The sequence below is a fragment of the Pectinophora gossypiella genome, chromosome 15, assembly GCF_024362695.1.
Source record: "Pectinophora gossypiella chromosome 15, ilPecGoss1.1, whole genome shotgun sequence".
Lineage (NCBI taxonomy): Eukaryota > Metazoa > Arthropoda > Insecta > Lepidoptera > Gelechiidae > Pectinophora > Pectinophora gossypiella.
Genome location: NC_065418.1, coordinates 2,400,375 through 2,544,553, shown reverse-complemented (window position 1 = coordinate 2,544,553; position 144,179 = coordinate 2,400,375). Strand labels below are relative to the sequence as shown.

General features: G+C 37.1%; 5 protein-coding genes across 5 annotated transcripts; 1 reads left to right on the top strand and 4 right to left on the bottom strand.

Annotated features, from left to right (window-relative positions):
* Positions 1-23,854: 23,854 nt before the first annotated feature.
* Positions 23,855-71,928, bottom strand: LOC126373432 (uncharacterized). The gene is made up of 25 exons (XM_050019590.1): positions 71,802-71,928; positions 70,647-70,807; positions 69,477-69,850; positions 68,544-68,771; positions 50,009-50,172; positions 48,972-49,132; positions 48,332-48,708; positions 47,949-48,176; positions 40,531-40,697; positions 39,849-40,009; positions 39,209-39,585; positions 38,826-39,053; positions 31,418-31,584; positions 30,680-30,840; positions 30,114-30,490; positions 29,810-30,033; positions 29,640-29,720; positions 28,978-29,268; positions 28,138-28,428; positions 27,557-28,053; positions 27,212-27,357; positions 26,672-26,809; positions 25,838-26,601; positions 25,058-25,250; positions 23,855-23,982 (listed from the first exon to the last, which is right to left on the bottom strand). The coding sequence occupies exons 1-25, from the start codon at positions 71,889-71,891 to the stop codon at positions 23,855-23,857; spliced, it is 6,174 nt and encodes a 2,057-aa protein (XP_049875547.1). The 5' UTR covers positions 71,892-71,928.
* On the bottom strand, positions 33,611-35,219 carry LOC126373222 (xanthine dehydrogenase/oxidase-like). The gene is made up of 4 exons (XM_050019277.1): positions 35,024-35,219; positions 34,099-34,291; positions 33,799-33,912; positions 33,611-33,698 (listed from the first exon to the last, which is right to left on the bottom strand). Exons 1-4 carry the CDS (start codon positions 35,156-35,158, stop codon positions 33,628-33,630), a joined length of 513 nt encoding a protein of 170 aa, XP_049875234.1. The 5' UTR covers positions 35,159-35,219; the 3' UTR covers positions 33,611-33,627.
* A 4,174-nt stretch (positions 71,929-76,102) lies between the features above and the next one.
* Positions 76,103-77,016, bottom strand: LOC126373204 (uridine diphosphate glucose pyrophosphatase NUDT14-like). Its single transcript, XM_050019257.1, has one exon. The coding sequence runs from the start codon at positions 76,928-76,930 to the stop codon at positions 76,286-76,288; it is 645 nt and encodes a 214-aa protein (XP_049875214.1). The 5' UTR covers positions 76,931-77,016; the 3' UTR covers positions 76,103-76,285.
* A 10,333-nt stretch (positions 77,017-87,349) lies between these two features.
* Positions 87,350-120,735, top strand: LOC126373225 (uncharacterized). The gene is made up of 5 exons (XM_050019280.1): positions 87,350-87,504; positions 114,580-114,667; positions 115,516-115,704; positions 116,303-116,435; positions 117,334-120,735. The coding sequence occupies exons 2-5, from the start codon at positions 114,587-114,589 to the stop codon at positions 117,420-117,422; spliced, it is 492 nt and encodes a 163-aa protein (XP_049875237.1). The 5' UTR covers positions 87,350-87,504; positions 114,580-114,586; the 3' UTR covers positions 117,423-120,735.
* Positions 120,736-139,243: 18,508 nt separating this feature from the next.
* On the bottom strand, positions 139,244-141,936 carry LOC126373099 (chondroitin proteoglycan 2-like). Its single transcript, XM_050019099.1, has 2 exons — positions 141,893-141,936; positions 139,244-141,511 (listed from the first exon to the last, which is right to left on the bottom strand). Exons 1-2 carry the CDS (start codon positions 141,897-141,899, stop codon positions 139,404-139,406), a joined length of 2,115 nt encoding a protein of 704 aa, XP_049875056.1. The 5' UTR covers positions 141,900-141,936; the 3' UTR covers positions 139,244-139,403.
* Between the last annotated feature and the right edge of the window lie 2,243 nt (positions 141,937-144,179).

Below are 144,179 nucleotides of genomic sequence, written 5' to 3'. Positions count from 1 at the left end.
CATTTTAATGACGTCACTTGTGGATTTGCCTCAGGACGGGCAGCGGTAGGGTACAGTAGGGTAGGGTAGGGTAGGGTAGGGTAGGGTAGGGTAGAGTAGGGTAGGGTAGGATAAAGTGGGGTAGGGTAGGGCTAAGCTCTTAACCGGTAGAAATTTTAATACCGAGTTTTAGAGAGCCTCGCGATCTTCGGATAGAGTAATCATAATAATAAATTATACTAGAAAAATAAACACTAGTAAATATGTAGCTACTTAGTCTTAATTTGGAATTAAATAAAATAAAAATGATAAGTTTCCTCTTAGCAATCCTAGAACCAGTGGTAGAAATAATAAAAAAAACATAATTTTTTGGCATAATTGTTGTATAATAATAGAATTTAAGTAGATATATAATTATGTAATATCCATACATTTATAATACTATCTAATTAACCTAAGTAAATATAAAATCTTTGGTTCTTATACATTATTATGTTAGGTCCATCTACTTCTTGATAAACTGTCTTTTAGGATATGATCCCCGATTTGATAAGGACATTACATGCTGGCCACCCGATTGTCCGAAAGTAAGGCGATCCGTGCTTCGGTGGGATTCGGTCCTGGCTACTATTTACTTAACACTTTCAAGGACAGAACGTCTACGGACGTTCTGATTCCAAGGTGTCATACTACCTATTATGAACCATCAATGACCCATGGTCTCTGCCCGTGAAAGGGTTAAGTAAGTATGTAGTCATTACAGTAGTCGTGTTAGGGGCCTGGAGGCTCAATAATCTTGACACCAGAGTTGGTCACGGATCTCACAATCCATACGAGAGAAGTTTATATATTCTTCTAGCTGTTTTCTAATTGTAATTGATTTAATTATCTTATTTAAGTATATTTTATTATTGAAATTCCAACGTGAAGAGCAAAGACTGAAATATCCTAAGCAGTCGATATTTCCTGTACATTGTAGATTTATCATCATCAAATTTTCAATTCTTCTCTTCAGCCATAACATGTTGCAAAATGGCGTAGATTAAAAAACAGTTAAATTGAGGTTCAATCAGTTTATCCATGATAATTAGTTGAAGAAATGATTCTGATTTCAAATCTTCGATAAAAGAATGTTTACATTTATAGATAACTTGGACAAGGTACCTGCAGTATTTACAGGTATATACATAGATTAAAGTGCTTAACGAAAATTATATTGTCGATACTTTCACTGCATCTTATCAAATGGTTTACAAGTAATATGTACAATAATTTATAACTACTTAGAAGAATCGTGAACGTAAAGATGAAAGCACATGAAAATTCAATCGCAGCGTACTTGCTGTCAGAATTTTCAGTTTATAATCACTATTGCAGAACCGATAAAGTCAATTTTTGTTTTGTTAATTAAAATGATTCGGGTGTCATTAAGTGACTTTACGTACCGAATTCTTTTGATGACGTTAGCTCTACTTTTTCATGTTACCACACAAAAACGGCCTTATCTGTTCTGTGATAGTGATTTATAATTCTACCTCTATAATAAACGGTACATTATGACGGCGTTTATTATACGGAAGAATTTTGGTTTGCTTTCAGCTTAAAAAGTTTGTTTTCAAGTAACAATATCTCTAAATCTAATCGTCATAGTTTTAAGCGCAGAGTCATTGGCTTTCCGTCTAGCAAGGATTAAAAATATCCCCGTTACCATGACAACTTGAAAAGAATTTATCACACAAAATGAATCTATTAATAATTTATTGCCACCTAAAAATAGAGATAGCAAATCAGTTGTTAAAACTTGTAAACTAGTTATACAAACTAGAATGAAAGACACGACTGCAGCTTTGATAAAATGAGCGATATTCCTATTAGTATTGGAACCTCTTTTGAAAGCAACGGAGAAAATTTCAATGAAAATCAAAGCATTTATAACAATTATGACGAACTTTATAAACGCATACGTCGTGTAATACTTTGTAAAGTATATTGTTTTTATAAGGAAAGGACACACTAAGCCTATAGGTAACGCTGTTAGCCATATGATTAAAGAAATACTGACTAGTTTACATCTTCTAATTGTGAAAACTAAGACTACCTTATCGTACAAGTTTTTGGAGAAAACGAACATCCAACAGACGAGGACAAAGTCAGTTTGGAAGTACACAACGTAAATAATATCTTTGATGATAACACTGGTTAACTTCACATGACTGATAGAATATTCGCACATGGTGTTGAGAATCCTCGATGTACTGAGCATTGTTAGTACTTTCTCGTCGTATTTTCTGCAAGGTGGTAGCAGGACAAAGAATCCGAATTGAATGAACAGTCCGATCCACGAAACGGCGATACCACTCAACCAAACGTTCCGGAACACATCTTTAAAGTCCTCGATGTGAAGCACAATTGTCTTATTTTCATTCACTGAATAATTGGCCATGTTAATATGGTTGTGATAAATGACGATACGGACGGCACCGCGCCTGCTCCATTAGTGAATAAGTTTCCAGTTCTTATATCCAGCATGCCAAACTCTGAAACAGAAACGGACGGTCAAAACATTAATAACACGATTCATTACTTAGTTAATATGAACATGCAAACAGATGGTCGTTTTAAAGCCGGTCATGAATATTGAAATGATAATGTTAACGTTAAACGTTTTGATTAGGTTTATCAATATAAAGGTCATATTACTACATCTGGTTATGCTAATAATACAATGATCCGATCTACGAGTATCATAATAGTAGTTATCTATGAGTTCTTTTTATTGCTGTTGACACAATAAGTACAATTTATACTTATATTTTTGACAATAAATTACTGAATAGATAATTTTAAAAATATTGATGTTAAGAAGATTATTGGGCTGTGATGAGGTGAGTCTATGTCACAGATTGGGTTCGGAATTAAATTTGTTTAATTACTTAGATTGTGTCAAATTCAAATTAAAAAATATCTTTATTCAGTAGGTAACATAGTTAAACTTTGAATCGCGTTTCATCCGGCTAAAACTACTTACTGCAAGTTCTCACAACGTGTATAGCCGGGGAAAAGAAGCTGTACTTAAAAACAAACCGTTTAATATTATTATACAAATTAGGAATTTGGCTGCCTAATATTAGTTCACAGAAAGTTAATTCCTAACCTTATAATTGAATAATCGCTAACCTTATAATAACCTTTGTAAGTAAGTACAAAGTTTCTGTTTAACTACTGTCTTAAAACTGTGACTGCAAAAGTGTGTTTTATGTAATAAGACTACTTATTAATAAGGGTTATTATTATTATTTTATTAATAAATTGTGTTCACGTTTGACTACAATTTCTCGTGACTGAAAATGTAGTCAAAGGTGATACACGCTTGCCTAGTGAATGCCTATTCATGTTTTAGTTACCAAGAAACTAAACGTTTCATTGTAACACATAAAATTTTATTAATTTTTATTGGTCTATGTGAAACGTCATGTTTCTTGTTATAATAAAACCAGTGGGCTTAACAAAGTAGATTTTGTTGATATTTTTACAGACACTTCAAAGGCGAATATAATACTAGTACAACGAAGAAGCCTATAGTTAACATTTGCTGTAAGTAATACTAATATTTGTACAGTTCAAGAAGAAGCAAAAAACATTGTCTGGGAATAAAAAGCTTCAAAATAACTTATAGGTAATCAGGTAAATGTTTTCAAAATATAAACCAAGTTCGATTTTTGATATATTCCACGTGTTGAACGATTGAATGTTATGACAAGTATTTCCGATAGTACGAAGGCACAGTTCGGACACTCCATTTAAAAATATTGTTCTTTCCATGTGCTGACTTACCCCATGCGTGCAAGCGAAATAGACTACATACTCCTTAACGGCTCATCTACAGCTCAAATAAACCAACGTGACCCCAGGGGTGAGGTAAATAAACTACCTCGTATCGGCGCGGGGCAGAGAGTGTCCCTTCTATATTATTGTTTATTCTATGACGAAGGTTTATTTAGCCTAGTTGGGAGCCGTAGTAACCCAGTTGGTAAAACGCTTGCATCTCACTTTAAGGTCGCTGGTTCGAATCCAGCACAGACCTAAACCAGTCGTATTTGTTTTCGAATTCATGTTTGGATCATAAATGATTATCACATGCTCAGCGGTGAAGGAAAACATCGTGAGGAAATCAAAATTCCCAAGATACACATTTTCGGAGTTTGGGACCAGACAGACAGGCAGTTGCTTCTGTGCAATGACAACAAATATCAAATAGCAATATTGCTTTTTTGGATGAATTGCTTCAATGCGGCCTTTTTAGCTCACCAAGGCTAACTTGCGCAATGTGATAAAATTTTGTCACGGTCATTTTATCGATTCTGATTGGTGCTAATACGTGAACCCAAAAAAATCATGTCGTTCAGTCAAAATACGAACAAAATCACGTGGTACGTATGTTAACGGAAAAATTTAATATACTTATCGATTTCGACAAAATGTATTGAATCGATCGATAATTTTATCGCATTGCGCATGTTAGCGATACACGTGACCGAATTCTTAGTAACGTGTGGGTAACCTAAAAGCAAATAAATAATATCAGGCATTACATTAATGTTAGATGGGATTTCATTAAATTCTGCTCAGCAACTTTAAAGTCTGCCAAGAGTAAAATTGGACATGCTTTATCGTGATAATGATTAATGTTTAACAGGTGATTTGAGAAGACCATTTGGGTGTACCGAATACTGTAAACAAACATACATAAATTGTACATTCCTATCTTTTGTAGTATTTGAGATAAAAGATCTGAGGAGCTCGGTGGCGCAGCGGCAAACGCGCTCGGTATGCGATTGTTGAAGTTAAGCAACTTCCGCAAAAGGCCGGTCATAGGACCACAAAAAAATAAAAGTTTTCATCTCGAGCTCCTCCGTGCTTCGGAAGGCACGTTAAGCCGTTGGTCCCGGCTGCATTAGCAGTCGTTAATAACCACCAATCCGCACTGGGCCCGCGTGATGGTTTAAGGCCCGATCTCCCTAGCCATCCATAGGGAAGGCCCGTGCCCCAGCAGTGGGGACGGTAATGGGCTGGTAATGAGATAAAAGAAAACGTTTTTTTTTAATCTTGTTTATTTTGTGTGAACTCTTTACAATTAGGTGTTGCTCTTTACAATTGAGGCAATTGTTGCAAAGACAAATTCAAAATTCAAATACAATTTATTTAAAATTTATTGCGCCAAAATGAAAAAGAATAAATTTACAAAAGAGAATTAACTTATATTGGATTTTGCATTGGGAGATATAAAACAAAACATTTTAATGCACATTGACACAGGAATAAAAAACAATATAACAGGGAAATAGTTACGTAGTAATGAAATAATACATAAAAAGGTAAGGTTATCAGATCTATGCCCATAAAAACCTAATATACCCTAGCGCACTTCATTATCACGACAAACATTTTTAAGAAATAAAAATACCTTATTAAATTCTTAAATTCTTGTCTATTTCTTGTACGAGCTCATTTCAGAAACTTGTAAGACCGATCATACCGTATGTAAACATACAATTTTATTCGTATTATTATTAAAAAATAAATGAACCAACACAAACTAAAAAGAGTTGAAACAAAAATCTCATCAAATCTCTTTCTTAGAGATAAGCTTACCTGTACTGTTTGATCTCTTTGTATGTTTCTTTCGTCTCTTCTATTGTGTACAAATAATTATGAGATTAAACGAACTTACCTGTAAGTGAAGTTCTATCTCAATTATACGAAGCTCCTTGTTCGAGAGGTTTTTAACAGTGTAGTCTACGTCTTATGCTCCAGCATCGTCACAATTTTCAAAGCTCATATCCAAAGCTAAAAAAAAAGTTAGTTTCCCGCTTCCTGAGCGCAGCTGTCAACTAATGTCATTATGTTTAAAGCATGTTTCATGGACAACTCCATCACCTGTGGAAGCTTTAGGGCGGGATATTAAAATTGAAGGGAGGGAGTCCTCTCGAACAAGGAGCTTCGTATAATTGAGATAGAACTTCACTTACAGGTAAGTTCGTTTAATCTCATAATTATACTCGCTCCTTGTTCGAGAGGTTTTTAACAGTGTAGATGTTCAAAGTTTAGTTGGGAATGAAACATTTAAATTGAAACGAGTACCAATAATATGATTATTCATTAATGAATAAAGTACATACATTGTTATCACAAAAGCTAATTAAGCTGCCCATGACTTTAATCCCAATAAAGGCAGTCAGAGGCACAGCCGTCGCCTGATAAACTCAGCGCGGCGTTCCACCAAACGTTTTGATATTATCATGTAAAAAACAATAAGAATAATAACTGTTCGCTAAACAAGTTTCACCAGTTCTCAAGAATGGAATCGATATTATGTATGTTATATATGGTTATACTATACTGTACTAGAATAGATACATAGTTCTAAATAATAAAGTTGAAGTTGAGCAAGTACATTAAATACCTATTTCACATTACTATCAATTTCACAACAAAAGAACTACACAAGAACAAATTTCTGATGGGGCTCAACATCAAGATTGGCTATAAGGGACCTCACCATAGAGCACATTTCCGAAGCTCTTGAACAACAACGATAGTTATAGTCGAAAGGACTGTGAGACTTCATCATATAGTATAACACTCATTTTTCATTGGCACACCAAGGGCTACAATAATTATCAAAGTTACACATTATTTGTTTACATACATAAAAGAAGAAGAAATACATAAAGAAGAACGGGTAATGACGAGGGCACCCAGACACAAGATTGATTGTAACATCCTGTGCTAAGTTGGCAATTGTTGTCGACATTGAGTAGTTAAATGAATCCTAAGACAACATGTCAAATTGATTAGAGAAAATACAAATATAAGTGCAAGTAAGAATTTCGATACATTTATTCAAATGACCTTTTTCATTAAAATATTCAGAACCACTGAACTAAACTTTCCTCTTTATTATAAGATATCGTTAAATGAGGCTGAAAGTATAAAGAGGGGAAGTGCATTTACATTATGTACTTGTGTGATAATTATCTTCGGAATAATTAAGATTTGGTTTTTATTAAAATAGATTACCTGAGCCCACGTTATTGTGTATTACCTAATATCGACCATATGGGCTTGGTAATAATATTTAGTATAATTTTTTATGTGGTAATAATTATTGAATTCTTACCACATAAAAAATTATACTAAATATTTACTCTACTATTTTGTCCTATTATTTACTGGAAAAAATAAATAAATGAATAAAACATATTTTACCCTTAGGTATGCAGTTACATATAGGATAACATTAATTTATTAATTATCAGTCGTGTAGGTATATTATCATCGTTCGTAAAAATCATCCTTTCCTTTAACCTAACTTAACATGATCCTGTTGTTTGCACAGGGATTCACTTCTCGTACCCATCCTGAAGATTTAATATGTCAGGTTATTTAGTGAAGGGATCTGCCTGATTTACGTTACAACACTAACCGAAAAATAGGTTTTACATATCGTCACTGGAAAGGCAAAATTACGTAAGCGCCAAAAGGCCATTTCGAGAAAACGCCGTTTAAAGTTTTATTTTTTCGTTTTTTTATCATAACTTTTTACCCAATTATCCAATTTAGATGATGTCAATGTAAGGTTACGTTGTTTTTTAATTTTCTATGTCCAGCAATACATATCATTACAGTTGGATTGCTATTTTAGGATATAGTGGCGCTTACGTAAAAATGACTTCAGTTTACAGTAAAGCAAATTTACTTAACCGCCATCTGGTTAAAATATTATTTAGAAGCAAAATTACTTACAGCTCTTACGACAATGCATACGAGAACGACAATATTTCTTTAAATATAATAATACTGTAATGTTAGCGGAGTAAAAGTTACTGTAACGACTTTTACACATCTGCTTTCATTATGTGAAAATTGCCTAAAAAGTGATCGATTGATTATGTCAGTTCACCAAAGATTCTTTAAAGTAAGTTTTTGTAATATCTTACATGGGTAAAAAGACGTAAGAGACAAATAATTATTCTTAATACCTCCTTAAATTACTTATTACTTCAATTGATTTATAAAAATAGCTATTAAGATACTGAAGTGCCAGAAATAAAGTTTCATAAAATATAAATAATAGCGTACAACCCGTTATCTGTTTGTAAAAGTTTCTTTTTAACACTTTCAAAGACAGAACGTATACGGACGTTCCGATTCCAAGGTGTCATACTACCTATTATGAACCACCAATGACCCATCGTCTCTGTCCGTGAAAGGGTTAAACGGTTTTATTTAGCTAAACCCGTACGGTATATTTGTATCAAAATTAGATATTGCAATTTAAGTACCTTCTTGTTGTCAGATTGATCTGAAATTTGGTATGCACCTTTAATTCCGATGTCAATACAATATAATAAAATCAATAACATTATAAATCTAAGATGGCAGCCGGTACATAATGGGGGATTACATATTTTTCCAAACCCCCTCAATATGGGTATCAAATGAAATAGCTACACAAGTAGAATACTGTGATTATGTCAAAATTTAAAATCCAAGATGGCCGCCGTTCCAAAATAGCGGACTAGGTACATATTTTTCCACAACCCCCTCAATATGGGTATCAAATGATAGGACTACACTAGTAGAATACTGTCATTATGTCAAAATTTCAAATCCAAGATGGACGATATTACAAAATGACTGAAAGAAGGATGTTGCCCTTAATTTTGTCATTGGCATCCACCGTCCATAATATGCAGGGCAGCACAGTGGATCGCTGGGTAATGATGCCGCCGACTATATGGACCCGAACCAATCCTGCCGATACCTTTCAGTCAGTTACGCTCGTGGGTAAGGGACCATACCCAGCAACTACACAACGACAGATGGGCACAGCTGCCCACATGCAGACAGTCGAAGGATATCATGTCTATGATATCCAATTCACTCGCCGACTGCTTCGCTTAAACCGCAATGGCCTCCGAATAGTAGTGGGCAGTATAACGGGTCGCTGCCCACTCAACAAGCACCTATTTAACTTAGGGATAACGGACAGCCCACTTTGCAGAGGCTGTCTGGACGCAGAAGAAACTGCCCCCATGTAATCCTGGAATGCACGAGAGTGTCAGCACAACGGGTAAAAATCCTCAAAGGAATGGGGTCGCTCCGCGAAGCCTGTGAAATCCCCAGGAGGCTTCTGAGCTTCTGGAAGGAGATAGGTTGGCTTACGTAGTCAACAATTACACGCATAATGGGCCATCTTAGAGTCTAAATGCGGAAAATAGAGCCCACTAACATAACATAACATATGCAGGGCAGCACAGTCGACCATGCAGTAGTATATTTGGGCTCAAAATTGTTTGAATTAGGACAAGCATACGTGGCTCTAAGTCGAGTCAAGTCTCTGGAAGGGTCAAGACTTTTTAATTCCTCAATAATTTCTAATTCCTCAATAATTCCCCTTATTGTTTTTCAGAGTATTTATCACGAAGTTTATACACTTTTCCATTCGCTCGAACCAGGTATTATTTAACATTTATTCCACTCCAAAGTAGAGGTGTTCAAAATGGCTGACTTGAAAGCGTTGGCCGCTTCTTCACCGCACTGGAACCTTTGACCGCGAAGAGTTTCTTTTTTAATTTTAGGAAATGTAAAGAAATCATTGGAGCTTAGGTCAGGACTGTATGGAGGATGGTCAAGAATTTCTACGTTTTCCTGCTTCAAATAATCGTTTGACGAGCGGTATATGAGCTTGCGTTGTCATGGTGCAGCATCCTGCACTCCTGCGCATCATCATGCGTCGCTTTGGGTTAGATTTTCGAAGTTCGGCGATGACTTGTGGTAAACAAATTGTGGTATACCAATCCGCATTAACCGTCCTACGATCTTCAAGTGCAATTGTCGCAACATGACCGATTTTCTCCACGAAGGTAGCCACCATCTTCTTTGAAGTGCTTCGAGAGCGAACAACTTTAGTCGGTTTTGACTCGTTTTGGAAGACCCAAACTGTGGATTGTTGTTTGGAATCAGGATAATAGCATAAATCCAAGATTCGTCACCACTGATGATGTCGTACACGTGATTTGACTCTCCTCGGTTGATACTCTGAAGAGTTTTCTTACACCATCTGACGCGGGCTATCTTATGATCGTCAGAAAATGCGGGATGCAACGGCAAACTAGTTTTCTCACACCAAGTGCCTCATGCAATATCGTTTAAATGGTTGTCCCTGAAATGCCTAATAACGCCTCTATTCTCGGTATGTCACATGACGATTTTTGAGGATTAGTTGTCTCACAGCAACGATATTATCTTCAGTGAAGGCGGATGTCCACGCTCGAATTGTAAATACCAGTGCAGGCAGTGTGCAGACATGGCACTTCATCGTGGAATAGAGATTTTAACTGTTTGAAACACTGAAGTCGCGGTAGGCCTCTTCAAAAGTTATAGAAAATTTTTCTTTGTAAGATTCATTTTCAGACGTGACCTGACAGATTCAAACCAACGCTGTGACTAAACAATTGCATTAATCCTAATGCTTTCAATTGTTTTGATATTCGAAATTCCAACAAATTTGAATTTTGAGTTCTCGATTCAAAATTGGCGCTAAATATGCAAACGACAGAACTTAAAAAGTATAACAAAGTCGCTTTTTCTGTCCCTATATCCCTATGTACGCTTAAATCTTTAAAATTGCGCAACGGATTTTGATGCAATTTTCTTTAGTAGATAGAGTGATTCAAGAGGAAAGTTTATAGGTATGTATAATAACATCCAATAAATAGTGTAGAAATACTGTTATTTTTGAGGATTTTAATGTGATGTCGTAAATAATTTCATTTTTCCTCAGCATTGCATCCGAGCGAAGCCGGGCGGGTCGCTAATAAATTATAAAATCAATTCTAAAATAGTTTTACTTTTAGATCTATTGTTAAAAAATAACTTCCTGGGAAACTTACTGCTAGCCCACAAACTTGCTTAATAACAGCATAAAAATGCGAAGGCAAATTTACGTACACGCCTTACTTATTCTAAATACTGTAAGTCGAAATTACTTATTCGCCATTCACTGCATAAACATGCTAAGACATTTTTTTCTTATACGCCTTACTTATTTTAAAAGCTGTAAATAAAAATGACTTATACATAGTCTATTTTTTATTTTCAGTAGTCCAAAATTACTAATAAAATGATACTTTTCAAACTATAGAATGCCAAATTTACTTAAAGTTAATATGTAGTTATTATATAGGAACACAATATTACTTATACACCAGGCACGAAAAAAACACCAAAATCTTGTCGTTTAAGAAACTGGAATTGAAAAAAGTCAACTATTTTTAAATTTACGTAAGCGCCAAAAAAGTGCTCGTATCGCAATGCTACCCAGACAGATCGACGCAGAATGAAACGCTGATTCCGAATATATAAAAAACCCAAAATACCTATTTTGGCGCTTACGTAATTTTGCCTTTCCAGTGACGATATATTTATCATGAAAATATTATTGTTACTTCTCCACTGCAGTTTGGTTCCGATTGATTAAGTGGAGGGACATTATTGTTGTAATTTTTATATTAATTGTAAACTGTGTTTTGGGCTGATCAGCAACAACATAATAAATCTACAACAACATAATTTAGAGAAAACGATAATGGTGATGTAAGTTATATGTTACTAATGAACTATTTTTCCTTCCTTTTCACCTATGAGTTAATAATAAAAAGGGCAACTATTCTATCTAACCGAACTAGGTATCAATATTTTACAATTTCGAATGTAATACTTGAAGGAAATTTTCATTGAAGTTATAATATTATCAGGTAGGTACCTCAATTTATACTGAGATTAGTATTGTTATTCCTGATAAACAAAGACAGGATTTGAATCCCATGTCTTAATGATAATGCTAAAACTTTTAATGATAGACATTCGGAATTAATTTTACCAGAATTTTGAAAAAGTAAATATCATAAAGGTAGGTATATTTGCTTGTGCAAATTTTCCCATTATAACTTTATAGGGAATTCTTCCTCCTCATGAGGTACTATTCTTAAACGGCCTTGCTGCCTGGGCCACTGTTGATACTAATGGCTGTGAGACTGCTAATACATCTGGTTGTAGCTCTGCTACTACTGCTGGCTGTAGGGCTGCTGGTACTGCTGGTTATGGCACTGCTGATCATGACTGGTTGCATCACTGCTTTTATTGCTGGCTGTGGGGCGGCCTGCTGATACTGTTCCTTGTGGGCTTTCTGTTCATGCTGTTGGCTGTGGGGCTGCCTGCTGATACTGTTGTCTCTGTTCCACAGATCCTGTTGCTATCTCGTTTACTCACTCTTCGGGCAATGTTATTCATTATTATTTATGTGCTATTTGAATTTTATGATGTTGGTTGAAATAATTTAATAGCACTTTATGGTTCTCTAACCATGTCTTGTGTACAGTTATCTCTTTTGAAAGTAATCTCTGACATTACATACTATTAATACTTTGATTTCTAGCACAGTTGAGGTTGATTAATAGAACAGAGGCTTTTAGGTTTTGAATTGTTGGTTATTTCTTCAGAATTTGTACTCTCATTATTTTATAATAATCAATTTGACATAATAGTCTATTGTTTCTCAGCATTAGTCTAATCTTGAGTTTCAACATGGGTAGGTAAGCCCCGACAATTCAATGGTTTATCTTCGATTCCTCAAGTGACAAACCAAACATGGAAATAAAAGTATAAAAAATAGTTGGTCTATGTTCTAGCTATCTACTAGCGTTTAGCAAAAGGCGATACTTGTAGTGGTAGCTTTATGTTATTTGAGTTGATACCATCAAGTCCATTGTCTATCCTCTAAGTGATAGCTCTAGGTATGGAAATGAGAAATAAGTATATAGCGCTTGCTAATGCCGACCATAATCGTGGTAGCTCTTATATTAATAGGGTTCATACCATAAAGTCCATTGTCTATCCTCTAAGTGATAGCTCTAAGTATGGAAATGAGAAATAGGTATATAGCGCTTGCCAATGCCGACCATAATCGTGGTAGCTCTTATGTTAATAGGGTTCATACCATCAAGTCCATTGTCTATCCTCTAAGTGATAGCTCTAAGTATGGAAATGAGAAATAGGTATGTTAGCGCTTGTCAATGGCGACTTTCTTAGTGGTAGTTCTTACATTCATTGTGTTGATACCTTCAAGTCCATTGTCTATCCTCTAAGTGATAGCTCTAGGCATGGAAATGATAAATAGGTATATTAGCGCTTGGCAATGGCGACCTTCCTGGTGGTAGATCTTTTGTTAATTAGGTTGATACCATCAAGTCCATAGTCTATCCTCTAAGTGATAGCTCTAAGTATGGAAATGAGAAATAGGTATGTTAGCACTTGTCAGTGGCAACCTTCCTAGTATTTTATTTTTTATTTTATTTTATTTTGTTTGGGGAGCTTACAGCTTAATTCACACAATGTTATACTTAGTAGTAAATAAAGGCCAATTACAAGCTACCACAAATAAATGAAAAACAGTTATACAACAAGACGAGAGAGAAGAGAGCGGAGATATAGAAAAAATATAAGAAAAAAATTGGATTGAATGCACAATTTAGCAAGAATACACATTAAAACACTAACAATAATTTACAACTATTACCAATTACCTCTAATTAGCTGACTTTTCAGCGAATTAATACTACTGCTAAACAAATCACATTGAGAGGCATTAACCTCGTTAAATTGTTTTAGGGAACGAGGTAAATAACTATTGCTTCTATATTTAGTGCGGCAACGAGGAACATGAAGCAAACGATTGTGACGTAATTGTCTGAATGGAACCTGTAGCTTAATAGCGCAGAGGAGATCCGGACAATCTAATTTGGATTGAGCAATTTTGGCCAAAAAACAGATATCAGCTATCTTTCTGCGAAAGTGCAGTGGTAAAAGGTGGAACCTAGAGCATAAATGATCGTAACCACAGCCAGATATAGACGGGACAAACTTTTTACATAAAAACTGTATGAATTTCTTTTGGATAGATTCAATTCTGTTCGCATGGATATCATAACAGGGATTCCAGATCTGGCAAGCATACTCAAGGTGACTTCGAACATAGGCACAGTAGATGGTCTTTATAGTTTTCATTCGCTTGAAGTCACCCGAGATACGCTTGACAAACCCTAGAGCCCTGTAAGCCTTATCCGCGCAGGTTTCGACATGCTGGTCAAATTGAAGTTTGTTGTCCAGAATGACACCCAAGTCTTTGGCAGAGTTACATACAAGCAAGCTCTGGCCCTTAAGAGAAAATGTGTGGTTAAATACCTTCTTCTTTCTCGTAAAACTTACTACAAAGCATTTTGAGACATTCAAATCAAGCTTGTTCGCTTCGCAATAGGTGTCTAGTCTCAGCAAGTCCTCCTGAAGAAGCTTTGCATCATCAGAATTGTTCACAACCCTAAATATTTTCGCATCATCCGCAAATAAAAGAAAGTTTGAATTAGGGAAACATGAACCAATGTCGTTAATAAAGATGACGAAAAGTAGTGGACCGAGCAAAGAACCTTGTGGCACCCCAGAAGGTATGTCAACCCAATGCGATGTATAACCACCCAGTACCACAGCCTGCGTTCTATTGGTGACGTAGGAGGTGAACCATCTGAACAGATCACCTCTGATACCTAATGCATTGAGTTTACGCAAGAGTACATCATGGTCAATACGGTCAAACGCTTTAGCAAAGTCTGTGTATATTGCATCTATTTGGTTTCCATTTTCCATATTGGTCGTGATGCACTCATTCAGCACGACAAGGTTAGAGACCGTCGACCTGCCCTTTAAAAACCCGTGCTGTTGGGCTATAAATGTGTGTTTGATGCTGCAATAGAGCTGATTATAGACTAAACGTTCGAACACTTTGGCAATAGCACACAATTTCGATATAGGCCGATAATTTTGAACCTGGTTCTTGGCGCCTTTTTTATGAATAGGCGTTATAAAAGCTGACTTCCAAACAGCAGGCAAAATTCCCTCCCTAAGTGATCGCTCGAACAGAATGGAGATCGGCACTGACAGCGGTTCAGCGCAGCGGGCAAGAAATATAGCTGGGATATTATCAGGCCCTGCGGACTTGTTAACGTCCAGACGCTTGAGAAGACCATCTAGTGGTAGCTCTTATGTTCATTACATTGATACCTTCAAGTATATTGTCTATCCTCTAAGTGATAGCTCTAGGTATGGAAATGACAAATAGGTATATTAGCGCTTATCAATGGCGACCTTCCTAATGGTAGCTCTTATGTGCATTGTGCCTTTAAGTCCATTGTCTATCCTCTAAGTGATAGCTCTAGGTATGGAAATGTAAAATAGGTATATTAGCGCTTAGCAATGGCAAACTTCCTAGTGATAGCTCTTATGTACATTAAGTTGGTACCATCAAGTCCACTGTCCATCCGCTAAATGATAGCTCTAGGTATTAAAATAAGGCATAGGTATATTTGCGCTTTGCAACAGTCTTAGTGGTTGATTTTTATGTTAATAGGGTTGATACATCAAGTCCATTGTCTATCCTCTATTGTGATAGCTCTAAAAGGAAACAAATAGTCTGTCTATTCTCTAGTCAGACAGTTCACTACTAGTGCTTAACTAGGTGACTCTCCAAGTGGTGTTCTCTTGTTGGTTAGGTTGGTACCAATAATCATCACCCATACGTTGGAAGCTTGAATTATAATAAGATTAGAGTAATTTGGAAGAAATTGCTTACTATAATAAGGCTATCTTTTGCCTGTACTCTCTTAACACTCTTTCTGTTTTTATTGTTAGGGTATATTATCATCATCTTATATTGTAAGTATCATTCGGAGAAGATAACATTATTAACACCACTTAACAGAGACTGTGAGAAGGTATTATGTACTGTTATAATATATATAATATCATTTTTAAGTATGGTTATCTTGTAGTAAACCAATTATAATTCTCTAAATGTTTTAAGTGTTATCTTGAATAAGTTATGTATCTTGTCTACCAATGGTGTAGATGACCTCTGTGATATCGAGTACTACTGTGTCATAGGTACTTCTTGATGAACAGGGTAAACATGAAGTGCTTCTGTCATCTAATTATCTGAACTTGTCAAATTATTTCCGAGTGTATTATTTACTTTTCTATGCCATTCTGCGGTTATATTTCACTGGTTCTCTTTGTTTTATAATAAAACTGCTCATTTCATTCGCTGATAGTAAGTTATCAACCGCAACATAAGCCAAGAACACGAATTACAAATAGAAACAAAAAATTTTTTTTTTTTTTTTTTGACAGATGAAAATAAAAACGCGGCAATCAGGGACTGAAGACAAGGCTTAGGCCTATTTTGATCGTGATTTTCGAATATTAAATTACTAAAGTCAGGACTGTATAGTCCTCAGATATTTACCTGCCTTATATAAGGCGAATTTAAACAACATCAACATCGGAATAAAGTATAACTTTTAAAATCACTGTTATAACACGAACACGATACAATTTTAATATTATTATTATTTCTGTTAATAAAACTAGTTACTTTTATTAGTAATAAGTACCAACTTAAGTTACTTCTTCGAATGTTAGGATTATAAAATTATAACCTCAAAAAAAGTAATTTGTTTTCGACAATAAAAGGAATTAAATTGAATTGATCATAATTATATCTTCTCTTGTTTTAGTAGATGGATAATGTTAAGACTTACCAGTTTAATCCACATTTTGTTTTATCAAAAAGAACTTACGCTCGTCGTCATCCACATCTTTTCTTTGGTACTGTTTCTAGCTTTTTTAGAGAAAAAAGCACTTGATTATGTAAGTAACAGATTTTTCGCACTATATCAATCATGTTTTTGTATTAAATATTGGTTTTCAATTAGTTTATTTACGGAGGCGAAGTGACGCGCCGGTGCACAAAAACCGTAATGACATTAGTTGACAGCTGCGCTCAGGAAGCGGGAAACTAACTTTTTTTTAGCTTTGGATATGAGCTTTGAAAATTGTGACGATGCTGGAGCATAAGACGTAGACTATACTGTTAAAAACCTCTCGAACAAGGAGCGAGTATAATTAAAAAAAAAAAAACTACTTACATAAAAATCAGCTGTTCGTACAAGACAAGTGTTAGTACAAGAATTATACTGTTCATATGCCATGTTAATGCATGAACAACTAAAATAAAAAGTACTTAGTCTATTTCCATTGATTTACTATGACGTTATCAACAATTGGTTGTTTCCGTATAGTCAAATCAGTTACTTTTATTAAACGACATACAAATTAAAACATAAACATCCCACTGTTGGATACAGGCCTTTGGACATTCACGTGAATCAAGCCTACAATATTCTAAACTTGTAACGTTTAGTGAAACGTCAAAATGAGAAATTACTATGCAATTTTTATGTCATAGAAAAACGTGAAAAAGTCGTTGCGTATTTCTTATTTAAAAATAGTACTTAAATATATTAAATAGAAAAAGATAATGTTTTATTATTAGTTTTAGACATACCTATTATTTTAATTTGGTATTTATAACATTTCATAATTTATTATTGACCTAAGAAACATTCCAATTAGGCATACATACATTTTTAAAAGACTATCAATTGACTATCGGTCAACAATCAAAACGTGACGTCACATCCTCATAAAAACGAAACAAACAAATAAAGCGCCAAAAAATTACAATGTCTTACCTGTGCCAAAAGCGATTTAAATTCAAAAAAAGAATCTTCCACACATAAACGTGCACCCGACAGTGTAACCAACCTAACAGTGATTCTATATATTTTTAGACCACTAGGAAGGCCGAAAGTCTAGTAGAGTACTAACATTATGTACGTTGATTTTGCGTAAGGCCTGAAGAAAACTACTGACACGTTCCTTCGATAAACACGTTGTCACCACGTATTAAGTCCCAGTTGGTAGTCACTTAAGACTAACTAGTTAGATAGTGTTGTACTGTTATAGAGAGTTTATAATCTGGAACATTGCGTTCAGTTGAAGAACGCTTGACTCGCACTGTGAGTCTATGAGGTTTCCGGTCAAATAGTTGACGCCATACGCGGCAAATCTACGACAAGTCACGTCAAAAAAAAAATTGTGACGTCACAGGTTCGAATAAATGATTTTCGAATTTGTTTGGATCATAAATGATTACTACGTCCTTGGGGGTAAAGGAAAATATTGTTAGGAAACCCAAATTCCCGAAGAATAGTGACCTAATCTAAATTGGTCACTTAATAAACCGGACCTGTCAATTCTTCAGGTAAGATATAAGAAATCGCTAACGAGATGATTGAATGCGTGTATTTTTATTCTATGCTATTGGCTTTAAAAAAGCAAAGCTATAGCTAAGTATGTTATTTTTACTAAAGAATTTTGGTCCAATTTAGTTGGCCAGAATTATTTAAAGCAACTGATTAGACCTTTTTATCGGAAATTTTCATCAGAGGTCCTTACTCTTACTAGGGGGCGAGTAAGGATCTTAATAAGGGCCCTCACATAGCAGACTCAACAAGCAACTACATACATAAGGCTCTCATACACAGTAGAAGCTGAACACTAGGGGGTACATAATGGAACCCCAGGAGGTCATGGAGCTTCCTCCCAAGACGACCCCGATCTAATCGAACGGCTTGGTCTAGAGGAGTTTTAAATATATGTAGGGAAATGGCCAAAATAGATCTAGCTAGAAGCTAGAAGGAAAGAGAGGAAGGGGATGACCAGGAAGAGCTTACACGGAACAGATTAAAGAAAAGGTTAACGCCGTGTCTTATAGGGAAGTCAAGGAATTGGCCTTTGATAGACTGGAATGGAAAATGCTACATCGACAAGAGCGTAGCTCTTAAATTGATGATGATGAGATCTAGCTGGGTCGCAGTGGCCATTCGGGCTGCATTAGTTCGAGCCCTCTCAATACACAAATAATAATAAAAAGTATGTTATCATTACATCCGTTGATAAATTAATACGCGTATGAGTGCATGACATCACTATAATGGCGCCATTAGGAATATTAATTCTACATTGTCACACATCCTTTTTTAACCGTAACGTATTACTTATATTCATTAACGTGACGTAGGTGCCTACTCGAAGTGAATTATCGATCTATTTTATCTGTTTATCAGCCCTATTCCATTGCGTTTGATTGGGTGTTAGCTTTTATGAAGTAATCAATAAGAGTTGTAAAACTTATGTTACCTAATGGTAACTTGTTCTAATAGCAGTTAAAGTAACATATCAATGATTTAAAGATAATATAAATCAGTATCGAGTTGCTGAACTGTTTGCTGTCGCCTTATATGGCTCAAATATAATCATGCATATTTCTAACTAGTCAAATCAGTTACTTTTTACTAAACGTCAAAACATGAAAAGCATCCTGTGACGACATAGAAAAACCTAATAATATTATGTCGGATTTATTATTACGTTTTTCTTGATTAAAATTCATAACTAAGTTAATACTATTATTTTTTAATTATTTAATTTTTCTTTATTAAAATCCATAAATTCTGTACTATTTAAAATATATAAGTTAAATACGAAAAATAAAACGTTTTTCGTTCGTTTTAGATCTGTCTTTATTTAGTAAAATCAGAATTTCATAATTTATATTGAACCTAGCACCAATTCGATATGTATCATCGTAAAAGTAAAAATAAGATTAACGATTTTTTCTCTTTCTTTCTAAAAGTTGACTAAGAATCTTGCCTACTCTAAAATTTTAATCCATATTTATTGTGTTGTTGTAAGTTTGTGCAATAAAGATTATTATTATGTTTGTCAATTCCATATCTCGGGACTATGGAGTCCCGGACTTACATACCCTTCTGGACTTTATTATTATTATTACGTATATTATTAAAGGCGAAAGGTCACTGTCTGACTGACTCATTCTTCACGAAATCTCAGAAACTAGTGGTTTGAGTCTCAAATTATAAAAAAATATTCATCGCCTAAAAAGTAAAAGGGATGGCAAAGTTTGTATGAAACTTCTATAGCTTTAACAGTAGGATTCGGAACGAAGCCGCGGGTAGTAGCTAGTCTGTGATAAATGATTAATTACAGGCAATGGGATGGTAATTTGCTACTATACAGGGTGTTAGAGACATGGTAACGAAAACTTTGACAGATGATTCCGACCATGATCCTCAGTTGATATGAAGTGGAACTAAAAATAATAAAAAAAATAAAATAGAAACAACTTTATGAATTTTCCAAGAGGAATTTCCACTTGATTTAAATCGTGCTGTGAATCACCCGCTCAGTAGGTATTCGTTACGGTGTCACTAACACCTACTTACGTACGGGGTGTAAGAGGCATAGCAACGAATACTGAGAGGGATGATTCAGCTCATTATTTCGAGTTAATATCAAGTTGAAAATAACTAAAAAAATACTAAAACACATACATAAACTCACGCCCGTAATCCCTATTGGGGTGGGCAGAGCCACAAGTAATCAAAGACAACTTGCAGCCACTGTTAATATGATGTCGTAAGCTGGATATGATGAACCTTATGGTGATAAGGGATCAGCCTATCGCCCATAACATTATTCCATCATATTAGAGGACACAATCCCTCTGTTGGGTTTTTACGACATGCCCGGGACATAGAAACAAAAAAAAAAACTAAAAAAAAACAATATTTTGCGGCGAAAATCATGGTCTGAATCATTCCCATTAGTATTCGTTACGATGTCACTAACACCCTGTATATTCATTTTGCATATTACGGACGTCAATACTTAAAATAGATGTAATCTTCACACATACTGCTGACGTGTATGGTAAAGATAACGAGGTATTCTGATTCTATAAGCTGGATGATGGGTATTTGTTTTGGCGCCGAGCAGACGTCTCATGCGTTGCCTGGCAACCGACGCCGTAATTTATAACCTTACCGGCTATGCGCTCGCATAGCTGCATGGTTTAGTCTTAAGACTCTAACAATGCCAGCTTAAAACCGGTATGGTGGCATGCAGTGCGGGGATGCAAGGTTACTTCGCTGCGGTTATTTAAATTTCTGCAGGTCGTGCCGGCGGAGCATAGTCCCGGCAACAGCCGCGCGGCACGTGCCGAAAAAACATTGTCCTGGTAAAAGCGGGCGGCACGTGCCGGCGGTGCATGGTCCCGGCAAAACCGGTGGTACGGCTCATTGCTCGGCGTTGAGTGTAGGAGTTTAAACCACGCATGTAACGGATGTTAGTAGTTATGTATAATAATTTCTTGCAACAGTAAGTAATTACATATTAATACAACTATGTATGTAGTTATCATTTACATTCCTAGTCACGCTACATGTTAGGATCGGACGTAGTAATCGATGTTTCCGTTTCAAACCTATGGTTTTAAGTAAAAAATAGTAATTGCAGTTAGGTATTAATTAGATATAAACATGTGCGTGTTTAATAGGTTTTCTTTTTTAGAATTAAAAAAAATAGTTCTCAGGAACTTGTTAGATGGCGCTTATCAACTACGTTACTAGGCTAAAAAAAACTTTTATTTAATTTAAAAAATAAATAAAATAGACAAAGAATTTTCTCCTTATTTTCATTCTCTCGGGAAATTCTAATAAGATTCTGTTTTATTTCTTCATTAAGTATTTGTTTATTTCAAAACATAATGTATGCAGATGCATATTTGCGCAAGCGTCAACTTTTATTTTTTCAGGGTTTGTTTTTCTTCGTTAGTAGTCTAGTAGATATAGAAGTTATTTAGTTAAATTAAGTTTAAGCGTGATATAAGCGTGATATACATTGGCCCTAATTCCTGCAGACACCTCCTAATTTTATTTTAAGTTACAAGTACCTGTCATTTTATAATCCACCGAAAACAAAAGTGACGGATAATTGACAGGTTGTTAATTTTGAAATGTATGAGTAAATTAATGAATAAACCGGACGAATCTCGCAATTTGTATACCGTTTGACGTGTGCTGTCAACTTAATTCTGTCAGGTTGGCCAATGTAAAATTTTGAGGTAGTAGTTTAAATTTCTGCATATACTTGACTTGTATTCCGTAAATTTTATGCCTGTCCCTTTATTTTTATGCCGATAAGAAAATGACAGGTATAACTTAAAATAAAATTAGATGGTGTGTGCTGGAATTAGCACAATGGTGCTAACTCATAATGATGAGTTAATAGAATAAAAACTCTTCAAGTTGTGCTCCAGACTTCAACACGTTGGCTTCCAATGTGAATGGGCCATCTGAAAATATACCACAATAGAAATTGATAAATTAGAAATTAATAAATTAATGTCAATTTGATGTAAGCAGAAAGCAAGAGGGAAACCACAGCTCTATATTTCCCTAAAAAGTAGCATGAAGGATGCTACACTTAAATTAGTGATATGTGATGTAAACTCTCATGTGGGATTAAATTTTCATAATATTATCAATGGTCATACACTTCTCATCAAACAAATCGGAACATCTCGCAAGTTTATGTTCCGTAAGAATTTGCATAAAAATATCAAATGCTTACAAGTAACTATACTTCCGGAATAAAATAAAAATATGTAAGTACACTTACAATGATATAAAATTTTTGATTTAAACTCAAAAATCAAACACGTTTCGATTTTTTTTCTGAGAAGTAAGCATAAGTTTTTTTCAAAAGTAAAGTAATTTAAACATACATACACTCAGCTAAACATACGAAATAGTATTTTATGCAACGTTGTATAACTAGGTCAAAAAATGCGAGTGGCGTGAGTTGCGATGTGAGCCTTGGCGAACATCGCAATAAGAGACGCCACGAGCATTTTTTGACCTAGTTATAGAACGTTGCATACAATACTTTTTCTACGACGACGTAATTTTAAATGAAACAAAAATTATACAAAGAAAAATTTTATTTATAAAAATTATTTTCCAACGCGCGGGAAAATGACGGCAAATGTATACTTTTTTTTTATAGTATATCTATGGCACCAAACAAAGTAAAGGTGCCAGTTTCCAGGTCAAAAAAAAAAAACAACAACAATGCTTTTTTGGCGACATTATAGTACAGTTACACTTTGTAAACAATGCTTTTATAGGCCATAGAGCGTACACTTTTTCAAAGAGTTTAATTATGTATGTACTTATATTAGACTTTTGCAGATTATGCCAGATTAAAGTAGAGGAGTAGAAAAAAGTATTTTTCTACTCCTCTACTTTAATCTGGCATTTAAATAACCAAAAAGATTAAAGTAGAGGAGTAGAAAAAAGTATTTTTCTACTCCTCTACTTTAATCTGGCATAATCTGCAAAAGTCTAATATAAGTACATACATAATTAAACTCTTTGAAAAAGTGTACGCTCTATGGCCTATAAAAGCATTGTTTACAAAGTGTAACTGTACTATAATGTCGCCTTAAGTAAGATTTTTGACCTGGAAACTGGCACCTTTACTTTGTTTGGTGCCATAGATATACTATAAAAAAAAAGTATACATTTGCCGCCATTTTCCCGCGCGTTGGAAAATAAATTTATAAATAAAATTTTTCTTTGTATAATTTTTGTTTCATTTAAAATTACGTCGTCGTAGAAAAAGTATTGTATGCAACGTTGTATAACTAGGTCAAAAAATGCTCGTGGCGTCTCTTATTGCGATGTTCGCCAAGGCTCACATCGCAACTCACGCCACTCGCATTTTTTGACCCTTCTTATACAACTGTTGCATAAAATACTATACTTTATCATTCGTAAGAGAAAACTCTTAGCAAAATACACATAATTATAAAGTTCAATTGAAAATTATGACACAAACAAAAGAGTTTTTATTGCTAAGGTAACCAAATCTTCCAGCTAAACTTTGGGCAAAATAACGTTGTAAATAAATTACTTACCTATGAAAGATGATTAATTTATAAATGCTTACCAACATTGAACCATTCGGTGCGGGGGTAGCCGCTTTCCTCTCTGGAAGACGCTATAGCCTCTCTTAAGGCAAATGCAACGCTAACTGACAAACATATAGGAGGTTCCGTTATACCTGGAATAATAGTTAATTGCACACTTAACAAATTGGAGATGTCCTTAGAAAAGGTTCAGTAAGATCTACTCTGAACCGGCGTGCCTGTATGAAGCGATTGATGAACGTGGAGGAAGCAAGAGAAGGGTGTCAGGATCGCACCAAATGGAATTCCATAGTCTCTGCTTACCCCGGTGGGAAATAAGTGTTAGTTTATTTATGTATTACATTTAGTGTTAGTTTATTTATGTATTATTGTATGTACATTTAACAAATGAGCGAGAAAAACCTACACTATAAATAATATACACTAATGCAGGAAATGCCAAAGACACAGACATATTTTGGACTAACCTCACAGACAGACAGCTGTCTTTTAACTTTTCACGCTTAACCACTAAACCGATTCAGATGAAATTTGAATACTGTGAAACCCTTTGGAAGGACATAGGGGATGAAAAAGGGGTAAAAGAACACCCCACACCTGATAATGGAAGTTCTCGAGAACGGACATTTATCTATACAGACTAGACACATGATAGATTTTTTTCCTAGAAATCATCCCCTAAAAGGATGGAAAGAGGGGAAACGTGCGATGACCTAAACTCGGAGAAAGCTAGTAAATAACAAATATGCCGAAAATCTTAGGTAAGTCTTCGTCCGCGAGAACTTCTATTATAGGATGCGGGGTGTTTTTTCATCCCTTATGTCCTTCAAAAGGCTTTCAAAGTATCTCCATATCTCATATGAATCGGATCGGCGGTTTCAGTGTGAAAACGTAACAGACAGACAGTTTCTAACGCATTTACTAATACATATAGCGTCAATTTATAGTTAAAACCACATAAGCGCCTTTTTGAGAAAAAAAACTCATTATGATATGATCTTCGTTGACAAAACCTCGTCTTCTTTCAATTAATTTAAAAAAGTAAAAATTTAGAACACAAATTACAGTAAGTACTTATATGGGTATACTTACTTTCTCACTCAAAAAGGCACTTCACGTAAGTTCTTTAGGCATCTCTTTAGTATTAGGCGACGATAAGCAATATTAGCATGGAGAGAGTGTATTACGATTGTCCTTTATTTAATTTACCTTTAGCACCAAGAGTTCCAATAGGATTATAAGAGTTCCTCCGAAGTTGTACTCTGAAATCTATCGGTATGTCCTTAGCAAGCGGAACGTGGTAGTTCCAAGTGCGGTCAGTTAGGATTTCTCCTGTTTTTTTGTCAAATATAAAGTGTTCACAAGTCCAAAAACCTAGGCCCATTGTAAAAGCACCTTCGATCTGAAAATCAGTATCAGATAAAGATTTTTATTGTGTATAAATTTAGGTACAGTCATAAATAAATGTTGCAGTTATAATTGCAAATTCATCATCATCATCACCAGCCCATTAACGTCCCCACTGCTGGGGCACGGGCCTTCCCTATGGATGGATAGGGAGATCGGGCCTTAAACCACCACGCGGGCCCAGTGCGGATTGGTGGTTATTAACGACTGCTAATGCAGCCGGGACCAACGGCTTAACGTGCCTTCCGAAGCACGGAGGAGCTCGAGATGAAAACTTTTTTTTGTGGTCACCCATCCTATGACCGGCCTTTGCGAAAGTCGCTTAACTTCAACAATCGCAGACCGAGCGCGTTTACCGCTGCGCCACCGAGCTCCTCCAATTGCAAATTACGTCTCACTATTTTTTCCTTTGCAAGCTAATAGGTATTCATTACATATATAATGTATATTTTAAAGATGTATGTTTCCGTCAAAGCAAAGATGACAGACATTTCAGTAAACCAACGCTTGCTAAAGATAAAATTATATTCTCTACAACATATCGCACATCGAAAATAACAAAGAAAATAAATTATAAAGTACCTGTCCAATATCCAGCTCCGGATTTAAACTAAGCCCAACATCATCGATCAGGTCTACCCTAAGAACGTCATGTTCTCCCGTCAAGACATCTAATTCCACTTCCGCAAATGCTACTCCACCAACTCGATACGTCATTTGATCGTTAGCAGTAGTTCTGTAATTAGTCTGAAGGCCTATGCCCCTATTGTGTGCAGCTTCTATCAGCTCCTCCCACGTAGCATTATTTAATTCCTCTCTTACAACACTCAGTCTATCCAGAAGTAACTGGCAACATTTGATGGCTCCAAAGCAAACGGCTTCAGTTGTACGACTTCCACCTGTTATGAAAGGATTCGGAGTTGTGACACAATCTGTTGACTTCACCTTAACTTTTGAAATGGATATGTTAAGCGTATACGCAACTGCTTGTATAACTTTTGTATTGATTCCTTGTCCAAATTCTACCCCAGCATGGCATACTGTGACTGTAGCATCTCCATGATGGACCGTTAGTAAGACAGGATAATCGACGATAGCTGCAACCGGCCAGCTCATGAAAGCAACTCTTAAGCCTCGCTTCTTCCATCTATTTAATTTATTAAACTTTTCAACTTCTTCTTTGCGTTTGTTATAATTGCTATCTTTTATTAAAGTCTCAACCATTTCTGTAATCTCAGTTCTTTGTGGATCCAAGTTTTGTAAACGCACTTTTATCGGATCTAAGTTAAGCGAATAAGCTATATGTTCCATTATCTGCTCAGTCATAACTACAGCTTCAAAACTTCCTGTGGAAGAAATTTAATTTTGTTATAGTATATTTGTATAAACTTGGATATGTGTAGAAGTGGGAAGTACCTCCTAAGTGATTAAGTATAACTGTATTTATTTGTTTGTATAGTAGATATATCAATATATAGAACCTTACCTGGTGCTCGAACATATGTATTGGAGGCAGTATCTGTGGTTGCGTTATATCCAGTGTAGTGCCATCGCCTGTTATTATAACAGTTTTTGATAGCCGGTCCAGAAAATCCAATTATTGGTTCAGAAAATACGTAACCGTTGTCTAGGTAAAAGTTATATTCCAAGTATTGTATCTCTCCATTGCTGTCAACTCCTAACTGAAAAGTGCAATAAATTGCAGTGATTAGTAAGCTTGACTGGAAGAAAAAATAGAACGCGTTCAGTTTCGATCGTAAAAACTGACTCCACTAAAGTACTCCTTGGATAGAGAAACCTAGTAAATATATATATATGTTTCTTGAACTTACAAAGGCGTTCGATTTCGTTTGAGGAAATAATGTCCTTGCGTAAAAGCATAAAAAAATATAACAATGAATTTTCAGAGTACCCGTACCTCGAAATCTCTAGTGCATGGAAGCCGTTTCCCAATACATCTGATGTTCGATTGGATGCTCATAACGAAACGACATGGTCGGTTCGTTAAGTAGGAGGCTAGAGAGCACGCAGCCGCGATATGACTTGCACGAGATATTCTGTTGCCGTAAGAACCTCCACATCTAAAAACTTCTAGATTGATCCTGAAATAATACCAGAAGATGTCTGTGTGTATCTTGTCATCTGTTCTGAAAGGCACCTAACTTGTTTCAGAATCGGAGAGGTTTCATTTTTAAACAACTAGGGGAAAGGCAATAAGAAGGGTTGTGATTTTAGCAATCAAATAGTAGCTTCTTTCCTCAGCAGTGAGACAAAAATGGCTAAAATAGAACTTTTTCTTACCGATTTTGTTCAACATTAAGAACAGTTGAAATACCAACTTGAGTCAAATCTGGCCATTGCGTAGATGCAAAAACATCTAAACCGAAATCACTAGGTCGCGCTACACAAGTAAGGGTTTCCATGGTGTAATGATATTGTTGAAAGATGTTGTCAGAGCCCTTGATTACTTTTTGTACATTTACACCTCGGTCTCTTGCAGGGTATGTCAAAAATACAGTTATACGGCTTGGGTCTTTCGCTTTAACTTCATCAATAGTCAGTATGGGTACATCTTTGTCTTTTTTGTACTTGATGCGTACAAGCAGAGCCGCTCTATTAGCCATTTTCTCAGTTTCGGCAACTATAATACCTATCGGTTGATCATAATATTTAACTATGCCATCAGCGAATATTTCTTCCAAAACTATTCCGGAGCCTACTACTTTCACAGGAAATGTAAAAGAATTTACTCCAGGAATGTCTTTTGCAGAAAAAAATGCGAGTACACCCGGAATTTTCTGAAAACAAAAGTTGTTAGTATGGAACAGATCATCTACTAGAATCTTCAGAATAATAGGTGTAAGTATGTGAAATAATATTACCAATGCCGGAGTAGGATCAATTTCTAAAATTTCGCCTGTGCATATATCTGACGTGACAAATGCACAAAACACTTCATTTGGTTGTGTTGGTAAGTCGTTGATGTACTTAGCCTCACCAGAAGTTTGTATGAGTGCCTCTACTTTGGGCATAGGTTCCGTGATAGGCCAGATAGCAGGGTTGGTGTCATATACTTCAGTTCCATGTGATACCGGTCGAGTCTTTCGTAAGTCTCTTGCTCCAGAGAGATAGCGATGGTTTAGTTTTTCTTTAGGAATCAATGTTAGTAAGCTCTGGAATAAGTTTGTCTCATATTATATAAACACTGGTGCTGGTTCCTGTACACACCATCTAATTTTATTTTAAGCGATACCTGTCATTTTCTTATCCGGCGAAAAAGAAAGGGACAGGCAATCGACAGGCATAAAATTCATGGAAAACATGTAAATTTTAGGCAGAAGTTAAAAAACCCATCCAAAATTTTAAATTGATCAATAACCCAACAAAATTAAGTTGACAGCATACGTCAAACGGATTACATATGAGCAAGATGCCTTTTTATACGCCCGGGTCATCCGTAACTTTCTTTTTCGGCGGATATGAAACTGACGGGTATAACTTAAAATGAAATTAGGAGGTGTCTGCAGGAATCGAATACTATCGTATCGATTTGTTTACTTAAAGAAACGAGTACTAATGTATAAGGTACTTGATGATGAGGTTATAAAATAGTAAAGTGACTGGTAGATAATTCCTATGATTATTTTGTACAAAAACAAGTTTATTGGAAAGAGTTTACATGACGGTTCACGTTCAAAATCGATAGAATAGTGTAGCTTTACCTTATAAAACAGACCAAGTGCACATTTTCTTCTATATTCCGGAGACAAATCACCTGGTATCTCTTCAACAATCAATTCTTTATCCAAAATCTTAAGAGCTGCTTGCAGTACTTCATTGGTAAAAATATTTTTGTGAACGAGAAATTCTTCGGTGTTCTTAGCATGAACAAACTTTCCTGACAAACCGGTGATTACGATACGTGCTGTTGATATTATGTCATCATTTGCACGGAATTGGTATAAAAAAGCTCCATTTACTTGAGCATGGGCGTTTTGTGCTCTTGGCATGATCTGTGGATAGTGTAAAACGTAATTTAGTTCTTAAAAACTTAGTGGACCAATTAATCTCTGTCATGAATTTTGGAGTCAACTCTAATAAACAATATCTCACTTTTATCACTGATCACAAATTTATTTTAACTACGTACCATACCTTAAACGAAACGAATTCACAGTTACGAGAGAGAGGTGGCAGTTTTATTAAAGTTATAACTTTTCCAGTCATATCCACTGTCAAAAAGGTCTCTGGTAAAACTTCAATTGTTGAACGGTTATCGACTAAAAGTATAATAGCAAATTATTGTATCAAAAAATTGTCGTGAAAGAAGATCAGATAACATTTCTCAATATAAAAACTAACCTATAGTAAGTGTGGCTCCCACTGATTCCAACAATAAGAATATATCTGAAGAAAAAGTTGGTAACCTGTGTTTCAGCATCAAATTACCAGCTACAGTTCCAATCTGAAAAAAGCTTACATGTTTTCATAAAATGTAAAACATTAGGATCAAAATAAAATTTGAATCGTGGTATCTTGAACTCATCTACGTACGTTTCGAACAGGAATGTGGGCAACTAAATCTAAATGTTCATATAATTTCTGTAAGTAGGAAAATTCTTCTCGTTCCCATGATATTGTCTTAAACAACTCCATAAGATCTGTCAAATTTGTTCCAGCACCTACGACTAGATTTTGGTCTACATAGTGTCCTTTAAGCTCTTCGACTGGACTCACGTCTATCAGAACTCTTGGTATGGCAAGAATGGGAATAGCCCCTGAAAATAATGAAAAATTATAAACCAGATATATTATTTAATTATGTATTAATAACAGTCCCCAGAACATAAACAATTACCTTTTCCTGTATTGCCGTTAACCAACATGTAAGATTCAGTACCTTCATTTTTAAATATAGTAAAAATATCACTCAATTGTTTGACTCTATACCAAACACGGTAATCGTTCAAAACAATCTTCAGAATTTTGTCATCTACATCACTTTTTTGCACAAAACACCAATCTTTTTCACATTTTTTATTACAATCTCCTTTATTTTTGCACAAAGTCAAGTCTTCAATATCAGCAACGGGAGGGTTTGGTTTTGGAGCATCTTTGGCAAAGCTTTTAAAGGCATCGAGTATAGGTCTATATCCTGTACATCTGCAGGTGTTACTCCCAAAAGAATTCTCGATTTTGGATTGAGTCACATCGTAGTTATTTGATTCAAGCAGGCTGAAAAAAGCAGTAAACTAGGAATATATCCAAAACACTTTCTTAATAAAAATTTAATCAAAGTGCTCTGGCGAAACTGAACATTGAAAATGGGCCGAGTTATCAGCTACTGTGACGTATTTCAATTCAAATATTCATTCATTATTCATTTTTTTTTATTCATTTTTAATAACAAAATCTCATAAATACCTGTACATGCTCATAACCCAACCAGGGCTGCAGTATCCACATTGCGTACCATCATACTCGGCAAGGGTCTTCTGTATGGGATGGTATCCCTTCCGACGGTCACCTATCCCCTCGATGGTGGTTACTTCCCAATGATGACATGATGTGACAGACACCAAGCACTAAAATGAAGTCAGTATTTGAAATAAATCTCACTGATAAAAAAGACTGACGAAGAAAATCTACACTGATTAAAATATTGGATCTGGCGACTGGGACCGCGGTTCCATATTGTTGTGGTCCCAATCGACGGAAGCCCCTGTCATAAACCTTTTGTAGCTCAATTATAACCTACATACTAGGATTAGTGAGTTCGGTCCGCGACATTACTATTAATACGAAAAAATAACATTGTACTAACGTCAACCCACATAGCTGAATATAATAAAACTAGGTAAAAGATCAATGGGTAGATCAGCCGCGAGTGGGATATCAACCTAGAAATCCTACTCCATTTCGTCATCGTCTAGGACGTATTGGAGAAGGGTGGAAGGGAAATTTTATACCTGCTCGTTTCTACCAGCGGGATGTATTGAACTAGCATTTCTACATACCCAGCCTCCGGTTGTCGGATGACATCGTAACAACGGAGGCAAAGTTATGCAAATGTTAGCGCAGGACCGGAAACAAGCTTATACCAGCATGATGCTGCCTGATTGATGATGATAATTATGACTTGAAACCAGAAGAGAAACTTACGGAATTAACAGAGAAGGTTCTTTCGTGTCCGTTACTGTCCGTAGTAGTGACGGAGACAATACATGCGCCACAGCCTCCTTCCTTGCACATGTACTTGGTCCCGCGCAGGTTAAGGAAATTGCGCAGGTAGTCGTTCAGTGACACGTCAGCGTCCACCTCCGACCCCACTGGAGAGTAATAAACAATTTATTAAAAACAAAATTGGTACTTTATTAGGTCTGTCATACTTTGAGGTTAGATAAGCGAACCCTGTGAAAACAGAATTAATTTATGGAGACGATGAATAGTTGTTTGCACAAAATACAAGTTGATAATAAGAAGATAATTAAATTGACACAACTTATTTCTAAGTAAATGAAGGATATTATAATATATACTTAAGAATTTTATTCCATTAAAGGTTAAATCCGATAGGTACTTATTTAAGTATTGAACATATAAAAAACGCAAAAATATATTTTGTACTTACCCGAACATTTAGTTCCATTAACAGAAAAGGTTATTCTATCCATTGCGATTCGACCTAGAATAACCGAAACTAGATCGCACTTATGTTTTAAAGGAAGTTTCACATTACACAACGTGGATTTGTATTTAATTATTTCAGTTAGTAATTGATATCCAGACGGATGTGATCGTTCAATAGTAGCAATTACAGTGTGTACTTACAAGATTTGTAATAAGGTCATGTCTTATTTTTGAATTACAACGCTTTCTCGGAGATATAGGAGATTTATTTACTTAGGTTCTGTGCTTACCGCCGTTGCAAATGTTGATAAGGATGTAGACCATCGCATCAACACTGCCTCGATCGAATAGAGATCGCTGACAGGGGTCCTCTGCGACCCCAAAATGCCCATCCGAACAAAAGGGAACATATATAAAACGGTAGTACGACTAGCCATGAAGTACTGAGCTGAATGCTGGACAATCAAGAAAGTACACGAACAAAACTTTCACATAAACGAGATGAAAATGCTCAGATGGGCGGTAAGAGTGATTCCACTGGACAGAGTGCGAAACGAATATGTCAGGGGTTCGTTCAGGGTTGCATCGATTGTGGAAAAGGTGAAAGAAAGCCGGTTGCGATGGTACGGCCATATCCTGAGGCGCAAAGACGACCATAATTCTTCTATTTGACATTTGCACACATAAAAGTAAAACTGCATCGCGTCAAACAAATGGCAATTACCAACATTGTTTTTTTGGTGAAATGCTAAAATGTGTCTTTAGATCTCCAGAACTCGTCGCAAATGGTATTGAAAATAGTAGTATAAGTGGATACGACTTCACGAGTTAAATCCACTCACTCAATTTCATCTACGGACAACTACACATCGGCAGGCATTTCATCCTTATGTTATGGATATACCATCAATCCGCACTAAACGTTTTGCCTAAGATCTAAAACGTCTTCCTTTTTGATGCGAACAGCAAAGGACTGGGACTGTCTGCCGTCGTCTGTTTTTTCAACTCTTTTTAATCTGGGAGTCTTCAAGACTAGAGTGAATAGGCATTTGCTAGGTAAGCATGATCTACCCTAGCCCATATCGGCACTTATCATCAGGTGAGATTGTAGTCAAACACGAGCCTACTTATAAAAGCACGAGTCCATTAAGGCAAATGGATTACAATTTGCCTTAATGTTTTCTCTCTATTTATTGTACTGTCTCGTATAAGTTATTTTTATTACGTGTTTTGAATGCAAGTTATGTGATTTTCCGTGTTTTGTTTTTTATTTGTTACTGTGGTGTCCCTTTGTAGTAAACGTTTTTTTCTTTCTCTTTCTTTCTTCTATTTTATTTAAAAAAGGGCAAAGCTTTTTACGAACACCAGAACTCAATATTATTACCGTGAACGCAAAAATATCCTAAAATCATTTGTATTTTTGCAAGGATCCAGTTAGAGCTTATGTATGTCGCCAAAGTTTCAACTGGATATTAGCAGAAAGATCAAAGATTCTAAGACATTGACGACAAGTTTTCGAATATCTACCAGTTTAATAAATCATATTTTATCGTTTAATAGGTAAGGTCGTGACTCTTTTTTGTAAATATTTAGTTTGAACACAAATCGTATAGTAGTTCAGGCTTTTACAATTGTGGAGGGAAATTAATATGAAACCTTGTCCGTATGAAATACACTTTATTTCACAAAACTTAATATACTACATGAATACAGAACAACTTCAGTGGTCTTATTGTTATAAATCAATAAAATAAGAACTCTTTCAGATTTGCATCGCATTTCAGCACATTTGCTTCCAATGTGAATGGACCATCTGGAAATAAAACAGCCATAATATTATTCAAAGTAGGAAAAATTAAAATTATAAATATTTTTTTTGACATCGAATGTTGACTAATTATTGAAAGACCTACCAACTTCAAACCACTCATTTGATGGATAACCGCTATCCTTTCTAGATGACACTATAGCTTCCCTTAAAGCAAAGGCAACGCTTATTGACAACGCAATAGGAGGCTCTGATAAAGCTAAAACAAAAAACATATCACAAGTAACAACTCAACTTTTCAACGACATTGAAACAGTGAATTGTAAATGAAAAACCAATGTATGGATTAGTATCAATAGTTAGATGAGTTGTACCAGCTGCTAAAAAGACCTTCTTTGCAGTAAAAAAAAACATTTCCCATTAAGTTTTGTGGGGTGTTACTAACCTTTACCACCAAGAGTTCCAACAGGATTATAAGAGTTCCTTCGAAGTTGCACTCTGAAATCTATTGGTATGTCCTTGGCTAGCGGTACGTGGTAGTTCCAAGAGCGATCAGTTAGAATTTCTCCTGTTTTCTTGTCAAATATGATATGTTCAGAAGTCCAATAACCCAGACCCATAATAAAAGCTCCTTCGATCTAAAAGAAATGGTAAAGAACTGGAATAATATTTTTTTACTATTATTGTAGACAACATCTTCTGTATTTGTGAAATTCTAAAATAGGTAAATTATTTTTAAAGATGCTTGACATTTTATTGAAAAATAATCTGTAAAGTGCGCAAAGCAGATACTTCCGCATCGTTTTTATAGCAGAGATAAAGCACGTTGACTTTTTTACTTATTGTTAATTTTAAAAATATCGTAGCCGTCCACTTTTAGTTTACTGTGCACCAAATCTGATAACATAATCAGATTTTTTATCAGCTGATCTCTAATAGTAATAATTATAATTCCAAAACGATAACTAAATACTCAAAGTTCTGACTGCGTACGATGCGGACGAATTCTGGCATGCTTTCAGCATAAAGATTATTGCATCTGCATTCACGTGTGTAGTTAGTTTCTTAATCTCTTCACTTCTTATCGCGTGGGTTGTGAAGAGAATACCAATCTCATCAATCCTGGTGTCAGGGTTATTATTCAGCCGCAAAAGGCCCCTGACATGACTCATGTAACGACTACATACATACATCAGTAAATAGTAACCGGGACCAACGGCTTAACGTGCCTTCCGAAGCACGGATCATCTCACTTTCGGACAATCAGGTGATCAGCTTGTAATGTCCTAACTAAAGTAGGGATAACAAAGTGATGTTTGTGATATGTTCCTACCGAGAGTTTCTTAATAATATAAACGAAAGAATCATACCTGTCCAATATCCAATTCAGGGTTTAAACTGAGTCCAACATCATTTATCATATCTACTCTAAGTACATCATGTTCTCCCGTCAAAACATCTAACTCTACTTCTGCAAATGCTACTCCACCAACTCGATACGTCATTTGATCGTTAGCAGTAGTTCTATAATTCGTCTGAAGGCCTATGCCTCTGTTGTGTGCAGCTTCTATCAGCTCCTCCCACGTAGCATTATTTAATTCCTCTCTTACAACACTCAGTCTATCTAGAAGTAACTGACAACATTTTATGGCTCCAAAGCAAACAGTTTCTGTAGTACGACTTCCACCTGTGCTGAATGGATTCGGAGTTGTGACACAATCTGTTGACTTGACCTTTACTTTAGAAGTGGATATGTTTAGCGTATACGCGACTGCTTGTATAACTTTGGTGTTGATTCCTTGTCCAATTTCAATCCCAGCATGACATACTGTGACTGTAGCATCACCGTGATAGACTGTGAGTAAAACAGGATAATCAACAATTACTGTAATTGGATAGCTCATCATTGCGACTCGGAGACCACGCTTTTTCCATCTATTTGATTTATTAAACACTTCTACTTCTTGCTTGCGTTTGTTATAGTTGCTATCTTGTGTTAAAGTTTTAAGCATTTCCGTAACATCCGTTCTTTGTGAATCTAAGTTTTGTCGGCGAACCTCAATTGGATCTAAGTCAAGTGCATAAGATATCCTCTCCATTATGATCTCTGCCATTGCAATGGCTTCTAAAGTCCCTGCAATGATTATGAAATACAGTTATATCGTAATACGTGTCACAGATTTCAAAAATATTGCAAGCGGAGGAGGTGCTGCAGAAAAGCCTAAACATACTGTCAGTGATAAAATTGAAGCTGCTTCAATTACTCTAAACTATTAAATACGTGTTTAAGCTCCTGTCGAATATAGAAGACCTAACCCAACGAAAAATAGACAAGAATATTCCCGGTCTATAAATATTGTACTTACCAGGTGCTCTGGCCGAACAATTAGAAGCGGTATCTGTGAGTACGTTAAATCCATTATAGTGCCATCTTCTATTGTCGTAGCAATTTTTGATCGCTGGGCCAGCATATCCAATGATCACTTCCGAAAAAATATATCCGTTGTCTTCGTAAAAGTTATATTCCATGTATTGTATCCTACCAAAGCGGTCCACACCTAACTGAAATTCACAGATATGTGGAATACTACCGGAATTTTGAATAATATTTGAACGTAAAATTATCTAATTATTGGTGTAGGAACTAGATTAGGCTAAGTAAGAATCAATATAAAAGGATAACGAATGGATGTTTATTTGTATTGCTATGAATACTATAGATAAGTACGAGTAAATATATTTTTAAATTCTTAGTAACCTCGAAATCTCTAGTGCATGGGAGTCGTTTTCCAATACATCTGATGATGGCTTGAATGCTCATCACGAAGCGGCACGGTCGGTTCAGCATGTAGGAGGCTAAAGCGCAGGCAGCTGCAATTTGACTTGCACGGGTTATCTTTACACCATAGGAACCTCCACATCGGAAGACCTCTATATTTATCCTAAACGAAACACAAGAAAAATGTTTGGGTTTGGTTTCCGGTATGATAAAATTTACAAAGTAAATAACTCATTATAAGCAGTTAAACTAAATAGGTATACAAAATCCAAGAATTCAACCTGTTTTGTTCCACTTTCAGCACAGATGATATAGCAACTTGAGTCAAATCAGGCCATTGCGTAGATATAAAAACGTCTAAACCAAAATCACTGGGTCTGGTTACACAGGCTATAGTTTCTAAGGAGTAATGATATTGGTGTAAGATGCTGTCGGATCCTCGTATCACTCTGTATATATCAGCGCCTCGATCCCTAGCAGGATACGACAAAAATAAAGTTATGCGACTCGGATCTCTTGCTTTAACATCATTTATTGTCAGTATGGGTACTGCTTTGTCTTTTTTGTACTTGATGCGTACAAGCAGGGCCGCTTTATTGGCTAGTTTCTCAGTCTCGGCAACTATAATACCTATCGGCTGGTCATAATATTTAACAATGCCATCAGCAAATATTTCTTCTGGATTAGCTGCAGATGCTTGAACTTTGTCGGGATATGTAAAAGCATTTTCGCCGGGAATATCTTTTGCTGTGAAGAATGCAAGAACACCGGGAATTTTCTGAAAAATAAAATATATTTTTTATTTAGGGTAAAAAACATGGTAAGGTTATTAATAAAAAAAAATATAATTTAAAGATTAAAAATGCCATTACCAAAGCTGGAGTAGCATCGATTTCTAAAATTTCGCCTGTGCAAATATCTGACGTGACAAACGCACAAAACACTTCATTTGGTTGCGTTGGTAAGTCGTTGCTGTACTTAGCCTCTCCAGCACATTGTATAAGTGCTTCTACCTTCGGCATCGGTTCTGTTATTGGCCAAATAGCAGGATTGGTATCAAATACTTCTGTTCCGTGAGATACTGGGCGAGTCTTTCGTAGGTTTATGGCGCCAGATCGATAGAGAGGCTTCAGGCGTTCTTTAGGAATCAGAGTTAGTAAACTCTGAAATAATGAAATAATTAAAAAAATACTGTTAAAATTGGATTAATAAAATCTGAAATGCCATTGACACGGTACGTTACAAAGCCTGTAACAAATTAAATAATTACAGAGTAGTGAAAAATAATTACTAATACTTTCTATTACATTTCACCTGCTGTAACTGTAACCACACTACGACCTATAAATTATCTAGTGACACAGCTAATGATTTGATCGAAGTAAGACATGAAGCCATTACATAAATTTGATGTGGTTTTTCAAAGAAATTAAAATACGTAATATTTACTTTTTACCTTATAGAACAAACCAAGTGCACATTTCTTTCTATATTCAGGTGATAATGTGCCCGGAATCTCTTCGACGATTAATTCTGTATCCAAAATGTGGATAGCTTCTTGCAGTACTTCATTGGTGAATATTGCTTTATGTACGAGAAACTTTTCAGTTTTTCTAGCATGAATGAATACTGCTGACAGACCAGTAATAACAATTCGTGCTGATAGAACAATATCTTTTTTATTCTTATCAAATTCGTACAGAAATGCGCCATTCACTTGAGCGTAGGCATTTTGTGATCGCGGCATTATCTGTAGAGAAATTTAATTCTGGGATAATATTTTTATTACATTTTACTACTATCATATCAGTAGGTAATGACATTTCCGTTGAAAATCGTACCTTAAATGACACGAATTCACAGTTATGCGAAAGCGGCGGAAGCTTTATGGAAGTTATAACTTTTCCAGTCATATCTATAGTCAAAAATGTTTCTGGCAACACTTCAGTGGTTGCCTCGGCACTTACTGGAAAATAAAGATGTCCAAGATGATAAGTTTTAAAAGCGTTTATATTTATACTAAGAAAATAATTAAACCTCAGAACGAAACAATCTTACCTATAACAAGAGTGGCACCTACTGTTTCCAATAGTAGAAATATATCAGAAGAAAAAGTTGGCAGTGTATGTTTTAACATGAGATTTCCAGCAACAGTACCAATCTGAAAAAAAAACCGTGTGAATTGAAAACAAATATTAACACCTTTAGAGACATTGATTATCTTTTTGTTGTTTTTTTATGTGAATTATTGTCGATTTACCGCAAATGGCACTAACCACTTGGCCGGAAACATTGATCACCGCCGACTTCAGAATATATATATCTTATAGGCATCGCTTATAGACATTCTGTCCATAGTGTTAGTTAAAATCACTTTCAAAAAACTCTTATACATACGTTGCGAACAGGAATGTGGGCAACCAAATCTAAATGTTCATATAATTTTTGCAAGTAGGAAAATTCTTCACGTTCCCATGATATTGTCTTAAACAACTCCATAAGATCTGTTAAAGTTGTTCCAGCACCTACGACTAAATTCTGGTCTACATAGTGTCCTTTAAGCTCTTCGACTGGACTCACGTCTATCAGAACTCTTGGTATGGCAAGAATGGGAATAGCTCCTGAAAATGATTAAGATAATAAAGAAGGATTGTTAATTTTATTATCAATCTTATTTTCAAAAATCTGCATATCACATGCTTTACTTTTTACTTGCAATATTTTACTTTGTTCTTTTACTGAGATGTACTATCTATTACTGACTTTAATAGTTCACCTTTGCCTGTATTGCCGTTTACCAGCATGTAAGACTCAGTTCCTTCTTTAGCAAGTATCGTAAATATATCATTTAATTGCGTTACTCTGTACCAAACACGGTTGTCTTTCAAAACGATCTTCAGAATATTGTTATCCACATCACTTTTTTGCACAAAACACCAATCTTTTTCACATTTTTTGTTACATTTTCCTTTATTTTTGCAGTGTGCCAAATCTTCTATATCAGCGAGGTGGGGGTTAGGCTTCGGAGCGTCTTTGGCGAAACTTTTGAAGGCATCGAGTATGGGTCTAAATCCTGTACATCTGCAGGTGTTGCTACCGAAAGAGTTCTCAACTTGGTACTGTGTTAGGTCGTAGCCATTAGATTCAAGTAGGCTGTAAAATAAAATGTTATACATTTTTTATGCTATTGTCCCTTGCAGGTTTGCTAATTTCCCTCATAAAGAATAAATCAATAAGTAAGTGCATTCAATCGTCTGTAACATTTTAGCTAATATGAAGTACAAATGCTTATGATCCGCTGATCCATCTTTCTTGTACAAATTCCTATGATAATAATGTTAAGAAACAAATACATACCTTCCCGCATCCGCAAAGGTGTAGGCAGAGATGTAAAAAATAAATAAAACCATAAATACCTGTACATGCTCATTACCCAACCAGGGCTGCAGTATCCACATTGCGTACCATCATACTCGGCAAGGGTCTTCTGTATGGGATGGTATCCCTTCCGACGGTCACCTATCCCCTCGATGGTGGTCACCTCCCAATAATGACATGATGTGACAGACACCAAGCACTAAAATGAAGACAGTAAGTATTTATTACGGTTCTATATTGTTGTTGTCTTAATCGACGGAAGCCCCTGATATGGGCCTTTCGTAGCTCAATTATAACCTACACACTAGGGTTCAATTCATACGAAAAAATATCTTCGTGGTGAAGTCAACTCACATAGCTGAATATAATTATAACCAGGTTAAGGATCATTGGGTAGAGGGTAGAGGCGCTGCTGGCATGTCTACCTAAAAATTCTTCTCCAGTTCGTCACCGTCTGAGATGTAATGAAGTAGGGTATATGGGCGTTTATCGCTTGGAAATTCTACTCCCGTTCGTCTCTATAAGCGAGGACATACTAAACTAGCATTTGTACATACGCGGCCCCCAGTGGTCGGATGACATTGTAACAACGGAGGCAAAGTTGTGCATAATGTTAGCGCAGGACCGGAAAGGATGGCGGCACAAGCTTATACCAGCACTGGGATGATGCTGCTTGATTGATGATGATAATTATGACTTGAAACCAGAGAATAAACTTACGGAATTAACAGAGAAGGTTATTTTGTGTCCGTTGCTGTCCGTGGTAGTAACGGAGACAATACAGGCGCCGCAGCCTCCTTCCTTGCACATGAACTTGGTCCCGCGCAGGTTTAGGAAGTTGCGCAGGTAGTCGTTCAGTGACACGTCAGCGTCCACCTCCGACCCCACTGGAGATTAATAAACAATTAAAACAAAAAAAAACTACTTACTTTATTAGGCCTGTCAAATTTTCAGGTTAGTTTAGCGAACCCTGTGAAAACAGGATAATGTTGTAAAAACGAGATATTATAATATTTAAGTTCTTTTTTCATAAAAGGTAAAAGCGATATTACATAGGTACTTATTTAACTAATTAACATAGAAGAAACTTATTTACATATTTACATACCCGAACATTTGGTCCCATTGACTGAAAATGTAATTCTATCCATTGCGATTCGACATACAATAACCGAAATCAGGTCGCACTTATGTTTTAAAGGAAGGTGTGCATTACAAAAGGTCAATTTGTATTTAATTACTTCAGTAATAATTGATAAACAGACGGATTTGATCATGCAATAGTAGTAATTACAGTAAGTACAAGATTAGCAATAAGGTCATGTCTTATTTCTGAATAGAACGCTTTCGCGTATATTTTGGGGTTTTTTTTTATGCGTCTGCAGTGCCGTAAAAAAGTGTTTATTAACAGAAATAATACTGGGTTTCGAGTCACGGTCCCAAGATCGAATCCTGGTGGGGTCATAATCATAAAAAAATACTTTGTGATCCTTAGGATAAGATAATGCAGGCTGATGACTCGATCGTCCAAAAGTAGCAGCAAAGCTGTCGGTCCCGGTTACTGTTTACTTAGTAAGTATGATGGTCGTTACATGAGCCACGTCAGGAACTTTAGGCGGCTGCAGGGTAGCTCTGACTCCATGATGATTAGATCAATCATTGGCCCACACAAGAGAAGAAGATCAAAAATAATAAGAAGTAAGACTTTTTCAGTTCATCCTTTACTTAAAAAAAGGCTTTAAAAGCAAATGAGCAATGGCAACAAACATAACAAAAATAAAAATAATATAAGTAAATGTTTATTTAGGTAAAACCAACGACACACAGAATATACATTTACAACATTAAAATACACACACGTTATTATTTACACACCAAAAAAGGCCAGACAAACAAACATCGAATAGCATAATTGTGTTTTCAGATGAATTGCTTAAATGTGGCCTTTACAACCCCCCAATAAGTCCAGTAATTTTGTTATTTGACATTTGCGCACATATCCACTCTCGACCACAACGTCGCTTACCATCAGATGAGATTGTGGTTAAAAGCGACCCTATTGTATTTAAAAAGAACTGCTTGGAGCACCGGAACCGTGAACGATCCTAGAATATTTAGTATTTATGCAAGTTCTAAAACAAATCGCCAACTTATGTAAGTTCTAACTGGATATTAGCAGAAAGACCAAAGATTTTCGGAGAACACTCGAGTTCGAATATTTACCCGTTTAATAAACCATATTTTTTCATTTAATAATGTAGGTCGTCGTGTAGGGAAGCTACAAGGAAAGAGAGGAAGGGGAAGTCCAAGAAGAGCTTACATGGAACAGATTACAGAGAAGGCGAACGTCGTGTCCTATAAGGAAGTGAAAGAATTGGCTTTTGATAGACAAGAACGGAGATCGCTACATCGACAAGAGCGTGGCTCTTAAATTAGTGATGACGATGAATGTAGATCATAAATATTTTTTGTAAATTTTTATTTTTTGTTCGAATCAAATACACTTTATCTCATTATCTTCACTAATTTAAGAGTCACGCTCTTGTCAGTGTAGCATTCTCCATGCTACTTTTTAGGGGCAAATAGGGCAGTGGTTTCCCTTTTGCCTTCCACCCAAACTTTTAATGTGAAAGAAAAGGCTTTATTAAAACACCCCTATTTTTTTTTAGAATGGATAAAAAGTTAGGGTATTATAGGAATTTTTACTAGGGAAAATAAAATATAACAAATTATACTTAATAATGAAGAATTTTATTTTTAGTCATTCATTAAAACAAGAACTCTTTAAGATTTGCATCGCATTTCAGCACATTTGCTTCCAATGTGAATGGACCATCTGAAAATAAAACAGCCATTATTAACAGTAGAAAAAAATAAATTTAGAAGCATTCTTTATATTATAAAATATTGGCTAATTATTGAAAGACCTACCAACTTCAAACCACTCATTTGATGGATAACCACTATCCTTTCTAGATGACGCTATAGCTTCCCTTAAGGCAAAGGCAACGCTTATTGACAACGCAATAGGAGGCTCTGATAAAGCTAAAACAATAAACATATGACAATTAACTACACAACATTTTCACGATTTTGATCCAGCGAAACCGGAATGAAAAAAGACATGATTATGAATTTTGAATAGTGGGATGTGAAAACGTAAAGGAAAGTCTTAATTTCCCATTAAGAGGAGAATGCAGGCTAGAAAAATATGTGCACACTTGCTTATTTAAGGTCAATGGCTTGATGAAGTTAAAATGATTTTAGAAACAAAGATAGATTATTTATTTGTTTAAACATGAGTAATTCTGCGATATTAGCGAGCGAAATCATAGATGACCAACCCAGTATTAACGTATAATAAAGAGTAAAAGATCACAAAATTATAATAATGCAAAAAACCTAACTTTACACCTCCACATGCAGATGTAATATTATTGTACAGATGAATATAGTTAATAATGACAAAAGAAACAGGTACAAAAAGTGGATTTAGAGCATTATTAACCAAACTTGTGCTATGGATTAGTAGAAATAATTCGATGCGATGTACCAACCGAACGACGAAAAAAGGGCCTTTTTTGTAACCAATTACTTTTACGGGGCGTTACTAACCTTTAGCACCAAGAGTTCCAACTGGATTATAAGAGTTCCTGCGAAGTTGTACTCTGAAATCTATTGGTATGTCCTTGGCTAGCGGTACGTGGTAGTTCCAAGAGCGATCAGTTAGAATTTCTCCTGTTTTCTTGTCAAATATGATATGTTCAGAAGTCCAATAACCCAGACCCATAATAAAAGATCCTTCGATCTAAAACAAAATGGTAAAAAAAAATATAAAACACCATGGTGTAATCAGAAACTTCTTTTATATTTGTGAAATTCTAAAAAGGTAAACTCTTTTGAAGAAATACTCTGTAAAGTGCTCTAACCAGATACTAATTAAATACTTCCGTAATTTAACTGGTTTTATACGAGTATATTACGAAACAAAGCGCGTTGACTTTTGTACTATTGTTAAATTAAAAATACGGTTACCTTTTTGTTTATTACGCACCAAATCTGATGGCATAGGTAATAAGGTTTTTTATGAGCTGATCTCTAATAGTAATTAATTCCATATAATACTGAAAGTTCTGACTGCGTACGATGCGGAAGAATGTTGGTTTGCTATTAATCTTTAAGCTGAAGATTAATACTAATATTCTTAATAATATTTACGAAAGAAACATACCTGTCCAATATCCAATTCAGGGTTTAAACTGAGTCCGACATCATTTATCATATCTACTCTAAGTACATCATGTTCTCCTGTCAAAACGTCTAACTCTACTTCTGCAAACGCTACTCCAGCAACTCTATAATTAACTTGATCATTTGTAGTAGTTCTGTAATTAGTCTGAAGGCTTATGCCCCTATTGTGTGCAGCTTCTATCAGCTCCTCCCACGTAGCATTATTTAATTCCTCTCTTACAACACTCAGTCTATCTAGAAGTAACTGACAACATTTTATGGCTCCAAAGCAAACAGTTTCTGTAGTACGACTTCCACCTGTGCCAAACGGATTGGGAGTTGTGACACAATCTGTTGACTTGACCTTTACTTTAGAAGTGGATATGTTTAGCGTATACGCGACTGCTTGTATAACTTTGGTGTTGATTCCTTGTCCAATTTCAATCCCAGCATGACATACTGTGACTGTAGCATCACCGTGATAGACTGTGAGTAAAACAGGATAATCAACAATGACTGCAATTGGATAGCTCATCAAAGCCACACGGAGACCACGCTTTTTCCATCTATTTGATTTATTAAACTCTTCTACTTCTTGCTTGCGTTTATTATAGTTGCTATCTTGTGTTAAGGTCTTAAGCATTTCCGTAACATCCGTTCTTTGTGAATCAAAATTTTGTCGGCGAACTTCTATTGGATCCAAGTCAAGTACATAAGATATCCTCTCCATTATGATCTCTGCCATTGCAATGGCTTCTAAAGTCCCTACAATGATAATGAAATACAGATATATCGTAATACGTCACACAGATTTCAAAAAAATTGCAAGCGGTGGAGACGCTGCAGGCAATCATAGGTGAACATACTGTCAGCAATCAAATTCAGGATGCTTTAAAGCAAGGTCGTGTCAATTACTCTGAACTATTAAATACGTATTTGAAGCTTTCGTCAAAAAATGGAAGACCTAACCACCTGGAAAATATGCTTGAATATTCCCGGTCTATAAATATTATACTTACCAGGTGCTCTGGCCGAACAATTGGAAGCGGTATCTGTGACTACGTTAAATCCATTATAGTGCCATCTTCTATTGTCGTAGCAACTTTTGATTGCTGGTCCAGCAAATCCAATGATTACTTCCGAAAAAATATATCCGTTGTCTTCGTAAAAGTTATATTCCATGTATTGTATCCTACCAAAGCGGTCCACACCTAACTGGAATTCATAGATATGTAAAATACTGCCAGAATTTAGAAAAAGATTTGACCGTCCATTATCAAAGTATTGGTATAGGTTAGAATGATACTTAAAATCAAAATAGTAAGAATGAATATGAAATAACAGCGAATGGGATGTTTGTTTGTTTTGGTTTTTATTTTTGACGTGACTTATTGTAGCTTTGCCGCAGATGGCATTAACTACTTGGCCGTGTTGTTTTGATATGAATACTATGGATAAGTAAAAGTAAATAATATTTTTAAATTCTTAGTTACCTCAAAATCTCTAGTGCATGGGAGTCGTTTTCCAATACATCTGATGATGGCTTGAATGCTCATCACGAAGCGGCACGGTCGGTTCAGCATGTAGGAGGCTAAGGCGCACGCAGCTGCAATTTGACTTGCACGGGTTATCTTTACACCATAGGAACCTCCACATCGGAAGACCTCTATATTTATCCTAAACGAAACACAAGTAAAATGTTTTTGGTTTCAGGTGTTATAAAATGTACAAAGTAAATAAATCAATTTTAGAAGATAAATTAAATAGGTTTACAAAATCCAAGAATTCAACCTGTTTTGTTCCACTTTCAGCACAGATGATATAGCAACATGAGTCAAATCAGGCCATTGAGTAGATACAAAAACGTCTAAACCAAAATCACTGGGTCTGGTTACACAGGCTATAGTTTCCAAGGAGTAATGATATTGGTGGAAGATACCGTCAGATCCTCGTATCACTCTGTATATATCAGCACCTCGATCCCTAGCAGGATACGACAAAAATAAAGTAATACGACTCGGATCTCTTCCTTTAACTTCATTTATTGTCAGTATAGGTACTGCTTTGTCTTTTTTGTACTTGATGCGTACAAGCAGAGCCGCTTTATTGGCTAGTTTCTCAGTCTCGGCAACTATAATACCTATCGGCTGGTCATAATATTTAACAATGCCATCAGCGAATATTTCTTCTGGATTAGCTGAAGATGCTTGTACTTTGTTGGGATATGTAAAAGCATTTTCTCCAGGAATATCTTTTGCTGTGAAGAATGCGAGAACACCGGGAATTTTCTGAAAAATAAAGTATCTATATATTTTATTGTAAATAAAAACATGCTGAGGTAATTAGGATAATTTAATAATTTACGGGTTAAAAATGGAATTACCAAAGCTGGAGTAGCATCGATTTCTAAAATTTCGCCTGTGCAAATATCTGACGTGACAAACGCACAAAACACTTCATTTGGTTGCGTTGGTAAGTCGTTGCTGTACTTAGCCTCTCCAGCACATTGTATGAGTGCTTCTACCTTAGGCATCGGTTCTGTTATTGGCCAAATAGCAGGATTGGTATCAAATACTTCTGTTCCGTGAGATACTGGGCGAGTCTTTCGTAGGTCTATTGCGCCAGATCGATAGAGAGGCATTAGGCGTTCTTTAGGAATTAGAGTAAGTAAACTCTGAAATAATATAATTCTGTAAAAATTGGATTAAGAAAATCTGGAATGCCATTGAAACGGTACGTTACAAAGCCTGTTGTTATTAGTAACAAATTAAATAATTACAGAGTAGTGTAAAATAATTACTAATACTTCCTACTACATTTCACTTGCTGTAACTGTAACCACACTACGACCTATAGGTAAGTATAAGTTATAACTTATCCAATGATAAAATTGAAATTTGACACGAAGCCTTTACATAAATGTATTATTTTTCAAAGAAATTAAAATACAGAATAGTAACTTTTTACCTTATAGAACAAACCAAGTGCACATTTTTTTCTATATTCAGGTGATAATGAGCCCGGAATCTCTTCGACGATTAATTCTGCATCCAAAATGTGGATAGCTTCTTGCAGTATTTCATTTGTGAATATCGCTTTATGTACGAGAAACTTTTCAGTTTTTCTAGCATGGATGAACACTGCTGACAAGCCAGTAATAACAATTCGTGCTGATAGAATAATATCTTTTTTATTCTTATCAAATTCGTACAAAAAGGCGCCATTCACTTGAGCGTAGGCATTTTGTGATCGCGGCATTATCTGTAGAGAAATTTAATTCTGGGATAATATTTTTATTATATTTTGCTACTATCATATCAGTAGGTAATGACATTTCCGTTGAAAATCGTACCTTAAATGACACGAATTCACAGTTATGCGAAAGCGGCGGAAGCTTAATGAAAGTTACAACTTTTCCAGTCATATCTATAGTCAAAAATGTTTCTGGCGACACTTCAGTGGTTGCCTCGGCACTTACTGGAAAATGAAGATGTCCAAGATGAGAAGTTTTAAAAGCGTTTATATTTATACTAAGAAAATAATTAAACCTCAAAACGAAACAATCTTACCTATAACAAGAGTGGCACCTACTGTCTCCAATAGTAGAAATATATCAGAAGAAAAAGTTGGCAGTGTATGTTTTAACATGAGATTTCCAGCAACAGTACCAATCTGAAAAAAAAAACGTGTGAATTGAAAACAAATATTAACACCTTTAGAGACATTGATTACCTTTTTGTTGTTTTTTTATGACGGTGAATTATTGTCGATTTACGGCAAATGGCATTAACCACTTGGTCGGAAACATTGATCACCGCAGACTTCAGAATATATATATCTTATAGGCATCGCTTATAGACATTCTGTCCATAGTGTTAGTTAAAATCACTTTCAAAAAACTCTTATACATACGTTGCGAACAGGAATGTGGGCAACCAAATCTAAATGTTCATATAATTTTTGCAAGTAGGAAAATTCTTCACGTTCCCATGATATTGTCTTAAACAACTCCATAAGATCTGTCAAAGTTGTTCCAGCACCTACGACTAGATTTTGGTCTACATAGTGTCCTTTAAGCTCTTCGACTGGACTCACGTCTATCAGAACTCTTGGTATGGCAAGAATGGGAATAGCGCCTGAAAATGATTAACATGATAAAGAAGGATTGTTAATTTTATTATCAATATTATTTTCAAAAATCTGCATTTCAAATGCTTTACTTTTTACTTGCAATATTTTACTATGTTCTTTTACTGAGATGTACTATCTATTACTGACTTTAATAGTTCACCTTTGCCTGTATTGCCGTTTACCAGCATGTAAGACTCAGTTCCTTCTTTATCAAGTATAGTAAATATATCATTTAATTGCGTTACTCTGTACCAAACACGGTTGTCTTTCAAAACGATCTTCAGAATATTGTTATCCACTTCACTTTTTTGCACAAAACACCAATCTTTTTCACATTGTTCGTTACATTTCCCTTTATTTTTGCAGTGTGCCAAATCTTCTATATCAGCGAGGTAGGGGTTAGGCTTCGGAGCGTCTTTGGCAAAACTTTTGAAGGCATCGAGTATGGGTCTAAATCCTGTACATCTGCAGGTGTTGCTACCGAAAGAGTTCTCAACTTGGTACTGTGTTAGGTCGTAGCCATTAGATTCAAGTAGGCTGTAAAATAAAATTTTATACATTTTTTATGCTATTGTCCCTTGCAGGTTTTTTAATTTCCCTCATGATAAATAAATCAATAAGTATGTGCATTCAGTCGTCTGTAACATTTTAGCTAATATGAAGTACAAATGCTTATGATCCATTGATCCATCTTTCTTGTACAAATTCCTATGATAATAATGTTAAGAAACAAATATATACCTTCCCGCATCTGCAAAGGTGTAGGCAGAGATGTAAGGAATAAATAAAACCATAAATACCTGTACATGCTCATTACCCAACCAGGGCTGCAGTATCCACATTGCGTACCATCATACTCGGCAAGGGTCTTCTGTATAGGATGGTATCCCTTCCGACGGTCACCTATCCCCTCGATGGTGGTCACCTCCCAATGATGACATGATGTGACAGACACCAAGCACTAAAATGTGTTAAGTACGTTGCCGTTACACAAAGCCTTAGACGACTCAATAATAAATTTGATACTAGGATTATCAAAGTCAAAACTCACACGATAGATACTGGGAAATTCGCATAAATATGTCTTTACTTTAACAATAACGACCTCGGTGGTCCAGTGGTTGTGCGTTGGGCTGACAATCCGGAGGTCCCGGTTCCGATTCCCGGTGGGGACATATCACAAAAATTACTTTATGTTCCCTAGTTTGGTTATGACATTACTAGCTGATCACCAGAATGTTCTAAAGTAAGATGATCCGTGCTTCGGAAGGCACGTTAAGCCGTTGGTCCCGGTTACTTCATACTGATGTAAATAAGTAGTCGATACATGAGTCATGTCAGGGGACTTTGACGGCTCAATAGTAACCTCAAAAGTAGAAAAATATTTGACAGAATTTACCGTAGTGGGTCGATAGCGATAAGCGCTGATTGAGGGAAATCGTCGACCACGCCGGCGTATTGGGGTCGTAAAGTGTAAGGTGTCGCGAGCTGATCTATGGCTAGAGATACGTGTACTCTACGCACGAGGCTTGTAATTATCATCAGGATGACGTCAAAAACTCACAGAATTAACAGAGAACAGAGAAGAAGAAAAAAAGGCCTTTGTCGCTTGGAAACTTTTATACCAGCTCGTTTCTACCAGCGGGGATGTATTGAACTAGCATTTCTACATACCCGGCTCTCAGTGGTCGGATGACATCGTAAAAACGGAGGCAAAGTTGTGGATAATGTTAGCGCAGGACCGGAAAGAGTGGTGGCACCACATTATACCAGCACTTGGATGATGCTGCCTGATTGATGACGATAATTATGACTTGAAACCAGAAGAGAAACTTACGGAATTAACAGAAAAGGTTCTTTTGTGTCCGTTGCTGTCTGCGGTGACGGAGACAATGCATGCGCCGCAGCCTCCTTCCTTGCACATGAACTTGGTCCCGCGCAGGTTCAGGAAGTTGCGCAGGTAGTCGTTCAGTGACACGTCGGCGTCCACCTCCGAACCCACTGTGCAGTTCATGTGACAGAAAAGATTAATGGAAGGTTCCATACACAAGCAAACATTAGAAATATGTTACTTTATGGATATATCCAAATCCCCTGGTGAGTAGTTGCAGCATTCGAATACATCCTGCTTAAAGACGGCACTGAAAAATATCGGCGCGGTAATAAAAGGAATTGAAAATAATTCAAAAAACAAAAAAGCCATGAATTTTGCGACGGAAAATTCATTTTGATATGAAATCAGAATTATGGCGTTGATAGCGACTCCCCGAACGGCGATTCCCGCAATCATCTCTCAAAATTTTCGATACGATGCACAGTGTCGCGAGCCCATACAAAAGTTTACGAAAAATATTTAGATAATAATTTTGCAACATGTTGTGGATATTTAGTGTTTTAATAATAAAATAATATTAAAAAAGGTTTTTACGATGGAAGTTAGATAAAAAAATGCAATTTTTAGCCACTATTTTTTTTTTAATAATAAGGTTCTAAATAATTGATAATATCTTCATCAATTTGTTTTTGCTGTATGTTACGCATTTTGTAACGAATAGATGATATTAAAGGGTCTGATATTATTAGCATAATGACCATTAAATATTTGTTACATTTTTCTCTAGAAGATTTACGCGTGTGATGCTTGCGTGAAAATTATCGAGTCTTTGTGTCTGCCTTCTAAGGCATCTTCAGAAAGTTGACCAATAGGCAACGGCAAAGATTAAATTACTTCAGCTCCATGAATGAGAACCTTATGTATGGACATCGGCATGTAATACCAAGAATACAAACTCATGTATAGGGTTTAGTGTTAGCAAGTAACTGTTTGAATTTTTCTAAATTGGTTTTCTTGCCACTTGACAATATTCTGTTAATCATAGAAAACTTGACGATGAGATTTTTATCAACTCCTGTGATTTCAGAGTTTAGTTCTGGATGTCTAAAGAATGTCCGAGCAGTATTACCGTCATTTGTCGACCCATATTCGGGCTTGTCAACGAGAAGACCCATTTTTTCTTTAAACTCATTTTGTATCCTTTTTTTATTATTTTAAATGTTAATTCGGCAAATGTTAATTCACTGGGATCTCTGCCTTCTACTAAGTCTGCAACTCTCCGCTTCTAAAAAGCTAGATTTAGTTCGTTGAAGTCCTTGCATGGCCTTCCTCGTTCTGAACTATGAACCTGTGATGACATGTGTCTATGGATTGTTTACTACGTAGGTAGCTAATATCGTCTTCTCTTAACTTAAAAGCATTGTTGAGAAAGGCATTATATTTTTTTCTTAATGTTATTTCACTTCTGTAAGATACTCTCCAATAATTAGCTACATTTAAACAAAACAGTCACTGACTTTCGGATACTTGACTGAATATAGACAGGAGATTCTTCTAATTCGTAAACCTCCAAAACATACTTGAAAAGTTGCGGAATTTTGCTTGTTGGGTCAGCTTGGAACCACTTCTCAAACAATTCATTATTTAGTAGCTGGTGACCTATTGTAAACAAAAGTTAATAAATCAAGAATGTGCAAACAAAAGCAGATCAAACTTTGTCATCAGTAAATATACACTATAGGCTATACAATATCAAAAAATTATTGACATGATTTGACATGATTTTTTTTAAATGCATCTCGAACCTAAAATTAATTATTTTTTTGCCAAAACTAAGAAATGGTCAAATCTTACTCATTGCTTCCGAGAATTTTGCACTTTGATCACTTAGTAGATCAGTATAAACACCAATTAATAAAATAATAACAATAAAACAATTGAAATCCAACTAATACCTCAACAAAACAACCACCGAACACAGTAGAAATTCGTTGAACAATTTTATGATACGTCAACATACCAATTAATGAAGCTATTTTTCTAAAGATTATACAGGATACATCGATTAAAATATTAAACTTGTGTACTATGGGTATTTGAGATAGTGTTACCATAATTAGAATATCCATTTTTTAAAAACGATAATTTTGATTTTTCGTAAAGGGACGCGACACTGTGCGATGTCACTAACACCCTTAGACCTAAGATAGAGAGATGGCGCGGGAGCATAGCCACTTAGATCGAAATATACACAAACCGAAATGTTTTATTTAAGCAACGATCGCTATAAAACTTTCCACATCCTTCATTGTTTCTTTGGTATCGGGCAACCACAGTAATTAACGCTTGTGCTACGCAATGCACGGTGGGTAAATCGATGTAGCGGTCCAGCCAGGAATGGCTTGGTGCGGCCGCTTGTCATGCCGACGCGAGTTAGCGACATGCGGACTCGTGCAGCTTAGTGCTACGGGCCTAGCACCGTAAGCACGCGACTCTTTCTCGCCGCGACAGAGATCGTCTGTCTCTTTCTGTGCAGTACTGTGAGAGAGTGACGGGTGACATATGTCGAGGCGAAAAAGTCTTGCGCGCTTACGGTGTTGCGCCCGGTGAAAGCATATCTTCCTTGTTTCTATGATGTATGGATATGGCTATTAGGATTACGGGTTAGCCTATCTATGATTATAATTAAGTGAGTAAAATGTTTATTTTTCATAAAAATACAGAAAATATTGGTACAATAAAAACCCCATAAAACCATTTCCTCGGTTTGTCTGTGGGAGTGGAGTTCGCTTAATGTTATTATGTTTTAAAATACTTACAGTTAACTTATAGCTAAGAGATCTTTTGCATAAGATGTTTAAATAAAGATTTACTGATTGGTACGTACCCGTGCATTTTTGTCCATTTACGGAAAACTCTATTCTATCCATGGTTAGGCACATAATAACTGATTCTACATCGACCAGCCCTTTTAAGGAAGGGAGATGTTATGTATAATTGGGATTTCTCGTTTCCGATTTAAACACTAATCTAGTTGCGCAACGGTAAGAAATTGTGGTTCATTATTCTGCCAATTATTAATCGGCTACTATGTACTCGTACCTAGTACTATGTGGCATCAATGACCTTGGGGGTTTAAAAAAGCACATCGAAGTAATTCATCTAAAACGCAATATTACAATGTGACATTTGCGCATATAAAAAAAGGGTAACTTGGACCCAGGATGTTATAGATGTACAAGAATCTGATGGCAAATGGGGAAATAAAATTTCTATAGTAAGCAACACTCGGATAATTGGATGAAAACGTCTTGATACTTTTTATTTTTTACCTATAGTAACAATTATTTCTTACTCACTAATATTAGTATTACACAGATACACAATACACACACATACACAATTAAAATAAGACGTTTATATACTGCTCCTGTACGGTCACGAGCATTAATATGTATACACTTTGGTACCATGTCACATTAACTTTTTTGACAACTTGAACTGTAAGTAAATGTCAAATATGTTAGTGCGACAGAGTCCTAAAGTGGGTACATTATATTGCTCATGAATGACTGTACAAGAGACTCATGGAGCAATGAGTCATATACGGACAGTCCAGCCTACTTACAATCATGCTCAGGATACTGTTGGGGCTGGCGCCCAATAAGTAATATAAAAGTGCGCAATGCAATCAAATTTCAAATAGCAATATTGCATATTAGGTGAATTGCTTTGATGTGGTATTTATAAATCCTCTTGCCAGCTCTGTGGTTTCCAGTATTAACATTAATGAAATTGTTGTCATCATCAGCCCAGTTGGTAGATCGCTTGCCTCTCACTTTGAGACTTTGAGGTCGCAGGTTCGAACCCAGCACAGGCTTAAAACAATGATCGTGAAATTGGTTTTCGACTTCATGTTTCGTTCATAAATGATTATCACGTGCTCAGTGGTGAAAGAAAACAGAGAGGAAACCCACATTCCCGAAAAATGCATTTTCGGAGGTGCCTATTTGACCTAACCTGTATTGGTCTGGTTTTCCCTTCGCGGGTTGGAAGGTCAGACAGGCAGTCGGTTCTGTAAAAAACCGGACCTGTCAAATCTTCACGTTCGGTAAGCGGACCCTGTGTAAAACGGGATAATGCTAGGGAGATGATGAAAATTGTTGTTATCGTTTGGTTCACCATAGTAAAAAACCTTTATAGCTTATGTGATTTAATGAATTACATTAAATTAAATTACTTCTCTCTCTCTCTATTTAAGAGCTGCGCTCTTGTCGGTGGAGTAACCGCCATTCCTCTCTTCTTCCCGCCAAAACCTTCACCTCCCGATACGACACGACCTGCACCTTCTCTTTTATTTGTTTCATAAATGTTATCCTAGGTCTACCCCTTCCTCTCTTCCCTTCAATTTTTCCTTCTATAATGTTTGTTATAAATGAATCGTGTCGTATCAGGTGGCCAATCATATTTCCTCTCCGGTTCTCTATAGTCTTCAATATGGTTCTCTTTTCTTCAACTCTTTCCAGCACTTTTTCATTTGACACCATTTCAGTCCAGCTTATACCCTCCATCCTTCGCCAACACCACATCTCAAACGCTTCCAATCTCTCTCTGTCTCTCTGTGTCATAGTCCACGTTTCACTTCCATAGAGTGCAATGCTCCAAATATATGATTTAATAAACCGTTTCCTTATTTTTAATGATATGTTTTTGGTTTTCAAAATGTATTTTTTCCTGTTAAATGCTTGTTTGGCTATTGCAATTCTGGCTATTATGTCTTGTGTGCATCTAGAGTCACTATTTATTATACTTCCAAGATATTTGAAACTATCAACTCTTTCTAATATGTTGTCATTCAGTTTAACAGGTCTATAGTTTGCTGGATGTTTGGATGTTGTCATTATTTTAGTTTTGCTCGCGTTTATCTTTAACTGAAATTTTTTGATTACAATGTCCATGGTTGTTATCAGATTTTCTAATGCTATTTCATTTTCTGCGAATGCAGCAATGTCATCTGCAAATCTTACAAATTTGATGTTTTCCCCATTGATTTTAACCCCCCCTTCCGAACTTTCCTTGATTTCTTTAATGGCGCACTCTATGAATATGTTGAATATCAACGGTGAAAGGGGACAACCCTGTCTAACTCCTTGTCGACTTATTGTCGACTTAAATTACTTAGCATTAAAATAAGCTTATAATCTGTATTAACCACTATATTATTATTAATAACTAGTTATTTGTAAAGGTTTTCTTCAATTAAAAAATGATTTCCAAGTATTACTGGCGGGGTCTGTGTTGATTTAGGATTACTAGTCCTGTAGCCTATTGTGCCCCAGTAAAAAAACCAAAAGCATAATAAATAATATGCTTGACAAATGTATGTACCTACACATTCCAAACAATCAACAAATTCGAAAAAAGTATCTAATACTTGCAAGGAGGGATATTGCTTATTGTTTATCATCAAAAACAAGGATGGAAAGTATATTTTATTTGATTTGACTTGATGTATTATTATGAAAATCAATTTAATTTACTTTCGTAAATATACCTACACAACATAATCTATAGAATGTAAAACAGAAGTAAGATTAAACTTATATTGGCCCCGATTCCTGCAGACACATCCTTTTTATTTTAAGTTATACCTGTCATTTTCTTATCCGCCGAAAAGGAAAGGGATAGATGATTGACAACTGTTAATTTTAAAATGAATAAAATAGGAATCTAGCTTATATGCAACCCGTTATTTCACGTGTGCTGTCAACTTACTGTTGACAGCTATAACCCAAAACACTGTTGGGTTATAGGCCAATATAAAATTTTGGAAGGGTTTTTTAAATTTCTGTCTAAAATTGTCGTGTGTTCCATAATTTGTATGCCTGTCGATGACCCGTCCCTTTCTTTTTCAGCGAATAATTTCTTATTCATCATTATGACAGGTATAATAATTTAAAATAAAATTAGATGGTGGTGTGAATGCTTCCTGTTTGGTATTTACTGTTACGTGACTTAGCGCCCATTTTTTCGTTTTTTTTCCCTTAAACAATAATTATACACTTCTCATCAAAAAAATCGAAACACTTCCGTTTTCATTGTTTCTGTCCGAATTTAACACAAAAAAGAATTCATACGATGAAAAAAAAATACATAAATGTATAGCTGGCAGTTTGGCCATTACAGTAATAAGCGAAAATTCAAAATTCAAAATTAGAATTTCATTTGTTTATCTTATAAACGAAATGAATCACTGTTTTGAGACAAATGTGTGTTTAGGGTTGGAGTACATTTAGCGTTTAAAAACTAAAAATTGGCGCCTATCCTTAAACTTTTTGTTTTTTATTTCAATACTGTGACTTTGGGACGTCTGAAAAAAGGTTTTTTTTCTAAAACGTATGGATACTTCGCCCACAGAAGCCGCCCAAGTTGTGGCATTGCTGGATTCTGGCCTTAGTCAGCGTGTTGTGGCTGCAAGACTGCATCTAAGCCTGTCATCTGTTCATAGAGTCTATAAACGTTATCGGGAGACTGGTTTGTTCACGCGCCGTTCAGGATCTGGCAGGAATCGGGTCACTTCTGAGCGAGATGATCGATTTATTGTAACAACTTCTTTAAGAAATCGACGCCTTAACGCTTTTCAACTGCAGCAGCGGCTTCGTGTTGTACGAAGGGTGGCTGTAAGTGACTCTACAATTAGAAGAAGGTTGAAGGATCGTGGACTGGTACCGCATAAGCCAGCAAATGGGCCGAAATTAACTGCAGACCATCGAAGAGCGCGCCTTAACTTTGCATGTGAGCACCTAAATTTGTCATACCTACAGTGGAGCAAAGTTCTCTTTTCTGATGAGTGTAAAATTATGCTGTATGGTAACGACGGAAGGAACAAGGTCTACAGAAGAGACGGAGAACGCTATGCACAATGCTGCATTGAAGAAAAGGTCAGCTATGGTGGCGGTTCGTGGACGGTTTGGGGAGGAATCAGCGCCGACGGTAAGACAGAGCTTGCTTTCGTGTCTGGGCCACGTCTGCCTGCACTAAACTGTCATCGGTACGTCGAAGAGTGTCTCGAGCCTCATGTGATGCCCTATGCACATTTTATTGGCAACGGCTTCATATTCATGCACGACAATGCTAGGGCTCACACCGCGGGCGTCGTACGAGATTATCTTAACGAAGTCGATATCTCTATTATGGAATGGCCAGCAAGAAGCCCGGACATGAATCCCATTGAACATCTGTGGGATGAATTAAAGAGACGAATTCGAGCAAGAGATCCTGCCCCAGAAACACTTAGCCAGCTGCAAGATGCAATCCAAGAGGAATGGGACAATATACCACAGCATGTGATCGTGACTCTCATCCGATCGATGAAGAACCGTATGGAAGCAGTAATTAGAGCTCGGGGAGGGAATACAAATTATTAAATAAACGTTTTTTAGCGTTTTTTTTCATTTACGTGTGTTGTTTTATCCATTTCCTTTATACTCCATACGGAATAAAAATGACTCATTTAACAAAATACGAAACCTATGAAAAATTCATTTAAATTTAGAACATTAACATTAAGATTTGATAAGCTCATATTACTCACTATTAAACGACATTTAACATTTATTCCTAAATGTACACATTTTTCTGATAATCCTGACAAAACGTAAACTTGCAAGGTGTTTCGATTTTTTTGATGAGAAGTGTATTTTTTATTCATGATAAACAGATTTGTTATATATCTTATCTGCATATAATAAGTAATTAATATTTAAAAACTTAAAACTTTTTACTCAGTAGTTTCGGCTGCGCTATTGAAATAAGAACTCGTCCAAACGAACTTCGGATTTCAATACGTTGGCTTCCAAAGTGTACGGACCATCTGAGAAAAAAAAACACACATTTTTTCAGCCAGTTCAATCAACTTACGATTAATAGTGTAAGGAGGCTTGCTTGCGTCTTGGTAGTGCAAATGAAACGATCGACTTACTTATTTAGTTCAGAACCACTTTTTTGTCGACTGTATCTGGTACAAATGACTTTTATTCCGACGAAATCGATTATTTATTCTTGATTGAAAATCGGGTTAGCACACCCCGGGTTAGCAACACACGGACCCAAATATTAGCGGTGGTAGTAACAAATTGTGGTGACAACAAATTACTTTCGATAAAGTAAATCAAGATAATTATGATGTCTTTTAACATTTAAGAACCTAGGTAAAATGGAACATTTCGTTATTCTTGATTCAAAATTCAAACATCAAACATTCGCAACACAGCACAGACCTAAACCAATGATTGTTGAATTCATGTTTGGATCATAAATGATTATCACGTGCTCAGCGGTGAAGGGAAACGTCGTGAGGAAACCCACATTCCCGAGAAATGCGTTTCGGAGGTATGTGACCTAATTTGTATTGGGGTGGTTTTCCCTTCGCGGGTTGGAAGGTCAGACAGGCAGTCGCTTCTGTAAAACACCGGACCTGTCAAATCTTCAGGTTAGGTAAGCGGACTCTGTGAGAAACGGGATAATGCTAGGGTGATGATGATGACGTGTGTGTTTACAATACAGTTTATATGTTTCTAGAAATGAGAACATTAGCCACTAGACAATTAGTTAACCAATTCTGAGTACCTATTGTACTTACCAACATTGAACCATTCTGTACGGGGGATCCCCCTATCATCTCTGGAAGAAGCTATTGCGTCTCTCAGAGCAAAGGCAACGCTCACAGACAAACAGGTCGGCGCCTCAGACACAGCTAAAAGCGATTAGACAAATTAATATTAGATAACTCAATTAACAGTCTCCGTGGTGGTAGTGGTTAGAGCGTTAGGCTCACAATCTGGGGGTCCGGGTTGCGCCATCTATATTTTCTATGGGGAAAGTAGTCTGTAAAATTGTAAAATCCCTCATACTAAGGTAAGTTCCTGTTAGTAAAAAATAGCAAATAGGCAGGTTTGAGAGTTTGATCAAACGTTTTCAAACGAGAACAATTGAGTCCATGCTAGCCAACTTTTTACAAAATAATAGAGGATGCACAGCCTCCGTTGTCTAGTGGTTAGAGCGTCAGGCTCACGATCTGGCGGTCCGGGTTCGATTCCCGATGGGAACATAGTTTAAATCACTATGTGAGACTGTCCTTTGTTTGGTAAGGACTTTTCAGGCTTGAATCACCTGATTGTCCGAAAAAGTAAGATGATTCTGTGCTTCGGAGTGCACGTTAAGCCGTTGGTCCCGGCTATTAGCCGTAAAAACACCTCCACCAACCCGCATTGGAGCAGCGTGGTGGAGTATGCTCCATACTCCCTCCGGTTGATTGAGGGGAGGCCTGTGCCCAGCAGTGAGATGTATGTATATAGGCTGGTTATGTAACTTAATTGGGATACAGGGTGTTAGTGACATCGTAACGAAAACTTTGAGGGATGATTCAGACCATGATTCTCAGTTGATATCAAGTGGAATTGTCCGTCGCATACAAAAAAGACAGGCCTGAAGGTGCCCGGTTGGGCGTGACCCTCGGCTTAGGGCGTCGTCTGAGGGGATCATGTTCGAAAGAATTAATCGATCCTAGTGGGTCGATAGCGATAAGCATTGAAAGATGGAATATTAGATAACATAAAATAGAGTCATGCATATATCCCCAAAGGCGTAGGCAGAACTACTGAATTCGGATTTGTGCTCATTTAATGGCAGTAGGTACGAAATAGGGGGCAAGGAGTGGGTGTATTATAATGTATACATACATACAAATTTATCCGCAAGAACAAAGAAAAATACTACGTAAATAATTAAAAATTGGAAGTCTTCTTCTTCTGGGTTGTGAGGTGGATTACCAACCCCATCAACCCTGATGTCAGGGTTGTTATTGTGCCGCCAAAGGCCCTTGAGCCCCCATGGCTCATGTAATGACTACATACTTACATCAGTAAGTAGTAACCGGTTTAACGTACCATCCGAAGTAGGGAAATTGGAAGTAAGTATGAGAAATATATAAAAATACTAACATTTGCTACCCAGAACACTTAATGGATTGTAAGAATTCCTTCGAATTTGCACTCGGAAATCAATGGGTATGTCTTTCGCCAGAGGCACGTGGTAATACCACGAGCGATCTGAGAGGATCTCTCCTGTGTCTTTATCAAACACTTGTAGTTCAGATGTAAAGTATCCCATGCCGAAAATGAAACCACCTTCAATCTGCAAAATGAAAGTTTTATACACACATAGAAACCTGGGGGTTTAAATGGCCACATCGAAGCAATTCATCTAAGAAAGCAATATTGCTATTTGATATTTGTTTGCATTGCGCACTTTCTTTTATATGCGCAAATGTCAAATTGCAATATTGCTTTCTTAGATGAATTGCTTCAAGATTATCAAAAAGACAGAACTAATGATAGCAGAAAAAGAAATGATTTGTAAATGAGAAAAGATGTTATAGTGACTCAAACTGAAATGGGAATGTTAAATTTGTTTCGACACGTAGATCTAATGAAGGATAAAAGAAATACGAAAGCGGGATATAAAGCGAAGCTTGTTTATAGGGCAAAGGAAGACCTGGAATGACGTACATTGACCACATTGGGGACGTCTTTAGAAAAGAAAGTACGTTTTTTGTCTGAACCGGCGTGCTTATGTAAACCGATCAATAAATGTGGAGGAAGCAAGAGAATATGTCAGGATCGACGCAAATGTAATTCCATAGTCTCTGCTTACACCGGTGGGAAATAGGAGTGAGTTCCCTTTGCCATTCAGAATTTACCTTTGAACAGATTTAAGAGGGTAATTAAACAGAAACGTTGTAAAAATGGTTATTATAAGGTTAGTGATTATTTAGAAGATATTAATGCATATGATTAACTGTCTGGGAACTGATATTAGGCAGCTAAATTACCAAATTGTTTTATGTTTTTTTAAGAGTCTAGGGCCCTGTGCTGAGTTTTTCATGCAGCTTCTTTTCCCCGGCTATACAGGTTGTGAGAAGCTGCAGCAATTCAAAGTGTAACTATCTAACCTACTGAATAAAGATATTTTTGAATTTGAATTTATGTAAGTAAGTATGTATGTTATTTGTAAATACTCACTTGACCGATATCTAACTCAGGATTGACACTTAGTCCACAATCTTGGATCAAGTCTACTCTGAGTACATCATGTTCTCCTGTAAGAATATCTAACTGCACCTCTGCAAATGCTACTCCTCCGCACCTGTAAGTACTGTGATCATTCGCAGTAGTACGGTAACTTGTCTGCAAATTTATGCCGCTATTATACGCTAGCGAGATCAAAACTGGGAACGTAGCATCTGTTACTTCTTCTCTAGTAACACTCAATCTGTCTAACAACAGTTGGCAACACTTTATGGCTGCGAAACACACAAATTCGTTTGCCCGACTGCCGCCTGTAGTGAAAGCGTTACCAGCGGTCACATTATCATATGTTTTGACTCTCACTCTATTGGTAGATATGTTTAGAGCATAAGCTACCATTTGAATGACTCTTGTATTAACGCCTTGTCCGATTTCGATTCCAGCGTGGCAAATGATGACAGTGCCATCGGCATGATAGACATTTAACAAAACTGAGGATTCGTAATTGACTGAAAGTGGATAGCTCATGAGGGCAACTCCCATGCCTCGTTTCTTCCATCGGTTTGTTTTGTTAAACTTTTTGATTTCTTCTTTACGTTTGTAATAGTCGCTATCTTTGAGAAGAGTTTCAACCATTTCAGAGACATCCGTTCTCTCTTTGCTTAGATTGTTAAGGCGTACTTGCAAGGGATCCATGTTGACTTCGTAAGCTATGTGTTCCATTAAGTATTCTGTTAGACAAATGGCTTCCAAAATTCCTGGAATATTAGGTATAATTATATAATTTTATGTATTAGTATCAGGACCTGTAGGAGGACAGGACAAGTAAGGATGATTATAAAATATTTGAAAAAGTAATAATTAAGAAATGAAAATCTACATTAATACTACCTAGGTATTAATCTAGATGTTGTAGGTAACCTACCTACAACATGAAACCACAATCGCGCTATTAATAACAAATTAATAGAGTCTGTATTAATAAGCATATCATGTAGTATGTAATAGTAACATTATAATCTCTAAGTATGTATTTTTGTAATTAAGTTGAGGATGAAAGTGACTTCAGGATGGAAGTCTGAGTTCAGACTGAACGCAGAATGGCCGAGCTGTACGAAACTGATTAGAACGGAACGTAAGATTGACAAAAAAGTAAGAGAGAATATGAATAGGGATTTGGTTGTTTATGGTATGAATTTAGAATGGTTAATGAATGTGACTTAAGGAAGTTTTTTTTAAATATAGATTGCCTATGATCGTTGGGGTCGGAGTGAAAAGCTGCATTTGTTTTTTGTAAAAAGGACAAAATAAAAGGAGTGAAGATAAATAAAACATCAATTTAATTCTATATCCCACAAATGAAACTATTAGTAATTATTTAACACTTTGGGTGCTATAATGTGTGCTATGATTTCGACGATTTTCATATCCAAAATGCACCACAACTCGAATATTTATATCGCGGCCATGATCAAGAAGAGATTCTTACCTGGAGCTCTAGCATACGTATTGGAAGCAGTATCTGTAGTCACATTGAAGCCTTTATATTGCCATCTGCTGTTATCATAACAACTTTTTATAGCGGGGGAAGAAAAGGGCAAAAGCGGATCATTAAAAATGAACCCATTATCCGTGTACATGTGGTATTCGACGTACTGTATTTGTCCCTGATTGTTAACGCCCGTCTGAAATATAAAAATACATAACTCCTGTGGCCGGCAATCAATTAATGGATGTACGGACTGCAAATATAAAAGGCTATAGTAACATATTTATTATAAATCAATGGTTATTTTTATTATATTTTTGAGCTTCAAGATATAGAAAACGGTAAATGAATATAATGTAAGTAGGTACAATAAAATATTAGCATTATTATTGCGGGATTATATTAATTAAATATTCGATCGGCAAATTTTAACCCACTTCAAACATTGTGGCGTTTTTCAAAAATTCTACTTGACAATTCAACTCAGAATAATGGTCTGAATCATCTCTCAAAATTTTCGTTACGATGTCACTAACATCCAGTATTGAGCCACCGAAATTGACCGTCTTTGGCATAAATACATCCAGCACAATCATTCTCCGGAAGATTAACCTGATTGATTGGGTTTGACGTAAATTCACCTCTAATAGTAAATAAAAATAACCTCAAAATCTTGCGTGACAGGTGGTCGTTTTCCAATGCATCTCATATTCGCCTGTATGCTCATCACAAACCGACATGGGCGGTTCAACAAGTAGGTGGCCAAAGCGCATGCTCCCACTATTTGACTGGCGCGAGTTATTCTGCTGCCAAAAGCTCCACCGCAACGATATACTTCCAAATAAATTCTAGACGGAATAAAAATGATTATTTAACTATTATCAGGACTCAAAATTAACCTCTAATCTGCCGAGATATAATATATTTTACATTGTGTCTAGTCGAGATCCGCATTCGAACAGACAAGAAGTTTAGCCAGAAAAGACGAAAAGGCATACACACAAGACAATATTACAAGACAGACAAACGGTTTAGCTTATTTCTACTAAAAATCTCTTCAAAAAAGTCAATAGACAGGGCAAATTAATTGATTAAAAAATCATTTTTGTTGAACGTCTCAATTAGCGGTCTTGTTTTACATATCAGTCGTTTTAACAATCATTTAGATTGTCCAAAACTTACCTATTCTCTTCTATGTTCAACGCGGAGGCAATTGTAGTGTGTGATAAGTCTGGCCATTGCGTTGATGCTAACACGTCCATGCCTTCATCTCTTGGTCTAGTTACACAGGCAATTGTTTCCATAGTATAATGGTACTGATATAAGATGTTATGAAATCCTTTTATTACCTTCTGTACATCAGCACCTCGGTCTCTGGCAGGGTAACCAAAGAAAAATGTTACACGATTGGGTTCACGAGTTCTTGCTTCCTGTATAGTGAAAACGGGTTTATCTTTGTCTTTTTTGTACTTTACGCGTACAAGTAAAGCAGCTTGGTTGGCTAATTTCTCTGTTTCAGCCACAATTATGCCTATTGGTTGATCATAATGTTTGATTCTAACGTCAGCAAATATTTCCTCCAGAGCCAGTCCAGAACCAGGAACTTTAATAGGGTGTATGTACGTATTTTCACCAGGGATGTCCTTTGCAGAAAAAAATGCCAGAACTCCTGGAATTTTCTGAAAAACGTTCAAATTAATTTGCTAATGCAATGAAAATGCATAAACTTAGTCTAAAATAAAACCAGAAAGATGTGAACAAATAGAAACTAGAACAAATCTAGCCCAGGAAAATATAAAGGGAGCAAAGACTATGACACTCTTCTCTTGCTTCCTCCACATTCATCAACCATGGGAAATAGGCGTGAGTTTATATTTTTGTTTGTTTTATTGAGATTATAAAGATCACACCAGAAAGGAGAATATTTCTGTATTTGCTCATCTATGTTTCCTATTCCCAGTTCACTGGAAAAATATATTTTTTGCCTTGGCAAGACAATAGAAACAAAGGCACTTACCAAAGCCGGTGTAGGGTCTATTTCTAGAATTTCGCCGGTCGCTATGTCAGATGTAACAAACGCACAAAACACTTCTCCAGGTTGCGTTGCCAAATCATTCGAGTATCTGGCTTCACCAGCGCACTGTATAAGCGCTTCCACTTTTGGCATCGGTTCTGTGATGGGCCATAAGCTTGGATTCGTATCGTAGACTTGCGAACCATATGATACCGGCCTAGTCTTCCTAAAGTCTATTGCTCCTGACCGGTATGTAGGTTTCAACCTCGCCTTAGGAATTAACGTGAGCAAACCCTGGTAAAAAATGGTAAGTAAATCAATACCCATACGCTAATCTAAATTATTTATTGCACAGTCATTTGAGAAATAATCGTGACTTTAAAAATGTTTCTCTCATTTAGATGTACCTATAGATTGCTGTTACATGTAAATGAGAGAAACATATAAAGACATATCTACCTATACAGGGTACTAGTGACATTGTAACAAATACTGAGGGGGATGATTCAGCTCAATGATTCTGAGTTAATAGCTAGTTAGTAGTTTTTAAAAATTATTTTCAATTCTATACATTTGGGATGGAAAATTCCACTTGATATTAGCTCAGAATAATGAGCTGAGTCATCCTTCTCAGTATTCGTTACGATGTCACTTACACCCCGTACAAGTACAGTACATACTGGTAGCTATACAAGTACGTATAGGTTTTAGTGACACCGTAACGAACACTGAGGGGGATGATCCACACCATGATTTTGAGTTGATATTAAGTGGAATTTCCTCTCTGAAAATTAATGAAAATATTTGTTTTTTTTTTATTATTTTCAGTTTCATACTTTTGCGACGGAAAATTCCCTGTATGTAGTTTGATGCTGATTCCAGCAGGTACACCCTAATTTTATTTTAAAATATACTTATACCTGTCATTTTCTTATCCGTCGAAAAGGAAAACGATGATAACATCAATGAGAGAATGAAACAATAACCCAGACGAATAAAATGGGCATAGGCAATCCGTTGGACGTGTGCTGTTAACTTAATTCTATCGGGTTATACGCCATCGTTAAAATGTTGTAAGGATTGTTTAGTAAGTAAGGGTTAGCCCGTCGATAACCCTTTACTTTTCAGCGGATAAGGTAATGAGTAGTGACAGGTATAACAAAATAGAAAGTGTCTGCTGAAATCTGCACCATTAACTTACTTTTGAGGTAGTAAGGCAAAAAGGTACACGATAAGATTTTAAAACTTACCTTATAAAACAATCCAAGAGCACATTTTTTTCTGTATTCGGCCGATAATTCAGCTGGAATTTCTTCAACTTCTAATTCATTCTCCAAAATCTTGAGAGCTTCTTGCAATGTTGCATTGGTAAATATATTCTTTTGGACAAGATATTTTTCTGTTTCGCGAGCGTGGACAAATTTTGACGATAATCCTGTTATTACTATTCTGGATGAAGATACGACTTCATACTTCTTATGAGGATCAAATTCGTACAAGAAAGCAGCGTTGACTGTAGCGTGAACATTTTGCGATCGTGGCATTATCTAATTACATAAAATAAAAAAGAAAGTTTAGGGGCCTTAGCAAAATTGCAAGCTATAGACAGTGACAGTGATAAAAACTCGGGGGTTAAAAATGTATGGGATTGATGTGACGTGACATAAAACGTCATGTCACATTATAGTATAGGTGAATCTTATACAATTCATTTTTATCACTGTCACTGTCGATTGTCGAAGTCTTGTATGAATCCTATACAATTCATTTTTATCACTGTCATTGTCGATTGTCATAATAGATCTTTTTGGCCTTAGCAAAATTGCAATCTATGACAGTGACAGTGATAAAAATGTATGGGATTGACGTGACGTGACATAAAACGTTTTTGTCATACATTTTTATCACTGTCATTGTCGATTGTTAAAATCGTTTTTTTTTTACAATTTGGCTAAGGCCAGCAACGATTCCTAATGGTTGGACAGAATGACAATTATGATAAAATAATTTGCTGCGTCTATTGATACGAATTGCTAAGACGGATATGATGAATCGTATAGATAAGACACAATCCCTCTATTGGTTTTTACGACATGCTCGGGAAGATAAGCAGCTGAACGAGTTTTATGTTTTGAATCCAGCAAAGCGGCAATGTTTTGTATAATTAAACATAACATAAACTCACGACTGTATCCCACATATCCATCGTAAGATGAACTAAGTACCTACTTACCCACACGTCACCGAGCTTTCTGTTAGACCAACGTGATAGGTGATGAGCCGTGTCGCCGTCTATAATGGCCGAGCCAACTGAATAATAATTATAAATAATGCCGTACCTTAAATGAAACAAACTCGCAATAGGGAGGAAGTGGTGGTATTTTTATCTGTTTTATTACTTTTCCTGTCATGTCCAAACTCAGGAAGGCTTCTGGATATACCTCGACGAAACTATTTTTTGTTACTAAAAGTAAAATACTAGTTTATTAGTCAAATCTTAATACTAAATATACAATTTATCAATAAAATTATTAAAAAATCTTAGTCCATAAATAACCCGCCCCTGACCGTTGCAAAGGTTCCCATAACACTCGCCCCATTACCGCGCTGAATAGCAATGGCCAACCTTTGCTCCAAGAATGAACCGGAGCGTGAGTCACCCGTTTTTTCCCTGAGCCTGCGACCTAACTCTGAAATGAAAATTCTGGTGTCTGATCCCCAGCAGCCAAAGGTCTCCCCAGCAACGGGCACAAAATCATACTGTGGCGCCAGTACTAGTAAGTTTTTTTTATAATTTTGTACATGTTTCGAACTTCATGTGACACAATTCTGTCGACGTTTTGAATAAACCGTTCAGCGGTTTAGGTGTATTATGAAACATTGGTCCCAATTCCTGCAGACACATCCTAATTTTATTTTAAGTTATACCCGTCAGTTTTCTTAATCGCCGAAAAGGAAAGGGACGGATGATTGACATCTGTTAATTTTAAAATAAATGATTATTCATTAACCCGGGCGAGTAGTTTATAAATTTCTGCTTAAAATTGTTTGGAAGGTTTTTTAAATTTCTGCCTAAAATTAACGTGTGTTCCATTAATTTCTTGCCATGTCGATTACCCGTCCCTTTCTTTTTCAGCGGATAAGAAAATGACAGGTATAACTTAAAATAAAATTAGATGGTGTTTACAGGAATCAGCACCATTGGAGTCTTATTATTGACGTGATTTTAGGAAAATGTAGAATCTAAATTAGTAGAATCTAAATTAAATAAATAGTACTAATTGAAAATTAATAATTGCCTTACTAATAGTTAACGTTGCTCCAATTGCCTCGAAAAGTAAGAATATATCTGAAGAAAACGTATGAAGCCTGTGTTTTACCATTAGATTGCCTGCTATGCTTCCGATCTGTAATTTAAAGTTATAAAAATTAAGGTATAAAATTATAGCGTAGATGCGTTTAGTTCCACATTATTAATAGACATGTAATATTTAACCCTTTCACACAGACACTTTCGGACAGAGACCATGGGTCATTGATGGTTCATAATAGATAGTATGAGAGTATGACAACTTGGAATCGGAACGTCATTAGACGTTCTGTCCTTGAAAGTGTTAAAGTGCCTTTCCAATGCCAGGTCTAGTAGACAGTAGTAGTAGTGAATCTAGACCAAACCTGGCACGAGACAGTAGTAGTAGTGTATAACACTACTAAATTCAAATTCAAATTCAAAAATATCTTTATTCAGTAGGTAACATAGTTACACTTTGAATCGTCAATTTTTACATAACGAACGTCTCAACGGCCTAAAACTACTGGACTAGAAATATTACTAGACCTAGATAGATTGATGTATTAGCGATGTTACTATAGCACTAGACAATCTAGACATAGTATTCCAGTCAGTTTTTTCTTGCACTTATATTTACTTAGCTAATTACTTAGAACTTACGTTTCTAACTGGTATATGAGCAACCAAATCCAAATGTTCATATAACTTCTCCAGGTAAGCAAATTCTTCATGTTCCTTTGATACTTTCTTGAACAACTCCATAAGGTCTGTTAAAGTCATACCGGCTCCCACAACTAAGTTTTGGTCTATAAAGTGTTCTGTCAGTTCTTCTACCGGTTTTACGTCTATCAGAACTCTTGGAAAAGAAAATATTGGTACGGCTCCTGTGATAAGTACAGAAACACGGGGATTGGTTTATTCGAAGAAATTTTAGTTTTATAAAATTAACAGCATATTTTCAACATTTTAGTAGTTAATTTTTCTCTCGTCTGGGTTTTGAGATCAATGACCGTTGTTATCAGCCCTCTAGTTGCCAGGGTTACTATTGAACCACCAAAGAAGAACAACGGATGTAGGACAAATAATAATTACAATAATATGACAGAGAGAAACGAGGCTTTTGAAATATAGGTAGTGTTGGAGGAGGATGGAAAGAATAAGTTGGATTGATGAGTTACTAATGAGAAAGTGCTAGTTATTAGGAACAGAAGAGGCAAGATGATTGGACACTTAATATGACTTGGTGAATTTATTAAAAAAATCATAGAAGGGAAGGTACAAGGAAAGAGAGGAAGGGGAAGACCAAGAAGAGCTTACGGAAGTGAAAGAAGAAGATGGAGCCTTTGATACACAAGATTGGTGAACGCTACACCGACAAGAGCGTGGCTCTTAAATTAGTGATGTGCATGAGATTACAAGTGTATAATTTTCATTGGGTTCAACATACATACATTCATAAACTCACGCCTAATTCTCGCCAGGGTAAGTCGAGAGAGACTATGGAATTGCATTCGCTTCGATCCTGACTCATTTTTGTTGCCTTCATATTCATCTTGCTGCAACTTCGTTAAGAACGTGGAATGCCTTACCTCTTCCCGTATTACCGTTGACTAACATGTAGGAATCTGTTCCTTCCTCCTCTAGTATGTTAAAAATATGATGTATTTCCGTAACTCTGTACCAAATGTGGTCATCTTTAAGTTTAATTTTCAAGACGTTATCCACGTCACTTTTGTCTATGAAGCACCATTCCTTGTCGCATGTTTTGTTGCACTGGTTCTTGTTTTTACAGGGTGTTAAATCTTCTATGTCGTCTATATAGGCGTTCGGCTTTGGGGCGTCTTTAGCAAAACTTTTGAAAGCATCAAGGATCGGTCTGAAGCCAGTGCATCGGCAGGTGTTGCTACCGAACGAATTTTCAATCTCGTATTGCGTAAGATCGTAGTGTTTGGATTCGAGTAATCTGTCAAGAAAATAGTTAATAGAAGAATAACTACAATTATAATTAATGAGGTTGGCAGAGCCACAAATCAAATCAGGAGAGTTGCAGCCAGTTTTTATATTTTATATTTTAAATGATGTTTGTTTTTATAACAATTACCCGTTTTTAGAGAAACTCACAAAAAGCTAAATCGAAAAAAAAAACTGACTCGGACGGTACTTGAGCCCGCACCTCTTATCAAGCTGGGACGACCGTGTTAACCACTACACCACTGGATCCTCCTCCTAACCATGCGAAATTCTTTTATCGTCATTAAACTGACGATCGGTCGGTATTTTCGATTTTTCTCTTTACGTTGTTATTTTTTACCTGTATATCGACGCTGTATAATTTTTTAAGTATTAATTACCAAGGTGAATAATAATAGTTATTATTTACTTATGTTGGGTAACAAGATAAAAGACGTAAGTAAAAACTAAGACTACATTAAAAAAAATAACAAACACAAAATCAATTAAATGCTTATGCCAAACATTAATTTCATTACTGATGAATATAATGATGAACAAGACGGCGACAGGAGATCACCCCAACTTTTTTTTAATATAAATTGGCTCGCGTTTGACCACAATTTCACCTGATAAGTGATTGATTATCACTCCTCATGAAAATGCCCAATCCCTTTATCTTTATATGACGGTGTTCAAAAACGTAAGCTGTTGAATGCGTTCTGTTTTAATTAAAAATATTTTCCCTCCCTTTTGTTTCTTAGAATAGGTTCTATTAACTAGGAGCGAAGATAGAGGAGAATATTCACCCAAACATATTCATAATCCATCCGGGGCTGCAGTGTCCACATTGCGTTCCATTATACTCAGCCAGGGTTTTCTGTAAGGGATGGTAGCCTTTACGACGATCTCCTATGCCTTCGATGGTCGTCACCTTCCAATTGTGACATGATGTCACAGACACTAAACACTAATTAAAAAAAAATCATAAGGTTTTAATGAGATTCGGTACGTAGTGGGTAGTGGGTCGATCAGGACAGAGTGAGGAGTGCTGAAAGAGGGAAAACGTCGACTTTTTTTTTATTTATTGCAGATTTTTCGCATCTTGACCGAATAAAATGGGCGCTGAGGGCTCTCACTCAGATTGGACTCACTACAAGAGAAGAAAATTTATGGATAAGTTCGCGTTTGACTACGATATTTCCTGTTGTTTGTTAAGTATAAGATAGGTGTAAGTATTTAGTGGTAGTCTTTGAGGAGAGCGGAAGAAGGGAAAGTGGTGTGTCAGGATCGCAATCACATCAGTCATCCCGTGATCATGGCACTTGCAACAGTGTCGAAATATCGGGAGTCTCACATCCCCATTTAAACGCGGTAAGAACCCGTTATTATGTGTTTTAATTAGGATCGTAATAAGTGGAATTCCGTGGTCTCTGCCTATCCCAAAGGGAAATAGACGTGATCTTATGTATGTACAGTCATGAGCAATATCATGTACCCACTTTAGAACCTTGTCACACTATCATATTTGACATTTAATGAGACTTATGGTTTAATTTGTCAAATAAGTTAATGTGACACGGTTTCAAAGTGTATAGTTGAGGAGCTCGGTGGCGCAGCGGTAAACGCGATCGGTCTGCGATTGTTGAAGTTAAGCAACTTTCGCAAAGGCCGGTCATAGGATGGGTGACCGCAAAAAAAAGTTTTCATCTCGAGCTCCTCCGTGCTTCGGAAGGCACGTTAAGCCGTTGGTCCCGGCTGCATTAGCAGTCGTTAATAACCATCAATCCGCACTGGGCCCGCGTGATGGTTTAAGGCCCGATCTCCCTATCCATCCATAGGGAAGGCCTGTGCCCCAGCAGTGGGGACGTTAATGGGCTGATGATGACATATTAGTACTCGTGACCGTATGTATGTATAAGTTCTTACATTACGTCCTTCGACCTCATGGCCATGGTACTTACGGAGTTGACAGAGTACGTTATCGGATGTCCATGCTTGTCCGTGGTGGTGACTGAGACAATGCATGCGCCGCAGCCTCCTTCCTTGCACATGAACTTGGTCCCGCGCAGGTTCAGGGAGTTGCGCAGGTAGTCGTTCAGTGACACGTCGGAGTCCACCTCCGACCCCACTGGATATAAATAAACAGAACTTACCTTCCATGTATACAGGGTGTTAGTGACATCGTAACTTTAAACTTTAATTTTAACTAGCTTTGTGTTATTAAACACTCAATCAAAAATAAAAATAATGTTTTTTTAAATTATTTTCAGTTCCATATTTTTCCGACGGAAAATTCCATTTGATCTTAACTCAGAATCATGGTCTAAATCATCCCCCAAAATATTCGTTACGATGTCACTAATACCATGTTTATATTATTTTTATGATATTATTATTGTGTTGTAGCTTTGTCGTCCATTAATCAATCAATCAATAATACTTTATTGCACAACAACATATACAAAGGACATAAACATACGAATAAAACATAAGCACAATAGGCGGCCATATATTAATAATTAATATTATCTTACTTTCATACTTTCTTTCTTTAATTATACCAATGGACAAATACGCGCAGAGAAGTCTATTTAAGTGGATAAACGTCGTACAGCTATTGGTTGAAGCCATCGATATATACCGCGCCATCGGAACCCGTGCCGCGAATTAATAATAATAATATAATAATAAGAATCTTTATTTCGCTTTATTTGAATTTGAATTCAAATTCAAATTCAAAAATATCTTTATTCAGTAGGTAACATAGTTACACTTTGAATCGTCAATTTTTACATAACGAACGTCTTATCCGCCTAAAACTACTGCAGCTTCTCACAACCTGTATAGCCGGGGAAAAGAAGCTGCAAGAAAAACCTCGGCACAGGGCCCTAGCGAGTGGGTAGATCTTCAAACACCGGTGGCCTACTCATTACCTCAATATTTGGTCTTTTTTGCAAATATACCTATCCAATTTTTTTCTTCTATTGTGTGCGTTGTGAGGTGGATTACCAACCTCATCAACCGTGGTGTCGGGGTTATTATTGAGCCTCCAAAGGCCCCTGACATGGCCCATGTAACGACTACTTACTTATATCAACGGCTTAACGTGGCTTCCGAAGCACGGATCATCTTACTTTCGGTCATTGGGTGATTAGCTTGCAAAGTTCTTGGGTTCACAAAGTAATTTTTGTAATATGTCCCACTAGTATTTGGACCTCCGGATTGCGAGCCCAACCCTCAAACCACTGGACCACGGAGGCCGTTATTGTGACTGATTGTAGTTGTTTATTTTGAGCGCAATAAAGTCTTTTTTTGCATTGTGGTCAAACAAGTTTCTGGTGTCATGACGGCTTCGCAAGGATCGGAAAAAGCGTGGCTGTAATTGTATTTTTCACCTTTTGTATTCCTCGTATATGCGGCAATATACTACTTACTTATATCAGTAAGTAGTAACCGGGACCTACGGCTTAACGTGCCTTCCGTAACACGGATATTCTTACTTTTTGGACAATCAGGTGATTAGCCTGTAATGTCCTAACCAAACTAGCGATCACAAAGTGATTTTTTTGTGATATGTCCCCACCGGGATTCGAAGCCGGGACCTCCGGATCGTGAGCCCAATGCTCAACCACTGGACCATGGAAGTCATTACGGAGGCGGTAAAATAATTTTATCTACTTACTAACCTGAACATTTTTTGCCATTGACAGAAAACTTTATCCTATCCATCGCGCATCGTGGCAAACGAGAGACTACTAAACTATGAATTAGATATCTCTGCATATGAAAAACCTAAACTATTAATCATTGTCTGTACAAAGTATTTAATTGGCCTGTGAACATTAGCCCGACGAAGAGTATAATTGGTTAGAGAAACTTTTTAATCAGGTTTGCAAATGCGCTGAGGATAATTACCTATATCGTCTTCATATTGTAGGTACTATAATCTCATAGATTAGAGAAGTGGCAGCCCTAGTAAATTTTTCAAGTGGTGCAAGATGCCCCTAAGCATCTCTAAATTGAAATCCCGTATGTTCCTTACATGCAGGGTTATTCTTGATAGATTTTTTTTAAAGTCACATTGTATCAATTCATCTTAAAAAGCAATATTGCTATTTGACATTTTTTGTTGGCATCACGCACTCATTTTTATACTGTGCGAAAATGTCAAATAGCAATATTGCTTTTCGGATGAATTGCTTCGATGTGGCTCTTTTAAACCCTACAGGTTTTTGCGACGTTACATTATTTCATTTGGCATAAAAAAAGATTAAATATACTAAAGAGCATAACATACAGAAAATAGGAAAAAAATATAAGAAACGCACAACAATTGGCCTTTTGTCAGGCAACCAAAAAATAAAGATTTTTTTTTTAATTAAAACAAAACATAATTAACTCTGATGAACTATCTATAAAAAAACTGTTGATGCTTAGTCTTTGTTCTTGTACAGAGAATTTATAGCATGCAAATAGTCTGTGAATACATCAATTAGTAATTATGCTACTAGCAACCTGCCCCAGTTTCGCATGTGTAACCAGAGCATGAAATAGGCATATTTATTTAACGCTGCTTAAGGAGATGCTTAAGGAGTATAATCATATTAATACTGGAATTGATGTGGACATATTTCATGACAAGTTACACAGTTTCAGGTCCAAAATTATTCGGCACTTTTTGAGTTAATATTTTAAGTTTTTTTTGTATGTTTTGATTTAGTTCAGTTTAATTAAGTTTAATTACCTTTCTGCTACTGTTAAATTTGTAAATTAGTTTATTGATTGCGAGCGCTATGTACACCGTTATTGTTACACATATCAGTCAGAATACCTAGTTAAGTTGTGGAATAAGCTCAATATGTGTGATGTGGTTGTACTTTTTTAAATAAATAAATAAATAAAAAATAAACGCAATACAAAAATACAGCCATTTTGTCTTTTCATGTACACTTTTTATATTCAATAAAAGAGCAAAAGTGCAGTCACTCAGCTCAGCGAATTATTTGTAAACAGTGGTGAAATTATGAAACATAATTCTATTACAGAAACGACATGTAACCAGGAGGTCTTAAGTGCAACCAGTTAATTTATTACTTCGCAAGAAACTGATTGGACTTTGACACCTTATCGTACGTAGTACGTATTTAACGAGTGAGCCTCAGCGTTTTCCATTTGTCCGGCCAAGTAGTTAATGCCATCTGCGGCAAATCTATAATAAGTCACGTCAAAATAATGTACGTTCTTTTATCGTCTTCAACTGAATTGGAAGAGGTGGCCCCGCGACAGAGCATGTTACCATTTTGGTAGCCTGATTTTCATATATTTCGCAAGGGAAATTAAACCATGTTTGGCAAAGGAAGGACTTACAGCATAAGTAAAGAAAAACTTCTAAAAATCTTAATTTCTTTTTATTTCATCACGAAAAAAAATATATAGTCCTGCCCTTCTGCCTCGTGGTTTTGATTGTTATTTCTTGTTGTTGAAAAACTAGGGGATTAAAAAGGCCACATCAAAGCAATTCATCCAGAAAAGCAATATAATATCTATTTATTAATAACGTTTGTTTGCATTGCGCACATACTTTTATATGCGCAAACGTCAAATTGCCATAACGCTTAATTAGATGAATTGCTTCGATGTGGCCTTTTAACCTCCTATTGTTCACTTGGATCGGCATAGATCGCGATTACTTTACAAACTGCAAATAAGTACTTCGCAGTTAATAAAGTCTCCGTTAGATCATTGATTTGATTTACGGCAGTTTGTATAGTCCCTCTGTGCGCAAGTCAAACTCGTACTTGACTAACTTTTTATTTACTAATTTCTGTACCTTTTTATTTCATTTCATTTTAACAGCAGGTACCTACCTAGATAATGTAATTTCATACAACAACGGCCTCCGTGGTTCAGTGGTTTGAGCGTTCGGCTCACGATCCGGAGGTCCCGGATTCAAATACCACGAAACGACATATCACAAATATCACTTTGTGATCACTAGTTTGGTTAGGACATTACAGGCTGATCACCTGATTGTCCGAAAGTAAGATGGCCCGTGCTTCGGAAGGCACGTTAAGCTGTTGGTCCCGGTCACTACTTACTGATGCAAGTTAGTAGTCGTTACATGAGCCATGTTAGGAGAATTTGCCGGTTCAATAGTAACCCTGACACCAGAGTTGATGGGGTTGGTAATCCACCTCACTACCCACACGATAGAAGAAGATACAACAACTGTAAAGGATTTCAACTGAAGGAGTATTAGAAATAATTGTCTAACAAAGTATTTATTCATTTTTAAAGACGAAGGTACTTCAACTACAACTTTATGGTTGTATAGCAATAAAGTTGAAGTGCCTTCGTCTTTGATGCATAGGTAATTATATTTCATTGCCAACGTCAATCACAGTTCTGTATTTCATTTCATTAATAATAATTCATGAATATTAACTTAAAAATTCTTCGCTTTGTGATAAAGGAACCATGTTAGAGCAAAGAAGAATCCTGGAGGACTGGGTGAAGGTTGAACGGAAGGAGCTGACAGAAGTTTTTCCGCTTCTTCAATAGACATTTCAACTACATCAATCATTTCATCAGATACACCTCCACCTTTAGCCACTTTCATATCATCAGTCACTTCACAATAATATAGTTGCTGCACACACCCTTGCGCGCCGACGTCACCACGAAACGCCATAACCTTTTCCAGTTTTGAGGGATCAATTTCATATCCACATTCCTCAAGAATTTCTTCACTAGCAATCACTTCCCACGGCTTGTTTTTGTCAACGATACCAGCGCATAGTTCTAGCGTAACACCAAGGGACGGGGGATGTTTTTCTGTGTCAAGGGCATTAGCCGAAACTTCTTTGCTCCGGTCGATGCTGTTAAAATATACTGCTGGTCTAAACTGCTTCACAAATACTAACTTCTTCCTTGTCACATTGAAGATAATAATCGCGACACTGTCGTGTGATATTACTAAATCCCAATTTTTCTTTTGTCCATTCTGTGTGTAGTTGAAACGGAATGTTTTCACGTAGTTTGATTTTAATCCTTTAAGAGGACAGTAAGTCACATCTGTTACGTTATCCATCACTGGTAATGAACTAAATGTTATGCACTAATTGCTGCAAATACGCTTACAATCAATACGTCCGTGTTTGACACAATATACTGCTATCTAATTACGTCACCACGAGGGCATTGAAACAGTTAGTACCTAGTGAAATGACTAGATGGCGTTGGACTTCAATGTAAAGATTGTTAAAATATCTAACAAAGCCCTTTTTCGTTGCTTTATAATTTTATTACTCATACGTTTTATTTGTAAACCTTTTAAAATTGTATTAAATGTATTCAATACGAAGGAAGATGAGAGAAGATTTTAAACGTATAAGCGCCACCTACCATGATTTCTTCGAATCAACCTAAACAAGTGCAAGCTTTTCTTGTACGTCATTATAGAAGTACGGCGGTCCTAACAGAGATGGCGCTGCCAAATATAATTTGTGTTATCGGTATACGACTTGCATTTTATAGCGTAAAGTTTTAGGGACGAGTATGAAATCCTAATCTTTATGAGGCTAACCAGAATTACTTTGAATTAATGGCATAGAGTACCTACCTACTAACAAAAGGAAATATTGACTTAGTTGTTCTTGTATTAATAAATATCCTGACTGAAATAACAGGGGGTTGAAAATAATGAAAATACCATGGATGGCTTCAAGAAAAGGATGGTACGGCGTGTCGTTGTTTTTGTTGCTTTGGTGATCATAAGGGTCGTGACCCACCCCTGGGCGGCGACAGGTGGGCTCGTGGGTGGCCACTGCAAAATGTCATCTAGTTCTCCACGGAGATAGGTAGACTGCGACCTGGTGAAAAACATAAAAGCTGGATCCACTCCTGGTCATCAGAGGTACCTACATCGATCGCAAGATGACTTAAGTACCCACACGTCACTGAGTTTTCTGTTAGACCTACGTGCTAGGTGGTCAGCCGAATCGTCGTTATAATGGTCGAGCCAACTGTGTTAGTGAAAACTGCACTTAAGATAAATTGTATTATTGGGCAAACGGCATAAATTCACAACCAACGTAGTGGCGAAAACCAGTGAATGTTATCCTCTGAAGTTATATTGAACAGGTTTGGCAGAGAGTCCTCAATACCAGAACCCCGTTGAACAGAGTTCAATAAACTTTTGAATTTGAGCGACTTACCTCCAACAGGATTAACTTGCGCAACGTGTCAAAATCATCGATCGATTCAAACATTTTTGTCAAAATCGATATGTTTGATTTTTTCTCTAACATGGGTGTCACGTGATTTTATTCGTATTTTGACAGAACGACATGACTTATTTGTGTTCACTTATTAGCACCAATCGACAAAACGACATAATTATATCGTCAGAATCGATAAAATGACCGTGACAAAAATTGATCAAGTTGCGCATATTAGCCCTACTGGACGATAGACAAAGTAGATAATAGATACTTTCATAAAATAAAAGAAATCAATAAATAATTAATACCTATTCAACACAGTTTACGGTTTTAACAGGAAGCCGTGGTAGCGCAGTTGGAAAAACGCTTGACTATCATTCAGGTCGCAGGTTCGAATCCTAGCTTGGGCCTAAACCAATGATTTACTAATTCATGCTTAGATCCGCGGTGAAAGAAATCATCGTGAGGAAACCCACATTGCCTAGAAATGCGTTTCGGAAGTATGTGACCTAATTTGTATTGGGCTGGTTTTCCCTTGGTTGGAAGCACAGACAGGCAGTCACTTCTATTAAAAAAAAATCTGTCAAATCTTCAGGTTAGCGGACCTTGTGAAGACGGGATAACGCTAGAGAGATAATTACTTATTTAGCACGGTTTTATTGATATTAGCGCAATCAAAATATTGTCGACATCATAAGGAAAATGTTTTAAAAACCCTCTTATCGTCAGGTCGATAAGACCAATTAAACATTAATTAAAATGCATTTATTTCAGGTAGGCACCCATATTGCAAGATATAATTATGTCCCATATATTAAAATTAAAAATAATAATGAAATAAAGTTAAAAATTATTAAAATCAAAACTAAAATTTAAATCATATTTATTAACATTAAAAATAAAACTAATATAAATATATAACTAGTTCTACATCAAAAAATTTAATGGAATTAATTAACAAGAACATAACATCATTAAATCCACCACAGGCTTCGTCAAACATTAATTTGATTGATAGGTAACTACTACACGTCAACTGTCCTAGTGAGATATGGCCGTGTATACTTCTTGTGGTGCGAAGGAGAGATATCTTTTGTCTCCTTCACACTGGGCGATGTACGTTTCATGCTACGTTAAATTAGGTACTTTTTGTGAATGGTTGAAACCCGAAGCACGGGATCGACGTACTTTTTCTTAAGTCTAAGTCAAAGGTCTCACAAAGTGATTTTGACAATGTCCCCACCGGGATTGGCGCTCTAACCACTAGACCTCGTAGGCCGTGACGTTAAGCCGTTTTGGTCTCGACTTTTATCTATAAAAACATCATAGAAGGAAAGCTAAAAGGAAAGAGAGGAAGGGGAAGACCAAGAAGAGCTTACATGGAACAGATTAAAGAGAGAGAACGTCGTGTCTTATAAGGAAGTGAAGGAATTGGCCTTTGATAGATAAGAATGGATAATGCACCGATAAGAGCGTGTCTCTTAAATTAGTGATGATGAGAGTTGAGGGAAACAACAAACATAATAATATCGATTTCGACAAAATTTATTAAATCGATCGATGATTTTAGTTAGCCCTGCTCGAGCAGCATGGTGTAGTATGCTCCATACCCCGTGTGTACAGCAATTGGACGCGAATAGTCTGTTTACGTAATCTTACACATACATACACAAACTCACGCCGATAATCCCTAATGGGGTGGACAGAGCCACAAGTAATCAAAGACAACTTGCAGCCACTGTTGATACGATGTCGTAAGCTGGATATGATATACCTTATGGTGATAACGGATCAGCCTATCGCCCATAACATTAAAAGATGTCACGGTCCCTCTGTCGGTTTTTACGACATGCCCGGGAAGACAAGCAGCTGGTTTTATGTAACGTTATGTATAAGTATTTAAACTCAGTTATACACTACCGGGTATTATGTTTGGTGCACGATTTATAACAATAGAATAAGAATAAGAATAAAATAAATTTATTGCCAGTAATAATTTACATTTGCTATAAGAACTAGGTATTTAAGAATATTGCGAATACGGGCAAAAGGAAATGGCTCAGCTTGTGCTGCCATGGAGCCATGTTATGGCGCCATCAATAGTTACCCATGTTTGTAATTTGTTAGTTTAAGTTTGGAGTGTTCCGTTAGTACAGTTGTAAAACTGTTTTTCTAAGTAAATAAATAAATAAAAGGAGATGTATGTTGTGATTTGTGCAATAGTGAAACGTTATCTAAATACAAATTACCTACTTATTAACACAAGTTATCACAAGTCTGTACTTAATTAAACTGCGATTATAAATGCGTTCTGATTCTCAGAAGTGTATTAATGTACGTGAGTACTAAAGAAATGATAAGCTGTGCCTTATGACAATATATCTACATTATGGTCGTAAGCTAGCCTGGCCACATATTTACATTTAGCTGCAGATAATCCTTCCTTGAGGAGCTCGGTGGCGCAGCTGTTAACGCGCTCGGTCTGCGATTGTTGAAGTTAAGCAACTTTCGCGAAGGCCGGTCATAGGATGGGTGACCACAAAAAAAAAGTTTTCATCTCGAACTCCTCCGTGCTTCGAAAGGCACGTTAAGCCGTTGGTCCCGGCTGCATTAGCAGTAGTTAATAACCACCAATCCGCACTGGGCCCGCGTGGTGGTTTAAGGCCCGATCTCCCTATCCAACCATAGGGAAGGCCCGTGCCCCAGCAGTGGGGACGATAATGGGCTGGTGATGATGATGAATCCTTCCACGCGGAAATGGCAAATTACAATATTGGTTTTTCGATAAATTGCTTTGATGTGGACATTTTTCGACCACCAGTATTTGTTACGGTGTCACTAACACCATACGCCCTTGTATGCCTACCTGTACATATTTGTACGGGGTGTAAGTGACATCGTAACTAATACTAAGATAGTGATTCAATTCATTATTCTGAAATACAAAGTGAAATTTCCCATCGCAAAAGTGCACAATTAATAATATTAAAAAAAAAACACTTGATATTAACTCAGAATCATGGTCTGAATCATCTCCCTTAGTATTCGTTACAATGTGACTAACAACCTGTATATCCAAAAGGGGTAGGCAGAATTGTATAGTACTCCTTCTCTTCGCCAGCTATGTTTAAGTCCCATGTAGGTAATAGGGACGAACCTATTGCCATTAACCTAACCGTAACAAATCGATATCGATATAACCGATATCAATTATCTGTGATCCAAAATCCATTAAGTCGTAATTCAGTGGTTTAAAGTCTAAGCTGGGGTTTGAACCCGTGACACTTTGATTAAGTCACGCATTCTACGAACAGGGTTATCACGGAATCAAACGAATTCATTAAATATTATTATAAGTACGGTGAAGTCATGGCTTCCTCTTACTTATTACATTATCGTCAGAGACAAAATGTATCAACAATAAATTAGGTACGATTGGTAAATATTTGTTAAATTCTACATTTTAAATTTGGAACTAAAATAGAATATTTATTATAATAAATATTGGTAAATATTTGTTTTTCTGCATTTAAAATTTTACATTTGGAACTAAAATAGAACATTTTATTACAATACGGAAAGTGCCGTTTTGTTGCGATATTTATACTTCATTATTAAAGGATTAGATAGAAGGTTATTTATGATACACAATTCCTTTATTCGATTGAAAAAGTATTCAAATAAAAATTTGACTTGAAATACGTATGTTTTAATCGTTTTACTTATTTAAACTATAATTTAGAATACAGATACGTTTATATATCAAGAATTGTTAAAAGTACATAAATATGATTTTAAAATTGTTATTTAATTGATGCATGTTGTGTGTTTATATGAATTTCTATGATTGTAATTCTATTGTATTAAGATTGTATTAAGCATTATCGAATTGGGCCTGACCTGTAATGATAATGTGTTTGGATATGTAAATAAATAAATCTCAAATCATAAAAAAGTGTATCGATAAAAAACCTAAAAAAGGACGCAATTTCACGAAATGTCTAAATACGTAAGACATGGCTGTATGGGCATAGTTCCCTTTGCCTTACCCTTCGGGGAAAACCAAAACAAAAAAAATAATAATTACGAAATGTCACCTGTTCAACGTTTGTTGGGCTTTTCGGCGGGAAACGGGAACGGGACAGTTGCTTTCTTCATTGAGTAATCTAAATAATTAATACGAAGTGGTGTTTTGTGGTTAATGATCGCATTAAGTTAGTCAGAAGACATTCGCGAGTGTTATTATATTGGAGTATTCAATGAACAAAGTGTATCTGCCTATTTTCGCTTCGTGCTGGGAAGCCGCTTCATAGCTCAAAAGTTTATGCGGACTTTTGAGTTAATTCGTTTGGGGTTCGGAGTAGGAGACTACTCCGAGGGTGGGGGCTTAGGTTTCATCATCATCATTCATCACCTTTCATCATTTCATTAATCATCAAGAAAAAAAATACGTAAGACATGGCTGTATGGGCATAGTTTCCTTTGCCTTACCCTTCGGGGAAAATCAAAACAAAAAAAAATCAACGTTTGTTGTCTTTTCGACTTCAAGCTTACGCGGCAGGCAAGATTAAAACTTTAGCAGGTAGATAACTAATTGAAATGTTTCAAACCCCTGCTTCTGACTGACTTCTGTTCCACCTTTTGTGTAATGTTAAATTAAATGAAGTACTTATAGGACTATCTATGTATTTTTCTTATTATTTTATTATAGTTGTTCGAAGCTAATGTTAGTTAGCTTACTGTGGCATTATATTTCATGAAGAGGGGTGTAGTTAAGCGTGCGGTGAAGAATATTGTTTATATATCGAATGTAACCTTAAAGCGTGCGTGTCCATGAACTTCCGTCATTCCGAAGTCTAAGACACGCAAAATGAATTTACGAAAACATAAGCTAGCCCATCGTACGGTTCTTCTTCTATCGTGTGGGTTGTGAGGTGGATTACCAAGCCCATCAACCCTGGTGTCAGGGTTACTATTAAGCCGACATGGCTCATGTTTTTTTTTTTTTTGACGTGACTTATTTTAGATTTGCCGCAGATGGCATTAACTACTTGGCCGGACAAATGGGGAGCGCTGAAGGCTCTCACCCGGTACAACGTTTAAGACAACAGGCCTGAGGGTGCCCAGTTGGGCGCGAACCCCGGCTCAGGGCGTCGTCTGAGAGGAAAAATATTTGAAAGAATTAATCGACCCTAGTGGGTCGATAGCGATAAGCGCTGAATGAGGGAAATCGTCGACCACGCCGGCGGGGTCGGTATCGGGGTCCTAACATGGCTCATGTAACGACTATTAAGTTACATCAGTAAGTAGTAACCGGGTCCAACAGGTAATAATCTTTCTTTCGGACAATCAGGTGATCAGCCTGTAATGTCCTATAACCAATAACTGAACTAGGGATCACAAAGTGATTTTCGTGATGTGTCCCCACCGGGATTTGAACTCGGTACCTCCGGATCGTGAGACCAACGCTCAAACCACTGGACGGTTAAGAAAAATCAATAGATGAAATTAAAATGCACAGATAATGTAAAGAAGTTCCGCGTTTCGTAGATCTGTGAATCCGTGAGAGCATTGTTCGCGAGAATGCGTTACTTACATCGTACTTGACGGGTTCGAATCCTAGCTCAAGCTGTAAACCACTAAATCATGCATACATACATACATAAACAGCCTATATACGTCCCACTGCTGGGCAAAGGCCTCTCCTCAATCAACCGGAGGGGGTATGGAGCATACTCCACCAAGCTGCTCCAATGCGGGTTGATGGAGGTGTTTTTACGGCTAATAGCCGGGACCAACGGCTTAACATGCCCTCCGAAGCTTGGAATCATCTCTTACTTTTTCGGACAATCAGGTGATTCAAGCCTGAAAAGTCCTTAACAAACAAAGGACAGTCTCACAAAGTGATTTTTACAGTGTCCCCATCGGGAATCGACCCCGGACCTCCAGATCGTGAGCTTAACGCTCTAACCACTAGACCACGGAGGCTGTTCAACTGAATCATATTGAGTTTCAATTCTTGTTTAGATCATAGATAATTATACCACGTGGTTTCCAGAATATGTGCCCGGTTAAAATAGGACTTAAATATGGCTATGTACGTATATACAAGGTGTTTGTGACATCATAACGGATTCTGAGGGGGAAGATTTCAAGTTGATATCAAGTGGACGTTCCTTTCGGAAAATTCATGAAAATTCTAGTTTTTTTTGCGACGGTAAAATTCCACTTGACTAAGAATAATGGTCTGAATCATCCCTCAAAGTTTTCGTTACGATGTTACTAACACCTTGTATAACGCTTCTGCCTAACCCTTCGAGGACACAAGCGTGTTGTTATGTTTGTTTCGTACAATTATAATTGACAGTGACAACTTTTACTTTAGTTAAGTTTTATGTTCATTTGTTACGTAAAATCTTTGCTTGAATCCCACAATAGCTTGATAACATCTGATAAGGAGTGAGTCAATCAGTCAGCTATGATTCACCCACTCTCTATGACGGGCGGGAAAAGTCCCTTCTGAAGGATGACACATAGGGATACAGATTAAGTAAGTATTTAAACTATTTAACCATGGTGGTAGGCATCTGCCTGTGCGTCTGCACAAAAGATAAAATTTTTGGACTGTAAAGTGGCCTTTACGAGGTCGGAAAGTGGGATATTAAAAGTAAGCAAGTACTGGCCCCCATTCCTGCATACACATTCTAATTTTATTCTAAGTTATACCTGTCATTTTCTTATCCGCACAAAAGGAAAGGGATAGACGATTGACAACTGTTAATTTAAAAAAATCTTAAATTAACAACAGTTCTTAATATTCTTCTTAAATTCTTCTTTTCCCCGGCTATACAGGTTGTGAGAAGCTGCAGTAGTTTTAGGCGGATGAGACGTTCGTTATGTAAAAATTGACGATTCAAAGTGTAACTAAATATTACCTGCTGAATAAAGATATTTTTGAATTTAAATTTGAATTTGAAAATGAATGAATAAACCGGACCGATATAATATGCATCCCTTATATGCAACCCATTTGATGTGTGCAGACAGATTAATACAGTCGGGTTATTGGCCAATATAAAATCAACCCTATTGAGCTGCCAAAGGCCCCTGACATGGCTCATGTAACGACTACTAACTTACATCAGTAAGTAGTAACCGGGACCAATGGCTTAACGTGCCTTCCGAAGCACAGATCCACACCACTCGGATGTAATGTCTTATAAAATATGTAAAAAATGTGCTGTAACTCTCCTTTAAATTGCTGTGCCCAAACCGGGTCCAAGTGTGTTACTCACCTTATATTACCAACCTCCTACCGTGTGGAACGCAATAAATGATATTATAATTATGATTAACCAAACTAGGGATCACGAAGTGATTTCGTGATGTATCTCCAATGGGGTTTGCCTATTTAGCCCAACGCTCAAACCATTGGACCACGGATTTTCATAATTTTCATACATACATAAGTACATAAACTCACGCCTATCGAAGCAAATGGAATTGTATAGTCTCTGCTTACCCCGGTGGGAAATAGGCATAGTTTTCATTATGTTTCTTATTATAATTAAAGCACATAATAACGGGTTCTTACCGCGTTTAAATGGGGATATGAGACTCCCGATATTTCGACACTGTTGCAAGTCTCATATCCCCATTTAAACGCGGTAAGAACCCGTTATTATGTGCTTTAATTATGATAATAACCGCGTAAACTTAAAACAATGTTTCTTATTGTTATTTGGAACTTTATGGATGAAGTTTTATGCTTTATTTATATACTTATCTATCCATAATTCAATATAATTATGAATATCAATGTAAACAGTGTTTATACGATCGCAATGTATGTTGTTGGACTCGTAACCTAGTTACGACAGTCGAGTGGAAGTGATCAATGTGGATCAGATATGGGCCGTTCCGAGAAGTGGGAATGTTTTTGCTGCTTTTTCAAATTGATCTTTTGTTCTCTGGGGCCTGTTTAATAAAACTTACAATTGTAAATTACAATAACAATTTGATGTGCATTGCGGAGTGTGTGATCACGAATATTTTCCAGTTTCATATTAGCTACGTAATGAATACCAAATTGTCGTTGTAATTTACAATTGTAAGTTTTATGAAACAGGCCCCTGGTCTTATCGGCCTTAAGGTTAGGCAATAAAGGTTTTTTTACATAAGATTTGCACCTTTTTACTGCCGGGAACATTCTCAAAGTGGATACATTCCCTCGAACGGCACATTACTGATACTGTAGTATCACTCCACCAACCCGCAGTGGAGCAGCGTGGTGGAGTAAGCTCCATACCCCCCGGCTGGTTGAGAGGAGACCTGCGCCTAGCAGTGGGACGTATAGGTTTAGGCATTGCATCATCATCATCAGCTCATTAACGTCCCCACTGCGGGGGCACGGGCCTTCCCTATGGATGGATAGGGAGATCGGGCCTTAAACCATCACGCGGGCCCAGTGCGGATTGATGGTTATTAACGACTGCTAATGCAGCCGGGACCAACGGCTTAACGTGCCTTCCGAAGCACGAAGGACCTCGAGATGAAAACTTTTATTTTGTGGTCACCCATCCTATAACCGGCCTTTGGGAAAGTTGCTTAACTTCAACAATCGTAGACCGAGCGCATTAACCGCTGCGCCAACGAGTTCCTCAATGCATTGCATATTCATAGGCATATTAACTTTATTGATAAAAACTGTTTAAATATATAAAATATTGTAGGAGGCAATATATACCCATATATGTTATAACTTCCGTTTTTACTCAAACATACACACATACATACATGAGCTTAGGACTATGTCCCAAAGGGGTAGTCAGAGGTACCTCCATCGCAAAAGGAACTAACTACCAACACCTCACCGAGTTTTCGGTTAGACCTAAGTGATAGGTGGTGAGCCGTATCGCCGTATATAATGGTCACGCCAACTGTATTTTATCTCAAAACTTGAAGCTTTTGAGAGTTTTTAAGCTTTTCAAGCAACAGATTAACATATTTAATAATAGGTAGTGGTTATAATAATAATAAACGTTTATTGCATGAATTCAGGTTTGGTTATCAATAAATGGTAATTGTTTATTTGCAATAAATTTTGGATTCTCAGAAATAAGTACTCACAAAATGTTAAAAATAAATGGAAGTACGTGATACGAGATAATAAAAATGTTTGTCATGCATTTAGTCTCCAGGTTTCGGATTTTTGTTCTTTTTATTATCTTATCTATTCTTCAAATTCTTATAAATGAGTAGTCTGTTGTCTGTTGATTACAATGGAAACAAGCCCGCGCATCCAAAATACGAATTGAGAGTACCAGTGGCCGGCACAAACATTCGGCAAGCCAGTTTGTCGGCAGTCGCGCAGCGAACTATACGCTCTCTCCGCGCCAACGTGCTTTGCCTGTTCCACATTCAAAAAAGAAAAACAAAAATCGTGAGTATTTAATTGTTTACTTACTTTATAGTCTTTTTACTTTTTCTTTTAATTGTTCTTCATTCAAATTTAAAAGTTTATTTTTCGTTCGTATGGAATTCTATGGACGTTATTTTTAAACATATGCGTTTCTGGATTGCTTCTGGTATTATAAAGGGGCTTTCACGACTAGGTACTTACATGATTTTCTATTTTTAAATCTGTGAGCATCATTAAAGATGCATCGTATTTCTATAAAATATTTTTCCGCTACCTCCAATTTCACGTAAAAAAAGTTTTTGGCACTAATACCGTTTATTTATTCAGTAGTTCGCGAATAATTTAGCCAATCCGTCCGCATAAATATTGGTTTTATTTACATAAACTATTGCCGCACCTTTGTGTCTGACGATAATATTTTTTTTCTAATTTTGTGGCTTTTTGAATCGTTTTGGGGGTAACCGTTGTTTTTTATCTGACTGCAAAAGCATTTAGTATGGTTGAAAAGAAATAACACAAATTCTTGTGACTCGGTCTGGCTGAAGATTTACCGGGTAAGCGCCTTCAGCGTTCCATTCCATTTGTCCGGTCAAGTAGTGAATGCCATCGCAGGCAAATATCTTTAATAAATCACGTAAAAAAAGGATTTGAAGATATGTACCTACTTCATTCGTTACGAAATTAGAATAAAAATTAAAATAATAATTAAAAATTTTAAATTACGAATTGATTTTGTTTCTGTGAATAATCGTGGGTAGATAGGTATAATCTCCATACAAACAATTTTAAAAGCACGCCGGATCGAAACGTATGAACTTGCGTTGCGTCGTTTCGCGCAGCACAAAACCGGTACAAAACACCATGGCCTAAAAAAACATACCTGCCTCGAACACAAACAAAGCTTACTTTTTGAAGGGTCAATCTCTTCAAAGAGCCGAAGTTTATTTCCGTTCAATAAAGTCGAAATTACGTCCAAAAAACCTTCCGAAATTTGCCAAGAAAGACGTACAAAAAAAATTGGGTGTGGCAACACAGACTGGAATAACAGTATGACGTCATCGGCACAACTTTGGGCCACTATTAACAGCGGGGCCATTATATCCCTTAAGGCGGGAATACACTAGGCAGTAACTGGCACCCTTGCATGCCAGCTCCTTGCACAGTAACTACTAAGTAATCAAATCAAATATACTCTATTGCCCATAAACAATAATGTGTGCGGTATGGTAAATAAAAAAACCATCGCCGGCTAGGCTAACACCAAACATGAAGTTGCGTTGGCGTGCGTGTATGAAACGATTGATGAATTTGTAGGCAACAAGAGAAGTAATATCAGGATCAAATCAAATGGAATTCCATAGTTTCTACTTATCCCGGTGGCAAATAAGTTCCCCCAATCAGCGCTTATCGCTATCGACCCACTAGGGTTGGTTAATTCTTTCAAATATTTTTCCTCTCAGACGTCGCCCTGAGCCGAGGTTCGCACCCAACTGGGCACCTTCAGGCCTGTTGTCTTAAACGTTGTGACGGGTGAGAGCCTTCAGCGCTCCCCATTTGTCCGGCCAAGTAGTTAATACCATCTGCGGCAAATCTACACTAAGTCACGTCAAAAAAAAGGTGGCAAATAGGCGTGTGATTATGTATGTAAGTGGGTACCTATGCAATTATGAAGTTGATTTTTTTGAAATCCTATTGGTTCTGGCGGCGATATTTTCCACCGTGCGTGCAAGGATCTGGCGTGCAAGTGTGCCAGTTACTGGCGTGTGTATTCCCGCCTTTATAACGAGGGTATACTGTGTAGGTACCTACTTCCCATCTGCGACTTTGCCCCTAAATAATGCAATCAAATATAGATTAAGTACATTGCTCAAGAAATTGTAAATTGTTATTATAGTCTTGAGAGTGATATTCCGGCCAAGTAGTTAATGCCATCTGCGGCAAATCTACAATAAGGTCAAAAAAAACCTATATTGTGAGTGATGTGCTCTGACTACCCCAAATGGAATATGGTCGTGATTTTACGGACAACAAAATTGCAATATCGTTTATATTGTCTATCTACCCCCGGGGGGAAATATGTGTGAGTTTATGGATGTAAATTGAAATATTGCTTTTTAGTTGAATTGCTTCAATGTGGTGGTTCCTTTTTAAGTACCTACAGTCTCCATCGTCCATAAAACTAATTGGATACCTATCTCTCTCTCTCTCTTATTATTTAAGAGCTGCGCTCTTCTCAGTGGAGTAATCGCCATTCTTCTCTTCTTCCCGCCAAATCCTTCACCTCCTGATACGACACGACCTGCACCTTCTCTTTTATTTGCTTCCTAAATGTTATCCTGGGTCTACCCCTTCCTCTCTTTCCTTTAATTGTTCCTTCTATGCTGTTCTTTATAAATGAATCGCGTCGTATCAGATGGCCAATCATATTTCCTCTCCGGTTCTCTAGGTCTTTGTTATGGTTCTCTCTCTTCAACTAGATACCTATATCTAAGTTAATATTTATTTTTTAAAATTGTAACTTCACTTCACAAAGACTGCATTCCAAACTGGAATCAATAACCTAATGGGTATGGCAATTATTACTTTAACCATTAACTAATTACGTCTTATGTTTCTGCTCTTCTTGCGTCAGTGCTTAAATACCCAAAAAACAAGTTTTAAAATCAAAGGTTACAAATACACGTTTCGATAATCATAATTATTATTATAATTCAATGATTTTTATAATATAAATAACATACTATGACATCTGTATATAGGATCGCCCAGAAGTTCAGGTTAAAAAAATCTTTATTCTCAAAAGAAATTTACATTTCACTTCATGAGAACATATAAACTAACTTAATCTACGAATAAATAATATATGTTATAATAAATAACGAACGAATAAAATAAATAATATATTTATTATATTTATTCGAATAAATAATATATTTATTTGTAGCTTAATATAAACAAAATATAAACGGTAAGTGCATGAGTTGTAATAGGCTACTTGGCACTCAGTGAAACGATAAAAACACAAAAAAGTATTTTTTTATTTTTGTATGAAACTTGTATGAATTTAGAGTAATTTAAATAAACTTATTTCGTAAACAACACAAAAGAAAAGTGGGATTTTTAATTGATCATCTACTTCTAGAGGTATTTCTGGATTAGCATTCTATTACTAAGTTCAGGTTCAAAATGAAAAATTAGATAGAGGGGCTCATTGGCCACTAGAAACACCCCCATGTATATTCAGCGATTATTTACGTTTTAGGAGATATGACCCATTTCGTACCTTTTTGTAGATTTTCTATCTTATTGGCCATTTAATCCGTGGTAGCCCAGTTGGTAGAACGCTCGCCTTTCACTGTAAGGACATCATCGTGAGGAAACCCACATTCCCGAGAAATGCATTTTCGGAGGTAAGTATGTGACCTAACCTGTATCGGGCTGGTATTCCCATCGCGGGTTGGACGGTCAGACAGGCAGTCGCTTCTGTCAAAAACCGGACCTGTCATATCTTCAGGTTAGGTTAGCGGACCCTGTTTAAAACGAAATAATGCTAGGGGGCTGATATTGTAATTGTTATTTAATTTCAATAAAACTGCAGTAGCAAATTATTATTCCTACACCCATAAACTCACGCCTTTTTCCCACTGGGGTAAACAGAGACTAAGGAACTTCATTTATTTGATCTAATTCGTTGCAATTGCCTTGAATAATCCTTTAGATGACATCATACGAAACCCAAAAATGGTTCCCATCACAAAACTTAGGCGTGCATCAATTTAGTTCAATTTAATTGGTATAAAACTGGTTGATAGTACTTTCGCCTTACACATTCCATTTAGCCGTTCAATTGGTTTAACTACATACATACATAAACTCTCGCCTATTTTCCATCGGGGTAAGCAGGACGCGGCTTGCTATGTGGGCGGATCTCAAACTCGCAGCAATTTGAAGGCTGTGCTAAGGTCCCTGTAGTCTTAGTGAGATAAGGCCCTAAGTTACCAATAAAACCAGTAAGTAGGTACCTATAACGTCCTGTCGGAACCATCTGCTTTATTATAGTTTAAAACATAACGACTTCCGTGGTCCAGTGGTTGAGCGTTGGGCTCGCGATCCGGAGGTCCCGGGTTCGATTCCCAGTGGGACTATATCACAATAAAAAATTACTTTGTGGTCCCTAGTTTGGTTAGGACATTACAAGCTGATCACCTGATTGTCCGAAAGTAAGATGATACCTGCTTGGGAAGGCACGTTACGCCGTTGGTCCCGGTTACTGCTTACTGATGTAAGTAAGTAGTCGTTACATGAGCCATGTCAGGGGCCCTTGGCTGTTCAATAGTGACCCTGACACCAGTGTTGATGAGGTTGGTACTCCTCCTCGCAACCCACACGATAGAATAAGATAGTTTAAAACATGATTTAAATTATTTAAATACATGATAAAATGTCTAATATACGTTCATGGAATATTAATTGTGTGCCATTTCAGTGCTAACCTTCAAATTGCATACCAAGCTTGTATGCGAGACGCGTAAAAAATCGTGCTTCATTTAGTGTCTATATGCGTTTGTCCTACAACAAAGCTACTACATTTTTAACGTCAATAAAAAAGGACATTTTTTTTATTGTTTTTAAATGTTTATGGTGTTGTTTTGACTATTTTTATTGATCGATTTTCCTTAATATCCATGGTCCATAATTTGTATCTCGTCAAAAACAATCAATTAAGTATTATATCTTTTTTTTTCGTGAGGAAACCCACACTGACTGTCATTGGCGACCCAAATGTATCCTCAGTTGCCATGTACACAGATAAATTTGGCGAAACTTCAAAACATATAATTAATGGAATTTATACGCCTTTACTAGAGCCGTGGTAGCCCAGTTGGTAGAACGCTTGCCTCTCATTCAGAGGTCACAGGTTCGAATCCAGCTCAGGCCTAAAACAATGATTGTCGAATTTGTTTTCGAATAAATGATTTTCATGTGCTCATCGGTGAAGGAAAACATCGTGAGGAAACCCACATTCCCGAGAAATGCATATTCCTAACCTGTATTGGGCTGATTTTCCCTTCGCGGGTTGGAAGGTCAGACAGGCAGTCGCTTCTGTAAAAAACCGGACCTGTGAAATCTTCAGGTTAGGTAAGCGGACCCTGTGAAAAACGGGATAGTTCTAGGAAGAAATACTTATGTACATTGTTTTAAGTTTACGCGGTTATTATCATAATTAAAGCACATAACGACGGGTTCTTACCGCGTTTAATTGGTTATATGAGACTCCCGAGAATATCGGGAGTATCGGTAGAAATACTTATGTTGATGATTGTTTCCATTCAGTCGGCAACGAAAGTTAGATCCAGCTTTATTTCAGTGGCACACACAAGGGATGTGCAAGAACTTTTGTGACCATGTGTACTGTAACATTGCGAGTAAAAAATGCGTCACATTGTACTTTTTGTTATTGATGTCTAGCTAAATGTGTTCGTGTGTGACAGCTAGGTCATCCGCTGCTATTTGAAGCTGATGCAGTGTTAAATTTGATGCTCTTTTTTATTACCTGTCACTCTTTTCCGTCGCTCATAAAGCTTGCTCCGTGGTATAACAAAACCAGGTACTTATGCTCAAAACTGAGCTGACATTTCAAGGTTAGGTTAGGTTAGGTTAGGTTGCCCAGCTGACGTCATCCGGCCCTGTATTGCCATTTCGTAATAAATAAATTACCCACGACCAATGTTTTTTTACTTACTTTGCAAGAAAATTATAAACTTTTAGTAAAAGATTTACTTACAATTTTAATATTTTTTATATATGTGACATGTAGTAATTTTCAATAATAAAATTAACGTCCTTGGAATGTTGGAGATACCAACTTAATGGTATCACTTACGTCAGCAATGGGCTAGCAATGGCTGGTCATAGGATTGAGCATACCTGGGGCCTGTTTAATAAAACTTACAATTGTAAATTACAATGACAATTTGATGTACATTGCGGAGTGTGTCATCACGAATATTTTGCAGTTTCATATTAGCTACGCAATGAACATCAAATTGTCGTTGTAATTTACAATTTATTAAACAGGTCCCTGGTCTTCTTATACCATGGCTTGACCTACACAGAGTAGAAAAGCGGGTCGACACGCGGGATTTACTTTACAATTTGTTTCTTCAGCTGGACAAATGACAAAACGAACATCAAGGCGAGTTGTTTATTTAGAGACAAAGTCAAATTCAAATTCAAAAATATCTTTATTCAGTAGGTAACATAGTTGCACTTTGAATCGTATTTTTTACATAACGAACGTCTCATCCGCCGAAAACTACTGCAGCTCCTCACAACGTGTATAGCCGGGGAAAAGGAACTGCAAGCAAAACCTCGGCACAGGGCCCTAGACATTCTTTTTTTTTAATACTGTTATCTGTTATACAATTTAGTAATTTGGCTGCTTAATATCAGTTCCCAGACAGCTAATCCCATGCATTCATATCTTCTAAATAATCACTAACCTTTCTGTTTAATTACTGTCTTAAAACTGTTCAAAGGTGTTTAAAAAAAATAGTGATTTTACAAGTGTTTTTTTAAAGATTTTGTATAGACCGCTACCAGATAACTCGGAATTGTGTCAAACGTTCATGGAATATCAATATAAGTACTATAATCTATGGTATTAACATTGTTAAGTACTTATCGTCGGAAAGTTGCATTATCCTTTACAAATCTGCGATAAAACAATGAAAAACAATGTATGAGTGCTTATTGTCAGTAAACTGCATTACCTGATAAACTGTGACATGATTCTTTTTAAAATAATGTTATCTATTATGCCTCGTTTACACTGAATTATGCTAAAAATAATTCGTGATAATAATTTGAGTCATCACCTCCCCCTAGCGTTATCCCGTTTTACAAAGGGTACGGTTACCTAATCTGAAGATTTTACAAAAGTGCCACTATGACCTCCAGAAATCAGAATCATTTATTCAACGTAATAAACTTGTTGAATGTCAATGTAACATTTTTCAATTTACGTCATTTCGCAAGGTGTTATGTCTGAGGAGAAGAAATGACAAGAAACTGCAACAGCAACACATCTTTTAAATCAATGAGGGTACATTACAAGTTATTTAATAACTAGAGGAACATATTCGGTGGGCTCAAGATCCGGAGGTCCCGGGTTCGATTTCCGGTGGGGACATAACACAAAAATTAGTTTGTGGTCCCTAGTTTGGTTAGAACATTACAGGCTGATAACCTGATTGTCCGAAAGCAACATGATCCGTGCTTCGGAAGGCAAGTTAAGCCGTTGGTCCCGGTTACTACTTACTGAGTAGTAAGTAAGTGAGTAACCGTTACATGAGCCAATTCAGGGGCCTTTGGCGGCTCAATCACCCTGACACTACGGTTGATGACGTTGGTAATTTACCTCACATCCCACACGATAGAAGAAGAGGAGAAGATTTCCCTCTGGTAGCACACCATAAAATATAATAACATGATGTCCTTGTGACATCCCTTAGAGGACGAAAAGTACATTGGCAACTGACCATTGTTACTTCGGCCAAGTTATAAAAAGTAATACTACAATAATACGCAGTTTGAGATTGATATGTACTGATTAAATTGATGAGAAACATAGAACTGATAGACATAATTTACGTCCATAATTCCTAGAAGAGTAGCCTAGATTTTAATACCTATTTTGTATCATATTTTTTACATCACTTCACTAATTTAAGAGCCACGCGCTTGTCGGTGTAGCACTCTCCTAATTCTTTTTTTTTTGATGTGACTTATTGTAGATTTGCCGCAGATGGCATTAACTACTTGGCCGGACAAATGGGGAGCGCTGAAGGCTCTCACCCGGTACAAGACAACAGGCCTGAGGGTGCCCAGTTGGGCGCGAACCTCGGCTCAGGGCGTCGTCTGAGAGGAAAAATATTTGAAAGAATTAATCGACCCTAGTGGGTCGATGCGATAAGCGCTGAATGAGGGAAATCGTCGACCACGCCGGCGGGGTCGGTATCGGGGTCCTGAAGTGTTGGGTGTCTCGAGCTGATTGGCTGCCTCTATGGCTAGAGAACTCTCCTAATTCTCCATGCTACTTTTTTGGGGAAAAATAGGGCAGTGGTTTCTCTTTTGCCTTCCGCCCCGCAGTACTCTGTCTGACGCAAGTGGGATGGCGCCCAGAGTAGTAAATTACAAAGCCGTACTAGGACTCCTGTCCTCCGCCTCTGAATAGTACTGACAGTTACTGCTGCTGCTGTGTAGATTTTTTACAATAATTAAAAAAATGGGTTTCAACGTCAAAGTCAGTAACACATATACAATATTATACATATATCAATATATACGATACCACAGTGTACATACGATATTATACTTACTACCTACGTATGGTCTTAGTGACTTTGTATCGAATACTCAGGGGGATGATTCAGACAGTGATTTTCAGTTAATACCAAGTGAATTTTCCCGTCGCAAATGTCATGAGATTTTTTATTTATTTTTTTAATTATTATCTTTCTATACTTTTATGATGAAAAATTCAACTTGATATTAACTCAGAATCATCAGGCGAATCGCCCCCCCCCTCAGTATTCGTTACGATGTCACTTACACCATGTACAAACACTTACAGGTAGCCATAAGAGTACGTATAAGTGTTATTGACACCGTAACAAAAACTTTGGGGGACGATTCAGAGATTCAGACCATGACACTGAATTGATTAAAAATAAATACATGAAAATTTTGGTGTTTATGAAAATCATTGTCAGTTATATATTTTTGCGATGGAATGTTTTATTTGATATCAACTCAGAATCAAGTTCAGAGGTCTGAATCATTGTCATGTCACTAACACCCTGTATGTACATTGTTTTAAGTTTACGCGGTTATTATCATAATTAAAACACATAATAACGGGTTCTTACCGCGTGCAGGGATATGAGACACTCATATCCCTGCTATAAACGCACACGTGGACACGCGCGCGTGTTTCATGGCACTTGCAACAGTGTCGAAATATCGGGAGTCTCGTATCCCTGCTATAAACGCGGTAAGAACCCGTTATTACGTGTTTTAATTGTCCTGTATGTAACTTAATAATGCATTTTTCGGGGTGGTGAAGTAAACCTAGTTCCAAGAGTTGCCATTCTACACGCACGTATTCATTCTATGCCTCTAGCTCCCTATGATGAAGTCTAATGTAATATGGGTGGGCTGGGACCTGTAAATGGACCTAGGTAGGTCGTGTCCTACACATTATGGCCAGGTTACGACCAGTAGTCACGATCACGAAGTAGTAAAAATAAAGATTTTGTGACAACGGAGCGCAATGCAATGAAATGTCCGCTTATATTATATACTTATGGTGTACCTACTGGTTCATCGCCTCTGAGAAAAATATTACAAATTTCATGTCCTGTGTGATTAATTTTGCATACTTCAATAAATATTATTCGATTAATTTGATAGCTTAATTTGATACACAATATTTTATTTATTAGATTTTTTATTTATTATATTTATTTATTTGCGTGTGTATTATTTTTTATTATCCTGATATGTTTCTGACAGCACACGGGAAACGGATTGCATATGAGCGAGATGCATATTTAATTCGGCCGAGTTATTCTTTCATTTCAAAATTAACAGTTGTCAATCTTCCGTCCTTTTCCTTTTCGACGAACAAGATAATGACCTGATTGTACTGTTTTCATGTGTTATGTCTGATTGTTGAAATTTTAGTTCTGTTCAAGTATATTTGATTTGATTTGATTTGATAATGACGGGTATAACTTAAAATAAAATTAGGAGGTGTCTGCAGGAATCGAGGCCATTATCTAAGTAAATTAATCTAAATTAATAGAACGGTTATATTCATAATACCAACCCTTACAGAACACGGTATCTTAGTAGTCCTTTACTCAGAATGATGACAAAGGTCGAAAGTATGTATATCTTTAGAGATTCCAAGTTCTTATGCAATAATAATTTATATTAATATAAACATCTCTATTCATAGAAACGTGCGTACGTTGTTTGAACAATAAACACAAGTGCTAGTTACGGGCACATCCTTCAACATATTTCAATATTACACCCGACGATTAGAGTTAGGAATCCATGGTGGATAGTTTCAACAACAACAAACATACATAATTATATACATAAACTCACGCCTCTGTGGTCCACTGGTTCAGCGTTGGGCTCACGATCCGGAGGTCCCGCGTTCGAATCCCAGTGGGGACATATCACAACAATCACTTTGTGATCCCTAGTTTGATTAGGACATTACCTGATTGACCAAAAAGTAAGATGATCCGTGCTTCGGAAAGCACGTTAAGCCGTTAGTCGCAGTTACTACGTACTGATGTAAGTAAGTAGTCGTTACATGAGCTATGTTAGGGGCCTTTGGTAGCTCAATAATTCGACTCCAGTAAAGGCGCATAAATTCCATTAAGAATTTTCGTCAAAATCTCTATCATGGGAACTGAGGATACATTTGGGTCGCTATGTCAGTCGGCGACGGCGCGGCGCCATGCCACGCCCTCTACCCTCGAAACGGATAAAGAAAGAGTTTTAATCCCACACCTACATACGGTCACGAGCATTAATATGTATACACTTTGGTACCTTGTCACATTGACTTTTTTGACAAATTGAACTGTAAGTCTCACTAAATGTCAAATATGTTAGTGCGACAGAGTCCTAAAGTGGGTACATTATATTGCTCATGACTGTACATCACCCTGTTGCGAAAAGGATGCTCCACTGCTTCGGCCACTAGAAAGAACGAATGAAAGGAAATAGGCGTAAGTTCTTCTTCTTCTATCGTGTGGGTTGTGTATTACCAACCCCATCAACCCTGGTGTCAGGGTTATTATTGAGCCGCCATAGGCCCCTGACATGACTCACGTAACGACTACATACTTACATCAGTTAGTAATAATCGGGACCAACGGCTTAACGTGCTTTCCGAAGCACGGATCGTCTTACTTTTTCGACAGTCAGGTGATCAGCCTGTATTGTCCTAATCAAACTAGGGATCACAAAGTGATTTTTGTGATTTGTCCCCACCGGGATTCGAACCCGGGACCGCCGGGTCGTGAGCACAATGCTCAATCACTGGACCATGGAAACCGGTTGTCATGTAAAATATATAAATAGTTTATGAATAATATGAGTATGCAAGCAAAGTATGACACCCAGCCGTTTTACAATGTTTTTTTTACGACTTAATTGTGTTTTTCATTGCACTTCCCTTTTCAGTTCAACACAGGCGGGTTTTTACCTTCAATCGCTCCGCAAACGACATGATGTCATAGATAAAGATCGTTATATGCAATGGCTGTAGATAGAAGTAGGTAGGTTAAATCGACCTATATCGTTTGCGCCGCGTTTTGTTTGTTTTGCTCGGGTCACATTGACATCATAGCGGCAAACAAATACAAATAGAAGATACGAAGTCGCCAAGGGGAACGTTAGGCCGGGTTTCCACTGACGCGGAGGTGGGCGGAGAAGAGCGGAGATGTGCGGATTTGACCAATCACAGCGTTCGAGAGAGCGAAAAACGAAGACGCTCTGTCACTCTCTCCCTCACGGTGATTGGTCGATTCCTGCACATCTCCGCTCCTCTCCGCTCAGTTCCGCGTCAGTTTTCGTTACGATGTCACTAACACCCTGTTTAACTATGAGAGATTTTTTTCGCAACATAACATCACGCCTGTATCCCCGAAGGGTATGCACAGATATATATACACCCACTCCTCACCAGCTATCTTTGATTTTTGTGTGTGTTTCGGGTTTTTTGCGTTTTACGTTAAATTCGACAAAAGCGGAAACTTAATCAATCTTGTGCTTGAATGTCACGGCCGCCTGTCATAATAGCTGAAGGTTGTTTCGGGCGAATTCGTGAATGAAAATGAGCAAAACCAATTTCATTCGGTCTATTATACACACATGCACATAACAGAAGTGAATATTCAACAGACACGTAGCATAATACACGCTCATCACTTGATCCCAATTGAGTAATCAGAGGTCATATCCATCGCAAGATGAAATAAGCCACACCTCACCGAGTTTTCTGTTAGACCAACGTGATAGGTGGTGGTGAGCCGTATCGCCGTATATAATGGTTGAGCCAACTGTGTTAGTGAAACACAAGTACATACATAAACTGACACCCATAAGGAATAAAAATCAATGATCAATAAAATTTAAAAATAATTCATTTTATAATTTGTACTTGTTTTATCTAGTTGGATTATTATTATTAATTTAATATATTTTTTTAATAGTGTAACTAGAAGTATCTAGTAAAAATAAGTATATTTTTATAGATTATACTTATCTGAGAACATTCCCGTTTCGGGAACATGTCCAGAAACATCACATCACTTGATCAAAGACTAGATCCAGACCGATGGATATCGTGTCTGCGCGGGCGCCTCTTGTTTGACCTTGTGCCCACAAATAGATTATAAGGAACTCGAATTACATTGTATGCAATGGACGCAGCATGTTGACAAAGTGTTTCAAATAAATGACTCTATCTTCACGCCATGCCTGGTTGGGGTCAAGACAGAGAAATTTAGCAACAATAACTTGTTATATAATGGCTCCAAATGGTTCGTGTAATATTACACACGGTGCGGCTCGCCAGTTCTGTTTCTTGAACTTAGCTTGACACGCTACCGCGTGGAAAAACATAATTGTTGATTTCTTTTTTAAACATAAGTAACACTTTTAATAATGTCGTTTAAAATGAAAAAGTAACTTTAAAAAAAGTAAGTCTGTGCTATGGCCCGTGACTGACTGTAATATACATAATAAATATATTACAATATCCTCCTAAACGGGTTAGGTGGCATATCACCCACTTGAAATTGTAAACTCGCCCGAGTTTACAATTTTTAAATTTTTTTCGTAGTCTACTCGCCTGAATAGTTTCATGTTTCATGAGACTGGGCCAGTTTATTCCGAACGAAGACTGAAAGGGCCCTAGCCCTAAAATATTGAAAATTACTTATATTTTATATGTGGGAACGAACACAATAACCTCTTCGTTCTTCGTTCGGAGTAAACTAACCCAGTTTAATGAAACTTCAGGCGAGTTGACCACAAATAAAATATACAAAGTGTAAACTCGCCCGCAGGTCAAATATCAAGTGAGTGATCTGCCGACTAACTCACAATTTCCAACTGATAAAATAGTGTTACGCAAACTTGGACTTCTATATTGACCTCTCGTTTGATAATGCAAAAGAGTGAATGAATTTATTCATTACATTGTCAAGTCTTGCCCAAGCGCATCGGCGCCAAAACGGAGCTACACGTAAACAACCAAAATACTTAGGGTTGACGCACTCGTGACCTTCAACTAATATTTATATACACACAACCATAGTTCTCAGTCTTTCTGTCTTTTTGTTTTGATAAGCCAGACACTAAAAACTTCTGTATTTCTTTGTTTTGGTAGGTAACATAAATATGTATACTAGCTAGCATAAATTTAATATCCAGGATTAAGTAACATAAATTTAATATCCAGGAGAGACGGATCATAGGCTGTAATACAAGTATTCTTATACTTAGTCAGCTATGGTACTTACCTATTTATATCTGTGTCTAAGACTAAGCTATTTATATATTAGTTAAGGAAAGAATTGTACCCACTGTTTTGGCAATAAATTATTATTATTATATTATATAGATTAAGGTATAGTACTACGTAAAGAACGGCAATTCTTCGCTGACCAGCAGAGCTAGGTTTACCCCCCCCCCCCCCCCCGGTCTTACTTTAGTCTTCAATCGTATAACGGCAGACGTTACAATTATTTGTATGAAGTGTCCGGGGCGTGACGTAACACAAGTTAACACAACATAAAAGTGTGCGCAGCGCAGGGCCTTATTGCGGGCAGAATACACATAAGAGATAGATTGTGAAGCTATGTAATTGATTGATAAAGTCCCTGCCTATCCTGTGCGGCAGGGGTACAGTCATGAGCAATATAATGTACCCACTTTAGGACTCTGGCGCACTAACATATTTTACATTTAATGAGACTTACAGTTCAATTTGTCAAAAAAGTCAATGTGACATGGTACCAAAGTGTAGAGATTTGATCAAATCCCTTAAGGAATTGATCAAATCCCCGTTTTTATCATATCCCTGCGACATATACATATTAATGCTCGTGACCGTACTAGACAAAAAAAAAAACATAAACAGCTGTGAACTCTACTGGTCTCTACTGGTAGATATGTTAGCAATACAGCCAACATAAAATATTTTTTCTACTCCTCTACTTTAATCTGGCATTTAAATAACCAAAAAGTCTAATATAAGTACATACATAATTAAACTCTTTGAAAAAGTGTACGCTCTATGGCCTATAAAAGCATTGTTTACAAAGTGTAACTGTACTATAATGTCGCCAAAAAAGCATTGTTGTTGTTTTTTTTTTTGACCTGGAAACTGGCACCTTTACTTTGTTTGGTGCCATAGATATACTATAAAAAAAAAGTATACATTTGCCGCCATTTTCCCGCGCGTTGGAAAATAAATTGGAAAATTTTTGTGTTTCGTTTAAAATTACGTCGTCGTAGAAAAAGTATTGTATGCAACGTTGTATAACTAGGTCAAAAAATGCTCGTGGCGTCTCTTATTGCGATGTTCGCCAAGGCTCACATCGCAACTCACGCCACTCGCATTTTTTGACCCTTCTTATACAACTGTTGCATAAAATACTATTATGGCAACAACAATTAGTCTTCTTTTTTCTCTTTCTATCCTACAAATAGCTGACAGTGTATTTGCATAAAATAAAGAATAATACTACGTATAGAACGGGAACTCTTCGCCCCGCACTAACCTCATCCCCTCTAGGTCTTATTTTAAACTAGCGACCCGCCCCGGCTTCGCTCGGGTGCCATGCTGAGGAAAAATTATTTACGACATCACATTAAAAACCTCAAAAATGACAGTATTTATCCACTATTTAATTAATGTTATTATACATTTAAACTTTTCTCTTGAATCACTGTATTTAAAAAAAATGCCTCAAAATCCGTTGCGTAGTTTTAAAGATTTAAGCGTACATAGGGATATAGGTACAGAAAAAGCGACTTTGTTTTATACTATGTAGTGATGTAACTATTTTGTTAGGTGTCTGAATAGATAAACACAACGTCTTGAGCGTCTATTGATCGAACCGTGCGATATACGTCGCGTCTATGTTGAAAAAAAGTAAGTACCTACCTGTATAAGTGCAACAGCGGTGTAGGTACATATCCAGTTCTGTGAAGAGAATTGACTCATAATCGTCCCAATAGGGGTTTCATACTAAATTGATATTTGAATGGTTTTCCTTATAGCCTAGATCTTGAAATAAATAAAGATTGCTTTATTGCCTTTTATATCGGGACGTCCACCACCACCTTATGATCATTCTAATGAACATCCTCCTATGTTTTTTGTAATTGTTTTGCGAAAATTTTTAAGTGATATATATTTTTTTTTGTTTTGTGTGTGTGGCGTCCTTTTATAATTACATAAACAGCCTATATACGTCCCACTGCGGAGGGGGTATGGAGCATACTCCACCACGCTGCTCCAATGCGGGTTGGTGGAGGTGGTTTTTTTTTACCGCTAATGGCCGCGACCAACGGCTTAACGTGCCCTCCGAAGCACGGAATCATCTTCCTTTTTCGGATAATCGGGTGATTCAAGCCTGAAAAGTTACCAAACAAAGGACAGTCTCACGAAGTGATTTCGACAATGTTCCCATCGGGAATCGTACCCGGATCATGAGCCTAACGCTCTAACCACTAGACCACGGAGGCTGATTTTTTTTTTGTAATTAACAATTTCTATTCTATTCTATTATTGACAAACCTAGATATAAAAAAGGAAGATGGTGCATCTATTAAAACTATAATGATAAATGTTATTGTGATCAGTTTTTGTTAATCAACGAGTGTATTGTTTCGGAACTGGCTTTGACTACAAAGCAGCTAAATAAATATTAATATGTAGGTTTTGTTTCGGTTTTTCTGTATGTTACTATCTCAAGGTTAGGTTCATGTGTTTTTTATAACCACAGTATGCAAGTGTGTAGTTTGACCTTCCATTAGTAAAGTTGTATTATGTCATCCATCTTCATTGTTTAAGTAGGTAGGCCAAGGGTCTCCATGGTGCAGTGGTTGAGCGTTGGGCTCACAATCCGGAGGCCCCGGGATCATAAAGTGATCCCTAGTTTGGTCAGACCATTACAGGCTGATCGCCTGATTCTCCGAAAGTAGGATTATCCATGCTTTGGAAGGCGTGCTAAGCTGTTGGTCCCGGTTACTACTTACTGATGTAAGTATGTAGTCTTACATGAGCCATGTCAGGGTCCTTTGGCAGGTCAATAATAACCCTGACACGAGGGTTGATGGGGTTGGTATTACACCTCACAACCCACACGATAAGACGAAGAGTACGTATACTATTAGTTTAGAAAGTAAGAACACAAAAAGCGTTCAAGCTAATGTGGATCTTTCACTATACGTTTCAAATATAATGCCCTCAGACGACGCCCTGAGCCTGTTGTTTTAAATTTTATACCGGGTGAGAACCCTCCGCGCTCCCCATTTGTCCGGCCAAGTAGTGAATGCCATATGCGGGAAATCTACAATAAGTCACGTAAAAAAAAGTTGTCGCAGCGTAATCCAGAGGCTTTGTACTCGCTGGTTTTTCACAGCTCTGAAAGCCGACACGCTGTTAATGAACCCAAAAAAGTCTGGCGGCTTTAATGTGGATTGTGAGATGTGATAATGATTTTCATTTCATTTATTCAGGTAATAATAGTAAATGAATACCTATACAAGTAACAGTCATATAATATTTTCCTACACAGCGATTCGTGTTTATAAGATACTTTTTTACTAAATAATGGTGAACCTATGTATTGTAATGTATGAGCGTGTTTTTCACACATAAGACTGTATTTCGGGTCCAGTGATATATTTGTGAATAATAACAAGTTGACGCTCGAACATAACAATTATAGATATCAGATTTCAAAACGTGCAATGGTAGAATTTGCTTACGTAGGTACTCGTTATGTTGACTTAGCTAAAATGATGAATGTGTTGAGTTGAAAACAACTTGTTTTAACATGTTGTTCACTTGAACTTAACAGTAGACCAGTAGACACTGTTGGTAGGTCAATATTTTTTTTTTGTCTAAATCCAAAGCGTCTAAAGCTAATAAAATATTCTTTCAAAACTTCGTAAATATTTTAATTGTTAAATAACACAATATAGTACAATTGTTAAATTCATCAAAATAAAAACAAAACAACAAAATGATTACACCTCAGCACAAAGACACAGAAAAAAGTATTAAAAAAACAAACAAACAGAATAAACCAGAATAGATAATGTCTACCATATTCGCTGGCACAAATCGTCGGATTTAGAATCACCCACGAGTCTTCCCTAACTCTGACATACATACATAAACTCCCTATTTCCCACCGGGGTAAGCAGAGACTATGGAATTCCATTCGCTTCGATCCTGACACACTTCTCTTGCTTCCTCCCCATTCATCAATCGTTTCATACACGCACGCCGGTTCAGAGTAGATAGTACTAAACCTTTTCTAAAGACATCTACAGTTTGGTCAATGTACGTCCTTCCTCTGCCAGCCCTACCACCAACCAACGTTTCCAATCTTTAATTTCTGTACAAACCCAAAACATATCCAGTCAATATTGTTTGACCTCATAAAGTCGCAGCCCTATGGTTCTGTAGCTAGCTATGTCGCGTTATGTCGATATAACGACGCGGTCGAATGCGATGATGTCACTGCCGGGTGTGGGACTATTCTAAGTGTACTTTAAAAGCTAATTCTGCTGCTCCAATTACAGCTACAATAATTTGTTCATCGATATAGAACATGGAGAATGATGCGGTCAATAATTTTACATCCGTAATTCGGGAATTAAATAAAAAAATATTGCACCACATTTATTTTGTGTTGTTTATTTTTTTTTGTCTTATAGAATTAATTTACGGCTAATAGCCGGGACCAACGGCTTAACGTGCCCTCCGAAGCACGGAATTATCTTACTTTTTCGCCGTAAAAACACCTCCACCAACCCGCATTGGAGCAGCGTGGTGGAGTATGCTCCATACCCCCTCCGGTTGATTGAGGGGAAGCCTGTGCCCAGCAGTGGGACGTATATAGGCTGTTGATGATGATGATGAATTAATTTAAGTAATTTGTAATTTGTATCATCATCAGCCCATAAACGTCCCCACTGCTGGGGCACGGGCTTGCCCTACGGATGGATAGGGAGATCAGGCTTTAAACCACATACCACATATTTATTTTATTTTGTTTGGGGAGCTTAGAGCTTCATTCACACAATATTATTATTGATGGTTATTAACGATTGCTAATGCAGCCGGGACCAACGGCTTAACGTGCCTTCCGAAGCACGGAGGAGCTCGAGATGAAAACGTTTTTTGTGGTCACCCATCCTATGACCGGCCTTTGCGAAAGTTGCTTAACTTCAACAATCGCAGACCGAGCGCGTTTACCGCTGCGCCACCGAGCTCCTCGAGTAATTTCTATATTATTATGTTATACAGTTTAATTTATAATAATATCATTATTAACATTGTAATTATTGGGTTTTTACCTTTAATAAAAACATTTTATTAGTATTATTTATTATTTTAACGGAAATGAGGGACTTTCCATACTAAGTACGTTCACCAAAATGTAGATGGCGTTGTACAGCTTTAACGTGAAAATTACTTATTTTTTATAGTAACCCTGACACCAGGGTTGATGAGGTTGGTACTCCACCTCACTACCCATACTCGGGTAGGTACATAATTATTCCAAAATACAATAATATAATGGCAGAAGCATAATAAAATGATTATTGCTTGATATTTGAATCACATTATATAATAGAATTACATGGCTACCTATCATCATCATCACCAGCCCATTAACGTCCCCACTGCTGGGGCACGGGCCTTTCCTATGGATGGATAGGGAGATCGGGCCTTTAAACCATGGCTACCTATATTGCTTCTATTTATTTTGATCAGAATATTAACGGGTGCAAGATGTGATTTTGTCTGGGTTAAATAAAAAGGGTTATCATTTGTACCCAAAAACAAAGATCCGTGAAATTAGAAGGAACAAAAATTAAATATGTACAGGGCGATCAAAAGCGCATCTCTGATGCCGGGCAGCAGCGGTATCAGTACTGATTGGAGGCCGAGGAAATGGATTCTGGTAGGGCTCTAGCTAGACCATCACCGATTGAATTGGTCGGTGTACTGCGGAACGGATGGCGATTGGAGCAACCACCGTTCTACACGCCCTATCTATGGAGTATTGAAGGCGATTACTCCACCGACAAGAGCGCAGTTCTTAAATAAAGAGAGAGACAGGGCGATCGATTGAATGGTGCGGTGACTTCGTCATAGCGTCGGATTACAATTAATTACTAAGCGTTATAAGCGACATTTTATTTTTTAATTATACGCGTGGTATTTACTTTTTCCGGTTACAAAGAAAGTAAAAATGTATTATATTATATTATGAAAATAAGTCCTTTTTACAACTACTGTTGATCGCGTGAGTAGATTAAAACAGTGCGAAACACGCAAATGTAACAGGTTCAAGTAACACACAAGTTTAGTACAACTACCTTTGACCTTAGGTTCAATATAGGTTGAATATATCAATACATTGTTTTAGGTTTACGCGGTTACATATACATACATAAACGGCCTATATACGTCCCACTGCTGGGCACAGGCCTCCCTTCAATCAACCAGAGGGTGTATGGAGCATCCTCCACCACGCTGCTCCAATGCGGATTGGTGGAGGTGTTTTTACGGCTAATAGCCGGGTCCAACGGCTTAACGTGCCTTCCGAAGCACGGATCATCTTACTTTCGGACAATCAGATGATCAGCCTGTAATGTCCTAACCAAACTACCAATGTATTTTTTGTGATATGTCCCCACCGGGAATCGAACCCAGCCTAATGCTCAACCACTGGACCGCGGAGGTCGTTAATTAATTAGCAACTCGTTATGGCAATCATAGTTAGGTGCCTTTATTATAGACTATACCTCACGTACATTATGGAAAAATATATTTGTAAAAATTGGAAAATTTTATGCTAAGTATCATCATAACTAATTTAAAAGCCACGCTCTTGTCGGTGTAGCATTCTCCATGCGACTTTTTAGGGAGATAAATAGGGCAGTGGTTTCCCAAGCCACCACCGCCACCCACTACTGGTGGTTGATATTAAGTTAAGTTACTTTATAATCCCCAAAGCTCAGCGGTGAAGGAAAACAGTATAAGGAAACCTGCATTCCCGAGAAACGCGTTTCGGAGGTATGTGACCTAACCTGTAATGGGTTGGTTTTTCCCTTCGCGGGTTGGAAGGTAAACTCGGACCTGTCAAACCTTCAGGTTGGGCAGTGGACCTTATGAAAAAAGAGAAAACGCCACGGATGAATGATAATGACTTTAAATTCCTAAAAAAAATAGGTACTTAACACACTCGTCCCTGAAAACTAAAAATATGTGGTTACACAAAGTGATTAAGTAAGTAAATAAGTAGTAAAGTCCCTGACAAGTGTCCTGTCCTAACAAAGTAAATTAAGTAGTAAAGTCCCTGAAAACAACAAAATTATGGGTTACTCACACTTCCGTTTGTCCGATGGTGACCTTGTATAGATTAACCTCAATTTTTATCTTCATTCGACACATCTGTTCATAATGGCGGATGTTATTACATGAGCGTATTGTTTTTTGACTATAGATAAACAGTACGATTATTTTTTAAATCTAATATTAAGTAGAGGAGCTCGGCGGCGCAGCGGTTAACGCGCTCGGTCTGCGATTGTTGAAGTAAAGCAACTTTCGCAAAGGCCGGTCATAGGATGGGTGACCACAAAAAAAAGTTTTCATCTCGAGCTCCTCCGTGCTTCGGAAGGCACGTTAAGCCGTTGGTCCCGGCTGCATTAGCAGTCGTTAATAACCATCAATCCGCACTGGGCCCGCGTGATAGTTTAAGGCCCGATCTCCCTATCCATCCATAGGGAAGGCCCGTGCCCCAGCAGTGGGGACTTTAATGGGCTGGTGATTGCTCAAATTAACTTCAAAACGTTTTTTAGATTCTGCACCGCACCACCCAAATCGCCTAGTAGTTGCGACTTCCGAATACATCCCGCTTAGGGACGGTACTGAAAAGTATCGGCGTCCGTAATATACGATCCCGACGACCCGAGTACTTTAGCCATAGAGGCAGCCAATCAACTCGCGACACCAAACACTCCAGGACCCCGATACCGACCCCACCGGCGTGGTCGACGATTTCCCTCAATCAGCGCTTATCGCTATCGACCCACTAGAGTCGATTAATTCTTTCAAATATTTTTCCTCTCAGACGACACCCTGAGCCAAGGTTCGCGCCCAACTGGGCACCCTCAGGCCTGTTGTCTTAAACGTTGTACCGGTTGAGAGCCTTCAGCGCTACACATTTGACCGGCCAAGTAGTTAATGCCATCTGCGGCAAATCTACAATAAGTACCGTCAAAAAAAGCTTGTAAGAACTCTCCGGTGAGCTGCGCTTGTGACTCGCTGTTATCAAAAGGTCATGTTACTTGGCCACGTACACGATATAATAGTGCTGGTTGCATAAGTATTTAAATTACGTGAAATATAAATATTAAAAAAAAAAGTTTTCATCTCGAGCTCCTCCGTGCTTTGGGAGGCACGTTAAGCCGTTGCTTATCAAACAAAAGACAGTCTCACACAGTGATTTCGATAATGTCCCCATCGGAAATCGAACCCGGACCTTCAGATCGTGAGCCTAACGCTCTAACCACTAAACCACCGAGGCTTTCCATACAATGAACTTTCAAAACAAAACAAAGTAATTTATAACTAACTAGGTGAATCGCCAGACGTTGTTATAAACCATCCACCAAAAAAAAAAATCGACAGAACCCGTCGAGACATTTTCGAGATTTTTTCGCGATGAACGCATGGCAAATTGATTTTATTATTTAGCAGAGTTTTCCTTATATTTGCTATAAAGTTCCAAATAGATTTTAGACGCTTATTAATGATTATATTTATCAATTCCTAGTAGTTTAAAGAGACGTTACTTCACGGTTTACCTGCTAAAATATTATTAAGTAGATTTTTTTAAATTAATATAGGCTCGCATTTAATCACATTTCCCTCATTCCCTCATTCAGCGCTAATCGCTATCGACCCACTAGGGTCGATTAATTCTTTCAAATATTCTTCCTATCAGACGACGCCCTGAGCCGAGGTTCGTGTCCAACCGGGCACCCTCAAGCCTGTTGTCTTAAACGTTGTACCGGGTGAGAGCCTTCAGCGCTCCCCATTTGTCTGGCCAAGTAGTTAACGCCATCTGCGGCAAACCTACAATAAGTTACGTCAAAAAAGTTTTATCACAATCTCACCTGATGGTACCTAAGTGACGATGTGGTTTGGGATGGAGCACGCTTACCTAGCAAATGCCTATTCACTCTAGCTTGAAGGCTCTCAGATTACCTATAACGAATTGGAAAAAGATCGCATTCATACAATTCATCTAAAAAGCAATATTGCAAATACAGCAAAGAGAGCCGAGATCTGCCGGAAGTTGTGTGTCAAACACATAAGTACAATCTTCTAATGATGACACAAATTGTATTTCATAATTATCTTATTCAAATCTTACACGTTTTAAATCAAAAGTTTTATTTTGTTTTTGTTTTTTTATAACACTATGTTTAAGTTAGGGTGCTCAACAAACCCCCCTGGTATTTTTAGAGCTTATTATTTATTTTATTTTTTATTTATTTGGCACACCAACAGTTACTACAATATATTCATGGAACATATACATTTAAATCATTATATCTAATTGCGTAACTAATTAAAGCTGAGCACCGAATGCAAAAGAACAAAGGAAAATAAAAAAAGAAAGAGTTTGTGCTAACGAGTTTATGTAAAGAATCCTGTCTAAAGTGATTAAAAAGAAATCTCTTTGGACTTATAATAATGATTCTTAATTATGGAAAGAATACTTTTTGATTACTTTTTCTCTACGCTGAATTAGAAAAACACGTTTTACCGTCATAACATTCGCCTCCGCAATTTTATGTCTTTGACCGATGGATGCTTTAAAATTACGATATTTTGTAGACTAAGCAGTAGGCAGGTGTATACATCCTTGAAATGTAAAAAAAAACGAGTTTTATGTCACTTTATTTTTACATGAGTGTAATAAACTTTTATGTTTTTAATTTAACATTTGATTTGAGAGTATCTACAGACAACATAAAATTCACTTCGCCAATGTAATTAAAAAATAGATACCTACTTACAAAATATGACGGAATATAATGTAAAAAGAACGCCGGATAATATTAGGACCTAATAAAAATAGTTACGTACTTGAGTAAACAATTACAGACGGCAAATAAACAACGAAAATACAATTTTATTATTAGTAGCATGGCATAACAGACATATATTAGCATACAGGTGCCGCAGTTTTTGAGTCAATAACATATAGGTGCTGTTTTTAATTTCATTTAAGTTCCAAAACTAGCGCCTTCTCTTTCTGGCACTTATCATAAATACAGGACGGCACTATTTACTTATCTGGGTATTTTTAAACGGTGAAACTAAATTAAAATTAGATTGTTTTCGCCACAATTAGCACCACTGCCAGCTTAATAATATTAAAGATAAAAGTTACCCTCCAACTAAAACGACTCTTTCGATTTTCCTGTTACGAAGAATAGTTTTGCATTCGGGTTTTTCTCTACAGTTTTAGCAGATAAGCGCGTATTTGAATAAACATATCATTGTGAATTCCCAATCGACAGAGCGAAGCGTGTCGCGACCTTCAGACAGCTCGTATTTTCGAAAAGAAAAAAACAAAATGGCCGCTGCGTTTTGAGTGGATTCTGAGTTAAATATAGACCGGGTCATGGTGATTGCTGGTACTCACGGGCATTATTTACATATAAATCAATATCAACCCAGAGTCTGGGAACTTTAGCATGCGTACTAATAAAAAAATATTGAGGTCATTAAAAATAAGCAGTCCATTATGTCCCATCGCTGGTCTTAGGCCACCCCTCAATCAACCGGAGGACGTATGGAGCATACTCCACCACGATACTCCACTGCGGGTTGATAGAGATGTTATATTGGGATTATTAACCTATTTTATTTGTTTACACTTTAAATAAAATGAAAAATAAGTGTCTATAGTTAAAACGATCTACAGTCGACCTCTAACCTTGACCACGAAAACGTGTCAAATTTACGTATTTAGGAGCAAACTTCTAAATTAACTGGTTTGTGACTGAGTGATTCGTCATAAGTCTATATATATTTTATACAATACAACAATACAGAAAATCTTTTTTGCACTTAAAAAAATATAAATATCTAATAAGTATGTAACTTATTTTTTCAGCATGTTTTTTTTTTACATAATTATACTAACAGTTGGAGAGTACGACTTAAATTCTGCGCTCTAGCGTGGTGGCAAGACACCTGCTGTCAAATTAGCATATTTTCTTGATGTATTGTCTCTTTTACACTGGGCTTGTACAGTCAAGAGCAATATCATGTACCCACTTTAGAACCCTGTCACACTATCATATTTGACATGTAATGAGACTTACGGTTTAATTTATCAAAACAGTTAATGTGACATGGTTTCAAAGTGTGTGACCGTATTCTATCTTTCTAACCTGCTGTCATATGTATCACCATGTAAAGCAATGAATAGTTCGTCCAAGTAGTTAAAGAGTATTGGCTATGGATTTATAAGAAAGTGATATATCTATTATTTTGTCTTCCCGACGACCCGATTACTCTAGCCATAGAGGCAGCCAATCAGCTCGCGACACCAAACACTTCAGGACCCCGATACCGACCCCGCCGGCGTGGTCGAAGACTTCCCTCAATCAGCGCTTATCGCTATCGACCCACTAGGGTCGATTAATTCTTTCAAATATTTTTCCTCTCAGACGACGCGCGACGCCCTGAGCCGAGGTTCGCGACCAACTGGGCACCCTCAGGCCTGTTGTCTTAAACGTTGTATTGGGTGAGAGCCTTCACCACTCTCTATTTGTCCGGCCAAGTAGTTAATGCCATCTGCGGCAAATCTACAATAAGTCACGTCAAAAAAAAATAACCTGCTTTTTTGAAAGCGCTTAAAAAGACAATAACAAATTTATGCTTCTACTATACCTAAACGAACCAGAATAGATAAATCGTTCATACAGATAACCTAATGACTCGTTTTACCCACAATACTTATCCGAACTTTTCCGCGAAACCTTTAAAGTTTTCGTTCTTTTTTTGCGTTCCAAACACGACACACAAAATGTATAAATAAATGATATAAGATTATAAAATAAAACGTAACAAACCGGTTGGCCTTGCTTCCAAAACCTGCAGAGCTTCATAACAATGAACCGACAAAAAAGACATTCAGAATATCGCACTTTTTACAACCACATCAGTCAGATACACGCCCGTAATCCCTTGCGGGATGGACAGACCTACAAGTATGAAAGACATCATGCAACCACACATGTTGACCATTGAAGTTTTAAGATGAATTTTAAGATTATGAAAGCTTGGATTAGATTAGCTGGCGTGGAGTGGATGCTTTGTTATGATCAATTATCGCTCTGAGGTCACAAGTTCAAATTCCAAATAAACTGTTCGAATATGTTTTCGATTTCGTGTTTGGATTATAATGATTATCACGTGCTCAAAGGTGAAGGAAAACATTGTGAGGAAACCAATATTCCTGAGTAATTTCTTTCCGTTTCGGAGGTATGTGAAGTATAAGAAAACAGCAAAGCAGTTTTTACCATAACTGTACAATAACATCAAAACTCGCTCGACGTAGAGGGAAAATAAGGCCACTCGCCGTAAAGAGACTCGCCGTAGCGATGGTCGCTGTCAACGCTACAATTCAACCTGTATTGGGTTGGTTATTTAGGGTTGGAAGGTCAGACAGGACCTATTACATCTTCAGGTTAAGTAAGTGGACCCAGTGAAGAACGGAATAACGCAAGGCATATTATTATGATGGAGATAATGATTGGTAATCTTCCGTAAGCTTCCGTTGTCTAGTGGTTAGAGCGTTAGGCTCAGGGTCCGGGTTCGATTCCCGATTGGGATATTATCGTGTCACTTTGTGAGACTGTCCTTTATTTGGTAAGGACTTTCCAGGCTTACATTACGTTATTGTCCGTAAAAGTACGATGATTCCGTGCTTCGGAGGGCACGTTAATCAGTTAGTCCCGGCTATTAGCCGTAAAACAGCTCCACCAACCAGCAGTGGAGCAGCGTGGTGAAGTATGATCCATGGCCCCTCCGGGTGATTGAGGGGAGGTCTGTGCCCAGCAGCGAGACGTTTATAGGCTGTTTATGTTATGCTAACACTTATTATGATTCTGACACAAGCTCTTTGGTCACATTCGATCTTATCAAATTCGTACATGGTCACAGATTACAAAACAGGCTCTTTGGTTTAGAGTTAGTACCTACTGTAAACTTAAAAATATAAACACGACCTAAAAACGGCAAAATATGGAACAAAAAACCAATTTTACCTTAATTACCTACTAAATGTCTATTTCCGTGCACGAAATGTTTGTCCGGCCAAGTAGTTAATGCCATCTGCGGCAAATCTACAATAAGTCACGTCAAAAAAAAAAAACGTGCACGAAATCTTAGAAATAGATCTGCATTTTTTATAACACTTTAAAACTCTTTGGATGGGATCCAAATGTGTGTTTTTTTACGTTACTCTACTAACTGACCTAACCAGTTACAAATCTGTTGATGCGGAATCGGCTTAACATTGGACAATAAGATTTATTGACGTAAATTATATACTTAAGTTTACATTTTGAATTCAGAATGATTTGGTGTTTGCGTCAAAACTCCGTAGGCTTTGGTTATCTTATTGTCTCTGACCATCCTTCTATTTTTGTCGACAGTTCCAAAATGCCGTCTCTGGTGTTCGACAACTGCTGCTGCTGCATTGAGCTGAGAACTGGATGTCTCATCATCGGGTATCTTAACCTGGTAAGTTTCATTCATCTGGACAAGTTGAAGCAGAAAAGGCTTCGGTTTCCCTGAAATCGGAATCATTTCATCAATAATTTAAGAGCCATGCTCTTGTCGGTGTGGAATTCTCCAATATTCAACGTAATTTTGATGGATAAAGTTGTTGAAGGTCAATTTTACATTTTTGAATTTGCGTCATAGAATCTACACTACTCTTTCTCGCCCCGATTTACGTTTCAGCTGTGAGAAATGCGGCAAAATCTGCCTCACTGCTCAATAGCAGTAAATCCAAGCCAATGCTCCTGCAGCAAACCATGACAGCTACACAGCAACTGTTACCTACATCTGCCAAAATCTTGTGATGATGATGATCATCCATCTACGAGCTCAGCTAGTGAGGTCGGTCCTCAATCACACACAACAAAAGACATTCAGTGCATAGTGCAAATGTCTGCGCATGAAACTGTTTTGTCGAGACTCACTTGAAAGTTATCGAGTTTTGATCTGGATTACCAATAACATTATTCTTTTGTTGTAGTAGTTTTTTTTTATTAAGCATTTAGATCTACAACCTGTTTATTGCTGTTTCTTATTGTAGGTTTGCCTCAAATGGCATTAACTACTTATTTGACTGGATAATTTTAGGTCTAGAAAAAGGTGTACATTTGCATTAGAACACCAAACTGTGTGTTGCCAAAGTTAGACAAATAGAAATTAAGAATTAGATGACTTGAATAATTTTATGAATTTTTTGTTAGTTTTATTGAAATTATATAAAAAAAAAACATTATAACAAACATAGAAGAATTGTTATTGTTTGTGTAGATAATTAACAAAACGTTAATACTGACCGTTTGAAATTCCAGGTTGGTGACATAATCTTGACCATTCTGGCCATCCTCGGGTTGGTTGCGGGTGGTGTGGTGGCCGCCAACGGCGAAGACCAGTCAGACAAGGATGGCGGTGTCATGATCATGGTTATCTCTGTGATATTCCTGCTGATCTTGCTGTTCTTCTTGGCTTTCACGATTGTGCTGCTCGTCGGTCTCCACAAGGTAAGAAATGCTTCTGTTTTTCAAAATTTGGAACTGGGATTTGCGTTCGACATAATCTACTCTTTTTATTTTGTATGAAAACCTTTGATCGGGTGTTTACTGTAAATTAGAATTTTAGACAGGTATTTTTCAAAAGGTTAATAATGTAAATTCCAAAATAACTCTGAACTCTGTTCGAAATAAACATAAAAATGGACATCGGTATACTTAGATCGTCTTAGACCGAAAGCCAGACACTATTGCGTTACTATAAGCATAGTGATATAAGTAATAAATCATTGCCAAAATGTTCCATGATTATATTAACTTCTAGAGTAGAGTTATTTCTTAGTTGATTGTGTTTTTTTTAATGACTTTTAATATTTTTCAACTTCTCTCTCATTCCTTCTAGCACTTCTTCATTAGATTCTTTCCTTCCAACGATATTATATGCCTGATTCAGTTTATTTAAAGCAAAATTGAATAGGCATCTTCTGGGTAAGCTTGTTATATCGTCGACACCTTCTTAACCTCTTTAAGATGCAAAATGTTATGAAGAGCAACCCCATTTGATAAAAAAAATCGGGTATTAAAGTATGTTCTTTTTATAAATTTTCAGAACAAGCGCGGCCACGTGAAGGCTTACTTGATTGTGTCGGTAATCTGCCTGGTCCTCTCCATCATTATGTTCCTCGCGAGCTTCGCTGGCACCGTCACCGCATCCGACATCGTCAGCAAGCTGATCTCCTTTGGTAAGTACTTCCATTTTTATTATTATCTTCCACATCAGTTTGAGCCGTGGTGCCCAGTTGGTAGAACGCTTGAGTCTCACTTTGAGGTCGCAGATTCAAATTCAGCACAGGCCTAAACCAATGATTGTCGAATTTGTTTTTAAATTATGTTTGGATATTTTTTTTTAATTTTTGGATCGTAAATGATTATCACGTGCTCATTGGTAAAGGAAAACATCCTGAAGAAACCCACATTCCCAAAAAATGAATTTCGAAGGTATTTGAGTCGCAAAGGGAAAACCAGCCCAATACAGGGGCTGTATACTGTATTGGGCTGTATACTATGTGTTACTGTATTAGTCTAGTTTTCCCTTTGCGGGTTGGAAGGTCAGACAGGCACCTTTCTGTAAAAAACCGGACCTGTCGAATCGTAGGTTAGGTAAGCGGACCCTGTGAAAACACGGGATAATGCTAGGGAGTTGATGATTTTTCACATCAATTTCCAATTTTTGTCTGGATGGCAAATAATAAAAACATCGTGAAAAACTTTTTTTTTTTGGGCTGTATACTTCTGCTATGTTGTGGGTTGTAAGGTGAATTACCCACCGGTGGATCACGAATCTTGTTGTCAGGGTTATTATTGAGCCGCCAAAGTCCCCTCATATGGCTTATGTAACTACTACGTGCATCAGTAAGTAGTAACTGGAATCGACGGCTTAACGCGCCTTCCGAATCATGGATTATCTTTCGGACAATCGGGTGATCTGCATTGTCCCAATCAAACTAGGGCTCACAAAGAGATTTTTGTTACACCTCCTCACCTGGATTCGAATCCGGAACATCCAGATCGTGAGCCCGATGCTCAACCAGTGGACCACTGAGGCCTGCATAACTGACCAATTTTTTATTTCATTTCCAGCGCTGAGCATCTACTTCATCTTGGTGATTAGAAGCTACTACTACAAGATGGACGATAACAAGAGACCCGCCATCTACAACGCCGCTTAAACATGGTGGACTTGCGAACAACAAGTTTCATTTACCTATTGTTTACGTCAGTGTTGAGATAAAATAGTTCTTAGGTTAAGCTTAGGTCAATGTCAGGCCTCTTGTATGTTATCGCTGTTCTTTCTGAACTTATAATTAATCAGGGTTTTTACATTTAAATAATGAAGTCTGGCTTATACTTTGATTTGTTAAATAGTCACTGAATTGTAAAATACAAAACATTTTGTAGTTAACGAAATTGAACTTAAAGTTGAAATTACTGATATTAATGATGCAAGTGAATGTGCTGCTTTAGGAGTCTAATTGTAAACTAGTCTTAACTTCTCATCTGCCGAGATACCAGACACAATAAATTTTACATTGTGTCTGATCGAGATCTGCGTTCCGGCATTCGAAAAGTTAAGAATTAGTGCACTTATAATTTCTTATTTATCAGCGTCTAAATATATCCCGATGAATATAGTATTGATCTCGCCAAGAATGAGACATCTGAATAAATATTTTTAAAGCGCATTGTGGCAGGAAATTCAATTCTTGTTTTAATAATGGTCGGTTTAATGATATTCATTCCTTTGGACGGAAGTCCACTTGAAGGTGATTTGGAAAACTATCACATGGATAATAACATGTTGGGAACGGGGGGATTATGGGGGGGGGGGGATATTTCGATGTGGCCTTTTCAACCCCCCTGATTTGTTCATGACGTTGAATGTAAAAATCTTGAATAATGACGATAGTCCACCGTAAGTCGTTACAAAATTTTTGACAATGCATTTTTTTCTTTTTATACATGTTCTTATATTCTAATATTAAAAACTTTAATTAAGAAACCATTTTTGAAAATTTAAATCTTATAATCTAGTTAAGGATTTGTACAATGTTTAATGAAAACCTCACTGTTGATTTTATAATGTTTTTAAGACAAAAGTTTATCGTAATCGGTTTGAAATTATGAAAATATTCAAATATTCCTACAAGAAAAATTGTCAATATAAAAGATATTTTGATATGTTTTATAGGTTTAAGTGCTTATGATATTCGTGTAGGTATCTATATGAAAAGTAATTCGATGTGAAATATTGTAGCACATGTTAGTTTAGGCTTAAGTTTGATTTTACGCTTTTCTCTAATAAAACGATGAATTTTCGATTTTTTTATGCTAATGGAAAGTTTCTTTATTCTTAACAAAATGTAATTTTGAATTTTGAAATGAGTAGTGGGTTTGAAATAAAAAGTAGCGGTTAGTCTAAGGTCAAACTAGAAAAAGCCTTGCTTAGAACCAAAAGACTCGATCAGTAAGATCCTAGCGGACAGCCGGTCATACCGGTGACAAACCACTAACAACAAACACTACAGAATTCTGACACCGAACCCGCCGGCGTGGCCGATGATTTCTCTTATTCAGCACTTATCGTTATCAGCCAAGTAGAGTCGATTAATTCTTCCAAATATAAACTTCTCATTCGACGCCCAGAGCTGAAGTACGCGCCCAACTAGGCACCCTCAGGCCTGTTGTCTTAAATTTTATACCGGCCCTTAGAGCTCCCTATGAGTCCGGCCAAATCAGGCGCCCGGCTTAGTGCATCGTTTGAAGTGTAACTGTAGTGTTTAAGTGCGTCTGTTGTTTTGGCTCTAAGCAATGAGCAACGCTATTTGGAGTATGGTCTTAGCCTTAAAGAGACTTAGTGACTTGTCCGCCTATATCAAATATACTTTATTGCACACAAACAAAACATACAAACATTTGCAAAACATTTAGCTACATTACTGGGTGGCCTTGCACTGCAGAAATTTCTTTAAGGCAACCACTACCGTTGGACATTTTTGTCTAGGAAAAATACTGCGAAAAACATGTGTACATTTTGTTTTTTATGGCTTAGTCCAGCGGGCTTAGCACCGTAAACACGCGACTCTTTCTCGCCGCGGCAGAGATCATCTGTCTCTTTCTGTGCAGTACTGTGAGAGAGTTCTGTGCAGTACGGTGACGTGTGTCAAGGCGAGAAAGAGTCGCGAGTCGTACGCTTACGGTGCTAAGCTCACAGGACTCAGCCATAAAAAATAAATTTGCATTTGTTTTTCGCAGTATTTTTCCTAGACAAAAATACATAATGCCCTCACGAGGATTTATTAACTTTTGCGAATCTATTGACTGTCTTAAGAAACAATGTGAGTTAGAGAAGAGCTTTTGATTTGAAGACTGGAGAGTGCCTCATATTTAAAAAAAAAGCAGCTGGCGAGAGAATTCCAGAATCAGTTATTATTTTCGGAATTTTTGTTTGTGTTAAGATCTTTTTAGTTGCATACTTGTCATACGTATTGTGACAAGATTATTATAGTATTTTTTACTCGTCCAGCTGTCTATTCCCAAAGTGCTATTGAACAAGTTATATAAATTACGTATATACAATATTTGGTGCTGGTTCCTGTAAACACCATCTAATTTTATTTTAAGTTATACCTGTCATTTTCTTATTCGCCGAAAAGGAAAGTGACGGATCGACGGTCATTAAATTTATGGAACACAAGTCAATTTTAAAAACCCTCCCAAATTTATATATTGGCCAATAACCCGACAGAATTTGCTTGAAACGGGCTGCATAACAGCGAGATGCCTATATAATTCGCCCGAGTTATTCATTCATTATAAAATTAACAGTTCTCAATCTCCCGTCTTTTTTCTTTGTAGTGGATAGGAAAATGACGGGTATAACTTAAAATAAAATTAGGTGGTGTCTGCTGGAATCGGAGCTATTATATATATAAGTAACTTAACTTATATCAAGGACACTACCTCCACTTTTGAGAAGAGTAATGGTTTCCGTGCCATTTTAGTTAAGTATAATCGTTATAATTATGATAATACATTTTTGCTAAGTTTAAAACTGATATTAAGAACTATTTGTTGCGCCAAGTTTAACATCACGCCCGTAATTCCCAAATAGGGTGGGCAGAGCCACAAGTAATCAGAAGACTTGCAGACACTTTTGATCGTTCTAGTGGACATAACGTCCTCTGTTAGTAAAGCACGACGGTCTAATAAAGAAGGACGAAAAGCAAGAGGGAAACCACTGCTTATTTTCCCTAGACAAGTAGCATGGAGAATGCTACACCGACAAGAGCGTGGATAATTAAATGAGGGATGAATCTTGGATTTGTTACAAAAACGTAATTGTAAAGTACAAGACTTAACATCAGTTTTAAGAAATTGCTTATTTTTTGAAAGAACACTTTTGAAAAAAAAAATGGTTTCTTTTTCTTCTGTTAAACGGTTTATGTAATTACTGTTGTGTCAAATAAATGAACTAAAAGTACATTGTCGTATTTTTAATTTACTTTTTTTAGTATTCGACTTGGCTAACCCCAGAGTGTTTATACAGACAGCAGGATAGAAAGATATATAGGATAGATATATAGGATAGAATAGCAGGATAGAAAGAGATATATAGGATAGGATATATAGCTGCCTAGTGCGAAAGAAACAGACTAAGAAAATATACCATTCCCAGCCTTACGGACTATGCTATTAGGACCCCGATACCGACCCCGCCGGCGTGGTCGACGATTTCCCTCATTCAGCGCTTATCGCTATCGACCCACTAGGGTCGATTAATTCTTTCAAATATTTTTCCTCTCAGACGACGCCCTGAGCCGAGGTTCGCGCCCAACTGGGCATCCTCAGGCCTGTTGTCTTAAACGTTTTACCGGGTGAGAACCTTCAGCGCTCCCCATTTGTCCGGCCAAGTATTTAATGCCATCTGCGGCAAATCTACAATAAGTCACGTCAAAAAAAAGGACTATGCTATAACTATAACGCAAAAGATTTATAAGCATGTGTGCGTATTTTGGCGAAAACAAACTTAACCTAATTTAAGTGTGACAGCTTTTACATCAGTACTATCCTTCAATTATAATACGTGCAAGAAAGAGATGGAGCTAGTATTACCCCTATCAAATTAAGTTAGTGTTTTCCCGAATCGGCACCATTATGACTCCATATTGTAATGTATACTAATTTAAAGAAGATGAAGAAAGTAAATGGATGAAATAAAAGTGTAAGAAAATGGGTTTACTCGAATTTATTTATTACTAATAAAACCAAAGTAAGTAACACAAAAGTATAAATAGGTATTTGGAACTTTTAAATCCTAAGGGTACATTCCAGGTATTCAAGGCCACTGGTCATTCGTTAAGCATTAAAAAATGAGAAAGGTGTTATAAAAACCTCCCTAGCTCATTTGATAGCGGCGGCAGAAAGGAAGCTGAGCTGACAAGGAGCAGCTGTACAAAACACCCGTACTTGACACGCCGTACTAAACACTCGTACAGCCCGAATAAAACAGCTGTCATAGAACACCTCCTGTCGACAAAACGCACAGGGGTAAATCAAACCTCTAGGGGCGGAGGCACAACCTAACTAACTCTTCAAAATCATATGAAAAGACTCACCTGTCGGAGGTTGAGAAGCCACGTATGCGGCCAACGCACGATGACGTCGATGACACGACGTTGGGACAAAATGGCGGAGCAACGTGTCTACGCCACGGACACCCAAAACCACACCTATTCAGAACAAATCGCATATCAGAATATTGACCGCAAACACTAACACCCACGCGTCACGAGGAACATCCCAGAAGGGATTACAGGCATGGATATCTTCAGATATACCAGTTGTGAAATTCCTTGTTGATTGTCTAGTCATAAGGCGGCCAATCAGCTCGCGACAACGAACACTTCAGGACCCTGATATCGACCCCGCCGCCCGGCGTGGTCGACGATTTCCCTCATTCAGTGCTTATCGCTATCGGCCCATTAAGTTAATTCTTCCAAATACGATCAAATTCAAATTTAAAAATATCTTTATTCAGTACCTAGGTAACGTAATTACCTACACTTTGAATACAGTCATGAGCAATATAATGTACCCACTTTAGGACTCTGTCGCACTAACACATTTGACATTTAGTGAGACTTACAGTTCAATTTGACAAAAAAGTTAATGTGACATGGTACCAAAGTGTATACATATTAATGCTCGTGACCGTACCTAGTCAATCCTTTCAGACGACGTCCTGAGCCCACGTTCGCGCCCAACTGGGCACCCTTAGGCCTTTTGTCTTAAATTTTGTACCGCGTGAGAGCCCTCAGCACTCCCCATTTGTCCGGCCAAAGGTTAATGCCACATGCGGCAAGTCTTCAAAAGTCACAAAAAACAACATATTTACTGAAAGCCACTGCGATGTGCAGGCACATTTAAATTTAGCTAAGGTTCATATTCAAGGCTTCTAGATTCGATCTCTGGAGAAATTACTGTTGCAGCTCGCATAGCGCAGTGTACGGTTTCTGTGTGGCCACGGAAAAAGAGGTTATATTTTGCAGTACAAGTTACAGTAGTTTATCACATCATTCATAGATGGCGTTACTGTGTAACTTCTTTAGGGTCCTAAAATCACAGAATGGATACTCCATACAAAAATCTCGTTTTTACCGAGCTAGGCAGACAGTCCGCGCGCGATATTTTACTCTTTAATGACTTAAATAAACGATGATGACAGTGATTAGTGCTGTGTTGTTCTGAGGAATATTCCTTTGTAAAAACTCTTTTATGGGCTTTTTTAGAATAGAATAGAATATAATAGAAAAAGTTTATTATAAAAGGACGCCACACGCAAAAAAAAGACAACAACATCATATCAAATTTCCAATAAAACAATTACAAAAAAGCAAGACGGATGTTTGTCGAAATGACCATAAGGCGGTGGGGGTGGTCAAATTCAAATTCAAAAATATCTTTATTCAGCAGGTAACATAGTTACACTTTGAATCGTCAATTTTTACGTACCGAATGTCTCATTTATTTATTTATTTTCTCATCCGTCTAAAACTACTGCAGCTTCTCATAACCTGTATAGCTGGGGAAAAAAAGCTGCAATAAAAACCTCGGCACAGGGCCCTAGACGTTCATTAAAAAAAATAAACATAAAATATTTTTATAAAATTTATTTTCAAATTATTCTTTCTTGTACTCTAATCCTACTTGCCTAAAGAATAGGTAATACGGCTATTTTTACGTAACTTGAACGGCTTGGCTCTGGGGTGATGTAAATAAGGAGGGCGGAGTGCGTAGTAGGTAAGTATTTTTCTTAATATCCCTGTACATTCCACTGACTTTTATTCTTGTTCTTTCACGCTGCAGGCTGTCCGGTTGTGGAACTCTCTACCTGAGTCTGTCAGGAGGGCTCCTTCTCTGGAATCTTTCAGGGCAAGAGTGAAGGCGCTTTTCCTGCAGGCATAACTTGGAAGTGGTTTTCTTATTCTCCTTATATGTATTATATTGTATAGGCTATTTGTATGTATGTTTATGTATGTGTATATTTATATATATATATATATATATACATATATATGTGTGTGTTTGTTTATTTATATTTTTATATTATTTCTTTAGATAAGTATATATATACAGGGTGTTAGTGACATCGTAACGAATACTCAGAGGGATGATTCAGACCATGATTCTGAGTTAATATCAAGTGGAATTTTCCGTCGCAAAATTCATGTTATTTTTTTAGTTTTTTTTTAATTATTTTCAATTCTATACTTTTGCGATAGAAAATTCCACTTGATATTAACTCAGAATAATCAGCTGAATCATCCCTCTCAGTATTCGTTACGATGTCACTTACACCCCATACAAGTACATACAGTAGCCATACAAGTAGGTATGGGTGTTAGTGACACTGTAACAAATACTGAAGGGGATGATTCAGACCATGATTCTGAGTCGATATCAATTGTAATTTCCTGTCGGAAAAGTCATGAAAATTTTAGAGCTTATTTAAATTATTTTCCGTTCCATACTTTAGCGACGGAAAATTCCACTTGATATCAACTCAGAATTATGGCCTGAATCATCCCTCAAAGTTTTCGTTACGATGTCACTAACACCCTGTATATATATTAGAGAACATTTCGAGGAAACCCACATTCCCTGGTTTTCCCTTCGCACGTTGGAAGGTCAGAAAAGCAGTTGCTTCTGTAAAAAACCGGACCTGTCAAATCTTCAGATTAGATAAGCGGACCCAGTGAAAAACGGGAAAAGTTAGAGAGATGATGAGTTAAAACTTCGAACTTGACTAGTTTTTTCTTTTTTAATCCTGCTTCTCGCCTGTTCTAGAGCCAAACATAAAACCGTAAGCAAACGCCTACATTCCGTCGCTGTAAACGTGGCAAGTCGAAACGGTCCGAATATTCTTGCCGAATTTATGGACCTTCCCGAAACATCCAGTATTTATGTACACCAAATGGTTAGGGCGAGTGTAGAAGCGCGTGTATTTCTACGTTACTATGTTTTGCTTTAGGTTTCCATTTCCTTTTGGATACAACCTGCAACAATATGATACTTTGTTGATTTTCGAGAATATACCGAGTTCATAGTGATTTTGACCACAGAAGAGAAAAGATTGATGTATCTATGAGTGTTTCGTGTGTTGGGAATCGAATTCTTGATGTTCTGGATGATGTTCACGAAGGTATTGAGTGATGATGGTAGCTTAGATTCAAACGGCAAACGGCTTGGTGAAAATCGTTATATTTAAGTACTTATAAATTGTAGAAAATAAAAGTCTGGTTTATCGGTACAAGTTAAAACACGTTGCGTGCGCATTCAAAAAGTTACTCTATATAATGTCAAACAGAAAACGTTCAGAAAAATGACATTTAAAAAGAACTTTCGGAAATGAACAAATTAATATTATTGCGACATAAATATTCAAAAAGAATCAAATCAAATATACTATGCACAGAACTAAATTTCACAATCAGACATAATACGAGTACATGAATACAGTACAATTTGGGCGGCCTTAAAATAATTAAACCCTAAGAACCTGCCTGGGCCTTAGAACTCAATATTAATTAAAATTATTACAATAGGTAAATACCTAATCTAAATGAATACGTGAGCGTAATTCGCCACAAGTGTATTAACTGGTTGATTACCATTGTTGATACCATACTAGACCTACAGCACGTAACGCCGGTCGCCTTATCCCGGATGACAGCCCTCAGCGCTCCCTATTTGTCCGGCCAAGTAGTTAATGCCATCTGCGGCAAATCTACAATAAGTCACGTCAAAAAAAAGGTCGCCCTACATTGAAACTTCTTTCATCCTAAGGTTACCTGGCAGAAATTGCTGTTTAGCAATAAAGCCGCCTGTTGTGCTTATTTTTATTCGTATGTATATGTTCTGTGTGTATGTTTTGTGCAATAAAGAGTTATTGACTGATTGATAGGAAACCAAGTAAGCGCCTTTTGAAAAAATATTTTATTATGTGATTTTCTTCAAAGAAACATCGATTTCTTTCAATAAATTTCAAGATTTCGAGAAGGAGGTTGATGGGGTTAGTAATCAACCCCACAACTCACACGATAGAAGAAGAATAAGTTTCAATCATGGTGAAAATCTACAAATTTTTACCTGCATTAAAACCAACTTGTCTCTTACGAGGTGTAGGTAACAAAAATAAAAATGACGATTTGATAAAATTACTAAACGCAGCACTACGCCTGGTCATTCGAGTGCTTGTAAAGGGCAAGTTTATTATGACGACAAAGTAACAATGGAACCAATAATAGCATGAATACATTATAAATGAGTAACGTCCTTTCAACACCAATCACGATAATTATTTTTCCCGGTTGCAACTCGGTCAATGCCAATTTAAGGGTAAGTCCTTCGTTATTTCTATAATTTTCATTAAAGTTATTACTTTAGCCCCATATTGGTGCTAATTCCTGTAAATACCATCTAATTTTATTTTAAGTTATATCTGTCATTTTCTTATCCGCCGAAACGGAAAGGGACGGGTAATCGATAAGCATAAAATTTATGGAACACACGTCAATTTTAAGCACAAATCTAAACCAACCGTCTAAAAATTTTACGTCCGTCAATAACCCGACACAGTTAAGTAGACAGCACGACAAACGGATTGCAAACCAGCGACGTACCTTTTGATTCGCCCGGGTTATTCATTCATTTACTCATTCTTCCTAAAATTAAGAGCTGTGAATTATCCGTCCCTTTCCTTTTCGACGGATATGAAAATGACGGATATAACTTAAAATAAAATTAGGCGGTGTCTGCAGGAATCGGGGCCATTTTGTCTAAAGCGTAGAGGTAAGGAAGATAGAAGAAGGAAGATAGAGTTTGTATATTTAGCCCGTATAGAGTTAGAAGCTTGTCTCTACATGAGATCTGACTACTTTTTGACATTGCGATCGATATGATCTCGTCTTGGGACATTTTACATGAAAATGTTTTCAATTACATTATTTTTTCTTAAACGACTCATCCACCAGAACTATGTTTATCACAACTTTTATGGGAGAGCAAAAGTAGCTGCGAGAAACCTCGGCACAGGGCCTTAGGCGTTCTTAAAAAATCAAGACATGCTGAGTATAATTTACATAATTTAGCTGGTTAATATTGATTCCCAGGCGGTTATACCCACGCATTATTATCTTTAAATGGTAGATATAATAACTATTATTTACAGATTAGGCACTTTAATGGCTATGATTCCTACAGATACTAACTAATTTTATTATTATTTATACTTGTCATTTTATTTTGTTTTGTTAGACATGCAGTAGCTTCTGTGAAAAACCGGACCTGTCAAATCCTCAGGGTAGGTAAGCGGACCCCGTGAAAAACGATATAATGCTAGGGGAATGATGATAATTTTGTCATTCGTCAAAAAGTAAAAAACGTCCCCCTCCATCAACAGATTCCAGACATATCTCATTTGAAGCGTCTTAGTGAGTTTATATTTTCGATCTATGGCGACTTTCTCGAAATACGCGGAGTAAAGGCAGAATTCGGGTTTTAAGTACGATTTTGGGTACCTCCTGGTACAACGTTGTTTCAACCAATTTCGATTTTCGCCAAAGTTCTTTTTTATTTTAATTCTAAACCGCATGGAATTGGAAATTAGAACTAATTGGTAATATTTTTACAGAAACTAATGATATACAACAAGTTACCTGTTGGGACGGGTGTCATACAATGGCGGTCATGGTCCTTTCCTAAACTTACCCAAGCGGGAATCGAACCCGGACCCTCTGGCTTGGCGATTAAAGTGTCTAGCAATGACAGCGCTCTTAGAGCTGAAATATAGTTTCCCAAAACCATTACACCCGAATTAAGCACCTGAACCGTGTGCCCTTAACACCTACTTTGCACTAGTTGAGCCATTTACCTGAACTCAATTCAGGGTTAGTCGTTAATGTATACCGGAGGACTATGGCCTTGAACACGCGAATCTACTATTAAGATATACATGCTACTTATAACCTCTATAATAATACAATATACTTACCACAAAACCCCCGTGGCAGCCCGGCTGGAGGAACGCTTGACTCTGTCTTAGAATTTGTTTTCGAATTCATGTTTGGATCATAAATTACTACCACGTACTCAGCGGTGAAGGAAAACGTCACCCACATACCTAAGAAGGGTGTTTCTAAAGTACGTATGTGACCTAAACTGTATTTTATTTTACTTATGTCATTTGCGTGGCTTACAGCCTTTTTTACAAAATGGATACTTCTAAGTAAACAAATGCCAATGAAAAGCTACCACAAGTGAACATAAAATGTTTTAATGACTTTTTTTTTCGACGTGACTTATTGTAGATTTGCCGCAGATGGCATTAACTACTTGACCGGACAAATGGAGAGCGCTGAAGGCTCTCACCCGGTGCAACGTTTAAGACAACAAACAACAACAACAGGTCTAAGGGTGCCCAGTTGGGCGCGAACCTCGGCTCAGGGCGTCGTCTGAGAGGAAAAATATTTGCAAGAATTAATCGACCCTAGTGGGTTGATAGCGATAGGCGATGATTGAGGGAAATCGTCGACCACGCCGGCGGGGTCGGTATCGGGGTTTCTATAACCAAAAAGACTCAGATAAAGCCAGAAATTAAATTAGGTCCCTTGGCAAGGTTTTTAACTTTGAAGGGTATTGAAAAATAAGTCAAAGCGAGTATTAAGCTTTTTAGCTAATCTTAATGTTCTAGGTATGAAGTTAATGGCCCCGATTGCTGCAGACACCTCCTAATTTTATTTTAAGTTATACCCTTCATTTTCTTATCCGCCGAAAAGGAAAGGGACGGATGATTGTCAACAAGTTAATTTTAAAATGAATTAATATCTCGTGCGAATAAAATAGGCATTCCGCTAGTATGCAATCCGTTAGATGTGCTGTCTACTTAATTCCGTTGGGTTATTGGCCGATGTAAAATTTTTAGACGTGTATTCCATATAAATTTTATGTCTGTCGGTTACCCGTCCCTTTCTTTTTCAACGTATAAGAAAATAACAGGTATAACTTAAAATAAAATTAGTACCGATTCCCGGTGGGAACATATCACAAAAAATACTCCCTATTCTGATTAGGACATTACAGGCTAATCACCTGATTGTCCGAAAGTAAGATGATCCGTGCTTCGGAAGGCACGTTAAGCCGTTGGTCCCGGTTACTACTTACTGATGTAAGTAGTCGTTAAATGAGCCATGTCAGGGGCCTTTGGTGGCTCAATAGTAACCCTGACACCAGGACTGACACACGATAGACGAAGAAGAAGGAGAAGACGAAATGCTGTTGAAGATAAGCAGCTGATAATTCAGTATAGAAGCACGTTAATTTAATCAAGTAAGTAAGTAGGTATATGCGTCAGGTGTTATTTGCGTGTTCCTGTAACATTTCGTAACGCTGAAAGTAACCTGGATTTATTGCGAGTTTGTCTGACGTTTTTACGATATACAAAGCATGTTTCAAAGTTATTTGGCTTACTTAAAACTCGCACAGTACTTTTATTTTGAATTATTATTGTCCTAATGGCTAAAATGTCTCGAAAATGACTTTAGCAGTAGACGAAACTTCGGGTCGTAAATTGCTAAGTTTAAACCGCTGTGTCGTTAAGGAAATCTCAACGAAATCCGTAAATGTTTTGAAGTCATATTTGCTTTGTAGCATTTAGAAAAAGAGTAGTGATATGCCTATATATAAATTAGGATGGTTCCCGTTGTAAAATCTCTTTAAATGTAAGTACCTAAGCTTTTCTTTTTCAAATTGTTCTTTTATTGGAATCTCGTCTTCTTCGCTTCTATCGTATGGGCTGTGAGGTGGAGTACCAACCTCATCAACCCTGGTGTCAGGGTTACTGTTGAGCCGCCAAAGGCCCCTGACCTGACTTATCTGCTTAAACGTTAAGTAATAAAGCCCTTTTTATATAATTTCTACTTTTACTGCCAGGAACAATCCTGGGAAACCGTGGTAGTCCAGTTGGTTACCTGGCTGACCTTTCAATCCGCGGAGGGAATACTAGTCCAATACAGGTTAGGTCACATACCTCCGAAAATGCATTTCTTGGGAATGTGGGTTTCCTCACGATGTTTTCCTTCCCCTCTTAACACGTGATAATCATGTTATGATCCAAACATGAATTCGAAAACAAATTCGACAATCATTGGTTTAGGCCTGTGCTGGATTCGAACCTGCGACTTCAAAGTGAGAGGCAAGCGTTCTACCGACTGGGCTACAACGGCTTATGATTAATAAAGAGCATTTTTTTATATTTAATAAGGGGGTATATTGCAATATATAATATCTGAGAGTACCTTCGGAGTTGTCGACATCTCACTCTCGGTCGGCGCCATGATAGTTAGCATCTGTGGTTAGCATTCGATGGTGCCTAATTCGCATTACGACTAAGTAATTATTTTTAACGGTGGTATAAACTTGTAAATTTCGGAATGTTTGTTTTGTTTCATATTTTTCTAATATTTTTGTTATGTAACTGTTTTGTTTATGGTGTAAATAACAACTTTGACAAGTTGGTAGTGTACAATAAACATTTGACATTTTATAATTTTAGTGTTTAGGCAAATTTTGTCATTTGTGACTATTGTGAACTTTTAAGTGTTTGCCTTGAGCCCTATCAAGGATTGACAGGTCTATGCAGTTTTGGTAAAGTTATCGGAGAATAAATCAAATCGGTGATCACGTGGCTGTATTCTAACGCCTGCTCCAAGTCAAGGTGAGTGATATACCTCTTAAGGGTGCAAGCCTCCGTGGTCCAGTGGTTGAGCGTTAGGCTCACGATCCGGAGGTCCTGGGTTCGATTCACGATTACGACGACGTAAGACCGAAGGGGAGTGAGATAGACCAGCTCAGCCGCTGGCAGAGAGCGGAGAGTTGCCGTTTTATCATTATCATCATCAGCTCATTAACGTCCCCACTGCTGGGGTACGGGCCTTCCCTATGGATGGATAAGGAGATCGGGCCTTAAACCATCGCGCGGGCCCAGTGCGGATTGATGGTTATTAACGATTGCTAATGCAGCCAGGACCAACGGCTTAGCATGCCTTCCGAAGCACGGAGGAGCTCGAGATGAAAACTTTTTTTTGTGGTCACCCATCCTATGACCGGCCTTTGCGAAAGTTGCTTAACTTCAACAATCGCAGATCGAATGCGTTTACCGCTGCGCCACCGAGCTCCTCTGCCGTTTTATACGTAGCATTAGGTATTCCTTATTCTATGCTGAAGGTAAGACCTGATCAATAGTACTCAATCGGCTCCTTTGAATAGACAGAACCTATCTCTATAAGAATGCATTCAGGCTTCGAGAGGCTTTTTGCTGTAATTTCACACTTCAACAAATTGCTCGAATCCTTTGAGGTATGAGTTATAGTGGTGACATTTTCATGGGATACTAGTGTTGCAATTACTAGTCATCGATAAACTTTTTTAAGGTTATAATCTAATCTAGCCTACAAGATCCCACTGCTGAGCAAAGGCCTCCCCTTCCTCTTTCCATTTTTCGCGGTCCTGTGCGTACTCCGGCCTGTCCCTCCGGCAAGCGTCCAAGTCGTCATGCCATCTCTTTTGAGATCTATCACGACGCCTGTACCCGTCATGACGTCGGTCGTCAATGCGTGACGATCCGAGCCCACCGCTCAGAGTGCTCAAGGTTCTAAACCACAAAAAAACATATAAGCTCACGATTATCCCAATTAGGGTAGATAGGGGTACAATCAAAGAGCAAAAGTGCAGTCACTGAGCCCAGTGAATAATTATTTGTAAACAGTGGTGAAATTATGAAACATTAGTGATCATCATCAACAATTTAAGAGCCACGCTCTTGTCGGTGTAGCATCCTCCATTCTTGTCTATCAAAGACCAATTCCTTCACCTCCTTATAAGACACGACGTTCGCCTTCTCTTTAATCTGTTCCACGTAAGCTCTTCTTGGTCTTTCCCCTCCTCTCTTTCCTTGTAGCTTATGATGTTTTTAATAAATTCCTCGTGTCTTAATGTGTCCATATTTCACTCTCAATATTTGCCTCTTTTCCATTAGTTGTCATAATTCAAAAATTAAATTTTATGAAATTTAATTTTCTTATCCGCCGAAAAGGAAAGGGACGGATCATCGACTGCCATAATTTATGGTACACACGACAATATTCGGCACAAATATAAGACAACTCTCTAAAAATTTACAGTGGCCAATAACCCGACAGAATTAAGTTGACAGCCCACGTCTAACGGGTTCAAATTGAAGTAAATGCTGATTACTAAATAAAGGCAAACCTAAAACTAACGAAAAAGATTTTTTTTTTTTCATTTTAACTTATTTATGAATTGTTTATAAAGAAAATTTTTATAATATATAAAAAAAAAATAAAAAAAGGATAAAAAAAAATAAGTCGGACATTTTATCACGTTTTTTATGACGTCACAGCGTGTTTTTTCATACAAATTCTATAGTAATTTCGTGTTTTGTCGTTTAGTAAAAAGTAACTAATTTGACTAGTTGGAAACTACCCTATTCTGCTAATGATGTCTACTATCGTCAGCCTTATGAAATCGTAAAAGAATGATTTTCACGGTTTTTATCGATTGTAGAATCTATCGTTAGTTTAGCGTCACTAGTCGACACTTTTGACGAGGGTTCCGGGGTGTTTTTGCATCGATCTAACCGCAGCACTATTGGGAAATAGAATTGAACTGGAATTTGATAATATCTTCGTCGTTTTGAGTGTTGGAGTTGTTCAATTTGTTCTGCTGCCTTATTACACAATATCATCACGCGTGTATCCACGAAGGGGTAGGCAGCGGTGTATAGTATTGTAGCAGAGTATGTACTCTGCACATACTGGCCTTTCTTTCTGACTGTCAAACATTTTAAATTTCGAAATTCTCATTCCATTCCGCATTTCCTTTCATTTTACGCAGACGCATTGCATCCCCGACCTTCATGAGTGATAAATAAAAGACGAAGTCGCCGCTTAATTTGTAGGCTGAAGTACCGACATTCATTAAAAAAGTGAAAAGAAAAACATCTACCAGTTTTCTTAAATATAAACCAACACCTTCACCCTTAAAAAATACATTACATTAATCAGACCGAGCTGGGTATACAATCACAACTGATTTTTTAGTGTAGCAACATATTATATTATAGTAGGTAAGGTGCGGCGGGGTGGCCCTTGGGCCCTTAGGCCACCCCTAGGCCGCCAACATATTTATTTAAATAGGTATGAATTATTATTTATGCTTAAAGTGTTTATGCTATATTATATTATGTGTAAATAGTTATGCCTCATTGTCTTTTATGCGTAACGATTATTAGGAATAGTAAATATATGCCATGCAAATTTATGACATAAAATTTTATGCAACGAAATAGGGAATCGTTTCTATGACCTATAGTAGATACCTTTTGTTATCTAAACCAACAGAGGTACAAAAGCCTAGTAACTTTACAAAGTCGACCCAAATACCTATAGCAACAACACAACACAATAGAGTTTTTACACCTCGAACATGTCAAGCTTTCATTGCATCGGACACATCGACAATACAACATCTAGACTCCTTCTTCTTATCGTGTGGGTTGAGAGGTGGAATACCAGCCTCATCAACCCTGGAGTCAGGGTTCTGATTGAGCCGCCAAAGGACCCTGACATGGCTCATGTAACGATTACTCACTTATATCAGTAAATAGTAACCGGGACCAACGGCTTAACGTGCCTTCCGAAGCACGGATCATCTCACTTTTTGGACAAGAAGGTGATCAGCCTGTAATGTCGTATCCTGTATCTAGACTCCTAATAACAGACGAACGAGTTCTATCAATACATCTGACCAATAGATCCGATTGAAGCAAGTTTTAAGCCGATTTTCGCAATAAAGCCACCAATTGTGTCTCTGCTTCTGTGTTTTTTTGAAGTATTAATCTTGAGTGAGCCAGTCAGAACACAGCGTTCCATTTTCCTCACTCCTTTTTACCTCTACTTTACAATTATTTTTTTTTTTTCTGACGTGACTTACTGTAGGATTGCTTCAAATGTCATAACTACTTGGCCAGACAAATGGAGACGCGGAGGGCTCTCAAAAAACATTCCCTATAAATATACGCCTAAGGGTACCCACTACCCAGTTAGGTAAGGTTAGGAGTACCTAGGTTCAGAAAGTCGCTGAGACGATTATATTTAAAATAATTAATCGAGTCTAGTGGGCTCTCGTGGTGGTTTGGCGAGAAGAAGAGAGGAATGGCGATTACTCCACCGATAAGGGCGCAGCTCTTAAATAAAGAGAGAGTGGGCCGATGAGCACTGATGAGGGAAATTGTTTATTTTTGCCAGCTAATTGGTCGCCCTTAAGTCTAGAATCGGGTTAAGCGCCAGCGCCATAATATGAAATACTAGGTGTCTAGTTGGTTGTACCGTCGAAGCATCGGGCACGTTCGCCTCGGTCATTAAACTGCACATGGCTGCGCTGTTTTGGCAGTAGTAGTTTACTGCAGTTTGACGCGCAGCTGTTTTACTGCTGACGTGGTAAGCTGAGCAGTTTTAAAATTAATACAAGTTTTATTAAAGATCGCTGCGTCATTTTTCTAACAGAAAGTTCGTAGATGCAGAAATTTAGAATAAGTAGGTGAGCGGGTACTTAGGTTATGATGAAGTGGAGGGAGTGTTTGGCATTTTGTGATAAGAATGGATGAAAGGTACTTATACATTGTTTTAAGTTTACGCGGTTATTATCATAATTAAAGCACATAATAACGGGTTCTTACCGCGTTTAAATGGGGATATGGATGGGAGTCTCATATCCCCATTTAAACGCGGTAAGAACCCGTTATTATGTGCTTTAATTATGAAAAGTACTTAGTTATAAAAATACTAACCGCCTTTTAAAGATGAAGACTAAAAGATAAACTAAGTTTAAAATACATAGTCCGTGTCAAGAAAGAAGGCCGCGGGACTACTGTTGGAGAATTATTATGACTCTTGTCAGTTAGGTACAGTAGAGCCGGGTTTCCACTGACGCGGAGATGGGCCGAGAAGAGCGGAGATGTGCGGATTTGACCAATCACAGCGTTCGAGAGAGCGAAAAAAGAAGACGCTCTGTCACTCTCTCCCTCACGGTGATTGGTGGATTCCTGCACATCTCCGCTCCTCTCCGCCCAGCTCCGCGTCAATGGAAACGCTGCCTAAAATCCGTAAACTTCTTTCGTGGAGCGTTTCGTTATTTTAAATCTAGTTTATTCTTACCCGATTGCGGCGAAGCATAACATAACATAACCGTGCTTCGGAGGGCACGTTAAGCCTTTGGTCCCGGCTATTAGCCGTAAAAACGCCTCCACCAATCCGCAGTGGAGCAGCGTGGTGGAGTATGCTCCATACCCTCTCCGGTTGATTGAGAGGAGGCCTGTGCCCAGCAGTGGGACGTATATAGGCTATTTATGTTATGTTATGTTATTCTTACCCGATTGCGACGAAGCATATCGAATGCTGAGGGGGGTGATTCAGCTCATTATTTTGAGTTAATATCAAGTGGAATTTTTCATCGCATTTTAAACAGCTTACCTGTGCCATGTTATTGGTATTTCTTGAAAAAAGAAACTGGTTATAGTATTAAAACTATTATGTCTAAATTGAATTTAAAAACCAATTTCATTTCCTTTGAGAATAAATTATTTTTAACGTGAAACTTGCTTGCTACCATGTGGAAAGCGGAATATTTTCATCACATTTCAAAGGAATAGTTTTGCAATTTCGTGGGACGTTTTCCATTTCAAAATTCATAAACAAATTTTAAATTAAACCTCCATACTAGGTACCTATAAGTAATTGCTAATATATTTTTCGGTCGCATTCATAATATTGCATCTAATTATGCTGAGCAAAGTTCAGTTTTGACTGACACAGTTGGCTTGTTGACCATAATAGACGGCGATACGGCTCACCACCTATCACGTTCTAACAAAAAGCTCGGTAAGGAGTGGGTTCTTAGTTCATCTAGCATCGGATGTACCTCTGATTACCCCAACTGGGACATAGTCGTGAACTTGCTTATGGTAAGCTGAGCAGAATCAGAATCAGAATCATTTATTCAACGTAATTATCATGGATAAACTTGTTGAAGGTCAATGTAACATTTTTGAATTTACGTCATTTCGCAAGGTGTTATGGCTGAGGAGAAGAAATGACAAGAAACTGCAACAGCAACACATCTTTTAAATCAATGAGGGTACATTACAAGTTATTTAATAACTAGAGGAACACATTCAATACCAGACATTTTTATCATTTAGGTAATCATTAATCTTATAATAGGCTTTTTTACATAAAGTAAGCTTCACGTGAGCTTTAAATTTGTTCTCTGACAAATTTAAAATATTATCTGGTATTTTATTGTAAAAACGTATACATAACCCCAAAAAAGATGAATTTAATTTACTTAATCTAGAATTTTGAACAACAATTTTATTTTTATTCCTTGTATTGTAAGTATGCCTTTCACAGTTTCTTGGAAGGAGAGATACATTTTTACGCACATACATAATGTTTTCATAAATATATATTGACTTGCGACCGTCAGTATATTTATTTCTTTAAACAGCTCCCTTAAAGAGTCCCGACAACGCAGATTATAAATAGCGCTGAAATAGAGCTGGGATTGAGTTTATCATACCTGATTTGCTCAATAAAATCCCAAGAAACATTAAATCACAAATAAATATAAACAATTTAAATGACACAATAAAAAACTACCTGCACTGCACTCAATTCTTGCCGAGACTTCGGTGTGAATTTGTGGAGCCGCCTGTATAATGAACGAATTGCTTCTGCGCGCTGCGCAGCCGCTCGCATGATGCCTACTCTCGTACTTGTTTACGTGTTTACTAGCTAGTATGGTGTGACTTAATTGTTTGCAATTTATTATTTCTTTGCAAGTTACCTACCCTTTATAAGTTAAGTTGAACAACTGATTCCTAACTGATGTTTAGATTATATTTTGCGTTGAGACAAACCCATGTCGGGTTTAACAATGCTTCTTAGCGTTTAAGGTATTATGTTCATGAATTTCTTTGCAATAAAAAAAAAATAATAGAAAATTGTAGAATACACTCAGCTGCTTGTCTTCTTGAAAATCGACGGCTTTTTTTTGACGTGACTTATTGTAGATTTTTCGCAGATGGCATTAACTACTTGGCCGGACAAATGGGCGCTGAAGGCTCTCACCCGAGTAGGATATCAATAGTTAATAATAGTATGTAAGGAGACTATTTGGAAAAATAATTACTTAAGTTTAATTAAAATATCAGGTGTGTTCTGGCTAGAATAGGCTAGCAAAAAACATGAATTTTGCGACGGAATATTTCACTTGACATTAACTCAGAATAATGAGCTGAATCATCCTCCTCAGTATTCGTTACGTAGTCACTAATACTCTGTACCTATTATGGTAGATTTATACATCATAATATGAATCTTATCAAAAACAATGCGGTTGATATAACAATAAATACTATCATACTTACAAATAAACGTGAATGCTTCTGAAGTTTCTAAAAACCTCAAGTCTAAAGGAAATTGCGTCGCCAGATGCAAAATTTCAATTCTGAAGAGGGACACTGCAGTGGACAGCGTTATAATACAAAGTTACTGAACAACATCAAACTATTAAACTCTCTTCGAGCTAAACAGCGGACGCCTGTTGCTACGCGGCGCTTTGAATTTCCTTAGATTTACTACACAATTTAGTTAAACAATCTTGATACACGGACACGTACAATAAAATACCAGATAATATTTTTATTTTGTCAGAAAAAAAAAGCTTATGTGAGGCTTACTTTATGTAAAAAAGCTTATTATAAGATTAATGATTACCTAAGTCGCAAAAGTATGAAACTGAAAATAATTTATAAAAACACTTAAAATTTTAATGAATTTTCCGACAGGAAATTCCACCTGATATTAACTCAGAGTCATTCCTCAAAGTTTTCGTTACGATATCACTAGCACCCTGTATAACAACAGACCCATGTTATACCCGGTTCCGGTATGTTGTTGCCCGGTTCGTGGAAATAGGCTCCCCCTATAACCGGACAACAAGCATTGGAAACCACGTGATATCATCTATCTATGATCCAAACACGTTTCGCCTATCTGAACTTTCACGTCCTTCAACTGGGCTTTTACGGATTCTTATAACGAAACACAATACACTTGCTTTTGATTTTTTTGACGTTACTTATTGTAGATTTGCCGCAGATGGCATTAACTACTTGGTCGGACAAATGGGGAGCGCCGAAGGCTCTCACAGGTACAACGTTTAAGACAACAGGCTTGAGGGTGCCAAGTTGGGCGCGAACCTTGGCTCAGGGCGTTGTCTGAGAAGAAAAATATTTGAAAGAATTAATCGACCCTAGTGGGTCGATAGCGAGAAGCGCTGATTGAGGGACACAATACACTATACACACAGCTTTACAATGTTAGTTACAAGAACAATTTCAAACTATTAAAGTATCTTAAAAGCCCTGCACTAGCCTGATGTTACGCATTAAAAGTTTACTAGATATTAGTTGCTAGATTTACTACGTGCTGGGAACTTTGCTTAGGTTTAATGGCTTAGAAAAAAAGATAGTTGTAATTATCTCTCTCTTTATTTCAAAGTTGCGCTCTTGTCGGTGGAGTAATCGCCATTCCTCTCTTCTTATCGCCAAATCTTTCACTATTCATAACATAAACAGCCTATAAACATCCCAATGTTGGGCACAGGCCACCCCTCAATAAAGCGAAGGATGTATGGAGCATACTCCATCACGGTGCTCCAGACCAACTGCGTAACGTGCAACTCACGTCAACGTGAGATATCAGGCGACATGCGGACTCGTGTAATTTAGTGCTGATATCTCCCTTATTTCTATGGTCTGTGGTACCTACCTTACAGAGAAGAACATCAGTTTAATCAGCACGTTATAACCGAAAAAGTCAACGAAGACAAATTTACGGGCGAAAACTTAATAAAAGAAAACAAACTAACGACTATAAAACGAGGTCAATTTGAAAGGGGAAGAACATACAATGGCTCAATTGAGAAAGTGCTTGAAATAGCCACAATAATAATTAATAAAATGATTAACTTATAAGTGAAGTCCACTTAACCTGTAATAGCTCTAGGTATAGATTGTGAATCAATAATAACATACATATACTTACTTATAATAATTATACTGACATACAGTCATGAGCAATATCATGTACCCACTTTAGAACCCTTTCGCACTATCATATTTGACATTACGGTTTGTATTGTCAAAAAAGTTAATGTGACATGGTTTCAAAATGCATACATATTAGTACTCGTGACCGTACATACTCCTATTCATAGTGAAAAAAGTGCGTTCAGGTACAATATTCTATTAGAACATACTTACAAATCCTTTGTAAATTGAAACAACACATTTTTATATTATTTTATTGAGTTCCAAACAATGAATTTTGAAATTTTTAATCAGTTCTTTGAAGTTTAATTTCTTTTGAATACATCTTTGTCATCTCTCCTCTTCTCCTTTTATCCGTCCTTCTTTCTCTCTTTTTTGTTTCTTTTTAGCTTCGTTTATATTAAGAACTTTTTTTTCGGTTGCCGCAGTCGACGTTGTAAGGCCAATCACAGTAACTAACGGTAGGGTTGTATAGAAGGTTTTGGGGACAATACATTGTGACTGGTTTACCCTCAGAACACATATAGAACTTATCACAGTCTGCATGAGCCACTAATTCACCATCGGAATCAGGCGCTGTGCACATATCATTCGGTTTGTCGCCGCCTGAAACCGGTTTCTCTTGTTCTTTCTCCTTCTCTTCTACGTTATCTTCAGTCTCTTCAATATTTACATATTTACACTCTACGTTCTCAGGCCAATCGCAGTATTCTTTTTCAGCGTTGAAATGTAGGTGTGTCGGACAGCTTACAACTACTGGTTTACCTTCTACGCATTTGTAAAATTTAGTACAATCTTTGTGAGCAATCAAAAGTCGTTCAGAATTTGGAGCAGCGCAGATTTGAGCAATATTATTTGCGTTACTGTTGTCTGTAGGTTTGTTTTCGTTGTCAACTACAGGCTTCTCTTTGTCTTGTTCCTTGTCCTCGGTATTAGATGATTTACACTGGACATTCTCAGGCCAATCACAATATTCTAGATCGGAGTTGTATAGCAAGTTCAATGGGCAAACGAGTACTACAGGTTTCCCTTCTGAGCACTTGTAGAACTTATCGCAATCTTCGTGAGCTACTAGAACACCATCAGATTCTTCAGAAGCGCAAATATCCTTAGCTTGATTAGGATCGCTGTTACCGAATGGTTTAGCAACCTTGCTAGCTGGTGGTTTAGCATTGAACACTTCATGTGTTACATCAACTTTGCATTTTACATTTTGTGGCCAATCGCAGTACTCTTTTTCAGCATTGTAGAGCAAGTTGGGTCCGCAGCTCATAGCAACGGGTTTACCTTTCGAACATTTGTAGAACTTATCACAATCTTCGTGAGCAACTAGAATGCCATCAGAGCCTGAAACAGCACAAATTTCTGGTGCTAAAGTAGGGTCAATGTTTCCAGCGGGTTTGTTTTCATTGTCAGTGATTTCTTCATTTTTATCTTCATTTTTGTCTTCTTCAGGTTGTGTTTCAGGTTGCAGTTCAAGTTGCTTGCACTCTACGTTTGCCGGCCAATCACAGTACTCCTTTTCTGGATTGTAAAGTAGGTCTAGTGGGCAACTTTGAGCAACTGGTTTCTGTTCTGAACATTTGTAGAATTTGCTACAGTCTTCGTGAGCAACTAATGTGCCATCCGATTCTAATTTAGCACAAATAGCTTGAGCTTGGCTTGGGTCACTGTTGCTAAGTGGTTTAACTGGCAGTTTATAGACGGCTACGTATTGGATCTTTTTCTTGTTAACAATTTTCGATCCACATTGAACATTGTCAGGCCAGTCGCAGTATTCCATCTCAGGATTGTATAATAAATTAATTGGACAACTTAGTGTAACTGCCTTTCCTTCTGAGCACTTGTAAAATTTATGACAATCTTTATGAGCAATTAAAACACCATCGGAATCTGCTTGAGCGCAAATCTTCTCAGCTTGGCTTGGGTCGGCATTACCAGGTGGATTTTTAGTTTCTTCAACGACAGGCTTATCCTTATCCTGGTCTTTTGGTGCTTCGCACTTGACATTTTCAGGCCAATCACAGTATTCCTTCTCAGAATTGTATAACAAGTTTAGCGGACAATTTATAGCAACAGGCTTACCTTCTGAGCACTTGTAGAATTTGTCACAGTCTTTATGAGCAATGAGAATGCCATCGGATCCAGCAGCAGCACAAATGTCGACAGCTTGGCTGGGGTCGGTATTAATGGAGGGTTTATCCGTTTCGGCTGGAGGATTATTCTCATTACCATCGCCTGGTTTGTTATTTTCGATAGTTCTTGAACCACATTCTACATTTTCTGGCCAGTCACAAATTTCGAAGTCGGAGTTGTACAACAGATTTACGGGGCATGTTATTGTAACAGCTGCTCTTTCTGAGCACTTGTAGAATTTGTTGCATTCCTCGTGGGGGATCAGTTGTCCATCAGAGTCGGCACTTGAGCAGAGATATTTAGCGTCGCCCAGGTCATTTGTACCGCGAACATTGGCTAATGCTAGCGCACAAAACACATATAGCACATTACCTGAAATGAAAGAACAATATAATAATTTGATATTTAAGTACGATTGGAATATGACACGCCAGGGGTATCCTTATTTACTTATGTATTTCATGTCTCAGTGATAGGATAGACCATCTTGTAATAATTCGGAAGACGAACAGAACATACTCCAATATTCCGCAGATTTTCTTGCAGTTTTTTCCATCAAAGCACTTGATATCAAAGAGTTTTTCAGTCATAAGATTTATATTATAAATGGTGATTGTTAGTAGGCGACCGTCCATATAAACAGTGCATCTTTCCTTCTTGGCATAGTTAGTAATTTAGAAAATGGTACATTATTCACCAAGTGAAGAAAGTGAGTGGTCACGACACTATACACACATTTTGAAAAATACTCACCTTTCATTACAGGTGCTATTAACGTTTGATACTGATTTACGAAGTTCCTGATCATCGCATTTAAATATGTTCGTAATCGACTAGATCGCAATCTGATAAGTCGGTCGGAAATGTGAACTTATCGATGCAATTACAATCGCAACAACAAAACTGAAGTGCCGATATTAGATCTTTATCTAATTTCCTTCTATATCGCTATCGATCGGTTTATTTTTCAATTCGTCAACAAATTCAAGAAACGGCTTAGGTTTTCACTGATAATTACTTTGACTTCCACGTACCTATAGTGCACGTTCCGTATTAGTACAATAAATCTAAAGGATTGAATGCTTTGGTCCTTCTATGACGTTGCTCTGGACAATCACACTTATTTCCTTTGTAAGATAACTAGAATGGTTGATATTGTCATCTCACATATTCCTTTCGAATTCTTGACGAGTGTCATCGTTAAATACATCACAAATCACTCACGCAAACTAATTAACAGTATAAGCCACTCCATTTGGCAGTATCATGACCATAGTATGCTAATGTTACGCGCAATTATGAACGGCTTTTGACCTGAACAACACACTTTTTTTAAATATAATTTAACAACTTTATTATCACGTACTACACTAACCGTACTATGAGAACTAGTCATCCGACCCTTTCTGATTGAATCACACTCGCATTGTAATTTGAATTATAATGAAATAAAACAATAAAAGAACAATGGAAAAAATATGTTGTTTATACAGAATGAGAACAACAATTTCAAAATTAACATGATTTCGTAATCGTAGAGAGTTTTCACTGTATCAGTAACACGCACGGGCGCATCACAAAACAAAAATGTTAATTCTTATTCTACCAGCTTCGATATCCTAGGTTGCCTGGAAGGGATTGCTACTTAGCAAAAATGCCACCTATTGCATTCTTTGTTTCTCTTTTGTTTTTGTTTTATTTATTGTATGTGCTTTGAACTATTTCTTAAGTTATGTTATGGATTATGACGTATAGTCGACGGGACGTGTAAAGGTTGCCTGAAAGAAATTGCCGCCTGTTCTGTATATAATGTCCTTATTTCTGTATTTTGTGTTCATTTTACTCAAGAAAGTATACTATCTATCTATCTATTAGTTGTAACAGACTACCAATCTATCGCATTATGTCATTCTTCAGAGAATTATTAGGTTCAGTGGTTGCGCTTTGTGTTCTGGGTTCCATTCCTGTTACACTTCCAACAAAAAAACACTTTGTGAAACTGTTCCTAGTTTGGCCAGGATATGGCAGGCTGAAATTATCTGATTGTCCGAAAAATGGGACGATTCCCTGCATCGGAAAGCACGTCAGTTGGTCCCAGCTATTTACTGATGTAAGTACATCTTTGGCGCTCAATAATAGCTCCGTAAACCATGGTAGCAGAGGTTGATTAACCAACTCACAACCCACACGATAGAAGAGAATACAAGAAATAGGAAAAGACTATAGCTACCTTTTGAGTCCCTCCTGCTTAAAATATTGGGTTGGTAAGCAGAACAGTAGATCAACATTCCCCTAGCATTATCCCGTTTTTCACAGGGTCTGCTTACCTAACCTGAAGATTTGATAGGACCGGTTTTTTACAGAAACGACTGCTTGTCTGACCTTCCAACCCGCGAAGGGTAAACAAGCCCAATGTAGGTTAGGTCACATACCTCCGAAAATGCATTTCTCGGGAATGTTGGTTTCCTCACGATGTTTTCCTTCACCGCTAAGCACGCGATAATCATTGAATTCGATAACAAAGTCGACAATTATTGGTTTAAGCCTGTGCTGGATTTGAACCTGCGACTTCAAAATGAGAGGCAAGCGTTCTACCAACTGGGCTACCACGGTTCATAAGCAAAACAGAAGATGAAAATATTTATTTATACTTACTCACTATGATTAGTTCTTTTTTTTTATGAATAAAATAATACAGTAATCTGTTTCATTATTATCTTTTTCATCGTTTATTTTTTATCAATAGATAATGGCTGTATACACGTTTCAATTTGGATCTGCTATCATCATCATCATCATCAGCCCATTAACGTCCCCACTGCTGGGGCACGGGCCTTCCCTATGGATGGATAGGGAGATCGGGCCTTAAACCATCACGCGGGCCCAGTGCGGATTGATGGTTACTAACGACTGCTAATGCCGCCGGGACCAACGGATTAACGTGCCTTCCGAAGCACGGAGGAGCTCGAGATGAAATCTTCTTTTTTGTGGTCACCCATCCTATGACCGGCCTTTGCGAAAGTTGCTTTACTTCAACAAT

Excerpts from the sequence above, each read along its gene's own strand:
- LOC126373432 (XM_050019590.1), bottom strand. The coding sequence starts at position 71,891 with ATGTGCAAGGAAGGAGGCTGCGGCGCATGCATTGTCTCAGTCACCACC. Across the intron at positions 69,851-70,646 it reads TGGATTATGAATATGTTTGG|ATTACTCGAATCCAAACACT; the intron begins GTGAATATTCTC and ends TTTTCTTGACAG. Across the intron at positions 30,841-31,417 it reads GAACCTTCTCTGTTAATTCC|TGCTTGGTGTCTGTCACATC; the intron begins GTAAGTTTCTCT and ends ACTTCATTTTAG.
- LOC126373204 (XM_050019257.1), bottom strand. The coding sequence starts at position 76,930 with ATGGATAACGTAACAGATGTGACTTACTGTCCTCTTAAAGGATTAAAA.
- LOC126373225 (XM_050019280.1), top strand. The coding sequence starts at position 114,587 with ATGCCGTCTCTGGTGTTCGACAACTGCTGCTGCTGCATTGAGCTGAGA. Across the intron at positions 115,705-116,302 it reads TGCTCGTCGGTCTCCACAAG|AACAAGCGCGGCCACGTGAA; the intron begins GTAAGAAATGCT and ends ATAAATTTTCAG. Across the intron at positions 116,436-117,333 it reads CAGCAAGCTGATCTCCTTTG|CGCTGAGCATCTACTTCATC; the intron begins GTAAGTACTTCC and ends TTTCATTTCCAG.
- LOC126373222 (XM_050019277.1), bottom strand. The coding sequence starts at position 35,158 with ATGACGTATCGAGTTGGTGGAGTAGCATTTGCAGAAGTAGAGTTAGAT. Across the intron at positions 34,292-35,023 it reads CTGAATTGGATATTGGACAG|ATCGAAGGAGCTTTTATTAT; the intron begins GTATGATTCTTT and ends CATTTCTTTTAG. Across the intron at positions 33,699-33,798 it reads AAATGAGTGGTTTGAAGTTG|ATGGTCCATTCACATTGGAA; the intron begins GTAGGTCTTTCA and ends TTTTATTTCCAG.